This window comes from Lithobates pipiens, unplaced genomic scaffold (assembly GCF_037356315.1).
Source record: "Lithobates pipiens isolate NorthernLeopardFrog02 unplaced genomic scaffold, aLitPip1_a1.2 Scaffold_25, whole genome shotgun sequence".
Lineage (NCBI taxonomy): Eukaryota > Metazoa > Chordata > Amphibia > Anura > Ranidae > Lithobates > Lithobates pipiens.
Window position 1 is genome coordinate 43,690,036 of NW_027507787.1, and position 144,179 is coordinate 43,834,214.

A 144,179-nucleotide genomic window follows, 5' to 3' on the forward strand; every position below is an offset into this window, starting at 1 on the left:
ATATTTAGTGCTCTTTGCTATAATAAATATCCCAAATTAAAAAAAGAATTTTTTTCCTCAGTTTAGGCCGATATGTATTCTTCTGTTTTAATCGGGACTGCGATATTGCGGCGGCCAGATCGGACACTTTTGAAACTATTTTGGGACCATTGGCATTTATACAGCGATCAGAGCTAAAAATTGCCATTGATTACTGTATAAATGTCATTGGCAGGGAAGAGGTTAATGCTAGGGGCAATCAAGGGGTTAACTGTTTTCCCTGGGTGTGTTCTAACTTACTTATTATGAACACACTATCTGTCTCTTCTTACCTTAGAGAACCGGAATTTGTGTGTTTACCGATCGCTCTGTCACGAGCGATCGTGGCTGCCCGGCGGTCATCAAGCCCACCAGGCATGCTCATCGGTTTTGGGGACAAGCTCGGCCTGCTGTCATGTTTTAAAGGAGCGACGTACAGCTAGGGCGGTTAGCCCAGCTGAGCCAACCTACTGCAGTTATACTATACTAGCTGGTTGGCTAGTGGTTAAGAATGCTAGAATGTGGAATGTTTTGGTAAAATATATTTTTCTCTGTCACTTTCACTTGTTACTCTCCATCTCACAAAAATCTTTACCCAAACTCACACAGATGTCTTTACAAACCACAAATCATACCATTGCTGATGCAAATTTAAAATGGGTCACAATTTTGTGTGCTTTTTATTATTTCCAAATAATCATAATTTGAGCCCAAAAAATTTAATACGTGTAGCAACATCAGAAATCAAAATGTAATTCCCAAAAAATTAGAGGGTAACATCACTATTCTATACTGACCCACCAAATATCACAGAATAAATCAAGAAGAATAACTCTTGAGGAATCTAATTCCACCACCTATATGTCCAAATAAATGCAGTATATGGGTATTTATGTATAGGGGGTTTCCACACGTGGTGGCTCCGTGGCTCTGTGGCTTAGAGGTTAGAATTTTGCTTAGCATCTCTGAATGTCTGGGTTCAAATCCCAAAAATTCTGCTTCATGTAGGGAAGATGTCTCATTGCCCAGGTCCTAAAAGTAGTATATTGTAAATCTTGCCAGATAGACTATCTAGCCAAAACATTGGGGCACCTGCCTTTACACACACATGAACTTTAATGGCAGCCCAGGCTTAGTTTGCAGGGTTAAAATTTGATTTGGCCCACCCTTTGCAGTTATAACAGCTTATTGGAAAACTGTCAGGGCTGTCCACAAGGTTTAGTGTGTCTTTGGGAATGTTTGACCATTTTTCCAGAAGCGAACTTGTGAGGCCAGGCACTGATGTTGGATGAGAAGGCCTGGCTCACAGTCTCTGCTCTATTTCATCCAAAGGTGTTCTATTTGGTTGAGGTCAGGACGTTGTGCAGGCCAGTCAAGTTTCTCCACCCCAAACTCCTTCATCCATGTCTTTATGGACCTTGCATTGTGCACTGGTGTGCAGTCATGTTGGAACAGGAAGGGGCCATCCCCAAACTGTTCCCATAAAGTTGGGAGCATTAAATTTTCCAAAATGTCTTGGTATGCTGACGCCTTAAGAGATTCCTTCACTGGAACTAAGAGGCCAAGCCCAACCCATGAAAAACAACCACACATCATAATCCCCCCTCCACCAAATGATTTGGACCAGTGCACAAAGAAAGGTCCATAAAGACAATGGCATTCCAGTCTTAGTCCGTAGGGTCCAAAATTGATTTGGCCCACCCTTTGCAGCTATAACAGCTTCAACTCTTCTGGGAAGGCTGTCCACAAGGTTTAGGAGTGTGTCTATGGGAATGTTTGGCCATTCTTCCAGAAGTGCATTTTGGTGTGGATTAACTTGAATGGCCTGTCCTGAACTCAGCACAACAGAGCACCTTGGGGATGAATTAGAGCAGAGACTGTAAGCCAGGTCTTCTCTTTATCAGTGCCTGACCTCACAAATGCACTTCTGGAAGAATGGTCAAACATTCCCATAGGCACACTCCTAAACCTTGTGGACAGCCTTCCCAGTAGAGTTGAAGCTGTTATAGCTGCAAAGGGTGGGCCAAATCAATTTTGGACCCTACGGACTAAGTCTGGGATGCCATTACAGTTCATGTGCATATAAAGGCAGGCGTCCCAATACTTTGGCCAATATATTGTATATTGCTTGTGACACTGAGCATGGCTGTAAACTTCAAAACACAGAGATGCAGAGTACAGTGTGAGGCTGCCCACTGGCTAAATGGGTAGCAATTCTGTTTAGCAGCACTGGGGTTGCTGGTTCAATTCCCCAACATCCTAATGTCATATTTTAACTCTTCAAATGCATGCATTGGTATGTACTTATTCAATAATATTATGGTATGGAATTTCAAAAATCAAGGACAAAAATGTTGTAGGGTCTCCCCCAGTCCATACCAGGCTCTTCGGGTATGGTATGGACTTTGAGAACCCCACACCAAAATCTAAAAGAAAATTTACGTGGGCCCCCAAAATCTATACCAGACCATTATCTGAGCATGCAGCCTGGAGGTCAGGATCGGGGGGGGGGGGGACAAGCAGGCACCCACCCCTTCTGAACTGTACCAGGCCACATGCCCTCAACATCCCGAGCTCGCAGCAGCGTGGCTCTTCCTTACTCTGTTCTCCAATCTCCACAAGCGATGGCTCTGGCTTCCGTTTTTCTACTTCTTTGCGGCCAATCTCGAGTTTTCTCTTTTTGGATCAGAAAACAGTTCTCAGACCTTCTTCTGATTGGCTGGATTGAGCATTGGTGTTACAACAGCGAATATTCATTCGCTGTTGTAACACCGGGATGGGCTCATAGCGCAACACTCTGCCCCACCAGCCCACATACAGTATTTTGAAGTGAAGCGCACTACTCCCTTGGGAGCTGCAAATAGTTCATACAGTATGGCTAGTTTAACCCCCACTTCTTCCACCCCTGGTGTAGTAAAAACGATTTAGAACAGTTCAAAACTTTAACTTTATTCCAAATTTTTGGCAGTGAGTGATAGTCCCTCTCCTTTAATGAGCTGACTCGCATGCCCCTCTGAAAGACATATGGTACTTTGAAACGCTAGCAGTCCCAAGCCTCACCTGCCTTCTCCTCCTGCCCTTTTCTTCCCAGGCCAGCTCAAGAAAGGTCCAGGCCAACCCTGGTTTACTCCGGTCTGTTTTCAGCTACTTCTTGCTTGGTGAAAACCTTCCAGCTCTGGAGTCCCTGATCCTCCATCACCTTCCGGCGAAGATCCGAGGCTTTCCAGCTCTGGAATCTCTGTGCTTCCAGGCCTTCCAGCCCTGGGCCTTAACGTCACATTTTTCTGCCTTTGTAGATTAGTACTCTTCCCATCTCCAACTCCCCATGGAACATGTGACCCCAGTCTATATATATGGACCCTGCCCCTGACCAAGCAAAATAACGATTGGACAAGGGCCCATACATACTGTCTTTCAGGGCCTGACCTGGCATTTTACAGATACTTCTCTGGAGAAGAAAGGGAGTGTTTTCCCAGGGTGATGAACAGGTGGTCACACCCCCCCTCTAACCTATAACTCTACCCTAACCCAAACAAACCTCCAGGCCTGTACAAAATACAGTAAGGCACTGGCAATTTAACCTAACTTCTAAACTAATAGCACCCACCTAAAGTGGTGGGCGCTACAGAAGCCTAATAAACATACTTGCTAACAGTCATTAACATTTTCCTGGGACAATCCCGATTTTTGGACCTTTGTCCCGATTTAAGCTTGTCTCGATTATTTTCCTGGGATTTTGGTTTTGTCCCGGGAAAATCGGGAATGTTTTGGGTTAAAAACGGCAGCGGGCTACACAAAGATGGCTACTGCCGTTGCCACGAGCATTGTTCTCCCTTGTGTTCAGTGGAGAGGAGAGGGCAGCCAATCAGCTTCTCTCTTCAGTGGCTGCAGGGATTGAAGACCCCCTATCCTCTCCACTGAACACAACAGGAAGAGATCAGCCGCTGCCAACCCTCACTCCCGTGGAGCAACATGCAACCGCTCCCCTTCAGATTAATGATGGCTCAGATCCCCCCCGCCAATATGGGAGAAAGCAAAGCAACGTGGCACAGAGTGAGGAAAACATGTCACGCTTATTAACCTGCCTAGATACTTGTTCTGTTATTGTTAAAGTCAATGTAGAAGTTAATGAATTCCAAAGTGATTTATTAAGGGGTTACTCTGAGATGTTTGCCTGGGATTGTTATATTTATGTCCATGACTTTATTATTTGTGCCTGCCTTGGGTGTAAATACCAATTTACTGAAGAACTACAAGAGCCAGCATGCCTGGCTTGTACTAAAATGGAATCCCATCCAGCATAGACACCTTTAGATACAGTAAGTGATTTGTAGAACCACAAGAACCAGCCTGAGTTGTTTGCTATATAATGACATTGCATCACCCAGCATGGTCTGGTCTCTAGAACTACAAGAGCCAGCATGCACTAGGGTACTTGGCATGATTACAGCATTTACAGATAACTAGGCTGAAGAACCACAAGAGCCAGCATGCCTTGTTTGCTGCATAATGACATTGCATCATCCAGCACGATTAGAGGGCCCTAATACTAGTAACACTGATTTTTGGTTCTTCTTATTCTGTTGATTGTTTATCACATAGCACCGCTTCTCCCAGGTACCCCAGTGCATGCTGGCTCTTGCAGTTCTTTATCCCATTTATCTCCTGCTGTCACCTGTACCAAGGACCATAGACCATGCTGAGTAATGCAATGTCATTATATAGCAAACAAGGCATGCTGGCTCCTGCAGTTCTTCACCCTAGTTTGTACCAAGTACTCCAGTGCATGATGGATCTTGTAGTTCTACAGACCACTTATCTCCTGGTGTCACTAGTATCAGACAATGCTGAGTGATGCAATGTCATTATATAGCATACAAGGCATGCTGTCTCTTGTAGTTCTTCATCCTAGTTATCTGTAAATGCTCTCATTATACCAAGTACCCTAATGCATTATGGCTCTTGTAGTTCTATAGACTAGTTTTCTTTGGATGCTGCCTCTTATACCAAGAACCCTAGATCATGCTGGTTCTTGTAGTTCTATAGACTAGATCTGTAAATGTGGCAATGTTTACCAAGTACCCCAGTGAATGCTGGCTCTTGTAGTTCTACAGACAACGCGTCTCCTGGTGTTACAAGCATCAGGGACCCCAGACCATGCTGGATGATGCAATGCCATTATGTAGCAAACAAGGCATGCTGGCTCTTGTAGTTCTACAGATCAGTCCTATGCCTACATACATTTGCTAGTAGGTGTCCCTCATTCCCATCTTAAAATGTTGGGAGGTATGCTATGTAGCTTAAAGAGGAACTGCAATCTGCTCACATAATTTGTAATAAAAATATCTTTGCCATTCTGAAGCTTCTCTCCAACCACTTTGCATATTATTTTATATGTAAAAGACAATATAAAAAAGTTCACAAATGAATGTTCCTTCAAAATATTGTAGCAGAGCATTTTTTATGCCCACATATAATTCACTCAGCTCTGTAAAAGATCACACAGTCTTATAAAATCTCAAAAGACAGGAGAAGTGGCACAGTAAGAAAGTCTTTTCTGTACTCCGTATGAAGCTTCCACCAATATTTCACCACGTGCGGTAATGACACTCCACTATGGGACTGCACTCACCAGAAACCAGCAATTATACAGCCTTTCAGTATAGACAATCTTTTCCACTCTTCCCCTGCTCCTCTGATTACATCCACCAGATGTCAGTATTGCACAACGAGGATTACAGAAACATGTAAAAGGAAAGGGAATGTCCACATAGTGTGATCCCGTTTCACTTATTTATTGATTCCAGAAACCCCCCAAAAAACAAGTTCTGCATACCACAATAACATAAAACAGAAGCATCTAAATAAAGTGCACTGTGCCTTAATGGTTCCGGCCACCAGAAGGGCTCCAAGGCATCTGCTGTGTACACCGGCGGATGGCTTCCCGGATGTTCGGCTGGTTGGAACGCACTCGCTGAGGAGCAGACATCACTTCCAGTAAGTCACAAAACTGACGCGTTTCATCATATCCTGACTTCGTCTGAGGGCGTGACCTAGCTACCGGAAACCAGCTTTTATGTATGTCCCATGGCATACATATACCTATACCATATACCCATACCTATATCAAGAATACATTTGCTGGTACATAACAACAAGAACTTTTAAATGGTAAAAAACTACTATGAATCATTAGTAGCACTAGATACATGATATTCCATATGAGTAAAAATTAAAAGGGCTGCATTAATTCAATATCTGGTACAACTACCAATATATTAAAAACCGGTTTATATATAGCGTAAACAAATCTAAAGAAATATATATATATATATATATATATAAAAAGAAACATGATTAAAAGGTTACGATTAAAATTTATTAATCATTCCTTGCAAATTCATCTTTAAAAAATAAACTAAAATCAGTGGATACATGATTAAATATATATAGAACTATCCTGATCTTGGTTACAACCCACTATCTATAGCTGATCCATTACGGACCATAGACATCAGTGCAACCTCTATGTTAATGCTCAAAAAGTTCCACACTGATGGTCCACATATTATAAACTTGACACAGAATGGCTCAATATGCCTGGGTGGGGGCATAAGCAGATAATGGAAGTCCTGCATACGTGAGTACTGGGTAACATCTCCTGAAAAGTGATCTATACACTGCCGTCACTCATCAAACCACTCAAAATCCACCATCCCGGGCTCCCAAAACTATGGGCATAAATCATTCGATACTTGATCGGCCGACCATCTCATCATGTATGGTTGTTCCCTAATTAATTTATATCCATTTATTATATATGAGGTCATATACAGTAGAGTAACGACTAGAAGATGTCTGTCATGTGCAAAAGATAGGAACATACAATTAAATTATAAAATTATAAGACAAAATTATTATAAGAAAAAGATATTATTTTATATTTAAAAAATATATTATAAAATATTTTTGCAATCTTTGGGGGAATTAAATATAAATGTAGGAAGGCCCATTATTAATTATTATTATAATTTTTTTTGTTGATGTCATAATGTAGAGCCCTCTTGCCACAAAGAGTTAATCCAGCTCTGAGCAATCATCTTTTATTGTTCAGTGAGATAAATCTTGACAGAGGAAAACTTTGTCAAATCCTCCCCCTTGCTGTGAGTGACAGGTGATTTACATATCTCATGCACTAACCTGAGAGACATGCGTTATTTTTTAATTCCCTCCCACTCCTTTCTTCTGCCACACTGCAAGGATTGGCTGTTCCACACCTCAGCATGATTTGGTATACTGAAGTCATGTAGGGACTTTTCTGGGTTTTGACTGGATGTTAGTAATCATAGCAGAAGTTCAGTGTAAGAAATACACAGGAGAAAATGCAAATGCAAATGATAAGGGGAGTGTAGAAGTGCGCTGGGAGTCTACTGACATCACGACTCCACCCACAAAATCTGCAGTTTTTCAGGTCTCATAACAGACAGAGAGGAGACATTTGACAGATAAGTATACATGCAGGAGGCATGTATATCCTTCTAGATGACCAATATTGCAGTCGTTTAGAAAGGATGAGAGTGGGTTTACATCCACTTTAAAGGATCAGGAATAACATGTAATTTCCTTCTACTTCACCATTAAGGGCACACACCCAACCACTCGCTTTTCCCAATCTCTAACAGATATGGATTACATTTTGTAGAAAAAAATTACCTCCCTTCACCCCACAAAACTTATTGAGTTAGCAGTTACATCCTATTAAGTAGCGGAGACTAATTAGTATTATCAAGAAATAATTCTGTTTTGGTATTTTAACTTGACATTATTCTGGATTTTCTGGAGGTAGTTTAGGGTCTGATCTTGTAGTTGTCGGTTTATAGTATTTTTTCATAGTGGATATGGATAGAATCACAAAGACAGCAAACTGCATCTGTTTTTGCTCTTTTCATCGTCCTTCAAAGTATGGGTCATGTTTCCAGCATAACTACCACTTCCAGGCAGCTTACTGTATTTTACGCTTGTTCCTGCTGCAATGAAATTGCTCAGCGTGTCTTCCCCTACAATGCTTGCCAAATACTGCCAAATACTCCTTTGTCTCCAATATTTTGTTTGCATAAGTTACCTGCTAAATGTTAACTATACAAATATCACACAACAGGATCATATAAACCAGAAGCCTCCACCCTACTGAAATTTTCCATTTACAAAACATTTATATTTGCAATTGACCTTTCAACTGAACCAAACATTTACACAAATGGCAATTCCTTTAAGCAAATGTTAGCAACTCCCTTTTTTAACAAACCATTTGGATAGGGAATTGGGCCAAGATTACATTTTCTTTTTACAGCTATACAGTATAACGCTGTATAATACAAACATTTTTTTCCTGCAGTGTCTATTTTTCTAGCACTATAAATTGGGTCATGAGTTGTCAACGTGGTTTCCGCAAGCACATCCTACTATAGAAAAAGATGACTTATGACAGTTATTTTATATAAAGATCACCTTACACTTCATATTGGATAGATACATAATATGCTTGCACACACAACACACAGTGAATTTAAAGTGATTTTAAAGGTTTCTTTAAAAAAACAAAACAAAAAAACAAACATATTATACTTACCTCCTCTGTGCAAGGGTTTTGCACAAAACTGCCCCGATCCTCCTCTTCTGGGGTCCCCTGGTGGCGCTCCTGGCTCATCCTCTGCATCGAGTGCCCCCATGGAGTGCTGCATTCCATGGAGGCACTCATTCGGGCTTGCTCCTGAGTCCTTGTGTCCTGCTGCTGTGTCCATTGACACAGACAGCAGTACTCGGCCCCACCCCCGGCTCACGTGTCACTAGATTTGATTGACAGGAGGACCTGAGACAGCGGCTGGAGCTGCTGGGCTCTTTTTGACCCCAGATCTCTCAGTAAAGAGAGACCTATCATCCTTTTTTTCTATTACAAGGGATGTTTACATTAATTGTAATAGGAATAAAAGTGATTAAAAAAAAAAAAAAGGGACCGTGTTCGCATGCAAAAGCAAACACATATGTAAGTCATGCCCACATATGTAAATGGTGTTCAAACCCAACATTTGAGGTATCACCATGATCATTAGAGTGTCAGTAATAATTCTAGTGCAAGACCTCCTCTGTAATTCTAAACAGGTAACCTATAAAAAAATGTAAGTACTGTAGTTTGTCGCCATTCCACGAACGTGCGCAATTTTAAAGCATGACGTTGGGTATCTATTTACTCAGCATAACATCATCTTTCACTATATAAAAAAATTGGGATAACTATTGTGTGTTTTTTTTTTTTTTATTCATTCAAGTGTATTTTTTAACCACTTCAGCCCCGGAGGATTTGGCTGGCCAAAGACCAGAGCACATGTTGCAATTTGACACTGTGTCATTTTTAACTAACACTTGCATGGTCATGCGTCATGACTCCCAAACAAAATTTACATCCTTTTTTCCCACAAATAGAGCTTTCTTTTGGTGGTATGTGGTATTTGATTGCCTCTGCGGTTTTTATTTTTATGCTCTATAAACAAAAAAAGAGCGACAATTTAAAAAAAAATGCATTATTGTTTACTTTTTGCTAGAATAAATATCCTCAAAAAATCTATAAAAAAACATTTTTCTCCTCAGTGTAGGCCGAGACGTATTCTTCTACATATTTTTGTTAAAAAAAAAATTGCAATAAGCGTTTATTGATTGGTTTTCGTAAAAGTTATCGCATCATATTTTATGGCATTTTTATTAATAATTTTTTATTACTAGTAATGGCGGCGATCAGTGATTTTTTTTTTTTTAATCATGACTGCAACATTATGGTGGACAGATCGGACAATTTTGACACATTTTTGGGACCATTCACATTTATACAGCGATCAGTGTGATTAAAATTGCATTGATTACTGTGTAAATGTGACTGGCAGAGGTTAACACTAGGTGGCGCTGTAGGGGTTAAATGTGTCCTGGTGAGTGATTCTAACTGTGGGGGGTGGGCTAGCTGTGACACATCACTGATCATAGCTCCCGATCACAGGGAGCTATGATCAGTGAAACTCTCACTAGGCAGAACGGGGAGATGCTTGTTTACATTAGCATCTCCCTGTTCTTCCTCTCCGTGAGACGATCGCAGGTATCCCCGTGGAATTGTGGTATAACATGATTTCGCGCAGCGAAGCCAATCTGCCACAGTTAAAAAAAAAAAATTGCATTTAAAATACCGCTGCGCTAATACTGTGTGACAAAAAATATTGCAACGATCCTCATTTTATTCTCTAGGGTCTCTACTTAAAAAATTCTATAATGTTTGGGGGTTCTAAGTAATTTTTCAGCAAGAAATACTAATTTAAACTTATGTAACATAACGCAAACAAAAAGTTACAGAAAAGGCCTGGACTTCAAGTGGTTAAAGGGAATTCAAGATAAATGCTTTATGTAATTATTAGAGGTTTGAAATTATGCATACTGTATATAAGGATAAACCAGAGTGATGACAGGGGTTAAACAAAGCTACACTTTCTTTAAACAAAAAATATGAAATTTTGTTTTGACATACAGTGGGAAGAACAAGTATTTGATACACTGCCGATTTTGCAGGTTTTCCTACTTAACCACTTGCCGCCCGCCCTATAGGCAATTGACGGCGGCAAAGTGGTTTCATAATCCTGACCGGACGTCATATGACGTGATCAGGATTATGAGCCGCTGCGCGCCCCCGGGGGCGCACATCGCGGCGATCGTTGTTGCGGGGTGTCAGTCTGACACCCGGCAACTACGATCTCGGTAAAGAGTCTCCGACGGAGACTCTTTACCACGTGATCAGCCGTGTCCAATCACGGCTGATCACAGTGTAAATGGGAAGAGCCGGTGATCGACTTTCCCTCACTCGCGTCTGTCAGACGCGAGTAGAGGAGAGCCGATCGGCTGCTCCTCTGACAGGGGGGGTCTGTGCTGATTGATTATCAGCACAGCCCCCCCGAGGATGCCCACACTGGACCACCAGGGACGCCACCAGACCACCAGGGAAAAGGTAATCCTCCCTAGACCACCAGGGATGCCAGTCAGCACAATGGGTGCCAATCAGTGCCCATAATGGATGCCAATCAGTGCCCACAATGGGCATCACTGATTGGCATGCATTATTGTTTGGCACTGATTGGCATCCATTACTATAGTATAACACCAATGCCGCCTATGAGTGCCCACCTGTGCCGCCTATGAGTGCCCACCTGTGCCGCCTATCAGTGCCCACCTGTGCCGCCTATCAGTGCCCACCTGTGCCGCCTATCCATGCCCATCCATGCCCATCTGTGCCACCTATCCATGCCCATCTGTGCCGCCCATCTGTGCCGCCCATCCGTGCCGCCCATCCGTGCCAGCTATCAGTGCCAATTTGTGACACCTATCAGTGTCCGTCCGTGTCGCCCATCCGTGTCGCCCATCCGTGTCGCCCATCAGTGCCGCCTATCAGTGCCACTTCATTGGTGCCCATCAGTGCCGCCTTATCAGTGCCCATCAGTGTAGCACCATCAGTGCCCATCAGTGAAGGAGAAAACGTACTTATTTACAAAGTTTTGAAACTGAAACAAAAAAAAACATTATTTTTTTCAAAATTTTCTGTATTTTTTTATTTGTAGCGCAAAAAATAAAAACCGTAGAGGTGATCAAATACCACCAAAAGAAAGCTCTATTTGTGGGAAAAAAATGATAAAAATTTCATTTGGGTACAGTGTAGCATGACCGCGCAATTGTCATTCAAAGTGCGACAGCGCTGAAAGCTCAAAATTGGTCTGGGCAGGAAGGTGTTTAAGTGCCCTGTATTGAAGTGGTTAAACATATAGAGGTCTATCATTTTTATCATAGGTACTCTTCAACTGTGAGAGATGAAATCTAAAACCAAAATCCAGAAAATCACATTGTATGATTTAAAAAAAATTTTATTTGCATTTTATTGCATGACATAAGTATTTGATCACCTACCAACCAGTAAGAAATCCGGCTCTCATAGACCTTTTCTCCACTCATTACCTGTATTAACTGCACCTGTTTGAACTCGTTACCTGTATAATAGAAACCTATCCACACACTCAATCAAACAGACTCCAACCTCTCCACAATGGCCAAGACCAGAGAGCTGTGTAAGGACATCAGGGATAACATTGTAGATCTGCACAAGGCTGGGATGGGCTACAGGACAATAGGCAAGCAGCTTGGTGAAAAGGCAACGGTTGGCGCAATTATTAGAAATTGGAAGAAGTTCAAGATGACGGTCAATCTCCCTCTGTCTGGGTCTCCATGCAAGATCTCACCTCGTGGGGCTTCAATGATTACGAGGAAGGTGAGGGATCAGCCCAGAACTACACGGCAGAACCTTGTCAATGATCTGAAGAGAGCTGGGACCACAGTCTCAAAGAAAACCATTAGTAACACACTACGCCGCCATGGATTAAAATCCTGCAGTGCACGCAAGGTCCCCCTGCTCAAGCCAGCGCATGTCCAGGCCCGTCTGCAGTTTGCCAATGACCATCTGTATGATCCAGAGAAGGAATGGGAGAAGGTCATGTGGTCTGATGAGACAAAAATAGAGCTTTTTGGTCTAAACCCCACTCGCCGTGTTTGGAGGAAGAAGAAGGATGAGTACAGCCCCAAGAACACCATCCCAACCGTGAAGCATGGAGGTGGAAACATCATTCTTTGGGGTTGCTTTTTTGCAAAGGGGACAGGACGACTGCACCACGTTGAGGGGAGGATTGATGGGGCCATGTATCACGAGATCTTGGCCAACCTTCCTTCTGTAAGAGCATTGAAAATGGGTCGTGGCTGGGTCTTCCAGCATGACAACGACCCAAAACATAATCAAGGCCATTAAGGAGTGGCTCCGTAAGAAGCATCTCAAGGTCCTGGGGTGGCCTAACCAGTCTCCAGATCTGAACCCAATAGAAAAGCTGAAGGGAGCTGAAAGTCCGTATTGCCCAGCGACAGCTCCAAAAGTTGAAGCATCTGGAGAAGGTCTGTATGGAGGAGTCAGCCAAAAACCCTGCTGCAGTGTGTGCAAACCTGGTCAAGAACTACAGGAAATGTATGATCTCTGTAAATGAAAACAAAGGTTTCTGTACCAAATATTAAGTTCTGCTTTTCTGATGTATCAAATACTTATGTCATGTAATAAAATGCAAATTAATTACTTAAAAATCATACAATGTGATTTTCTGGATTTTTGTTTTAGATTTCGTCTCTCACAGTTGAAGAGTTCCTATGATAAAAAATACAGACCTCTATATGCTTTGTAAGTAGGAAAACCTGCAAAATCGGTAGTGTATCAAATACTTTTTCCCCCCACTGTAATTATGCAATGCAATCCCATAGAACTACGAAATTCCATAGAATTTAAAATGGAGCTTCACTCAGAAAGAGAAGTACTGCTGGTTTGCGCCCTCCCCTATGCTTGTGTTGGAAGGGGAGAGAGTGAGTACTGATTTTTCACAAGCATCGGTACCCCCGCAATGCAGCGGACATGTTCCTGCTGTCCCACTTAAAGGAGCCAATGTACAGCTACGACAGTTCGTGGGATCATGCCAACCTGCTGCAGTATAATGACGGCGGCTGGTCAGCAAGTGGTTAAGTGGTTATATGAGATCATTTTGACTTTGTATGTCCAAATCTCCTCAGAGGGCTATACAAGCTTCAGACCTGCTTATATTCAGCAGATTATGTGTACCTTAGACCCTTGGCTGTTTTCATTTTAGGGCCTTCAATACCAGGAATGTTGTGATGAACCCTAAAGCAGCAGGTAGGAGGCTCAAACAATTCTCTGAAACACCAGAATCGAAATGCCAACAAGCAAGCCATAAAAATGTACATATATATTTATTGTTGCTTTAAAATATATATATATTTTTTTAATTAACTTTTTTTTTTTTTTTTTTTACATTTTATATTTTAACCACTTGCCGACCGCCTCACGCAGCTATACTGCTGCAGAATGGCACGGGCAGGCAGAGTAGCGTATGGGCACAGGGTTGTCACCTGTCTAGGATTCACCCGGACAGTCCAGGTTTTGAATCATGTGTCCAGGTTTCAGTCCTCTTGAAATTATTCAGACTAGGCCGTGGCTCCCCAAGTAACCAAGATAGTCGCACACAAATCTGTCGCCCGGCTGTGGGCTGCTGTCTGGGGGCAGATTTGGCATCACTGGAGGGGCAGGGTAATGATGTCAGCGAGAGAAATTTGGTCACACTCACTGTTTGCTAAAGCATGCTATGCGCACCACAGTACTATTGTCCTTGGGGCACCCAAAGGTGTCCCAGGCTGCTAAAGTGTTCAGGTTTGGCTTGAAGAAAAGGTGCCCGAGGTGGTCGGCATCTTTTCAGGAGATCCGTCATCAGGGGGAGGCCACTGATTCATGGCCTCTCCCTCACAATCGCTCCTGGCAAATGAGAAGATTCCTCTGCTTCTGTAATGTAAACAGAAGCAGAGGAAGTGATCTCATCTCTCCTCGTGCAGCCTTTTCGTTCCGGCGTTCCGAGGAGAGAAGACATCCCAGTGAGTCTGCATCAACACAACACTGACACTAGCACACATAGGCACATAACGCCCCCTCCCCCGAGATCACCCTCCCGTCACCCCCTGCCACAGTGACACCAATACCAGTTTTTATTTTTTTTACTGATCACTGATTACTGCATGTAATTTTTACTAATTACTGGTGTCATTTGTGACTGTTATAAGTGTTACGGCAGTTAGTGGTAGGCCCCTTTAGGTCTAGGGTACCCCCCTATCTCCCCCCAATAAAGGTTTATCCCCTTGAACACCCCACAGTTAACCCTTTCATCACCTGTCGCCAGTGTCACTAAGTTATCTTTTTTCTGATCACTGTATTATGCCGCGTACACACGATCGGAAATTTCGCCCTGCAAAACACCGATGAGAGCTTTTGGTCGGAAAATGCGACCATGCGTATGCTCCATCATACTTTTGCTGGCTGAATTCCCGCCGGCAAAAGAGTATGAGCAGGTTCTCAATTTTTTCGGTCGGAAAAAGTTTCAATTTGAAATTACGATCGTCTGTAGCAATTCCAACGCGCAAAAATCCTATGCATGCTCGGAAACAATTTGATGCATGCTCGGAAGCATTGAACTTTTTCTCAGCTCATAGTAGTGTTGTACGTCACTGCGTTCCTGATGGTTGAAAGTTAAGCAAACCTTTGTGTGGCCGTGTGTATGCAAGCCAAGCTTGAGCGGAATTCCATCAGAAAAACCATGCAAGAAATTTTCCGACGGAAAATCCGCTCATGTGTACGTATCACTAGTGTCACAGGTGACGCTAGTTAGCCAGGTAGGTATTTAGGTTCACCGTCATCTTTTCATAGCATCAGGTACCCCCATATACTACATAATAAAGATTTTAACCCCCTGATTGCCCCTTAGTTAACCCTTTAACCAGTGATCACCTTATAAACAAAAAATTATGGAAAGAATCCCAAAAAGATGTTCATCAGAGAGGACAAACCAGGTATAACAAGATTTTATTAAAGCTTTTGCACACATGTATATACAAAAATGACTGATAAACATCCCTCAATAAATTCAAACCCATTAAAATTAAGACTAGGTCTTAATGTGACACTGGGGTCTCTTCTCTATGTATCAGCATGCACCACATCCATTCCATCTACACATATTTTAGTTTTCTATGGAGAAATGCCCACAATGGCCATGTGAGATTTGATGAAAAAATATATGTATGTATCAAAAAAGGGCTGATACTGTAAATAGTTTCCTCCAGGATGAGATCAATGTATTGACTTACTCCACTAGGACAGACAATAAAGGAAAATCATTATCAATTGATTCCATAGATTTTCATTTCAGATGCCAAATAACCATACAGCAAGATATCACTATTCTGGCATGTGCATAGTAGGGTCCTGAATGGTACTTCAGCTAACACCACTTTACCCAGCAGAAGTAACAAATAGAGCAATTTAACAGGGAAATAAACAGATACTTAGGATTAGAGCAATCACTTCATTTAGATAGTGTTTGATACAGCTCACCATTTGACGTCCTCTTATACTGTGTTCCTTTTTGCTCATTCATATTTGTTTCTGCTTACAAATAAGTCCACATATCATGTGGGTAGTGGCCTGAATGTCGGTTCAGAACAGATGTCCATACACATCAGATCAAATCGCTGACCTGTATTGTCGATATTTGTATATTGGTCATCCTATGCCGTCACTTGGTGATAATTATATTGATATGTCCATTCATAGAATGCTTCCCAGTTTGTTCATCACCTCAGTGCAGTCATGTAGTGGAGTTTGGATGAAAAAAGGTATAGCGCTATAAAAGTTTTCAGTATACCGGTGTTCATCTTCCATACAGCATGATGCTGTTTCAATTGCTAACCGTATAACTGTTACGGGTGACGCTGGTTAGTTTGTTTTTTATATCCGCCGTTTATTACCTAATAGAGGTTTAACCCCCTGATCGCCCGGCAGGTGATATCAGTCAGGTTTTAGGGTCAGTTAGGGTCAGCGTCCCCCCAGGCAGCATCAGGTTAGTGCCAGTACGCACGCAGCATACACCTCCCTTAGTTGTATAGTGTCTGAACGGATCAATGTCTGATGTGATCATATCTATACTAGTGTCCCCAGCAGTTTAGGGTTCTCAAAAATGCAGTGTTAGCGTGACCAGCCCAGATACCTGCTAGCACCTGCGTTTTGCCCCTGCGCCCAGCCCAGCCCAGCCCATCCAAGTGCATTATTGATCGACTGTCACTTACAAAACACAACACACATAACTGCAGCATTCACAGAGTCAGGCCTGATCCCTGTGATCGCTAGCAGTTTTTTTGGTAGCGTTTGATACAGTTGCTGACAGCCTAGGAGCTTTTTTACCAGTGACTCTTACTAGTGTACCAGTAAATTTAGAGCCCAAAATGCCAAATCGAAGGTACACTAGTGAAGAAGCCTACACATTTCTGAGCATGACAGATAGTGAAGAGGAAGTCACTCTAAAAAGAAAAAAAGCAGTGCTCTAGAGAAACCTATACATAAGACATAGTTCAAAAGAATAGTAATTTTTTGAATGCTCTAAAAACAATGTTCATCCAAGGAACTTGTGCACAATTGTTAATATGACAAGATATTGATAACATGGTGTATCAGTCATTATATAAACTGAGGCACTTCAACATAAGTTATATACGATACCGCCAGTTCGCCAGGTCACACTGGGTTAACATCACTCACTGTCTCCAATCTCTATGGGTGAGCCGATGTCCCAGGGTGTAGAGCAGGGTATGGTGCTCACCACGGATTATGCACCGGATGATGGCTTTCGGTGTGAACTCCTATATCCTGCTGTGCAGGGCAAGCTTTGGATATGCACTGTACCGGTTTTGACGGGTGTAGAGTTATGACGGCATCACACGAGACGTTCAGCGTGTCTGAACACCGCCGCCAGACATGCAGGGAGCTCATGCCGGAGATCGGAAGTTTCAATCACACGGAGCCAGGATACCTCGAAAGGCGGAAGCAATCTCCGAAAGGCTGGAACATAGCGGGCTAGATCGTAATTCTTAGGGTTGTCATAACAACATCAACTAACATGTTTCGCACGCATGAGCCTTCTCAAAGTCAAGGACGCTTGTGGCAACCCAGTTTTAAAGGCACCTCAATGTCAGGGGGCAGGGAACAATACCAAAATAATGTTAACCCCTTGTGATAAATATGAGCTTAAGAAAAATGAGAGTTGTACATCCATAACAAACAAACTACAGATAAGAGAAAATGCAAATTACAAAATTATTTAAAACAGATTGTAATGCTTATCTGGAAGTGTATATAGTATCTAAATAATAATGATGAAAAAAAAAAAAAAAAATAAAAAAAAATATTGACTAATCGTCAAAAATTATTATAAAAAAAACGTATTCAGTGAGAAAGTCAAAAATATGGAAAAAAAAAAGAAAAAATATATAAAAATATATCACATGTAAATAATAAATAATATAATGAAAAATATATATGATATATACAAAGAAAAAAGAATCGTGATAGAAAATAGGGGTAATGAAAAATTTAGATGGTGGTAAATGTTGTGTGATAATCTTACCATTAATATTGTGTGTTACAAGCTGCAATATCAATCATAAAATATTCCAGGAACCTTTTTTGGCAATTTTGACCCATAGAGAATTTTTTTTAGTTTTTATTTAGTGATACTGAGAACATCAATCTCTTCGTTGAGGCCATCAGGCGAAAGGGAACCAAACGAATATATCCAAAAAAGTCTCCCTTCGACAAAGAAGGGAGAATCTTTAATTGTCAGTTAAGGTGCCCTTTGGGATGGCCTCAATTGCAAAAACCTGTCTGAGATGCTTATTATGTACTTGGTGAAAATGTTGAGGGATTCTGTGTTTTGTACAACCCTTTTTCATCACTCATCTGTCAGATTCAGTCTCAGAATACGATCCTGTAGACGACAGCGGCTCCATGACAGATAGCTCTGATGACGGAGTTGTGGTCCCTGCCAAGGTCAGGCGTACCAGACCTCGATCTTCTTCTTCAGCTGTTGAGGTGCAAGAACCACAGGGCTCTCGTATGGAGCAGAGAAGTACTATTGCCGTTCATATTTCTGGTGAACTGGCAAGCACCAGTGGCCTAGTACACCCTGATTGTAGTCAAACCAGCACTGCAGTAACACGTAGTGATGTGGCGAGTCCCATAAGTGCAGTTCAAGCTGGCGAGGTGGTAAGCACAAGTAGTGTCCCGCTGCCACCAAGAAGACAAAGACAGGCCCATCAAGCCCATAGTGCCCTTCCTGCTGCATTTGCCAATCCTAATTAGGAGCCCACCACTTCTGCAACACCCGTACTTCTCCTATTTACTGGCCAAGCCGGTATTCAGGTGCAAACAGTTGATTTTACGTCACTTGATTTTTATTTTTTTGTTTTTCACCGAAGATCTCTATAGATCTATTGTGGACCAAAGTAATTTGTATGCGAGTCAATTCATCGCCGCTAATCCCCAGTCCTCCTTTGCCAGAGATTGGAAACCAATTACGGTTCCCCCATTTAAGACCTTTCTGGGCCTATCCCTCGACATGGGCATAGTTAAAATGAGTATGTTGCGGTCATATTGGTCCACTGACCCTATTTACCATATGCCCCTGTTCTCTGCCTCCATGACCAGGGCACGATACGAGCAGATCTTGCGGTTCATGCATTTCAACGACAATGAATTCTGTCGTCCTCGTGAAGACCCTGGATATGATCGGCTCTACAAAATTCGGCCTCTCGTAAACACTTTCAGCCAACATTTTGCAGACTTGTTTACTCTTCATCAAGTTGTCGGCATTGATGAGTCCCTGATTAAGTTTTCTGGCCGCTTGTCTTTCAAACAGTATTTTCCCAGCAAGTGTACCATATACGGGGTCAAGATGTATAACCTCTGTGATAGGGCCACAGGCTATACATGTAGTTTTATGGTTTACGAGGGAAAAGATAGTCATGTAGAGCCGCCGAACTGCCCAGATTACATAAGGAGTGCTGGCAAGATTGTGTGGGACTTGGTGTCACTCTTGTTCGGAAAGGGGTACCATTTGTATGTGGACAATTATTACACAAGCGTGCCAATTTTTAGTCACTTGTTTTATCATCAGATTGGCGCATGTGGCACCGTGCGATCTAATTGGGGCTTTCCCCAGCGGCTTATAGATTCCCATCTTAGGCTGGGGGAGAGAGCCTGCTTGAAGTGTAATAACTTGCTCGCTGTGAAGTGCAGGTATAAGAATATTTTCGTTCTTTCCTCCCTTCATGCAGACATGATGGTCCAAATTCCTACGGTGCCTGGTGTTGTGGAGCTCAACGACCAGTTGTTGGCAGTGTACATAGTTGCCCGTATGGCCAGACGCTGGTACAAAAAAGTGTCTGTTTATTCATTTCAATTGGCTTTGCTGAACGCTCGTGCTATACAGAGCTTCAGGATGGGCTGGATCCTTCCTTAAATTCCAGGAAGAGATCGTCAGAGCCCCTCTGTTTCCAGATGGTGCTCCACCTCACCTTCCCAATCCAAATGCAGTAAGCCGGCTGCATGAGAGGCATTTTCCGTATGTTCTCCCGAGTACCCCTACCCAACGAGCCCCCCCCAAAAAAAGATGACGTATCTGCAGCAAGTGCAGATATAGGCGTGACACCTGCTATTATTGTCCCTCCTGTCCTGACAATGCTGGTCTTTGCATTGGTGAATATTTTGAACGCTGCCATACACTATTTGAGTATTAGCGTAATGTGCAGCACTGCACAGACTAGGACACACATTCACAGGGTCTCCCAAGATGCCATCGCATTTTTGAGAGACCCAAACCTGGAACCGTTACAGTTACTACCATTTCAGTTACAAAGAAAAGTGTAAAAAAAAAATCCATTTAATATTTTATTGGTTTTAAGAGGAAGAAAGGCGAACACTTTATCAACATCAAATATAACATATTATGCATGCCTATATGCTAATCTAATATACATATACATTTATTTTCTTCCAAGACCACGATCATGTACTCGAAATACAACAAAATCAACTATCTTATTATAATTATAATCCCCCCATTACATCAAGTCATCTCCCACCCTTAATCAAAGTATATCTCAGACTCCATCTTGGGGGATTCTATCTATATATTCCTGAAGTGTATAGCACTCTCTTACCTCTATATTTACAAACAAAAACAAAAAACAAAAAAAACCTCTCCTCTCGTCCTCCTCCTCCTACCCCCCCCCCCCCCCCCATCCAGCCCCCTCCCTTACCAAGCATCTGCTAGCCACATCTTTTATTTTCAGTCATTGGGATTCACATTTATAAGGGCTTTTCCCTCTTCTGTATTAATGAAAAGATTCCATGGAGACCATGTTTTCAGATATGTCCCTCGTTTTTGGATGTCCAGACCAAATCCTCCATAAGGCTTAATTGTTCTACTCTTTTAAGCCACAATCCTACTGTTGGTGGTTGTGTCTGCTTCCAGGTATGTGGAATACATGCTTTGGCTGCATTCAGCAGGTGGCATAGAATAGATTGATTTAATGATTTAACTGGGATTTTAGTATCTTGTAATAGGAAGAAAGATGGATCCTCCGGAATCTCCTGATCACTAAATTTTTGAGCAATTCTCTGAACTTCCTTCCAAAAGTTCTCTATTTTAGGGCAGGACCAGAAAATATGCATTAACATCCCCTCCTTCCCCCGCAGCGACATCAATTGTCTGATACCTCCGGGTAGCATTTATTTAGAAATGCTGGGGTGCGATACCACCGAGACAGAATCTTAAAATTTGTCTCCTGCATTCTTATGCAGATTGACGACTCAAATGTATTGTATTATATTAGTACACTGCTCTTCCGTAAAGGTTCAATCCAAATCTCTCTCCCACCCCCTAAAAAAGGGCAACCTAAAGTCCTCTAAGGGTGCAACCAGCAACGGGTACGTTTTAGAGAGATTTTGATAAAGTACACCGCTTCCATTACAATATCCCTCAAAGATTGTTAAAGTGTACTCATACCTACTTGGTGGGATTAAAGTATTTAAGAAGTGTCTCAGCTGTACCGCCAGCCAAAAATCCAAATGATATGGCAAAGATCCTTTTGTCAATGAAAATATCGTGGGCATATGTTCCCCCTGTTAAAAATTGAGAGGCCTGGAAGATCCCTTGGTCTATCAGTGCCATGAATTTTCCCTTCCTCAGACTCGGTTCAAACTGGGGATTCCTCAGTATTGGAAACAATGGTGAGATTATTGCCGAAAGTTTACCCTTAGAGAAGAGCTTAAAGCCCATCTTTAGGGTGGGCCCTATCAAGGAATGTGCCTTCGTAGTAGTCAAAAGGTCTTTATAACAACAAGTGGCTCGTTGTAGTAAAGCACTGTTCTGAGCCTGCTCCAGGCCATATCTTCCCATCCCCATGTCTACTCCAATCAAGCAGGTGGCTTAATAAAGCCGCTTGGTAATATTTGTACAAGTCTGGTACAGCTAGTCCACCCTTTTGTTTGGGTATAGTCAACAGGGTTCTGCTAATCCATGGGTGTTTATTTGCCCAAATAAATCTAGCAAGAAGGGAGTGTATCTGTTTGAAATAATATTTAGGTATAGCAATGGGTAGTGCTTGAAATAAATACAGAAATTTCGTCAGAATATTCATTTTAATAATATTACACCTCCCAAACCAGGAGTGGAACCCTCTCTGCCATCTCTCCAAAAGAACTCACACTTTATGTAATATTGGTGGAAAATTTAGATTATATGTATGGGAAAGGTTTGCTGGGATAAAAGTTCCCAGGTATTTCAAAGCTTGATCTGACCATTTAAATGTATAACTTGCCTTCAGGGTTCCTAATATGTCGTTAGATATCCCAACTCCCATTGCTTCCGATTTTGATAAGTTGATCTTAAAGTATGATACTGAGACATATATCTCTATTGCTTGAAGAAGGTTAGATAAGGATACTGTCAGAAACCATGAAACAGACTGAGACAGAAGTACAATAAAATCCCATTTGTTTATTAATAAAAATAAAAAGGTACTGTAAATAGAAAAAAGCGTAGTCAAGCATAGCCAGAGACCAGTAGCCAGATCGGGTAGTCTGCCAGTCCAAAGTTCATTAACAAGATCGGGTAATCAGGCAGGCCAGAAGTCAGGGATCCAAGGAGAGAAACTGCAAGCAGGATAAGAAGCCAGGAGGAATGTCAGCAAGCTAGTCTTGAAACAAACAGCAGGAGATGGTTCCTTGTGATGTGACCAACGCGAAGGCAAAGGAAAAAGTGAGCAGGAAGGCTTTAAATAGGCAGGTCAGACGAGCATCATAGGGAACAGCTGGTAACTGTGGAAAGAGAAGAGAGCTGGCAATTAGCCGACAGCTGAGGGGCCAGCCCAGAGGAGGAAGGGCTAAGCAGTACCCCCCCCCCCCCTCAATGACCCCTCTCCCTCGGAGGGCCACCGGGCTTGAGGGGAAACCATCTATGGAACTCACGGAGGAGGACAGGGGCATGTATGTCAGAGGATGATACCCAGGAGCGTTCCTCCGGACCGTACCCCTTCCAATGCACCAGGTACTGTATGCGCCCACGGAACCTACGGGAGTCAACAAATGGATTGTACCTCATACTCCTCATGGTTCTCAACCAGAATAGGTTAAGGACGTGGCACCGAGGTGGTAAATCGGTTACAGACCCACGGTTTCAATAAGGAGACATGAAACACATTTGAGATGCGCATATTAGGAGGAAGGTCCAACGCGTAAGCTACTGGGTTAATCCTGCGAAGGATACGGAAAGGCCCAATAAACCGAGGTGCAAACTTCAGTGAGGGAACATGAAGCCGTAGGTTGCGAGATGACAGCCAGACCCTGTCCCCAACCTGGTAGGAAGGCGCAGGCAGGCGTCTGCGGTCAGCATAGAGTCTGTACCTATCATTAGCATGACGCAAAGCCTCATGGACTTGTACCCAAGTGGAACGAAGACCACGGAGATGTTCCTCTAATGCAGGAATACTCTGCAGAAGGAACGAGTCAGGCAACATGGCAGGTTGGAAACCCTAATTCGCCATAAATGGAGACAATCGGGAGGCAGAATTCAAGGCACTGTTGTGAGCAAACTCTGCCCAAGGTAATAGGTCAGACCAGTTGTTATGATGGTCAGAAATATAGCAATTTAGGAATTGCTCCAAGGACTGATTGGCTCGTTCTACAGCCCCATTAGACTGCGGGTGATACGCAGAAGAGAACGCAAGCTGGATTCCCAACTGTGCACAAAAGGCTCACCAGAACCGGGAGACAAACTGACTGCCCCTATCCGAGACAATCACCTTGGGTAGCCCATGTAAGAGAAAGATCTCCCGAGCAAAAATGGAAGCCAGTTCCTTAAAGGTGAGCAACATCTTAAGTGGAATACAATGACACATCTTTGAGAACCGGTCAACCATCATAAGGTTAACAGTGTTGCCTTGGGAGTTGGGCAATTCCACAATGAAATCCATAGACAGGTAAGTCCAGGGCCTCTCTCCATTGGGTATGGGTTGTAGGAGGCCAACTGGAAGGTGTCGTGGAGTCTTACTCTGAGCACACACGGGACAGGCAGCTACGAAGGCAGTAACATCACACCGTAGACTAGGCCACCAGAATTGTTGGGAGATGGCCCAAATTAGTTGATTCTTCCCAGGATGGCCAGCTGCCTTGGGAGAATGGTAAGTCTGGAGCACTGCAGTACGAAGACTCTCTGGGACAAAGCAACGGTCACAAGGTTTAACAGGAGGAGCACGGACCTGAGCAGCAAGAATTTTGTCACCCAAAGGAGAAGTAAGACTGGTGCAAACCATAGCCAAGATACGATCAGGAGGAATCATAGGAACCGGAACCGACTCCGACTTGGAAGTGGAGGAAAATTGTTGTGACAAGGCATCGGCCCTTCTTAGTACCGGGTAAGAATGAGACAATGTAATTAAAGCTTGACAAGAAAAGAGCCCATCGCGCCCTTCTGGGAGAGAGTCTCTTAGCCTCAGACAAGAATGTAAGATTCTTATGGTCAGTAAGAATAAGAACGGGCACAGTGGTACCTTCAAGGAGATGTCTCCATTCTTTCAGGGCTAAAATGATCGCCAATAGCTCTCTGTCACCAATTTCATAATTGCACTCAGCAGGTGACAATTTCTTGGAAAAGTAGCCACACGGATGCATAGCGCTCTCAGAGTTAGGACATTGAGACAGAAGGGCGCCAACTTCAGTCTCAGAAGCATCAACTTCTAGGATAAAAGGCAACGTAGGATCAGGATGTGCCAACACAGGAGCAGAAACAAAGGCAACCTTGAGAGTCTCAAAGGCCTTAATGGACTCCGGAGACCAACTCTGGGGGTTACCAGCTTTTCTGGTCATATCAGTCAGAGGCTTGACCAGTGACAAGAAGTTACAAATAAAATTCCGATAGTAGTTGGCAAAGCCCAGAAAACGCTGCAGAGGACGTAAAACCACGGGTCGAGGCCACTGTAGGACTGCTGACAGTTTATCTGGGTCCATCAAAAAACCAGCAGTGGAAATGACATAGCCCAGAAATGTAACCTGTTCATGATGGAACTCGCACTTCTCCAGTTTACAATAGAAATTGTTCTCTCTTAGTTTCTGAAGTACATGACAGACATCTGTGTGGTGGCTCTCCAGGGACTTGGGAAATATGAGGATATCATCGAGATAAACCACAACACGCAATTGCAACAAATCTCGGAGGACATCGTTAATAAATTCCTGGAAAACTGCCGGGGCATTACAAAGGCCAAAAGGCATTACCAGGTATTCATAATGGCCTGTTCTGGGATTAAACACAGTTTTCCACTTGTCGCCCTCCTTAATGCGCACAAGATTGTATGCCCCTCTTAGGTCAAGCTTTGTGAAAACTGTTGCTCCTTTGAGGCGGTCAAATAACTCTGTAATCAATGGAATCGGGTAGGCATTCTTAATCGTGACACGATTGAGACCCCTATAATCTATACAAGGTCTCAGTTCACCGTTCCTCTTTTTCACAAAGAAGAAACCAGCACCAGCAGGAGACGAGGACTTTTGGATGAAACCTTGAGAAAGTGTGTCAGCAACATACTCCTCCATGGCTTTACCCTCCAAGTCTGACAAAGGGTAAACCCGGCCACGAGGAGGTATGGCACCAGGTTGAAGGTCAATTGCACAATCATAAGGCCGGTGTGGAGGCAAACTTGACCTTTATCGAAGACATTGCCAAAATCACGGTACTCCTCCGGCAGGGAAGGGAGTAAAGCGGTGCACAGGACCTTGGATACCTTCAGGAAGCATGTCTCACTGCATTGTGGTGACCAGGAGAGAACCTCAGCACGGAGCCAATCAAAAGAGGGGTTGTGCCTCTGTAACCAAGGATAACCTATAACCAGCGGAAATCTGGGTGAGGAAATAACTTGGAATTGGATTATCTCATGGTGAAAAGCCCCTACGGCCATGGACAACAGAACCATCTCATGAGTCACATGGGCAGGCTGTAAAGGTCTCCCATCAAAAGCCTCAATGGCAAGTGGAGTGTCACGCAACTGCAGCGTAATTGAGTGCTGCAAAACAAATGCAGCATCAATGAACAGGCCTGCAGCCCCAGAGTCGATTAAAGCCTGTATCTCGATGGATGACTCAGCCCAAGAAAGGGTGACCAAAACCAGGGGCTTATCCTTCTGTATAACTGGGGACGAAACAACGCCACCTAAGGTCTGTCCATGACAGGACCTCAAGGTTCGGGCGTTCCCTGGACGGGTAGGACAAGACTTCAAAAAGTGACCTGCCTGGCCACAATAAAGGCATAATCTCTCCCTCCTCCTAAAGGCTCTCTCATCCGAAGAGAGACGCGTGAAGCCCAGGTGCATGGGTTCATCTTCACTGACCAACTCGGTACCAGGAGGCATGGGAGGTGAGGGAGGCATGGGTGGAACTACAAAGCTCGGAAGCAAACGTACAGGACACTTTCGCAAGCACTCCTTAAGAGAAAGTCTTTCTCGGAGTCTGGAGTCAATGAGGATGGCAAACGAGATCAAGCTCTCCAGTTCAGTGGGTATATCTCGGGCTGCTATCTCATCCTTGATGTAATCTGAGAGACCATGAGAAAAAGCAGCCACGAGGGCCACATTGTTCCACACAGTTCTCGTACTCTGTTTGATGGGCATGAGGCACTTGGCAGGAGAAGCGGAGCATGCAGGAATGTCAAAAACCCCTTTAAAGGAGGCCAGAAACTGAGGGTAACTCAACACAACAGGTTTTTGCGTCTCCCATAGAGGGTTAGCCCAGGTCAAGGCTCTCTCAGAAAGCAAAGATATCACAAAACCTATGTTGCTTCTGTCCGTGGGAAACACCTGGGGCAGCATTTCGAAGTATATCTCAACCTGATTGAGAAACCCTCTGCATTGAACTGAATCACCCCCAAATCACTGGGGAAGCGGAGCAGAATCAGACATACCTCTTATAGAGGTAATACTCGAGGCGGGTGCCTGCACAGAGACTGGTGCAGCAGCAGGGATGGCCTGCTACTTAGTTTGTACCGGAGCAGCCACCGTGGGGGATTTCAGGTGAGCCGTGCGATTCAGGAGTGTTTGTAACGCCAAGGCAAACTGATCCATGCGGTGATCTTGCTCATCCAATCTGGAAAAAATATTACCAACAAGTGGATTGACTGTATCTTCTGAATTCATGGCCTTTCGCGTACTGTCAGAAACCATGAAACAGACTGAGACAGAAGTACAATCAAATCACACTTGTTTATTAATAAAAAGGTAAATAGAAAAAAGCGTAGTCAAGCATAGCCAGAGTCCAGTAGCCAGATCGGGTAGTCAGCCAGTCCAAATTTCATTAACCAGATCGGGTAATCAGCCAGGCCAAAAGTCAGGGATCCAAGGAGAGCAACTGCAAGCAGGATAAGAATCAAGGAGGGATGTCAGAAAACTAGTCTTGAAACAAACAGCAGGAAATGGTTCCTTGTGATGTGACCAACGCGAAGGCAAAGGAAAAAGTGAGCAGGAAGGCTTTAAATAGGCAGGTCAGACAAGCATCATCGGGAACAGCTGGTAACTGTGGAAAGAGAAGAGAACTGGCAATTAGCCGACTGCTGAGCGGCCAGCCCAGAGGAGGAAGGGCTAAGCCAGCCCTGACAGATACCATCGGATTAGTCAATGAAAACATTATATCATCTGCGTACGCCAAAGTTTTATACTGCATACCTCCTATTGATAAACCCCCTACATCTGGGTTTGACCGGATCCTACACATTAAGGGCTCTAATGACAAAACAAATAATATTGGGGACAGTGGACATCCCTGTCTAGTTCCATTGGTAACTCTAAAAAGCTGAGACAACACCCCATTCACCTTAACCTGAGCCGATGGTTGTGTATAGATACTTGAAATCCATCTAATCATATTACTACCCATTCCTACTCGTCTTAGCACTGCAAACATAAACTGCCAGTTGATACGATCGAAAGCTTTCTCCGCATCTGTTCCCAGGAATAATTATGGAATTTTGTAAGTGTTAGCTATATGTATTAGATTCAGAGTCCTGATCATGTTATCTTGTGCTTCTCGTGTCTGGACAAACCCTACTTGGTCCAAATGGACCAGGCAGGGTAAGTACTGTTGGAGCTGCATCGCCAAGATCTTCAAAAAAAGCTACAGATCTGTGTTTAAAAGGGATATCCGTCTATAACTCCCGCATTGTGATGGATCCTTACCTTCCTTAGGTAAGATCTTAATTAACGCTTTCAGGGATTCCATATGAAACAAGCCTAGATCTCCCAATTTGTTTTATACATTTTAACCAAATAATGTCCTAAAATAGGAAAGAGCAGCTTATAATATTGAGTGGTAAAACCATCTGAGTCAGAGGCCTTCCCTATCTTTGCCAAAATCACCGCTTCTTGAACCTCCTCCAATGTGATTGGTTATTCCAATTCCTGCTGTGCAGTAGCCACCAGGCTGGGCATTCCAGAAGTTGCCACATATTCCTCCACCTCAGTCTGATTTTGGAGGTTCGGGTGTAAATTGAACTATTTCTCTTGGCAGAAGATATTTTTCACCGTCAGGTCCCATAATCATTGGGACATAAGACATAAGAACTTAATTGCTGTTCCCTCAGAGACTCAGCGAGTTGTTTATTGCATTTATTCCCATACTCGTAGCTCTGCTTTTTTCCTACTTGTATTGCTCTTTTAGCATTATACCAGAGAAAATCTATGATCTGTCTACACATCGCCATAAGATCCCGTTCAACAGTTAAAGTAGGGGTTTGTTTGTGCAACATCTATAGGTGATGTATATCTGCCATTAGCGCTGTTATTTTGGCTTCTCTCTCTCTTTTAATCCTAGCCCCGTGCTTAATCAAAAATCCCTGCATCACTGCTTTGTGGGCTTCCCAAATCACTCCTGAGTTACATTCAGGAGTGTCATTGGTTTGAAAATACCACATTGCCTCTTTCCATACCTCCTCTATCACAGAGGGGTCCTGTAGGAGGCTTTCCTTCAGTTTCCACATCGCAGGACTGGGGAGCTGGATATCTGAGAGATTATACTTCAAAAAGATTGGTGCATGGTCTGACTAGGTTATCTTCCCAATATTTACTTCCTCTATTGCATGCAGTTGGTTGTGCGGAATAAAAAAATTATCTATCCGAGAGTATGTCTTGTGTGGGGCTGAGAAAAAGGAATAATCTCTTTCTCAAGAGTGAAAAAGGTGCCATGTATCCACTAATCTTGCTCTGTGAGGTGACCTAACAATTTGCTTCCGGACACCCAAGGGTATAGCTGAGACCCCTGAAGAAGTATCCTCACCTGGGACTAGAGATGTATTCAAATGTCCCCCCATAATCAATTGGCCCTCCGTGAATCTCAATGTTTTATCCAAAAATTTCTTAAGGAGTCTTGTTGTGTATTAGGGGGCATAAAAAGCAGCCAAAGATACTCTTGTCCCCCCAATCTTACCCTTCAGGAGCAGGTATTGCCCTCCGACATCCATCAGAGAATCTGTACACGACCATGGAATCTTACTCAAAATGAATATAGATACCCCCCCTTGTCTTAGCAACAGAATTAGTAGCGTGGTAACCTATTGGAAAACACCTGTTCCTAAGAAAAGGGAGGCTATTCTCTTTAATGTGTGTTTCTTGGATAAATGCTATATCTATCTTTGATCTTTTCAGATCCTGAAGTAGTATGCATCGCTTTTCTGGGGTGTTTAGTCCCTTAGCATTAACTGACATTATTGAAATGGTATCCGTTTCTAATATTTTCCACCTAAACGCAGGACAAACCAGGGCTGGAGGGAGGAGGACAGAAGAGAGGGGGGAGAGCAGAGGGGGGAGGAAAAAAATAACCCCTACAGAGGGCTTAACAAAAAGAAAAAAAAGAAAAAAGAGGGCCTAGCACACAAAAAAATAAATAAATAAATAAAAAAAAAAACCCTGAGGTCCTAGCACAAAAAAGACACCCTGTCAGCTAAATCCTCCTGGAGAGGGCACCCCTCCCCGGGGGGGTCCAAAACAAATCAGCTTCATGCACTCGACCTAATCTCCCTATTCTTTGAGTGCCAACATAATAGGGGGATGTAGTAGGCATGTCCTAAAGGGGAGTGTCCCCTGGTTATCTCTGCCAGCTCCTCTTGTCTACCTTTCAATACTTATTTATATTTTAATTACGATCCTTATAATATTGTGTAGTTACTATATATCTAATGCCTTTCAAGTAACCATACTTCATATACATTCCTGTACCTACACGTACATTTTTATTACTTTAAACGAAAAGAACCCAATCTGTAAATCAAAAAAGGAAAAAAAAAACTCTAAAGCCCTATTTGTTGTAGGGCTTACATTCAAAAATATTATATATATATATATATATATATATATATATATATATATATATATATATATATCTTTTCTTTTTTGCAAAATTTTAGAAATAAAGAGTTTTTGTTAAGTATCACTACTGCTACTCTCTTCATCTATGGTTGTAAGCTATCATCTGTACATCCAATCACGTAGCGCTGCAGTTATGTTGGCCTAACAGTTTTCCCCTACACTCTTCACGGCATCTTCTGGTTCTGAATGCCCCTGATGAAAGGACTATACAAGTGTCCTGAACGCGTCAAGCTGAATGTCTAAAATTATCATGCACTAACGATTCCTGATTGTAATCTATTGTTTTTATTAATCATATTGGTGATATTTGCACCTTAATTTTATATATTTTTTCATAATAAAAGCTATTTTGTAGAACTTTCTGGTTATGTTTCTCTCCCCTGTTGCCTAGAAAGTCCCTTATACTTTCCCTTGGGGGGGTACTTGTCTTTTGATACTTAATCTGGGATTGGCAACGCTGTAATCCCTATGGGTGGATTTATATGTGTACATGGAATATTTTATATTTTGACACAAGTTGCAGGAAAAATAATATTTTTTTTTGCACAAAGTTGTCACTAAATTATATATTGCTCAAACATGCCATGGGCATATGTGAAATTACACCCCAAAATACATTCTTTTGCTTCTACTGAGTACGGGATACCACATGTGTGAGACTTTTTGAGAGACTAGCCATGTATGGAAAACCAAAAACCAAGCACCGCCTTCAGGCTTTCTAAGGGTGTAAATTTTTGATTTCACTCCTCGCTGCCTATCACAGTTTCAGAGGCCATGGAATTCCCAGATGGCACAAAATTCCCCCAAATGACCCCATTTTGGAAAGTAGACACCCCAAGCTATTTGCTAAGAGGTATGGTGAGTATTTTGCAGACCTCGCTTTTTGTCACAAAGTTTTGATAATTGAAAAAAGAAAAAAAAATTTTTTTTCTTTTCTTCATTTCCAAAAACAAATGAGAGCTGCACAATGCCTCTCAGCAAATAGCTTGGGGTGTCTACTTTCTAAAATAGGGTCATTTGGGGGGGGGGGGGGTTGTGTCATATTGGCATTTTATGGCCTTCAAAACTGTGATAGGTAGTGAGGAGTGAAATCAAAAATGTATGCCCTTAGAAATCCTGAAGGCGGTGCTTGGGTTTCAGGGCCCCTTACGCGGCTAGGCTCCCAAAAAGTCCCACACAGGTATCCCTGTACTCAGGGGAAGTAGCAGAATGTATTTTTGGGTGTAATTCCCCATATGCTCATGGCATGTGTAAGCAATATATCATTTAGTGACAACTTTGTGCAAGAAAAACAGTTTTACCTATCTACTACTCTATCAAGGCCATTGTTACAGGACCTGGTGCCCCTTTCGCTTCAGTGTTTCCCCTGGTCTCACCCAGTAGTATCCCCCTTTTTTATTGGGGTGGGGGAGGGGGACCTTTTTTGACACTCTTAGTTTTCAGCACCAATCATACCTTATGGTTCAATTTGTTGTAACAACAATCGTACATGGGAGCCTTGGATATTGGGAAGCCCCTTACTGTAATTGACCGTCTTAATCATTTTTCACCAAAAATTTGCAACATTCGTACCATTACCTATGTTGATATAATTACGCTTTATGTCTTCTTTATGTATATCTACTCCTGATGAAGGAGATCACAAGAGCTCTGAAACGTGTAGGGTAAAAGCTCGGCAGTTAATTATATCCTGGATAGGTGATAAGCTTGTCAACTAAATTGTACTATGTATACTGTTATGTTGTTCATAAACTAAGTTTTATGATACTTTAAATAGGGGTGTGTATCTATCACAGGGTGGTGTCTGTGGATACACTAAACAAACAACCAATTGCCACGTCCTAATCGTAACTTCGAAAAAATATTTTTAGGGAAAGGGGGAGGGGGGGGGGGAGAGAAAAACCTTCACACAAGAGACCTCAAAGAAAAGTGTTGGTTCTGTTTGGACTTTTTAGGCAAAAATTAAAAGTAAAAAACAATATATTCAAAACTGTTATTTATTTAACCGGTTCCCGACCAGCGCATGATGATGTACGTCGACAGAATGGCACGGGCAGGCATACTGGCGTACAGGTACGTCCAATCTTCAATGCCGCCCTGCCATCGGGAGCGCGCCGCCAGCGGCGCGCTCCCGCGCTGGTCGGGACCCCCGTGAGTCCGGTCGCGGGACCCGCGGAGTCGATCGCCGCGGGCATACCCGCGATCGTCTCACGGGACGGCTGAATGGAGGAAATGCCGTGTAAACAGCATTTCTCCATTTTGCCTAGCAACTAGTGACGCTGATCTCTGCTCCATGTGATTGGAGCAGAGATCAGTGTTCACTAAATGAAAGCCCAACCCCCCCACAGTTAGTAACACACCCCTAGGAACACTTAACCCCTACACTACCACCCACTGGTTAACCCCTTCACTGCCAGTGTCATTTACACAGGAATCACTGCATTTATATAGCAGTGATTACTGTATAAATGACAATGGTCCCAAAAATGTGTCAAAAATGTCCGATGGGTCCCCCACAATGTCGCAGTCACAATAAAAATCGCTGATCGCCGCCATTACTAGTAAAAAAAAAATAATAAAAAATTATTAATAAAAATGCTATAAAACTATCCCTATTTTGTAAACGCTATAACTTTTGCGCAAACCAATCAATAATCGCTTATTGCGATTTTTTTTACCAAAAATATGTAGAAGAATACGTATTCACCTAAACTGAGGGAAAAAAATTTTTTTTAGATATTTTTGGGGGATATTTATTATAACAAAAAGTAAAAAATAATGCGTTTTTTCAAAATTGTCGTTCTATTTTTGTTTATAGCGCAAAAAATAAAAACCGCAGGGGTGATCAAATACCACCAAAAGAAAGCTCTATTTGTGGGAAAAAAAGGACGTCAATTTTGTTTGGGAGCCACGTCGCACGATGTCAGTTAAAGCGACGCAGTGCCGAATCGCAAAAAGTGGTCTGGTCTTTGACCAGAAAAATGGTCCGGTCTGTAAGTGGTTAACAAAAAAAAAATTTAAAATTTTTTAGAACGAAAACAGAAAAAGGAGGGAATTTGTAAAAACACATCAAGTCTTACTTAATATCCTGTTAAGATTTGTACAATCTACACAAAGTTTATATTCATTTTCAAATTTTGAGAGCTTATACATTCATACAAAAAATAAAGTAGATGAGACAGGATATCAGGTATAAAACTAAAACTTAGATATGTTGTGGCGCTCTACATGTTTCGCGTTTTTGAACGCTTCTTCAGGAGCTTTAACAATTTTCTAAAATATAAAAAATATATATCAATCATAACATAAGGCATTACACATATATTTATTTATACAGTCTGTCAATATATTGAAATGTTGGAAGGAAACCCAAAAAAAAAAAAGGGGGAAGGGGGGTGTTGGGACGGGATTGTGTTGTGAGGACTGATGATTTGAAACAATGTGGGAACGGATGTGACATTTAGATTTCGCACATATAGTGTCAATATTATAATGAATTTACTTATGTTTCTTAATGGGCTTATCCCAAGAGAAATGTGCTGAAAGGAACGAGGGAAGATAACCAGAGAATGTTTTTCCAAATACATAAAATAAAATAACCAGTTTTCAATTCAGGAAGGCACTTCAATCTATGTATGTGCCTGCAGTCATAGAGGCTTCAGGTATTATGTAGTATGAAGTGGCCAGAGAAGGCATAGGAAGGGGTTCTGGTACCCCGTATTCTGTGTAAGAGAAATAGGATAAAAATACTTTTTAGAGTGTTTGAAAAACGAGATAGTAGAGAAATTATATGTAAAAGTATATGCAGGTGTACTCAAGTTTAATATAAGAGATTAATGTGGAAGAGTCTACTATATTAAGAGATAGTGCAGCAAGTGAGTATGAAAGAATTTTAATATAACTAATTTGGCCGATTGTTTGTCATTTAGGGCCGGTTCACACTGCGACGCGAGGCGAGGCGACACGGCTCGCCTCGCCTCGCTCCCGCAAGTCGCCCCCATTCAGTACTATGGAACCGTTCTGAGAGGAGCGACTCGAGTCGCTCCGACTCAGAAAAAAGGTTCCTGTACTACTTCGGGGCGACTTCGGGGGCGACTTGCATTGACTTCTATGCAGAAGTCCTCTGCAAGTCGCCGCTGAGCTCCCCGCAAGTCGCGGCGAGGTAAGTCGGAGACGCCTCGCCGCGGCTCGCTGTGTGAACCGGCCCTTAAGAAAAAGGCTTGAGTGTTGATAAATATCAAGTAATATAAGATAGGTACGTCTAGGAAAAATGTAAAACAACCATAATAATAATTATGAGAGAAAGGAGGGGAGGGAGAGAGGTGATGCACAAAGATTGTGCTCAGCATGTGATAATGAGTGCAGTGAAAAGCAGGATACATAGTAAAGGGTAATTCAGAAAATAATATCACCTTTAAAATTAAGTGATAACTTATAGCGGTATCAGGGTGCAAACTAAGGCGGGAACAGGTTTTCCCAAAATGATCCAAGTTGGACAGGGGGATCCTTGTTAGCCCCTGTATTATTTCACCTGGTGCAGAGGTGGGACCGCTGTGCATACACGCCGGCCCCATGTGTCTGACTTATGCACAGCCACCCCGGAAATGACATCACTTCGCGATTAGCGGAAGTGGCGTTCAACGACCCGACCACACCCCCTCGGGTGGCCCCAGTCATCCAGAACGCCGCGGACCGGAAGTGCGGCGTCCCCAAGGTCGGTGCACATAGTGGAAGCGGGCGGAACGATCGTCCCGCCCCCTAACCAGCCAAACACGCCGACCAATAGGGGGACCCCACAAAACCATCCCCAGCCGGTGGATAGAGTGAGGCGAATAACCCGAAGGGAACCCCAATGGGGAGTTGACGATATCAAACTCCCCCATGGGACAGCGCCAACCCGTAGACCCTGAGCATAGAGCAACAAGGTCACCACGGGTGGCGCTTATGTGGCCGCATATTGCGATCAAATCAGTCCAAAAAAACACACACACAAAAAAAACAACACATCCTTTCCATACAAGGGGACAAAACATTTAAACAGAAGATATAACATCAAACTGAGAATATTAAAACATAAGTCAAAAACATAAGCAATAAACACATACAATAGTTATAATTTTTGGAATATAAACAAAAAACTTTTATGAAAAATCATAAATCCTGATGCTATATGTAGTTCAATAGTATTTAAGGACACTGTCCAAGTGTCCAAATATCTACGTTTAGCATTAGGGATTTTGGCAAGCGAGCAAAAAAAAAAAAGAAAAGAAGGGGGGGGGGGTTTGGGGGGTCAGAGGAATTTTAAAGAAATGGTTTGTATGATTGGGTCTCGTTTAGGCCTGGAGCTTGAGTGGCATTGAGTCTCTCAATCCAAATAGTCTCTCTTTGTAAGATACGCTTGTCCCAGTTTCCCCCACGTGGACTCTTTGGTATAGTCTCCAGGACACTAAACGCGACACAAGTTGCATCAAACGCATGGCATAGATCAATATGTCTACTGATCGTTGTTAGCATTTTTACATTTGAGGATACATATACGTGGTCTTTGATGCGTTGCCACAAACATCTCATAGTCTTTCCAACATAAAAGACTCCGCAGGTGCAGGTCATTAAATAGACTACACCCTGCGTTTTACAGTCTGCTCTAAAATTTAAATGGAGTGACTCTCCATTTGGAAGTGCGATTTCTGCACCCTGTTTTGCATAAGTCGGACACATGGGGCCGGCGTCTATGCACAGCGGTCCCACCTCTGCACCAGGTAAAATAATAGAGGGATCCCCTGTCCAAATTGGATCATTTTGGGAAAACCTGTTCCCGCCTTAGTTTGCACCCTGATACCGCTAGAAGTTATCACTTAATTTTAAAGGTGATATTATTTTCTGAATTACCCTTTACTATGTATCCTGCTTTTCACTGCACTGTCATTATCACATGCTGAGCACAATCTTTGTGCATCACCTCTCTCCCTCCCCTCCTTTCTCTCATAATTATTATTATGGTTGTTTTATATTTTTCCTAGATGTACCTATCTTATATTACTTGATATTTATCAACACTCAAGTCTTTTTCTTAAATGACAAACAATCGGCCAAATTAGTTGTATTAAAATTCTTTCATACTCACTTGCTGCACTCTTAATATAGTAGACTCTTCCACATTCCTCATCCCTCGTTCCTTTCAGCACATTTCTCTTGGGATAAGCCCATGAAGAAACGTAAGTAAATTCATTATAATATTGACACTATATGTACGAAATCTAAATGTCACATCCGTTCCCATACTGTTTCAAATCATTAGAGTCCTCACAACACACAATCCCGTCCCAACACCCCCCTTCTCCCCCTTTTTTTTGGGGGGGTTTCCTTCCAACATTTCAATATATTGACAGACTGTATAAATAAATATATGTGTAATGCCTTATGTTATAATTGATATATATTTTTAATATTTTAGAAAATTGTTAAAGCTCCTGAAGAAGCGTTCAAAAACGCAAAACATGTAGAGCGCCACAACATATCTAAGTTTTAGTTTTATACCTGATATCCTGCCTCATCTACTTTATTTTTTGTATGAATGTATAAGCTCTCAAAATTTGAAAATGAATATAAACTTTGTGTAGATTGTACAAATCTTGACAGGATATTAAGTAAGACTTGATGTGTTTTTACAAATTCTCTCCTTTTTCTGTTTTCGTTCTAAAAATTTTTTTTTTTTTTAAATAAATAACAGTTTTTAATATATATTGTTTTTTACTTTTCATTTTTGCCTAAAAAGTCCAAACAGAACCAACACTTTTCTTTGAGGTCTCTTGTGTGAAGGTTTTTCTTTTTTCCCCCCTCCCCCTTTCCCTAAAAATATTTTTTCTAAGTTTTATGATACATTTTTATACCAATTTATTGAATTAATAAAATTGTTCTTACTGATTCTATTGTTGTACGTGCCTCCAAAGTCCACTACCAGGGGTTTTCTTTTGTAGATTCTTTATAGAAGGTGCACAACAAATTTGCACAGTAATACTGATATATATATATTTTATTAAAATTTTTCCTTTTTCCAGTCTTTATGAATTTGACGCAATTTGTTTTGTTTAAAAATACTTATACTTAGTTCCTGCTGGGTGTGCAGACTATAAATTTTTTGTCGGATGTGAACTCAACATCTAATTTTCGTTTCATTTGTATGGTTTTTGTGCGGAAAAAAATCTTAAGGGGAAGACTATGCATGGTGAGAAACTAAAGAATACATACAAAACTAGTAAAAACATTACGTCAATTCTGTCGTATGAAATTTCGTATTCTAAGTAACCTCTTCACTTTCGACATGAGACTAGCATGCCACAGCGTGTATACGAGGGCCTTCCATTTAGGGGTCTAAAGCCTCGTATACACGCTTAGATTTTTGGATGACCAAACGTCCATTTTTTGTGGCATGCTAGTCTCATGTTGAAAGTGAAGAGGTTACTTAGAATACGAAATTTTGTACGACAGAATACAACGTCAGAATTGACGTAATGTTTTTACTAGTTTTTTATGTATTCTTTCGTTTCTCACCATGCATAGTCTTCCCCTTAAGATTAAGATCAGGGACTGCCTGATTGCATACCAATTGACACTCTTAAGGTTTGACCTCATATTATATGGTTTTGGAAAATCTGAAGACAAAAATCTGCAGAAAATCTTATAGTGTGTAAATACCGGGCCTTCCATTTAGACCCCATACACACTATTAGATTTTCTGCAGATTTTTTCTTCAGATTTTCCAAAACCATATAATATGAGGTCAAACCTTAAGAGTGTCATTTGGTATGCAATCAGGCAGGCCCTTGCACTACATGGTTTTGGTAAATCTGAAGACAAAAATCTGCAGAAAATCTAATAGTGTGTATGGGGTCTAAATGGAAGGCCCAGTATTTGTGTTGGAAACAGGCTCAAGGTTAAAATACCAGTCTCGCTGGGATCAACTGTTGGTGTCCTGCAGGAAAGGCACACATCAGTGTTGTGTGTAGTAAAGCTGGAGCCTACCAAGAAGATGGCCACTCACAGGATGGAGACAAAAATGCAGCAGAGCAAGGTAGATGACGTGACCACTCTGGTGTCCTGTCAGAATACTGCTACTCATCTAAAGGAAGGGACATTCCGAGCAAAAAATACTTACTGCGCATGCGCCATGCGTTCCAACATGGCCGCTATACATTCCAATAGGTTTCCTAATCTGACAGAACACGAAGGCAGCAGCACACATCTTCTTACACCCAGGCAAGTCTTCAATTTCACACTTTATTTAGGAGTAAACTCATCTTATATGCTCGAATACAGTATTTTACAATCTGTGACGCTGTTTTCATGTTGCATTTGAAAATCAACAACAAGCCAGCAGGCAGAAGGTGGCGAGGGCCATCTTGGTACACCCCGCACTGCTCAGCGCCAAACTGATTATATAGTAAAATAGACTATTTCACTCGGTCGCGGTGAAATAGTCTATTTCAGTGTATAAGGTGAGTTAACTGCCAAAATAAGTGTGAAATTCAAGACTTGCTTGGGTGTAACAAGGTTTCCGCTGCCGCCTTCGCGTTCTGTCAGATTAGGAAACCTATTGAAAGCATAGCGGCCATGCTGGAACACCTAGAGCATGCACAATAAGCATTTTGTTTGCAACGTCACTTCCGTTGCCTTATCTGCTGGTTAGCAGTATTCTGATAGAACACCGGCAGGCCATGTCAGAGGAAGGGAAGGGACCAGGGGGGCTTTCTCTCCAACCAGATAATAATAATCTCATTAAAAATCCCTGTCCATAAAGTATTTGCTCTACAGTTGCTTCTTATTTTCAGGTCTAGCTATAACTTACATACACCTTGGAGAAATACAGTTTGAAGATGCCGTATTTGAGTAAATTCAGATTGTAGTACACCTCTTTATTTCATTAATCTCTCACAGCATGTGAAGCCTCAAGAATTAGGAACTAGTACTAGTAGTACATTTCAAAGATCCATCATTTTATTCTCTGCTTTCACATTTTTCTCTTATTACTAATCAACTAACATATCTCCAGCCAGCCTGTTAAATAAACAGTTTGGTTTGTAAAGCTATTGTGCGATATATTGACCCTGCATCCACAATTCTGATGTCAGTTTGTATATATATACCACAGTACGATGCTCAGACAAGTCATTTTCAGACAACGATATACAGAAGCAGCTAAACATGGTGAGTTGGTGCTTATTATTTTCTGTGTTAATATCCAATGTACAGTAATACTCAATCTCCTTAAAGTAGAACTATAGGCAATTTTGTTTCCATATTGGATAGAGCAAGCAAGGGTTATAAGCCCTGTCAGATTTTTTTCCCCATTTGTGTTCCATTGCGGAGATTTCCCTTCACTTTCTGTCCCATAGCCAAACAGGAAGTGAGAGGAATTCCCTGCAAATTAATGGAATTCTTTGGGGACCCCCAGGTCACTAGAACTAGTGTCCCCATTGGAAGATTTCCCCTCTATTATTTCTAGGGACAACCCAAAATTTGGGATTTGCTTTTACTTTTAGTGATAATGGTAACAGAACAAATTGAGAGGGTGAATCTTCCTAATGGGGGCACAGACAGCAATAAATACTGACAAGTGTTCTAATCCCATTTCACTCTATCCAAAACTAAAAAAAAAATTTTTTGCCTTTAGTTGAACTTTAAGAATACAAGTGGCTATCTGTAGATGGTAGGTTTGGAAAAATCCTCTTTTTACCAGAGCTGCATACTGTATTCTGTACAAGCTTGCCACAGGTTGTCCACCCTGAGATGGATAAGAAGAATGGGTAGAATGGCTACCGGTAATTGGAGAATGTTTTCTAATTAGCTTCTCAAGTATAATCATCTTTCAGCCCCATAGTCGTCATTCAGTGTTCTAAAATCATCCCCTGTGCCTAGGGATGGCCGAACGGTTCGCCCGGCGGTCGTTTTGCGGCGAATTTTGGCTGTTCGCGGTCCGCCCGATCGGTGGACTATTGCCGCTGTTCGCCCGGCGGACTTCCGTGTTTACTGTGTAAAAGAACTTTGACCTATGATGACACATCCATCATGTGGTACAGGACAGCCAATTGAGACATTACAGCACATGGACACTTGGACATTCCCCCTAACTTATAAATAGACCCGATCCGGCGGCCATTTTACATTCTTTCGTATGTCACTATAGGGAGAGGTTGCTGTGTGGAGCAGGGAGAGACTGCAGTGACCCAAATCGCTAGCTATTAGGTCCACAAAAGTTCTTTTAAGGACTGGTATGGTATAGGTGTTAGGTGTAGTTCAGGATATAGGTTTGAGGCACTGCTATTCACGTCATTGTTGCAGCAGCCTGTCTTTTGTCAGTGTAGAGAGAGGGACAGGACGCTGTGTGCAGCAGGAACAGTCAGTTTAATCATTAGCTGTTACTATTAGGTCCACAAAAGTCCTTTTCAAGACTGGTATGGTAAAGTAGTACAGGATATAGTTTGGAGTGCTATTCAAGTTATTGTTGCAGCAGCCTGTGTTTTGTCAGTTTAAATAGGGACAGGCAGGAAGCTATGTGTGGCAGTGAGGGACAGTCAGTTTAATCAGTAGCTGTTACTATTAGGTCCACAAAGGTTCTTTTCAGGACTAGTATGGTAATAGGCTTGTACACGTATAATATTCTTTCTTCCAAATATAGAAAGAATATTATACATGACTGCTGCCCTTCTGCTGCAGTAGTCCTTTATGAGTATAGGGACTGAGGTACAGTCTGCTAATCACAACCTACTAGTTCCACAAAGGTCCTTATAAGGACTGGTAAGGTATAGCGTACTACAATACATAGGGTTGAGTGAGGTACAGTCTGCTATTCCTTAAGGACTGGTATAGGTCCACAATATATAGGGTTGAGGTGCACTACTGCTGACTGCTGCCCTATTCTGCAGCAGTCCTTTATCAGTATAGGGACCGAGGTACAGTCTGCTAATCACAACCTACTAGTTCCACAAAGGTCCTTATAAGGACTGGTAAGGTATATTGTACTACAGTACATAGGGTTGAGTGAGGTACAGTCTGCTATTCCTTAAGGACTGGTATAGGTCCACAATATCTAGGGTTGAGGTGCACTACTGCTGACTGCTGCCCTATTCTGCAGCAGTCCTTTATCAGTATAGGGACTGAGGTACAGTCTGCTAATCACAACCTACTAGTTCCACAAAGGTCCTTATAAGGACTGGTAAGGTATAGTGTACTACAGTACATAGGGTTGAGTGAGGTACAGTCTGCTATTCCTTAAGGACTGGTATAGGTCCACAATATCTAGGGTTGAGGTGCACTACTGCTGACTGCTGCCCTATTCTGCAGCAGTCCTTTATCAGTATAGGGACTGAGGTACAGTCTGCTAATCACAACCTACTAGTTCCACAAAGGTCCTTATAAGGACTGGTAAGGTATAGTGTACTACAGTACATAGGGTTGAGTGAGGTACAGTCTGCTATTCCTTAAGGACTGGTATAGGTCCACAATATATAGGGTTGAGGTGCACTACTGCTGACTGCTGCCCTATTCTGCAGCAGTCTTTTATCAGTATAGGAACTGAGGTACAGTCTGCTAATCACAACCTACTAGTTCCACAAAGGTACTTATAAGGACTGGTAAGGTATAGTGTACTACAGTACATAGGGTTGAGTGAGGTACAGTCTGCTATTCCTTAAGGACTGGTATAGGTCCACAATATATAGGGTTGAGGTGCACTACTGCTGACTGCTGTCCTATTCTGCAGCAGTCCTTTATCAGTATAGGGACTGAGGTACAGTCTGCTAATCACAACCTACTAGTTCCACAAAGGTCCTTATAAGGACTGGTAAGGTATAGTGTACTACAGTACATAGGGTTTAGTGAGGTACAGTCTGCTATTCCTTAAGGACTGGTATAGGTCCACAATATATAGGGTTGAGGTGCACTACTGCTGTCTGCTGCCCTATACTGCAGCAGTCCTTTATTAGTATAGGGACTGAGAGTTTTATCACAGGGTCATTTTTAAAAATGACAGGCAGAGGAAGAGGCAGGCCCTTCCGCAGGGGTGGTAGGGGTAGGGCAGGAGCAACAGGCTTGAGCCAAAGTGGGAAGTTGCAGAAGGTGCGTTCAATTACTTTAAAGGATGCACCAGACTTGGTTGAGTGGCTCACTCAGCTTTACTCTTCTGCAACCTCCTCATCCTCTCGTTCTGCACCCTCTTCTTCACTCTCTGCTATGTGCACCTCCAAAGACACTACCACCAACAACACCACCACCACCACATACCTTCCGCTTGAGTCACAGGAATTATTTTCCAATCCATATCAAGACATTTCTGATGAGCAGCCACTCTTGGCATTTGATCAGGAAGAGGAGGTAGCAACAACCGCCACTCAGCAGTACCCAGATCAGCCCAAGGAGGAGGTTGGTCCCCCGGTGTTGCAGCCTACTCCGAGATCTCTACTTATAGCGGTGGGGAAGGTGACATCGATGATGACATGTCTAGTGATGTCACGTGGGTGCCCACAAGAGAGGAAGAGGAGGGGAATTCAGAGGGAGATATGGACCAGCAGATAGGGAGGAGAAGCAGGAATAACTTACATTGCACAGGAGGGACAAAGCAGACTGCTAATGTATCAGGAGCGAGTCATCGACCATGTACAGTCACATCTGGCGCTCCCAGTACGCCGGCACATGGCTCCGCAGTGTGGGCTTTTTTTAACGTGTCCGCTGCTGACAATAGTGTTGCCATCTGCAATCTTTGCAGTCAGCGCATTAGTCGCGGTAAGCCCAACACTCACCTAGGGAAGACCGCCTTAAGAAGGCACATGAGCAGCCATCACCGAGCCCAGTAGGAGCAACGGAACACACAAAGCCACACTCCAGGCTCTCACCATCCAGCCTCGTCTTCTACTTCTCCTTCTCCTCTCTCCTCACAATTGTCCTCCACTCCACCTTCCATCACGCCAAGCTCACGTTTTTCTGCAAAAAGGCAGGCTTCCGTGGGTCTAATGTTCGAGCGTAAAAAATGATGACGCCGGATAACCCTCTTGCCCAACGGTTGACGGCTGGCTTGTCAGAACTGATAGCCCACCAACTACCGCCATATAAACTGGTGGACTCGGAGGCCTTTTGAAAATTTGTGGCCATTGGAACACCACAATGGAAGGTCCCAGGAAGGAAGTATTTCTCAGAGAAGGGCATCCCAGAGCTATATGGCCATGTTCAGCAGCAAGTGAATGTATCTCTGGCACACAGTGTCGGTGCCAAGATACATCTGACCACAGACACGTGGTCTAGCAAACACGGGCAGGGAAGGTATATCACTTTTACTGCCCACTGGGTGAACCTTCTGACAGCCGTCAAGCATGTAACCCGTGGCACCCGTGTAGATTTGGTTTTACCGCCACGGATTGCATGCAGGCGTGGCTCTTCTTCTCCTCCTCCTCCTACTCCATCCTCCTCCCTCTCCTCCTCGGCTGACTCCTCCTTTACGCTGCTAGCGTCTCTTCGGCTGCGCCGCCCAAGCTCCCCAGAACCTATTCGACATGCCAGGCGAGACGTTGCCATGCCGTGCTGCGTCTGTTGTGCCTGGAAGCCAAGAGCCACACTGGCCCGGCACTCCTTTCAGCTTTGCGTTCACAGGCAGATCAGTGGCTAACACCGCTCAATTTGACAGTTGGTAAAGTGGTGTGTGACAACGGTGCCAATCTGCTTAGCACATTGAAATAGGGGAAAATCACGCACATGCCATGCATTGCACACGTCTTAAACTTGGTCGTGCAGCGATTCGTTGTCAAATACCCTGGGGTCCAGGACATCTTGCGGCAGGCAAGGAAAATCTCGGCCCATTTCAGAAGATCTTACACGGCCATGGCTCGCCTTGCTGACATTCAGAGGCGACACAATCTGCCGCTCAGGCGTCTTATTTGCGATTGCCCGACGCGATGGAACTCAACCTTTTATATGCTTAATAGGCTGCTCCAGCAGAAACATGCAGTTAACGTCTACCTGTATGAACTCTGCGGCAGAACAGGTTCTGGGGAGCTGGGTTTTTTTTCACCGCGCCAGTGGCTGCTCATGCGCGATGCATGCAGACTTCTGCGGCCATTTGAGGAGATCACCAAACTGGTCAGTCGCAGCCATGGCGCCATCAGTGACATGGTACCTTATGCCTTCTTTATGGAGCGTGCATTGCGTTGTGTCATTGATCAAGCTGTGGAGGAGCAGGAGCGGGTACATGAGGAAGTCGCAATGCTGGATGAATTCCCAGGGGGGGCTACTCTATCTGAGACAAGTCAACAACAGGAGTCTGAAGAGGAGTCAGAGGAGGATGGTGCCGGGGCGGATGAGGAGGAGCAAGAAGAGCATGCTTTAAACCTTTCTGGGATCCCTGTTGTTGTGCGTGGATGGGGAGAGGAGAATGAAGAGGATGACATTATCCTGGATGATGAGCAGGAGCCAGGCCACCACACCGCTTCCAATTTAGTGCAAATGGGGGCCTTCATGCTCCAGTGTTTTAATAGGGACCCCCGTATAAAAAGCATAAGGGTCAAGGACCAGTACTGGGTGGCAACGTACTTAGACCCCCGGTACAAACAGAAAATGGTGGAAATGTTACCGCCATCACAGAGGGTTGTCAGAATGGAGCACTTCCAGGCCTTGCTTCGAGAAATGCTGCATTCTGCTTTTGCGTGCGCTGGCAGAGGAGCAGTTCCCACTCCCAGAGAAGGACTTGCGGGTACCATTCCAACAGCGCCTGCAAGAAGAGGCCGGTTTGAAGATGTATTGGTGACTTCGGATATGAGGTCATTCTTTCAGCCGACCCATCGACAGGTGTCATCCGGATCCAGCATCAGGGAACGCCTAGACCATCAGGTGTCCGACTACATCAGGTTAACCTCCGATGTGGACGCTCTGAGGAGTGATGAACCCCTGGACTACTGGGTGGGCAGGCTTGACCTCTGGCCAGAGCTTGCCCAATTTGCAATCGAACTGTTGGCTTGCCCCTTGTCCAGTGTCCAGTCCGAAAGGACGTTCAGCGCAGCAGGGGGGATCGTGACCGATAAGCGTACTCGCCTAGCTCACGACAGTGTTAACTACCTAACATTTCTAAAAATGAATGAGGCATGGATCTCGGAGGAATTCAACACATGTGACCAGTAGACCATGTATATGTCTATAAACGATTTTTTTAATCGAGCAAACAGACCTTCTTTCTTCATTTGGCTCACTTCCTTGTACAAAAAAAGCACACGTACTATATGCCCGTAATCTCCTGTTTGAAGAGGTTGAGCGGTGTCATATTTCTACTGGGGCTGCTTATTATGAGGTGCTCCCACCATCCCTGTGCTGTGCTGACTTCCTCCTGGGGCTGCTTATTATGAGGGGCTCCCACCATCCCTGTGCTACGCTGACATCCTCCTGGGGCTGCTTATTATGAGGGGCTCCCACCATCCCTGTGCTGTGCTGACTTCCTCCTGGGGCTGTACCTCTGCTGTGCATATTATGAGGGGCTCCCACCATCCCTGTGCTATGCTCATTATGAAGGGCTCCCACCATCCCTGTGCTATGCTGACTTCCTCCTGGGGCTGCTTACGGTGCAGGTGTCAGTGCTGTATATCACGGTGCTGGTGTCATTGCTGTATATCACGGTGCTGGTGTCAGTGCTTTATGTCACGTTGCTGATGTCAGTGCTCTCTATCACGGTGCTGGTGTCAGATCACTCTATCATGGTGCAGGTGTCATTGCTGTATGTCACTCTGCTGATGTCAGTGCTCTCTATCACGGTGCTGGTGTCAGATCACTCTATCATGGTGCAGGTGTCATTGCTGTATGTCACGCTGCTGATGTCAGTGCTCTCTATCATGGTGCTGGTGTCAGTGCTGTATATCACGGTGCTGGTGTCAGTGCTTTATGTCACGCTGCTGATGTCAGTGCTCTCTATCACGGTGCTGGTGTCAGTGCTGTATATCACGGTGCTGGTGTCAGTGCTTTATGTCACGCTGCTAATGTCAGTGCTCTCTATCACGGTGCTGGTGTCAGATCACTCTATCACGGTGCAGGTGTCATTGCTGTATGTCACGCTGCTGATGTCAGTGCTCTCTATCACGGTGCTGGTGTCAGATCACTCTATCACGGTGCAGGTGTCATTGCTGTATGTCACGCTGCTGGTGATCATCTCCTGCACCCTCTTCTTTGCCTACCCTGACTTTCCCTCTCCTCCATTGCCTTCATGCGCTCCACAGTCCTGAATTGTCACAATTTCACATATAAAAAAAGAATGCTTGTAGTTGTCGATCCCAGATTCACCTCATACATGTGTTATGTCAATGGCCATGTGGTGGGACTATGTTTGCACAGCTAGTAATTATTTTGTGGCTGCAAATTTGACCTGTAGGTTTGCAAAGTTCGCCTCCCATTGAAGTCAATGGGGCCCGCCGCGAACGTTACGGTTCGCAAACTATCGGCTGCGTTTGCCGTCCGCGTTCGCGAAACGTCCCGTCGGAAGTTCGTCCATCACTACCTGTGCCTACTAATAATAGATATATTTCAGCTTTTTTTTTTCTTTCATAAAGATTTTATTACATATTTTAAGAAATATACAATACAGTGTAACAATAGAACAATGTTACAAATTGAGTAACAAGTCCCCTTGGTAGTGTTTTAAGCATTAGCCCTTGTACACACGGTCGGAGAATCCGTCGGAATGTGTCCTATCGGACCGTATCGTCGGATAATCCGACTGTGTGTGGTATGCATCGGACTTATTCCATCGGAAAATCCTTCGGACCCAATTTTCCAAAATGTTGGAAATATTTCCCAACCAACTGGGCCGATCGGACATACTCCGATCATGTGTAGAGAATTTTGATCGGACCAAGTGCCACGCATGCTCAGATCAAATTCCTACATCAAAGCTATTGGCTACTAGCCTGAATGTAGTCCCATCGTAACGAAATTACGTCATCACGTCCTGAAAGATCGGATTTTTCGCCAACTTTGTCCGACCGTGTGTATGCAACAGTTTCGGACAAGATCCGACGGACAAAATCCGATGGGAAAAATCTGACGGATTTGGTTGTGGAAATCTCCGACCGTGTGTACAGGGGCTTAGTTTACATGTTTGGAGTGTAGTATTTATCTACAAAATACTCAAGTTCCATACGTATCCTATTTGCATAAAAAAAATAAAAAAAAAAGGAAAAAAGAGAATTTGGTCAGGGCTCTAGGGTATATGGGCTTTTTTCAGCTTTTAACTTTACATTTAATTAATTTCCAAGCATTTATTTAGGATGGATCTATACCCTAATCTATACATATGCTGCATTTCCTGTGTATGGTATGGTCTGTAGAGCACAATAAAGCCAACCATACTATACACTGGTAAAAAAGTCTCAAATGTCTCTGAGGTTTTAAACTTAGTTAAAAACAACTTTTCTTTTGAGACAACCCTTGCATACAAATCAGGTCGCAGTGAGCTATTTGAGAAGCAGTGGAAACCATGGACTGACTGGTGCACCTAAGGTCATAAAAAACATAAGCCCAATTGAGACAACAGGTTAATGTACCAATGTAAAGGCATTGCCCTACTGCATGCTTGTCTAGATCACTGTACTACTGAAGTTCCACACAACGTGCCTGGTCAGAAGAGAGGAGGTTCATCTCTTATCATGTATACTATGTATTTGTTGAATTGTGTTAGTTTGACACCCACTCAATCCCCCCTCCCCACACCAAAATCAAACAAACCGTCAGCCACCACTGATCTAGTATTTGTACCCTTTGTACCATAATAAAATCAATAACCAGTTATAAAGCTAACCATACATTGTATTTCATTCCATTTCAGAAGTATCTTGTGGCTGCTGTACTTTGTGTGGGATTCATTCTTGCTGTGTGTGATGCAGCCTGCTTTCAGCAACCTCCTCCAAAGCTAAAACATGGTCAGAAACCCTTAAGCGGTAAGTCATATAGAAATAATTTTGTTTAAGACAAAGGTTATTGTAAAATGTAAAAGACTATCTATTCTCATTGTTAGCCCATAACACCCTAGCTTAACATGCTGGAGCAGCACACCTTCCAACAGAAAATCACTGGGGCTGAAATCTTATCATGAAGTTTCAGTGTTAAGTATGCTTGAGGGTGATATGAGCACAGCAAAAGACCATTGGCCAAAGATCAATATCTTTTATCCAGTCTATTGATATCCTATAAATTCAAAATAAAGGTTTAACAATGTATAACTCCTTTAGTATACAGCATATTACAAAGTTATAACACTTAATACAGAAGTTAATTCTCACTCAAAGATTTAAGAGTGTGAACATGCCTTCACCTTGGGATATGGAAGAGTTTTAAAAAATTGTTTCTCTTGAACAGGAGTTTTCAAACTATGGCGTTCCAGTTGTTCAGACTATTCCCATCATGCCTAGTCATGTCTGTGAACGTCAGAATTTTACAATGCCTCATTGGACTTGTAGTTCAGCAACAGCTGGAGGGCCATAGTTTGAAGATCCCTGCTCTAGAAGTCTAGAACCAGAATGGCTGTGATATCTGTGTGTGGTCTCCAAACATTGATAATGAATGCTTCGGAAAGAGAGAGAGACCATAATAGAATAATTGTATCTCATTTATGTAGGTTTAAAACCTTTTGCTAAGTCTAAACAGCCTTTCACATATTGCAATCTCCAGTGTCACCAACTTTACTTTGATTCTAAACAATATACGGTACATTCTAAATTCTGAAATTCAATAATTGGATATATCCTTGGGGGGGGGGGGGGGGGGGAAGGTAGTGTTTAACTGGGGGTATGATCCACATTCCTTCACCTGACACCTGAAGCAGGAGAGTACTTTTATTTGTTTCCGTTTTATTATAAATAACTGTTTAGTTTGTATGTATGATTTTGCAGCCTACTGTAAGTTTGCATATATTGACCAGATACTTGTGATATCAAATATTAAATTAATATGTCGCTTTTTGAATGATGTAACTAGTTTGCCATTGAAGCAATTTTTTACATTTTTTGCACAAATGTAAAAATCTTAATTTTTGGCAATAAAATTATGTAAACCCCCAAAACATTATTTACTATATTATTTGAAATCATAGGCTCTGTAGAATAAAAAGATAAAAAAAAATTCTATCACATAATATTTGCGTGTTTATTAAACATAAATTTTCAGAAAAAAAATATAATAAAAGGAATTTTAGTGAAAACACACACAATATAATACCCATTTTAGGTAAAATATAAAAAATGAGGTTGCATTGAGTAAATAAAATAAATGTAATTATAATTTAATTGTTTTGAAACTTTTTTTAAATGCATTTATTTATACTTTATTGCTATCACAAAGGGTTATTAAACCCCCATGTGATAGCAATGGGCAGGTAACAGGTACTCTTTCACTTTGAAACCAGGAACCGACTGAACAAACAGAGCTCGTGAATTAACAGTTCACTCTTTGGATTTACTAGTTGAACTAGTTAAAGCAGTGGTTCTGAACTATTGTGCCACAATTCATAATCAGGTAGGGATGGGCTGACTGTTCGAATTGAACATGAGTTCGACTCGAACATCGGCTGTTTGATCGTTCGATGAAGATTGAACATTATGGGGCGTTCATGCCAAATTTGAGCCGTGCGTCACTGCCCATAATGCACTAAATCAAATTTGATCAGCGCGTCACGCCCCATAATGCTCTGCGTCATTGCAGTGCTTTGCTGGCTGATGATTGGTACATGCCCCACACTATATAAGGCTGCCTGCACATCGGCCCTGTGTAGTGTTTTGCTGGCGTTATAGAGAGATAGAGAGAGAGAGAGTGTAATTTCATTTACTTTGAGTAGGCAGTTTATTTAGTTAGCTAAATCTCACTGCAAACCATTCCTGCTGTACTATTTCTAATCCACTTCAGGCAGGCAGTTGATCCGGTTTAGCTAGATCTCACTGCAGACTGTTCCTGCTGTACTGTTTCTAATATACTTCAGGCAGTCAGTTGATTCAGTTAGCTGCAGTGTATTTCATATATATATGTTGTGCTTTTTAAGGACAGTTTCCCGCACAGTATTTATTATAAGTAATTTTTAACAAAGATATTTTTAAGATACAAAATCAATCTATATGACACAGTCTATACATGTGAAACTTATTCACGGAGACAAGTGATCATACAAAATAGTTACATTTATTGGGTGACAAAAAAACAAATATTTACATGAAATTAAAATATCGATTGCGTCACACGAACACCTTGACAATTAATGAAAACGCCCACAAAATGGGCGTAGTGCCTTAGATGTAATATCACCATGATAACTTCTCGGTAGAATCAATAACATTATGATAATTGACAATTAAATAGAACGTCTGTATTTCACACATCCAACCGTTACTATACTGCAAGTAAGTAAGTGGTTAACAATGTGAAATAAATTAGACGTTTGTTTGTCAATAAAAGTGGCATCTATGCAAAAATAAATATTTAATGAAAAATTGAATTTTAGAGAAAAAAAAATCTAAAAGGCGGTTATTAATTCGGGAGAATGATTATCAATAGTAGAATATTCAATACACCAATATTTGAAAGAATATACAAAATAAAATCAACATGACATAATTACCCATTCCAAATGGCTACTAGTCTGGATTGTTGGTTACCAGGATTTTTAAGATGGCTGCCGTGGATTTCAAAATGGATACTCTTAAAGAGGGTTTATTTCTTGCGACCTCCGAGTTCCAAAAAATCAAGGTTCAGGAATCTTCATGAATGTTAAAATATGTATTCCTGCATGGTGCATGGGTGTCAGTTTGTCTGGGAGTCTATGTATCTCCCATTGTCCCTTCTCAGGGTGGGTCCCTGAGCTTCCTCCTTCATGGCATCTTTCTTGTTTCTTAAATATCCTCTTAAACAATAAGATCATAAAATTATACTAAGTTCTGCCCAAAAGGTATGTGTTCCCTCCTCATTGGCAGGCAAAATGTAATAATTAACCTTTCCCAGGAGCCTAATGATTTTAAGGGTAATAGCACCTTCAACCACCAGGTGTCTCACATGTGTTTGGAGTTTCTCTTTAAGTTAATATATTTTATTTTTATAATATGCATTTTTTTATATGTTCTAATGAATATATCTCTAGTGCTCAGGGATGCTAGTTACTGATATAATAGAAAATGCACTTAACATCATTTTGAATAATCCCTATAAAATGGTTATATATATATATAGATCAATGTATATCTATTAAATCTAGTCTATATAGAAAGGACACGGGTTATATATATATCAATCAATATCACATAAAATTATTATCTATATGGATACATGTATATTTTGGGTATCCAATCAATATTTGTTTATCTAAACATAGGTTCAATTCTTATACAGTTATAATCACGATTATATGTTTTTCATAATACTAATTCGTTGCTAAAACACTTTTACTTATAATCACACTTTCATATATATTTTCTTATTATAATAAATTTCTTATATCATCTGATACTAAAATTATAATTATGTCATTGTAGTCCAGCCAAGCCTATACCTGACAGTAGGCCATTCCTGAAGTACGTGTTCAAAGACACTTTCAGGCAGGTGACTCAGATGCAGTTCATAAAATATATATCCACTGCATTGTAGTCCAGCAAAGTCTATACCTGACTGTAGGCCATTCCTAGAGTACATGTTCAAAGACACTTTCAGGCAGGTGACTCAGTGAGGTGCAGTTCATAAAATATATATCCACTGCATTGTAGTCAAGCCAAGTCTATATTTGACTGTAGGCCATTCCTGGTGTACTGGTTTAGATGACCAAGCCATCCCCATCCTCCTCATCCTCTGTCACCCAGGCTCAGGGTACTTTGTCTGCCAATGCAGCTGCCAAAGCGGCCTCTTCCATCGGCTCAATGTCATCAGTCACTCCTTCCCTAGCCCCACCATTATGCCCTGAGGATTTCCCCCCAAACTGTTCGACCACAGTATAGGGTACATGCTGCAGGAGCATGCGCAGTGTTTTGAAGGCTCTGATGATGGTGCCCAGGTTGAGGATGAAGGCAGTAACGTGAGCCCAGAGAGAGGGGGTGCCCAAGAAGAACAAGAAACTGGCAGTCATGCTCCACCAACTGCCGCATATTACCAGGTTTGCTCCAGTGGTAAGGAGGAAGGAGATGATGAGGTTACTGACTCTATGTGGGTGCCAGATAGAAGAGAGGAGGAGGAGGAGGCACATTTCCAACGAGGCAGGATGCCCTCCAGGGTCCAGCTTAAGGGCAGGCAACCGACTGCATCACACCGCAGAGCTCCGCATGTGCAGGGCGTTGCTGACTCTGCATGTTTTTCCAAAAGTTATTTGGTGTGGGCCTTTTTTGAGACGTGTGCAGCAGATCACACCATTGCTTTTTTCAACATATGTCTGAAGGGTATCAAGCGTGGCCAAAAAAAGTAGCCGCTTGGGCATCACATGCTTGACCAGACATATGTAGCAGGTAAATTTCCCTACCCCAGTTTCTAAACCGGCAAAAGAAATTCAGTCCCAGCCATCCACATGCTCAGTGGCTGAATGCTAGTTTGGCTTAATTGCTACTGCTAGTGCAGACTGCAAACATTTTCAACAAGGAAACCTTGGGGTGAAGACCCATCCAGGAACTGTTATGGTGAAACAGGAGACACTCTGAGAAGGGGATACAGGAGTTGGAGACACCAGCAGAGCCTATTAAAGGGACCAGGAGTGATAGTCTTGTTTGCAAGATCGTATGATCTCCCTAAAAAGAGATCTTGTCAGCTGGTAAGCCTCACTGAATCTGGTGGTGGATGAACCTCTTTCTCTGGGTGCACCTGCTATATACCTGAAGGGTGTTTTACGGAGTCACTTAAATGGACTGAAATCTCATCTCCTTGTCTCTCTCCCTTTTCTTTGGACTGTTCATGTTTTTTAATTAATTTTTTTTGCACCATTTGTGGTCATATCAATTTCTTTTTTGTAAACAGGATATATTATGTTATATTATTATTCTGGCACTATATAAGTTCTAGCGCAGCTTTTCTTTTGAAGTACTAAATTATGAGCTGTTCCTATCCTATGAGCCACACTCCCATATTACCTCTCTCACCAGGGCTGGACTGGGACAAAAATTTGGCCCTGGACTTCATTCAGACCGGCCCACTTTAATTTTGCAAACACACACAAAAACAGTATATAAACTATACGCAATTGCTAATCATTTACCGTGACCAGTGACAATAAATGATTAATCAATTATCGTGACCAGTGACAATAAATTATTAATCAATTACCGTGGTCAGTGACCTTAAATTATTAATCAATTACCATGGACAGTGGCAGTACATTTACCCCTCCCCCCGCCATGCTGCATATTACAGATATCACAGACATGCCATGCAGCCTGCATCCAGTATAGCATTTGATTATCTTATTTAGTGCTTACTTGAATGACACTGCTGAGGTGATGGACTTTTCTTTGTCCCTGGACCCTGACCCTGTCTGTGCTGCTGTCTGGAGTGGCGTCCTGGACTTGCTCCAAGCAATGTTCTGGTTCCTCCTCGGCGACGCTTTCTCTTCAGTCCCAGGCCAGGCAGGCTAAGCTTGGGCAGCAGCTACTACGCTCCGACTCCTCCCATATCCCCGGGCCGCCTCTGCCCTCCGGTCATGAGTGACGTCACGGCGCTGGGACAAGGAGGCTGCCAGTAAGGTTAGGGGAGTGAATGGCAGTATCATGAGGGAGTGGTACTTGCGTGCCGACCCAGGTGCTGGAGCGGAGCCGCGGCCGTGGCTGCCGCCGCGGCCGTGGCTGCCGCCGCTGCCGCGGCTGCCGCCGGTGTTATATAGAAATAAAAAAAATTACACAAACTACTACAGAAACTGACAACTGCCGCAGCGGCCCACTGAGCCAATCGGCCCACCGGGAATCTCCTGGTAGTCCCGATGGCCAGTACAGGCCTGTCTCTCACCCTTCTGTTTCTCCTAACTTCTGGAGATATTTCCCCAAATCTTGGACCACCATCATTTAACTTCGGCCAACATACCAGGCACATCCTCTGATAGCAGCCGCAATCCACGCAATCTCATTTCTATTCCTCTCCAGCCTAGAGCCAGCCTCCCCTTCTCCTGTGCCCTTTGGAATGCTTGCTCTGTTTGTAACAAACTAACCACCGTCCATGACCTATTTATCACTAACTCCCTGAACCTACTTGCGATTACTTAGACCTGGATTCAAGAATCTGACCTTCCTTCTCCTGCTTCTCTCTCCTATGGTGGCCTCCTGTGGACTCACTCTCCCAGGCCTAGTGGACGGAAGGGAGTTGGTGTTGGAATCCTCCTATCCCCTCATTTTTCAGGTTCTTCATCCACCCCCTCTCTGTCCCTCTCTTCATTTGAAGCTCACTGTATTCGTCTATTTTCTCCAGTTTCATTGAGAATTGCTGTGATCTAGCGGCCCCCTGGACCGGTATCAAACTTCCTTGACGACTTCACTGCCTGGCTACCCTACTTTCTCTCCTCTGAAATTCCAACAATCATTCTTGGTGACTTCAACATCCCTGTTAATCTTAACACTCCTGCTACTTCTAAGCTGCTGAGTCTAACCTCCTCTTTTGATCTAAAACAATGGACAAGTGCTTCTACTCACTCTGTTGGCAACTGCCTTGACCTCATATTCTCCTACCTACGCACACCGCATACCCTCTCCAATATTCCTTTTCCTCTATCTGATCACCACCTTATTAGTTTCACACTCTCTTTGTCTGCCTCCTCCTTGCCTTCCAACTACCAAACTATTACCCGTGGAAACCTTCACCATCTTAACCCTTCTCTTCTTTTTTCTGCTACAGATTGTCTCTATGACAAAATCTCATCCTTGTTCTGCCCCAACTTGGCTACTTCTCTCTACAACAGTTCACTGTCATCCACCCTGGATACCTTCGCCCCCCTCACTATCGCCTAGTGCTAAATATTAATTTTTCTTCATATTCATTTTGGCCACAATTTATACTGCTACATATCTTTGGTAAAAATAACCCAAATTAGTGGATATTGTTTGGTCTTTGTGAAAGTTGGAGAGTCTACAAGCTATGGTGCAAATCATAAAAAATTGATCACACCTGATGTACTGGTGGCCTATCTCATTTCTTGTGACCCGAATAAGCCAGGAAAGTACAAATACCCCCCAAATTACCCCTTTTTGGAAAGTAGACATTCCAAGGTATTTATTAAGAGGCATGGTGAGGTTTTTGATGTTGTCATTTTTTCCCACAATTCTTTGCAAAATGAAGATTTTTCCCCCCCCATAAAATTGTCATTGTAATAGGTTATTTCTCTTGCATGGCATGTGTATACCACAAATAATGCCCCAAAATACATTCTGCTTCTCCTCCTGAGTATTATGATACCACATGTGTGGGACTTTTCCACAGTCTGGCCACATAGAGAGGCCCAACATGCAGGGAGCACCATCACGTGTTTTAGGAGCATAAATCACACATCTAAATTGTTGACTACCTATTACACTGGCCCTGGAGCACCAGGAAAATAACATGTGACATTGACGTGGCACTGATGACAGATGGCACTGATACGTGGCACTGATGACACGTGACACTGATGACAGATGGCACTAATACGTGGCACTGATGACACGTGACACTGATGACAGATGCCACTAATATGTGGCACTGATGACACATGGCACTGATGACAGATGGCACTAATATGCGACACTGATGACACATGGCACTAATACATGGCACTGATAACAGATGGCACTAATATGTGGCACTGATGACAGATGGCACTAATATGTGGCACTGATGACACGTGACACTGATAACACGTGACACTGATGACAGATGGCCCGTGACACTGACAGGTTGCACTGATGACATATGGCACTGATACATGGCACTGATGACAGATGCCACTAATATGTGGCACTGATGACACGTGACACTGATGTGGCACTGATGACAGATGGCACTATGTGGCACTGACGACATGTGGCACTGATGTGACACTGATGACAGATGGCACTTATACATGGCACTGATGACAGATGGCACTTATACGTGGCACTGGGGGCAGATGGCACTGACAGGTGGCACTGAGGACAGATGGCACTGACAGGTGGCATTGACAGGTTGCACTGGGGACAGGTGGCAGTGGAGACAGGTGGCAGTGGGGACACATGGCAGTGGGGACATAAGGCAGTGGGGACACATGGCAGTGGGGACACACGGCAGTGGGGACAGACGGCACTTTATTTTCATTATTTTTTTTTTCACTAACCGCTGCAGCTGTTTCTGTGTGAGGAGGGAGAGCCGGCAATGAGAGATGATCTCATATGTTTACATATGAGATCATCTCTCATCGGACACAACGATCGCGATGTAAATGGCTGCTGTGATTGGCCATTTACAGCGATCTGTGACTGGCTGTGTCCAAGGGACACGGCCAGCACAGAACTTCCACGATGCACACCCGCGGGATGCCCTCCCGGCAATTGGCGTCCGCGCTGCAGACGTCTTTCGGCTATAGCTGGACGTCTAGTGGTTAAGATACAAAATCAATCTATATGACACAGTCTATACATGTGAAACTTATTCACGGAGTCAAGTGATCATACAAAATAGTTACATTTATTGGTCGACAAAAAACAAATATTTACATGAAATTTAAATATCGATTGCGTCACATGAACACCTTGACAATTAATGGAAACACCCACAAAATGGGCGAAGCACTTTGGACGTAATATCACCATATCATAATATCACGACCAACTTCTCGGTAGAATCAATAACCTTATGATAATTGACAATTAAACAGAACGTCTGTATTTCACACATCCAACTGTTTCTATACTGCAGGTAAGTAAGTGGTTAACAATGTGACATAAATTAGACGTTTGTTTGTCAATAAAAGAACGAGCAAATGTGTGCAGGATGGTGGTGGGTCAAAGGCTGGTCTATCAAAATCCCATAAAAAAAAGACAACAAAAAAGAAAGCCTAGTGCACAAGGCACAGCTGATACCCCTAGGGATGTTAATTTACACAGACCAGACAGTAGTTAAAAAAATAAATAAATAAATATATATATATATATATATATATATATATATATATATATATATATATATACTTTTTATTGAATCACAACATATATGGTAAATAACGTTACATGTATACAAGAAAGTACTTCACAATGCTGAATTAAAGCAGGCTTTGGACCATATGTAATGTAGTGAGTGTTGCCGACATGTTTCGGACTATCCGTCCTTTTTCTTAGGCAAGATAAACATCTCGTAAATATATAATCTAGAATACAGATGTAAAAAAATGAGTATGAACAAGAAAAGTGCAAAGCATCAACACTTTCTTCCTTGATGATAGAAGTAATACGTAATACAGATACTTATATGTCTAACACAACACCAATGCTTAGCAGCAGGGGGTAAAGGTACTCTGATAGCTTTAAAACGTGAAATATAATGGTAGAATGCCCGTATTGATATGGTATTGAAGTCAATGGTGGCCAAGCAAGTACCTATGCGGTAAGATCTGGGAATGCTATGACTGCAGGACACTTCCTGTTTGCGCTCCAGCTTGGAGCGCAGACTGTCGGGCGTCCCCCGCGTCGGTGACGTCACGACGCTGGACGCAGTTCCGCACACTTTGTGGGTGGGACCCCGCGCTGTCCCATAAGGGAGCTCTACAGATGGACTTGATGCTGCCATTGGTGCACAAGTCCGTCTCAAATGGCTTCAGCTGTTGCGGGCTGCCGATGGTGCCTGTCCACAGCTGATTACCATTAAGCCTTTGGGTTATTTATAGGCCTGCAAACTTGGCGAACAGCACGCCATGGTGCACGCCGCCAAGCACTATTCAGACTTGCCTCTTGCTCTCAGGTCAGTGTTTTTTTCCTCAGCATACTGCCATTACATACATACTTCATTGCTTAGGCACCTCAATATGGCTGCTTACAATTATACTATTTTTGTTTCTTCGCCAGATCCTTTACATTGTATACTTGTGCCATTTGTTGCGCTGCTTTGGTTGTATTACCAGATTGCTGAGCTCCTACAGTCACAGCATTGCCGGATCTTACCACATAGGTACTTGCTTGGCCACCATTGGCTTCAATACCATATCAATATGGGCATTCTACCGTTATATTGCACGTTTTAAAGCTATCAGAGTACCTTTACCCCCTGCTGCTGAGCATTGGTGTTGTGCTAGACCTGTAAATATCAGTATTATGTATTACTTCTATCATCAAGGAAGAAAGTGTTGATGCTTTGCACTTTTCTTGTTCATACTCATTTTTTTACATCTATATTCTAGACTATGTATTTACAAGATGTTTATCTTGCCTAAGAAAAAGGACGGATAGTCCGAAACATGTCGGCAACACTCTCTACATTACATATGGTAATTCAGCATTGTGAAGTACTTTTTGTATACATGTAACATGCGTTATTTACCATATTTGTCAATAAAAGTGGCATCTATGCAAAAAGAAATATTTAATGAAAAATTGAATTTTAGAGAAAAAAAATCTGAAAGGTGTTTATTGATTCGGGAGAATGATTATCAATAGTAGAATATTCAATACACCAGTATTTGAAAGAATATACAAGATAAAATCAACATGACATAATTACCCATTCCAAATGGCTACTAATCTGGATTGTTGGTTACCAGGATTTTTAAGATGGCTGCCGTGAATTTCAAAATGGATACTCTTAGCCCTTGTACACACGGTCGGACATTCTGACAACCAAATCCATTGGATTTTGTCCGACGGATTTTGTCCGAAACTGTTGCATACACACGGTCGGACAAAGTTGTCGGAAAATCAGATTGTACCTAACGTGATGACGTTATTTTGTTACGACGGGACTACGTTCAGGCTAGTAGCCAATAGCTTTGGTCTAGGAATTTGATCTGAGCATGCGTGGCACTTTGTCTGTCGGAGTAGGCTACACATGATTGGAGTATGTCCGATCGGAGCATTTTGTCGGAAAATTTTACCGGCAAGTTGGAAAAGTTGGTCCGTCGGATATTCCGACGGAAACAGTCCGATGGAGACCACACACAGTCAGAATATCTGACAAAACAGTCCGATAGGACACATTCCGTCGGAATCTCCGACTGTGTGTACAAGGGCTTAAAGAGGATTTACTTCTTGCGACCTCCAAGTTCCAAAAAATCAAGGTTCAGGGATCTTTATGAATGTTAAAATATGTATTAATGCATGGTGCATGGGTGTCAGTCTGTCTGAGAGTCTATGTATCTCCCAGTGTCCCTTCTCAGGGTAGGTCCCTGAGCTTCCTCCTTCATTACATCTTTCTTGTTTCTTAAATATCCTCTTAAACAATAAGATCATAAATGATTTTTCTCTTTAAGTTAATATATTTTATAATATGCATTTGTTTTTTATATGTTCTAACGAATATATCTCTAGTGTTCAGGGATGCTAGTAACCAATATAATAGAAAATGCGCTTAACATAATTTTGAATAATCCCTATATATATATATATATATATATATATATATATATATATAGATAGATATATAGAGATATAGAGATATAGAGATATCAATGTATATCTATTAGACATCTGCAGACTGAAATATTTCCTTTCGGAATTTTGTTTTGTCCGAAAAATACATTTATTTAGTTACTCCCGAAATTAGTTTTTTATTTAGTTTTTCGTTAAAAAATTGCATTCGTCTGAAAATCCACATGAATTACGGTCAAATCTGTTATTGAAGGCTTATGGTGTCTGTCAGAATGTTTAAAGAAGATTCGATGGAGCAGCGAAACTCACTTATGATGCTGCAATCGTACATTCCCCGACGAATATTTAGACTACAAGCTATAGTAGGTTTCTAATGTTGTATGTCTTCTATGGGTTTTTTTAAGGCTATTTGCATTGCATTGCACACAGGTCAATGTTAGCATTAAGAAAAAAAAATGTGTGGGGGTCCCCTAAAATTCCATACCAGGCCCTTCGGGTCTGGTATGGATATTAAGGGGAACCCTGTGCCAAATAAAATGGCATGGGGGTCCCCCTCAAAATCCATACCAGGCCCTTCAGGTCTGGCATAGATTTTAAGGGGAACCCCAAGCCAAAAAAATGTGGGGGTCCCCTCAAAATCCATACCAGACTCTTATCTGAGCACGCAACCTGGCAGGCCACAGGAAAAGAGGGGGGAAGAGAGAGTGCCCCTTCCTGTACCATACCAGGCCACATGCCCTCCACATTGGGAGGATGCTTTGAGGTAGCCCCTCAAAGCACCTTGTCCCCATGTTGATGATGACAAGGACGTCATCCCCACAACCCTGGCCGGTGGTTGTGGGGGTCTGCGGGCGGGGGGCTTATCAGAATCTGGAATCCCCCTTTAACAAGGGGACCCCCAGATCCCCGCCTCCCCCTGTGTGAAATGGTAAGGGGGTACAAACGTACCGCTACCATTTCACCCAAAAAGTGACAAAGTGTTAAAAATGACAGAAGACGGTCTTTGACAATTCCTTTATTAAAATCTTCTTTCATCGTCTTTCATCTTTCTTCCTTCTTTTCTTCATCCTTCAGTTTCTTCCTCCATCTTCTTCCTCCGATCCTCTTGTTCCTCCGATCCACTTCTTCTTGGTCCGGTGTTCTTGTCCAGCATCTTCCTCCACGGAGTCTCTTCTTGGTTCATGGACCGCCCCACGCAATGGGAGGCTTCTCTTCTTCTGACAGTTCTTTTATAATGGAGGGCGGGGCCACCTGGTGACTCTGCCCCCTCTGACGCATGGAACCGTGTGTCAGAGGGGGTGGAAAATCCTAGGGGAAAGATCAGACTTGGAGACCTTTCCAACCAAAAATCCACTAGGTTACTGGGTCTTGAGGATGGATCACTGGCCAGAGCTTGCATGGTATGCAATTGAGCTACTGGCCTGTCCTGCATCCAGCCTTCTTTCGGAGCGCACATTTAGTGCCGCTGGAGGATTTTTATCACAGAGTGCACCTGTCTACCGACTCAGTCTTGGATCACCAGCTACCAAGCACCTGATGCTAATGTAACCAAATCATGTTTTTTATGAATATGAGATCCCTTGAAGACTGCCTATGCTGATGCTGAGTGACTATCCTATTATGCTGAGTGACTATCCTCTTCCTCCTCAATGTTCATGTTGATAGCTTCTAAGAACATTTTTGGTTCTGGGCAACACCACCAGTGTTTAACAGGGGCGTGTAATTACAATTGTTGCTGTAATATTTTGCAGTAGGGCTCGTTCCTGCGCTCAACAAGAGTATCTGTGAGGGGTTTCAGTGTTGTGGCACCACCACTGCCTAAGGCCCAATTTTTCTGACCCCGTTTAACAGGGGTGTGTAATTACAATTTTTGATCAAATATTTAACAGCAGGGCTCGTTCCTGCGCTCAGCAAGAGTATCTGTGAGGGGTTGCAGTGTTGTGGCACCACCACTACCGCCAAAGGCCCAATTTTTCCTGCCCTGTTTAACAGGGGCGTGTATTTACAATTTCTGATCTAATATTTCACAGCAGCGCCTGTTCCTGCCATCAACAAAAGTATCTGTGATGCTTTACAGTGTTGTGCCACCACCACCGCCTAAGGCTCAATTTTTCTGCACCTGTTTAACAGGGCCATGTAATTACAATTATTGATATAATATTTCTTGTTCAAAAGTTTTTATTTTATGTTCAAATAAATTACATGTACAGAATATACCCGTATATACTCGAGTATAGGTCGATCCGAATATAAGCCGAGGCCCCTAATTTACCACAAAAAAAATGGGAAAACGTATTGACTCGTGTATAAGCCGAGGGTGAGACATGCCTGTCCATCCCTGTGTCCATCCCTGTGTGTCCAGCCCTGTGTGTGCAGCCCTGTGTGTCCAGCCTACCTGTGTCCCGAGCCTGTGTCCCGAGCCTGTGTCCTTCTGCACATACGGCGGCCATGCCAGGATCGCCGCACCTCTTCTCGTCTGTGACAGACGGCGGCCATTCCCCTGTTCAAAAGCCGCGCCTCCGTCTGTGATAGGCGGAACACTCAATTTCCCAGTAGTCTGTGTTCCGCCTATCACGGACATCCTCTCATCCTCGTCCGTAGTATGAGGATGAGCGGATGTCCGTGATAGGCGGACCACTGACTGCTGGGAAATTGAGTGTTCTGCCTATCACAGACAGGGAGGCGCGGCTTTTGAATAGGGGAATGGCCGCCGTCTGTCTGCTCGACACGCTGATCGGGTAGACAGACGGCGGTGACTCGAGTATAAGCCGAGGGGGGCACTTTCAGCCTAAAAAAAGAGGCTGAAAATCTCGGCTTATACTCAAGTATATACGGATTATTTGATACCAGAAATAAAAAGTAGACATATTGATATATGATACAAAGCAAAGAAGAATTTCAAGATATTCTTGTGGGAATGACAATATATATTTTAGAATTTGAAAACATTCTTATAGCTGAGTATTAAACATTTTAATCCCAAGAAAATATAAATATGTCTAAAAGAAAATATATTATTTTAAAGTTTTGACCATAACTTCTAAAGTATGTTTATAGTAAGTATTATATAGTAGGGGAAGAACATAAAATGTATATAGGAGGGGAAGGGGAGGGAATAATTCTCCGGAGGAGGTTTTATATATCATCTAATGTTGTAATTCTATAAAAAATCTTAATCACCATAACAAAACTCGATTATCAATATTATCTGATGTATAATATTTAATCCAGGGTTTCCATATGATATCAAACTTTGTCATCTGGTTTTTATCTATAGCGTCCATTTTAGCATGAATGAAAGATTGATTCATTCTACGTTTGGTTCCTGCAATATTCACCACATCTGTTTTCCATCCATTGGCTATAGTCTGCTTTGCGGCTATCAGGAGTGTAAGAACTAATTTGAATTGTTTCTGATTCAGAAAGGCTGGTTTTAAATTAAGGAGAGCTATATTGGGTCTGGAAAAATTGGGCGATCAAAAAATTTTGTAATTATCAGAAAGATCTTTTTCCAAAATGATTGTACAGTTGGGCAATGCCACCAGGTATGTATATAGGTACCTTTTTCTGGACAGCCACGAAAGCAGAGGCCAGTGTTGTCTGTTGAGAATTTGGCGATTCTCGCAGGAACCAAATACCAGCGTGTGAGAACTTTATATGATGATTCAGACACCAATATATTTATAGAGGAAGATTTTGTGAAAGACCATATGTTGGACCAAGACCTAGAATTGATCGTACAATCCAAATCTTTTTCCCACTTGGCCACATATTTAGGTATAACAGTATTAGAATTAGATATCAATTGTGTATACAATGATGTAATACGACCTTTAGCATGTGGTTCCTTGAGACAAAATCTTTCAAATTGAGAAATATTATGTAAGTTTACATTTAAATTGAGAAGAGGAGTATAAAAAAATGTGATTTGGAGATATCTGAATATTTCTGATTGTAGAAGCTTATATCATTCACATAGATGTGTAAAAGATTTTATTGATGTAGTTGAAGTTAAATTATATAGACAAGTGATACCAGCTTTAGACTAAGCTTTAAAGGTTTTGGGATATTTCCAGGCTGGGTAAAAAGTCGGATTCTTGTGAAAAGATAATAGTGGATTTTGTGGAGGTTGCAGACCATGTGAATTTCTATACCTATACCATATAGATAGAGTGCTTAGAAATTGGGTTATTTATAGACTTACGATCCGCAGGTTGTAACCATAGTATATTGTTTATAGGAAGAGGATCACAGTCTACAGCTTCAATGAGGACCCATAAAGGAATCTCTGTATAAGAGTGATATTTTGTTAATTGAGATAATTGAGCTGCCTTATAATATATGTTAAAGTCTGGAAATCCCAAACCACCCAAAGCTTTGGGGAGAACTAGTGTTTTTTTGTGAAGTCTGGGTTTTATTTTCCCCCAAGTAAATTTCGTTACTTTTTGTTGAATCAGCCTAAAATATGTGCAAGAATATGAATTGGGAGAGTTCTGAATAAATATAAAATTTTCTGAAGAACAGACATTTTTATGATATTGATTTTCCCAAACCATGATATCGGCATTGATGACCAATTAGATAATGACCTTGTAATATTTTGTAATAGAGCTGGGTAATTAGCTGCAAATAATTCGGAGGGGTTAGGAGTAAACTGCACACCCAGATATGGGAGGCTATGATCTACCCACTTAAAGGGTAGTGAATTTTGTAAAGATTATTTATCTTTCTCGACAAGTGAAATGTTTAATGCTGAAGATTTTTTAATATTGACTTTAAGGCCCGAAATAAATGAGAATTCTTGTAGTACAACCATAAGATTTGGGGCCGAAACATGTGGAGAAGATAGAAAAAGGACAATATCGTCAGCGAATAAACAGAGCTTATGATGAAGGCCACCCATTTCAATACCTGTTATAGTGGGTTCCATCCTAATTCTTTGTGCTAGAGGTTCAATGAGTAAAGCAAATAATTGATATAATATTTAACAGCAGGGCCTGTTCCAGTTCCCAGCAAGAGTAACTGTGAGGGCTTACAGTGTTCTCGTACCACCAACACCTAAGGTCCAATTTTCCGCAGAGTGTATAGGGCAGGTCGCATAGTATGTACAGGCGGTCCCCTATTTTCAAAAATCCAACTTACAAATGACTCCTACTTACAAACGGAGGGAGACAACAGGAAGTGAGGGAAGGGAAATTGTCTCCTGTAAGAGTTACTATGGGAAAAAGGTGTCTCCTCCACAGATTTTCACCAATCCTTGTTACCCTTAAAAACCCCAAATTTTCAAAATCCAATTCATGGGGAAAGAAAGTGAGGTGAAATCTTCTGAACAGGGACACAGACAGCAAAACAAATGTTACATGATAACCCTGCCCATATTTTCCAAAAAGCTTTAAAATATATTTTTTGGCTGGAGCTACACTTACAAAATGTACCTGTTCCAAATTACAAACAGATTTAACTTAAGAACAAACCTACAGTCTGTCTTGTTTTCACCACTTGTATACTGCTGTTCAGAGTATATAGGGCCTGGGGGCCCAATGCTTTTTCTTTTTTTAGTTTGGGTGTGGGGTTCCCCATAATATCCACACAAGACCCAGGGCGTGGTAATGGGCTGGGGAGGGTACCCATGCCATTTGTCTCACTGATTTTCATCCTTATTGTTGGGACCCGACATTACATTAAAGCCTCAAGCAGTTTTAAATTATTTGTGTTCCTTTAGAAATGTCATTTTGTGCAGGGACTGTTCTAAGCATGGGAAACATGCGTCACTTTACAGGCATACTATTGACACCCCCCAGGTTTAAGCATCATTAAAATCATTGTTCCTTTTCTATTGATACATGTCCCCTGGGGCAGGACCCGGGTCCCCAAACCCTTTTTAGGACACTATTAGCCTTTAAAATTCCCACTTTTGATTTCTCACTGTCGAGTCCCATAGACTTTAACGGTGTTTGAATGTTCGTGCAAACTTTCAGTCTGTTCTCATGTTCTGGATGCGAACCGAACCAGGGGGTGTTCGGACCATCCCTAGTGTCAGGTCATGATTTTGCACATAATAGCTTAGCTATGATGCATTAGGTTAAAATGTACAGTAACTAAACACAAAAAGAAAAATGTATTATATTTACCAATATGTTAAAGTCTAGGAGGTCACATGGCTGGCAGGCTCCCCCACCTTTCTGAAAAGTAATCCTGAATTTCCATTATTTGTTTAGATCCAAATGGGTACTTTACATTGGAATATGGTACTGTAAATGCATGCCTGTCACTTGACTTCATTGGGCTAACTGGACAGATGAGAAAATGTTTGATTCCACGTAATGGAGATTTTAGGTACCAGCAAGAAAAAAAAATTGTAAAAAAATATAAATGTGTAAAGAATTAATAAATCAAATGAATAAAGAACTGCTGCCCCTACTGGTTACTCCCACCTTAGTGGGGTAAATGGATAAGAGAAAGTAAAAGTAGGTATGGTGCTGTTTGTTTAAATTAAACCTAATGTATTAAAATTGATTAGTGTAATTGATACAAATATACCTAATGAAATTAGTGCAATAGAACTCATAAAATGTAGAAAAATATATAAAAACATATGAAAAATATGAATATAGAAAAATATGTGTAAATATACAAAATTAATTCATAGAAAAATATTCCATAGAAAAATGTTCAAATGTGCAGAAATAATTATATATCTCCAACGTGAATAGACATAATTAAATCAAAATATAAAATCAAACTATAGAAATCCAATGACAAAGTTCATAGTCACAATAAAAAAATAAAAGAATGGGTGAAAGTGCTTTGTGCTGGTCAAGGAAAACCCCACGCTGATCTATTCCCTCTTGAAAGGTGATCACAGCAAATGTGGCTTATCCGTGCTCCTATTGTGACTGCACTCACCAGAAATTACTCCCCTTCCAGGGGTATGAAACATTCACAGTTTTTGCCACTGTGTAGCACTCTGGAAGTTGCCCAATCCTAGGTATCCTGGCAACATTTCACTTGTACACCATACAAAAGAGAGAAGGATCCCAATAGTGTAATATTGTAAAAGACCTTTTTTATTTATAAAAACGTGTGGAAATGCACTCACATTTACCATGAAACATTAAGGCATATACTGCTGACACTGTTGCCAACAACTGTATATGACGCAGGAACATCTGTTGTCTCCGCTCTACTAGTTTCGTTGTGTGACGTCATCTGGAGCGTACATCCGTGCCTGCTTCACTTCCTATTTATAGTGCACCGTGATTACGGTGGCCATTTTTGATAGGACATTGCAGACCGAAGTCCAAAATGGCTCATTTTATAACAAACACTTGGCAGCTATTTTTGATGAGACATTGCAGACCGAAGTCCGAGATGCCTAATTTTAATACAAAGACTCGGCGGCCAGATATTGTATACCAGAATCCAAGCCTAACTGGTTTATGTATAGCTCCGGCAGCCATTTTTGATGTGATTTATCAGACCGAAGACTAATTTAACTGCGGCGCCATATTTGATGGAATTTAGGAGCCCGTAGCTTACATGGTGGTAATCATAAAATAAAAAATTAACTAAGATAAAATTAAGATCCCAATTTCTACAGAAATAAATACTGTGTTTATAGCGTTTGCGCTGGACTATATATTTGATAGATAATCACAATTATTATGCTGTTATATCATTCCAAGGCACCATAAATTAGCATTGCCAAACCAGACTTTTAAAAATGACATAATAAACTGCTGAAATTGCTGTAGTTAAAAAAGACACTACTAAATTGAAATATATGTTAAATAGAAAATTAGAGAGACCATTATTGACGAGTCCCAAAAAATTTTAAATCACTGAAAATGTATATATAAAAATAATAAATTAAAAATAATAATAATTATTTTAATTTTAAAATGATGTACTAAAAATGTTTAAAAATATTATATGTGTATATATATGTCAAAAGAAAGGAGATGAAGTAGTTTTTATAATGCATATATGATGCATTGGATTAAATAATGTTGAGAATATAGCTAAAAATGCATGAGTAGGAGGATTTACACTAATACTATAAAATTTAGAAACTAGAAATTGGTTAAAAAACTGTTTAAATCTAGGTCAATGTTCAATCCTGTGGGTTGGAGAGTTTCTAGTTGGAAAATACACCTGGTTTTGTTCTGGGAAATGTTAATTTTCTTATTCTCCCCTCTCCAATGCCCTTTGATCTTGTCCATACCATAAAAAGTCATGCGTGTGGGGTCTCTGTTGTGGTAGTCCCTAAAGTGTCTTGAGACACTATGTTTTTTTAATCCGTTTGAATCCGCTTTTGATATTGGTTATATGTTCTCGGATTCTGACCCGTAATTCTCTCATGGAATCAAACATTTTCTCCTCTTACACTTTGGGGTTCCTAGGAACACCATTAGGAATGGATATTTTTAAGTATATGAACAGCAGAGCAATCAACCTGATAGAAGTGTTTCATCAGGAACAGGTGGTTAATAGACAGGATATGGATAGTCTTTTCAAACAACTTAGACATTGTATGGAAAAACAACTTAGAGTATGGTGGGATGTCGCAACATTGGAAATGTACATCTCAGAAAAAAATAACACCAAGAAGACTTAGATGGGACATTTCACCCAATGATGCTGTAAGCGATAAAAGCCTAATGGATGAATGGTATAATTTCTTCAACCAGAGTGAAAATGAATTACTACAAAAAATTGTAATATGGAGACAACATAAGCTAAAAATTATAGAAGCAGAAATCTTGTATTTAAGGGATCAACTGATACAATTCATTGAAACAAAAGAATATGAAGACAAAGAAATCATCTTACAAGAGGCTGTTAAGAAATATTATAAAGAAATACAGCAGAAAAAAATTTAAAAGTTTAAAAGAGACATATTAGATCATCAGGTGTATAAATGGCAGACGGATGAAACATATAATGAACTTGATAACATTTCTATGATGGAAGAATCAAGAGAAATTTCTCCAGAGGTAGAAGAGACAATATGGCACCCTACAGGATCCAGACAAAATAGAACACCAAGAACCGCACAAGTAGAGGAACCTACACCAATTTGAAGGAGAGAAGAAAGAAGCTCAACTCCCGTAACCATGGACAACAAGAATACAATGGGAATAGGATACAACAAACAAACATCATTCCAAACACACCAGGGATACCAAGACATCATAATAGATTTTCACCACTTAGATATGATCCTCAACATACTCCCTATTGAGAACCCCAGTATAGGAGGGATTTTTTTCCCAGGGGTTACAGAGGAAGACCACCAGTACCAAGAGGGGGAAATGGCCCCTACTGACCACAAGGAGGATGGAGGCCTTTCAGATACCCGGCCAGGAACCAATATCAAGGAGACCCCAGACAACAAGGGGGACAACAAGGGTATAATCCAAGATCAACCAGGAATATGGGGAGAATGTTGAACGATTGGGAACCAGAAGAGAACGAATGGGAAGAGAGAAGAGACCAGACATACAGATCCCAGAGATGGGCAAGAGGAAACGGAGCAGAGGCAAAGGTGGGGGAATCAAGAAAAAGAAGACGAGAATAGTGGGGGGGGGGGGGGCATTTTTAATTTAAGTGAAACAGTTTTTAATGAAGAGGAATTAAATTCTAGATCTGGGATTGAAGTATGCCCATGACAAGGAATTAGATAAATTTGAAGCGTACATAGATCTGCAAAAGTTTGAGAAAAGGTTGAGCATTAAATATTCTTTGCTTCAAGAGAAAAGAAACAAAGTGTTAAGGAGGCCACTCTTTTTAAACATTCTAATTTGAGAAAGAAATAGTTGAGGATGACATTAGAAAATTAAATGTAAATAAATCTAAGAGGAATAACATTTGGAATACCATCAAAGAAATTGAGAAAAATAAAAATATAATCATATGGCCAGCCGATAGGGGGAGGAGGGCTGGTAATATTAAACAAAAAAGGACTTTGAACTAGATATGAACAAATGGTTGAACATACCAAACACATACAGAAAACTTAAAGGAAACCTTTAAAGAAACTCAAATCCTTTGTGAAAAAAGGGGAAGATAGAGGAATTCTTACGAAAAAGGAGGCCACTTTTCTAACACCAGAGGCAGCAAAAACGCCGGTGATCTATTATGTCCCCAAAATTCATAAAAGTCAAACTAACCCTCCAGGGAGGCCAATAATTAGCAGGATTGATTCGCCTTTTTCCCGTTTAGGATCGTACATTGATGGATACTTACAACCACTGGTAAAGGAAGGAAGGTCCTATTTGAAAGACAGTAGACAGCTGATTGAAAAATTGAGAATTTTGTAATAGAAGAAACTGATATTCTGGTCACAATAGATGTTAACTCATTGTACACCAACATAGTAAAGAGAATGGCATTAATAGTGTAGAATGGGCATTAATTACATAAACAAACCGATATGAAAGAGGAACAGATTAGTATATTCAGTATATCAGTATATTATTGATGGTTTAAGACTCGCTATGAGCCACAATTATTTTTGGCATAAGGGAGAATACTTTACTCAGACAAAGGGCCTAGCTATGGGGGCTAAGTATACCTAGTGTGGCCAATTTATTTTTTAATTATTGGGAAGAAGAGCACATTTTCAGTGTACAAAGAGAAAATCTCAAGGTCTATCGGAGGTATATAGATGATATTGTGATCATCTGGAAGGGTATAGAAGATAAATTACAAACCTTCTTCGACAAAATTAATCAAAATGCCTATGGTATCACTTTCTCAGGGACATGAAATAAACAAACCATTGATTACTTGGATTTACAGCTCTGTGTCACGTACCTTACAGCGGAGTCAGACTGTTGAGGGTGGCCTCTTGCATGGTTCCCGTCTCCACACCCCTGGAGGTGGGAACGGAGTGTGAAGACAGTGCAGGTGCCTGCAGGTTGAAGTTGAAGGCCTGGAGACGCTGGGTCCTCGCGGCAGAAGAGGTGTAGGTTGATCACGGAGGAATGCAGCAGAAGTCCAGCAGGCGTAAAGGAAACCATGCACGTCTGGAACAAGCAAGGTCGGCAACTGGCTGGCAACGAGGTACAGGAACGAAAGGCAGGTGCGTAGTCAAGGACGAGCAATGGTCTGGTAACGTGCTGGCAGTGAGGTACAAAATCAGGAGGCAAGCCAAAGTAATAAGTCCAAGCCGGGGTCAGTAGTAGTCCAGGAAATAGTAACAAGGAGTATCCAAAGGAATAGGCGAACGTGCTGGGGAATCAGGAACAAGATCACAGGAACCAACAACGGTCAGGTGTCTCAGGAATGGCTGAAGATGATCCAGCACTGGTATCAGGCCAGGATCCTGTTTATATAGGGAGAGATGTGCCAGAATTGGTGGAAGTGGCAGTACGTGCGTGAGTACGTACACACGTTCGGTCTGCGCGGGTGCGTTCGGGCGTTCGGATTGGTGTTCGGATTAGCGTGCGTCCGTTCGTTCCGGAACTCATACGCCTCAGACGGGGACACCGCGCATGGCGCCTAGAATGAAGGTGAACCGCTGCTACACGGGGACGGACATTCACATGGTGAGTTCCCTGACACTCTGCAAGAACAACGGATATATCAATACAAGAACATACTTTAAAATGACTGACAGAAACGGGTATATCCCAACCCATAGTTGCCACCACCGACAGTGGATTGGCAACATACCAAAGGGTCAACTAATGAGACTGTATAGAAATTGTAGTAAAATAGAAGACTATGATATCCAAGCAGATACTATTATAAAAAGGTTTGTGGAAAAGGGATACAAGAAAAGTGAACTTGTGATGCTGAAAGAGAAAGTTAAGAAAATGAACCCGATGACAAAAAGAAGAAAAACAAACATGTAGATATGGCATTCCTCACAGGATTTAACATACAACACACAGCCCTAGAAATGGTCATAAAAAAGTACTGGCCAATTTTACAATCGGATAAAGTCCTAAAAACCATTAGGCCCCTTTCACACATGCGGACAGTATGTCCGTATTTCATCCATCCATTTGCGGATGAAATACGGACATACATGCATCCCTATGGGATAGCGGGTGTCTGCAGATGTTCATCCGCAGACACCCGCTATTGTCCGCCTCCGCAATTGTCCGATTCTGCAGACGGAGGAAAATCCTATTTTTCTATCCGTCTGCAGAGCGAATTGGGTGAACACGGACAGACGGTCCGTGCTCATCCGATCCCCCATAGAGGAGAGCAGAGAGCTGACAGTGCGATCCTTGCATAGAGTCTGTCTGAGCGAGCGGATCATCACGGGGCAGATCATTACTGATCCGCCCCGTGTGAAAGGGGCCTTATACCATCAAGACCTACTTTCATCTATAGAAAAGCATCAAATCTAAGGAATAGATTGGTACATAATGCCATAGACCCACCAAAGCGAATCAAAATCTTTAAGGACCTCAGTGGTTTCTTCAAATGTGGCAAATGCCTTCCGTGTAGGGTCAGTAAAAAAACTAATAAGAAAAAGACAAAATTTACTTAATCGGCCAATGGATCCTGCTATACTATAAAGGAACTCATCGAACGTGGCAGCACCCACGTAACTTATGTGATTGAATGTCCCTGCCACAAACAATATGTGGGAAGGACCACGAGAGATTAAGGGTAAGAATCCGAAAACATATAACCAATATCAAAAACATATTAATAAAACATAGTGTCTCAAGACACTTTAGGGACTACCACAACACATGCATGACTTTTTATGGTATAGATAAGATCAAAAGGCATTCGAGAGGGGAGAATAAGAAAATTAAAATTTCCCAGAAGGAAACCAGGTGGATTTTCCAACTAGATACTCTCCAACCCACAGAATTGAACATTGACTTAGATTTAAAGTTTTTTAACCAATTTCTAGTTTCTAAATGTTATAGTATTAGTGTAAATCCTCCTTCTCATGCATTTTTAGCTATATTCTCAACATTATTTAATCCAATGCATCATATATGCATTATAAAAACGACTTAATCTCCTTTCTTTGGATATATATATATATATATATATATATATATATATATATATATATATACAGTGCCTTGCAAAGTATTCGGCCCCCTTGAACTTTTCAACCTTTTGCCACATTTCAGGCTTCAAACATAAAGATATAACATTTTAATTTTTTGTGAAGAATCACCAACAAGTGGGACACAATTGTGAAGTGGAACGAAATCTGTTGGATATTTTAAACTTTTTTAGCAAATAAAAAACTGAAAAGTGGTGCGTGTAAAATTATTCGGCCCCTTTACTTTCAGTGCAGCAAACTCACTCCAGAAGTTCAGCGAGGATCTCTGAATGATCCAATGTTGTCCTAAATGACTGATGGTGATAAATAGAATCCACCTGTGTGTAATCAAGTCTCTGTATAAATGCACCTGCTCTGTGATAGTCTCAGGGTTCTGTTGAAAGCGCAGAGAGCATCATGAAGACCAAGGAACACACCAGGTAGGTCTGTAATACTGTTGTGGAGAAGTTTAAAGCCGGATTTGAATACAAAAAGATTTCCCAAGCTTTAAACATCCCAAGGAGCACTGTGCAAGTGATCATTTTGAAATGGAAGGAGTATCAGACCACTGCAAATCTACCAAGACCTGGCCGTCCCTCTAAACTTTCAACTCAGACAAGGAGAAGACTGATCAAAGATGCAGCCAAGAGGCCCATGATCACTCTGGATGAACTGCAGAGAACTACAGCTGAGGTGGGAGAGTCTGTCCATAGGACAACAATTGTACACTGCACAAATCTGGCCTTTATGGAAGAGTGGCAAGAAGAAAGCCATTTCTCAAAGATATCCATAAAAAGTATCGTCTAAAGTTTGCCACAAGCCACCTGGGAGACACACCAAACATGTGGAAGAAGGTGCTCTGGTCAGATGAAACCAAAATCAAACTTTTTGCCCACAATGCAAAACTATATGTTTGGCTTGAAAGCAACACAGCTCATCACCCTCAACACACCATCCCAAACATGGTGGTGGCAGCATTATGGTTTGGGCCTGCTTTTTTTCAGCAGGGACAGTGAAGATGGTTAAAATTGAGGGGAAGATGGATGCAGCCAAATACAGGACCATTCTGGATGAAAACCTGTTGGAGTCTGCAAAAGACCTAAAACTGGGACGGAGATTTATCTTCCAACAAGACAATGATCCCAAACATACAGCAAAATATACAAAGGAATGGTTCACAAATAAACATAACCAGGTGTTAGAATGGCCAAGTCAAAGTCCAGACCTGAATCCAATCGAGAATCTGTGGAAAGAGCTGAAAACTGCTGTTCACAAACGCTCTCCATCCAACCTCACTGAGCACGAGCTGTTTTGCAAGGAAGAATGGGCAAGAATTTCAGTCTCTCGATGTGCAAAACTGATAGAGACATACCCCAAGTGACTTGCAGCTGTAATCGCAGCAAAAGGTGACTCTACAAAGTATTAACGCAAGGGGGCCGAATAATTTTGCACGCCCCACTTTTCATTTTTTTATTAGTTAAAAAAGTTTCAAAAATCCAATAGATTTCGTTCCACTTCACAATTGTGTCCCACTTGTTGGTGATTCTTCACAAAAAATAAAAATGTTATATCTTTAGGTTTGAAGCCTGAAATGTGGCAAAAGGTTGAAAAGTTCAAGGGGGCCGAATACTTTCGCAAGGCACTGTATATATATATATATATATTTTTTTTTTTAAACATTTTTAGTACATCATCTTAAAATTAAAATAATTATTATTATTTTTAATTTATTATTTTTATATATAATTTTCAGCGATTTTAACATTTTTGTGGCTCGTCAATAATGGTCTCTCTAATTTTCTATTTAACATATATTTCAATTTATTAGTGTCTTTTTTAACTACAGCAATTTCAGCAGTTTATTATGTCATTTTTAAAAGTCTGGTTTGGCAATGCTAATTTATGGTGCCTTGGAATGATATAACAGCATAATAATTGTGATTATCTATCAAATATATAGTGCAGCGCAAACGCTATAAACACAGTATTTATTTCTGTAGAAATTGGGGTCTTAGTTTTATCTTAGTTAATTTTTTGTTTTATGATTACCACCATGTAAGCTACGGGCTCCTTAATTCCATCAACTATGATGCTGTGGTTAAATCAGCCTTCGGTCTGATAAATCACATCAAAAATGGCCACCGGAGCTATATATAAACCAGTAAGGCTTGGATTCTGGTATACGACATCTGGCCACTGAGTCTTTGTATTAAAATTAGGCATCTTGGACTTCGGTATGCAATGTCTCATCAAAAATGCCTGCCGAGTGTTTGTTGTAAAATGAGCCATTTTGGACTTCGGTCTGCAATGTCCTATCAAAAATGGGCACTGTAATCACGTGATCGCGGTGCACTATAAATAGGAAGTGAAGCAGGCACGGATGTACGCTCCAGATGACGTCAGCACAACCAAACTAGTAGAGCGGAGACAACAGACGTTCCTGCGTTATTTCCGGTTGTCGGCGACAGTGTCAGCAGTATATGCCTTAATGTTTCATGGTAAATGTGAGTGCACTATTGGGATCCTTCTCTCTTTTGTATGGTGTACAAGTGAAATATTGCCAGGATACCTAGGATTGGGCAACTTCCAGAGTGCTACACAGTGGCAAAAACTGTGAATGTCTCATACCCCTTGAGGGGGAGTAATTTCTGGTGAGTGCAGTCACAATAGGAGCATGGATAAGCCACGTATGCTGTGATCACCTTTCAAGAGGGAATAGATCAGCGTAGGGTTTTCCTTGACCAGCACAAAGCACTTTCACCCATTTTTAAATTTTTTATTATTGGGACTATGAACTTTATCATTGGATTTCTATAGTTTGATTTTATATTTTGATTTAATTACGTCTATTCATGTTGGGGATATATAATTATTTCTGCACATTTGTACATTTTTTTATGGAATATTTTTCTATCAATTGATTTTGTGTATTTTTCTATATTCATATTTTTCTACATTTTATGAGTTCTATTGCACTAATTTCATTAGGTATATTTGTATCAATTACATTATATACACTAATGAATTTTAATACATTAGGTTTAATTTAAATGAACAGCGCCACACCTACTTTCACTTTCTCTTCTCCTAACTTGACAGATAGTGCCCCCTCTCAAATTTGACATGCTGAGTCAGAATTTCCAACCACAAAGCAAAATATAAATATTGCTGCCACAGCAATGTGTACTCACTTCTTCAGCCGCCCTCTATGTAAATTTAAAGGCAGGAAGTTGAGGCCTGTAATAAAGCAGATCACCTGCCTATTTTTACCTCTCCTGTGTGAGCTAAGCCTAAATGTGGTGGCTACATTCATTTTTTTAGGCTTCTTTTTACCTGGCGTTCTGGTTAGTAACACTGCACCTGTTTATGGTGGCTCCACTCTATGGAGGAACACTGGAGACACCCTTGGACAACAGCATTGTCATTCTGGGGAGAGGGTAGTGTTAGATGTACTGGCAGAACTAAGTCTAGTTGTATATTCAGATAAAAAACACTGAATTTATGACCTCATCCTTCCTGCAGAAGCTTCCATTTGACCCATATTAACATAACTGAGTAGCTTTTTGGAAATGGAATGTTTATTATACTTTTTGACAGAGACCTTATTAGTAGATTTTTATTTGTTTCTTTGTTTTGTTTTCTTTTAAGCAACTCTTAAGCAAAAACTTTCTTTTTTAATGATATACTTATCTTATATGTTTGCAGGATGTGTTTTTGAAGGCAAGCTACATAAGCTTGGCAGTCAATGGATAACAAAGGATTGTATGGATTGTTCTTGTCGTTCTGATGGCTCCATGGGTTGCTGTACGAAGTAAGCATTATTTTAGTTTTAATTGTTCAATCCAAATTGAGTTTCAAATATACTTTAAAATTATACAAAATGTCTTTTCTAAAATGAGAACCAACTGTAAGGTAACGTACAGCCTTGAAATAAAGGACATCTACGAAGTAGCATTCGTCTCAATGTATGTTTACTTCAGAATATGCACTGTACAGAGGATCACACCTTCCAAGGGGTTGTGATCCAGAATACAAATTGGTACAGCTTTTTATAAGAAAATGATAACATTACAGTGTATGGCGGACACAAGCACAAGTTACAAAATACGCAATACTTTCCAGGATAATCTATTCCATATTACATATGGTCACACTGACCAAAAAACAATAACAAGATAAAGGTCAGTTTGACAGGATAGAGATTAATTAAGACAGGGAAAAATTATATTATAAGCAGGGACTTTCCATAAAAACATTTCAACATCTTTTCTGGGAATAATATCCTTTATCATCTTATTGGCAGGACATCTCATGTCATCCGGACAGCAAGATACACAAACAACATATGTGTTGCAACATTTAAGAAATATCAAAATAATTCAGAAACATTTTACTAAGAAATACATTCTTATATTGAAGGGGAACTCTGAGTAGTATACAGATATGTGCTACATATATTTTTCATATCTTCACAGTCCCTCCTATGTTCATAATTCCTTTGTGTCTATGCACCTACAAGCAGCAAAGAGACTGAATATTACTAATAGTTGGATATGCACACATGCACCTATCTCTCATAAGACTATACCTTTGCTAGGAGTACCCAGCACATTGGCTGAAATAGAGAACAGTGCACATTTCGGAGATGTAAGCAAGACAATGATTGACAGAGTTGTTTCACTCCTATTGTTCACCAATGTTCCGATGAGAACCCCTTCGGTCTGTATAAACTTTACTCGAGTATATTCACCTGAATTGCTTACTCGGGGGTTTCCAAAGTACTACCAGATCGATTGGGAATTCCAGATGTATGGATGATGCTGAGATCAAGTAAGGATACAGCATAGAGCACGGATCGATAAAGGACCATTATTCTCAGAAATTATGTTGAAATGTTTTTATGGAAAGTCCCTGTTTATAATATAATTTTTTTGCTCTTTCTTTTGTTAACCCAAAAGTATTCATTATAGGTAAAATATTTTTATCAAGCAAATTTCCCATGTTTTGTTATTTTTCTTATTACTCTAGTCAGAAGTGACAAAAATTTAGAACTCCGGGACTAAGAGCTCTACTGTTTACCTCTTATGGCTGTGTACCAGCAGCCCAGTACATATATATTGAGATCTCACTTTATTCTACTCTCAGAAGGACGTCTCCTTTCTGAGTGGTAATAGGCTAGTCCCTATCTCAACTCCCTATTCCAGAGAACATACAGCAGGTCATTCACCCATTTGTGGCTATCCACTGAAGGCAAACCTATCCGCCTTAGGACCACAAACATTCCCAAAAACATCACACAAAAATTCAACATTCACCACCTTCTATTCACTCATAGAAATTGTGGTACCTGCTTTTTACACATCCCTGAATAACACAACTATATTCATTGTCATTTCTGGGAGTAAGAAGAAAGGCAAGTAAATACTTTTGCATGCTTAGTCTTTACCTGGTACCATTAACATTCTCAGTAATCATACATAGACAGAATGCAATAAAATCAAAAGGAACATGTTACCTTCTGTGTTCCACAAGCCCCACCCGCCTCCTCAAAACCACACAGAAAAGAAAGTACTTTTTAATATGAGAAATAAAAATTTTCTCACCTGAGGCCTCTTTGATGTCCCTCCTGGTGCGGGTTGAGAGCCGATGGCGGAGCTGCAGACAAGAAGACTGTTCTCGGGGTCACCAAAGTAATGTACAGCCTTGAAATAAAGGACATCTATGAAGTAGCATTCGTCTCAATGTATGTTTACTTCAGAATACGCACTCACAGAGGATCACACCTTCCAAGGAGTTGTGATCCAGAATACAATTTGGTACAACTTTTTATAAGAAAATGATAACATTACAGTGTATGGCGGGCACAAGCCCAAGTTACAAAATACACAATACATTCTAGGATATTCTATTCCATATTACATATGGTCACACTAACCCAAACACAATAACAAGATAAAGGTCAGTTTGACAGGATAGAGATTCATTAAGACAGGGAAAAATTATATTATAAACAGGGACTTTCCATAAAAACATTTCAACATCTTTTCTGGGAATAATATCCTTTATCATCTTATTGGCAGGACATCTCATGTCATCCGGACAGCAAGATACACAAACAACATATGTGTTGCAACATTTAAGAAATACCAAAAGAATTCAGAAACATTTTACTAAGAAATACATTCTTATATTGAAGGGGAACTCTGAGTAGTATACAGATATGTGCTACATATATTTTTCATATCTTCACAGTGACCTCTCCACTTGGTATTTATATGTTCTCCCCGGGGTCAAGTACCATCTAGCTAGCAATTTGTAGTTAATTTCGATTGTGCTCATGTCCCAAACATTCTTATATGAGGCTCCAATCATCTTCTCAACTTGGCAGTCATCAAATTTAAAGCCCAATTCTTTTTCCCATTGGTCTATGTAAGCCGGTCTTCCTTGTCCTTCAAAATCAGATAGTATTCCATACACTTTTGATATTGCATTTTTTAGTGGCTGTTGTATATAGCAAAGCTTTTCCAAGACCATCTTTTCCCCTTCATCTCGTATTGGATGTGGAAGTGCTTTATTTACAGTTGATTCCATTTGTTTATCTTCCATCCTTTGGATTTTTCTATTTCTTGTCATGTTTTGGTCTTACCCATTGTGATAACATCTTTTAGTTGAGGATTATTTATTTTCCGTGCGGTGAATATCTCTCTCCCCGGTGGAAAAAAATTGATTCCCGTGAGGGCCATTAAAGGAGAATTATACTCCCATTTTTCTTTTCGATACACTGTGTCCCAGATTTTAAACATTTTTGTCAGGTCATGTGTGTCCTGATCCAGTATCCTATATTTTCATGGTACCCAAGTATTTATGTGTAATATACTTCTACTTATTGTGTTTTCTATCTCCACCCACCTTTTCCCACTGTTTTCATTTGTCCACTCTATCATACGTGCTAAAACTACTGCTTTATCTTATCTATTTATGTCTGGGGTTGCTAGTCTCCCATGTTCCCTTTTCCTAGTGATAACTGCAAATTTTAGTCTTGGCTTTCTATTTTGCCATATATAGTTTATCAGCATTTTTTTTATTGTCTTGAAAAAACTCTGCGGGATCCCTATTGGTAACACCTGAAATTTGTAAATTACTTTTGGTAGAATGACCATTTTAAACATATTTATTCTACCTATCCATGATATTGTGCGTGAGCCCATTTTCTTTAATTCTGCCTTAACCTCATTTATAAGTGGGATGTAGTTTGTTGTATAAAGTTTTTCAACCGTTGGAGTTAATTTGATTCCCAAATATCTTAATTCTTTTTTTTACCCACGTAAATGGGAATTCTTTTTGGAGAGTCAAGGCCTCACTTTCCTCCACTCCTGTATTTAATATTTCTGTTTTAATAGGGTTTATTTTAAAATTAGAGTTCCCCATATTTTTTTTACTTCTTTAATTATATTTGGCAGAGTCACCTTTGGATTTGTCACATACATCAGTACATCATCTGCGTATGCCGCTATTTTATGTACCTTCTCTCCAACTCTCACCCCTCCTATATCCCGATCTGATTATTTAGTAGAGTCACCAAAAAGGATTCCATTGATAAAACATACAGGAGAGGCGAGAGTGGGCAACCTTGGCGCGTTCCGTTACACATCTCAAAACTGGGTGACAATCTCCCGTTAACCTTCACCATCGCTGTTGGGCCATTATATACCTTTTTAATCAACTGCATGTACTTTGGTCCTATTTCCAGGTGCCACAATGTATCCATCATGAATCTCCAGTCTACCCTGTTGAATGCTTTTTCCGCATCTATTGACAGGAGTGGAGCTGGGGATTCTCTTGAGTTTCTCTTACCTAACAACAGGATTGTTTTTAAACTATTATCTCTCCCCTCTCTACCTGGGACAAAACTGATATGGTGAGGATTTATCCAACATGGTATTCATTTTTTTTATCTAGTGGCCAAAATCTTTGCGTAGATTTTTATATCAGTATTTAATAGCGCAATGGGTATATAACTCAAGCAATTGGTTTTGTCTTTCCCCTCTTTAAGTATAATTGTAATGTGTGCCAACAGTGATTCTTTTCTGATTTCTTCTTCTTCACCTATACTGTTTAAGTATTCGCATAGCCTGGGGATCAAAAGATCTTGGATTTTTTTTATAATATTTAATCATAAAGGCATCTGGTCCTGGGCTTTTTCCAGATGGGGTATCTCTCATAGCCTGTTTAATCTCTTCTTGTGTAATTCTTTTTTCCAAATCTGTTATTTGTTCAGGTTGAATTTTTGGTAACTTTCCTTTTTTCAGGTAAATTTGTATCTTCTTTCTTCTAATTTCTTTTTCTTGTTCCGACTCCTCTTTTATTGAGTATAATGCACTATAATAGCATTGGAATGCTGTTGCAATTTATGATGTTTTCTTTACTAATTCTCCCTTTTCATTTTTGATCTTTTCTATATAATTCATGGACTTTTACTCTTGCTTCTTATGACTTTGTTCCAACTCATATATTTCTTTAGTAATTCTCATCATAGCTTTTTTCTGTTCCTGTTTTTTTCCCTGCCCCGATAGAAATTTACCTCTAATAACAGACTTGTGAGCCTCCCATATAATTGCTTTCGATATATCTGGAGTATAATTTTCCCGAAAATATTTTTTGATCTCCTCTTTTATAATTTTTGACTTTCCTCATCTTCCAGCAGATCTTCATTTATTCTCCATGTACCTCTGCCCATAGACTTTCCCTGTAATTTCATCTTAACGTCACTGGTGCATGGTCTGAGGCTGTTATTATCCCTATTTTTGTTTCTGATATTTCCTCCAGGGTTCTGTGTTCCACCATGATATAATCCAGCCGGGAGTATGTTCCATGTACCGCTGAGTAAAATGTGTAGTCCTTTATATTTGTATGTTGCAATTGCCATGGATCTACCAATTGGTATTCAAAAATATTTTTTTATTTTCCTTAATTGCCTTATTTCTCTGTCCATTGCGACGAGGTACTATCCATTTTCTGGTCCATGGGGAAGTTAAAATCCCCTGCTAATATTAATTTACCTTGCTTAAATTCCATTAAATCTTTCAGTATACTCGCCATATAATTTTTAGGATTATTGTTTGGACAGTATATATAAGCAAGCGTATATATTTTATATTATGCATAGTCCCTAAAAAAAAAAAAGAAACCGTCCTTCTGGATCCACTTTTCTTTTTTCAATTTCAAACCGCATATTTTTTCCAAAACCTATTGCCACCCTGGTTGCCCTATTAAATGGCGAATCTCCATAAAACCATGTTGGTAGATTTCTTGAATAAATTTTAATATTTGAATCCTGGGTAATATGTGTCTCCTGTAGGAATACAATTTCAGCCTTATCTTTCCAACTCTCGTAAAATTATATGTCTCTTCCCTGGTGAATTCAGACCGTGGACATTATAATTCAACATTTTTATACTACTCATGCCCTCTATTCCTTAACCCAATCCCCACGCATCCCCCCAGGGGATCCCCCTGACCCCCATTAAGGGGGTACGGGCCGGGCCCCTCGCGGGGATACGTTTTTTATATTTGAGTCTTGGGAGATATGCATCTCCTAAGGGAACGCGATTTCAACTTTATATCTTTTCAATTCTTGTAAGATTTTATATCTCTTCCCTGATGAATTTAATCCTCGGACATTGCAGGCCAAGGCTTTTATACTATTCGTATCCTCCAATCCTGGTCTATTCCAAGCATGTCCCCCCGGGAGACCCCCCCCCTGGCCCCCCGCGGGGACACTCAGGGACATCTTACATCTCAACAAGGCAGAGGGAACCAATAGTCTTCTTAAAACAAACCTCATCCCAACCTTACCTCCCTTTCACCCCTCCCCCTCTCCCCTCTATTTCCATATCCTTACCCCAACCGTTACCCCCCCCTTTGTTGTTGTTGTTGTTTTGACCTCATGGTCTTTAGAGCAGGTTAATATTTTATTTTGTGGGGACCTCCTTGTCCCCCCTGCTCTTCTTTACCAGAGGTGGAAATCTATTTAGCACACTGAAACCGCCTCATTGTTCACTTCTGGCGCTATGCAAATTAGGACTTCATGTGCCGCTATGAGGTTGTTGCTAGAATTGCATGCACTCGCTTCATGGCATCACTAGTAAAGTTGTCCTAAAGACTGCAGTAACCTATTGTCTTATTACAAAGGGGGGGGGGGATTTGGGACTTTAAATGAGGCACATTATATGTACCTCAATCCCGAGTATAAAGTACGTAGTACGTAACCAAAAAAGGGGGATGTGGGACTTTAAATGAGGCAATTGACTTGTGGAGGTAGAGTGGTTGGTAAATATTATTTATTTGTAGTAATATAAAACAGATGACAAAAGTATTTTCATATATCTGCACATACACATGGCATAAACGTAATAAATACATATATGTCAACTTGGCAGCACATGAGAGATAGTAAGTAATAATAGAGTATAATACAAGGTATTTCCTATTAACAGGCATTGGTAACCCAAATGCAAAAGAGCTGCTGTAAGATAAATGCACAATACACATGAGTGGTTACATACTACTCAATGAATTTTAAATGTATAAAAGATATATATGGGCCAGTGAATAAGTAGTAAGCCAGGCTTGACTGAGCACCCCATGGAAACTCGATGCATTTCATGGCTATCTGCCATTCATCAGGAGTTGGGTACAGAAGTAAACTGTAAATATTCATTAATACTACATATTCATTTGTATGTTTTACCACTTTAAGGGGAGGAAAGACCTCATGGGGAGAAAGAAATATATACTCACAGGTCGGCTATAAAACTGTACTTTGCTGGCAACGAGGAAGATGGGACCTCAAATGGTTGTTTATTGTTTCTGGTGGTTAGACTAAAATACAGTACTTAGATTTTTGTAATGATTGAAGGAATTATATTTTATATATATATAAAACAAGAACTGACCTCTAATGGCCAATGCAATATGCAATGCTCAATGCCACATTCAGTTCAGTATAAAGGAGTGCATTTGTTGGTTAGAGTAATACAAAGACACTGATAAGGAAGGAAAGGAAGAAAGAGAAGGAGAGGAAGAAGAGAGATAAAAGAATAGAGAGAGGCCTAATGGTGATAGGGAGACTGGGGTGACCTAGGTTGGAACTCATATTCTAGTCTAGTTTGACAGCTGGGTCCACTCTGTATCAGGAATGCGGACAGTGGTTTCTGTATAAATGAAGCCCGCAAACAGCGGTTAGTGCTTAGTTTCCCACTCAGCTATCAGTTCACACTGCAGTTAAGAAATGAAAGTCTTTATCAAACCCTAACATATACAGGGCTGCTGTTAGAAATCATAGGGCCATATACAACCTACCTGACAGGACCCCCGTACCCCGGCCGAAAGGGACTGAGGACAGTCCCTTTCTCTGTAGCCTCAGCTGCACAGATGAATGAATAGGAAGCCCTCTGAGGCTTCCTGCTTGTTCACAAATGGAAGCATATCAAATACAATTTACTACGCATCAGTGATAAATAAGCACAGTGATTGGTACCAATTGCTCACTGTATTAATGCAGGAAAGGAAGGGGCCAGTAAATGACATCCCACTGTGTGCCCGCAGCAGCTGCCAGCGGGAGAGGAGAGGAGGGAAGCTGCCAGCATGGGTACACAGGGGGACCCAGGCAGCTCATCGAAGGGGTGCATGTGCTAGAACCAATCCCACTGCAGTACAGACAGTGGGAGGAAAGAGTAAGAGCAGCACTGCAGGGGGAGAAGAGAATTCATGTCTGCATTAAGACAGTACAATCAGACCTCCTGCTCAGCAGGTGCCTGGGCCCCCCTTTGGAACTGATGGGGCCTGGGCCCAGTATATAAGGACTAGCTGTACAGCCTTATTAGCCGCCCTGAACATACAGTATGTCTTCTGTTACATCTCATGGGGATTCTAACAACATCAACTGCTCAAGCCCTGAAGAAGGAGAAGACCTTTCCCGCAAAATGTGCTGGCTGTATTTTATTCTCCTAACCAATAAATTGTTTCACAAATATTTTAAATTATATGAGCTTTTGTAAAAAGCACTTCTCAATACTCCCTAGTTCCTTAACCAGTTCCCGACCAGCACATGATGATGTACATGGCACAGCAGGCAAACTGGCGTACAGGTACGTCCAGTTGAATTTGCCGCCCTACCATCGCATGCGTGCCGCCGGCGGCACACATGTGTGCCAGTCGGGACCCCCGTGAGTCCGGTCACGGGTCCCATGGACTCGATCCGGATACCCGCGATCGTCTCCTGGAGAAGGACAACGGGGAGATGCCGTTGTAAACAGCATCTCTCCGTTCTGCCTAGAAACAAGTGACACTGATCTCTGCTTCCTGTGATTGGAGCAGAGATCAGTGTTCACTAGCACACAGCCCAGCCCCCCACAGTTAGTAACATGCCCCTAGGACACACTTAACCCCTACACTGCCACCCACTGGTTAACCCCTTCACTGCCAGTGTCATTTACCTGGAATCACTGCATTTGTATAACACTGATTGCTGTATAAATGACAATGGTCCCAAAAATGTGTCGAAAATGTCCAATGTGTCCGCCATAATGTCGCAGTCACAATAAAAATCGCTGATCGCCGCCATTACTAGTAAAAAAAAAATTATTAATAAAAATGCCATAAAACTATCCCCTATTTTTTAAACGCTATAAATTTTGCGTAAACCAATCAGTAAACGCTTATTGAGATTTGTTTTTTACCAAAAATGTGTAGAAGAATACGTATCGGCCTAAACTGAAGAGAATTTTTTTTATAGATTTTTGGGGGATATTTATTATAGCAAAAAGTAAAAAAGAATGCATTTTTTTCAAAATTGTCGCTCTTTTTTTTGTTTATAGCACAAAAAATAAAAAATGCAGGGGTGACAAATACCACCAAAAGAAAGCTCTATTTGTGGGAAAAAAATGTCAATTTTGTTTTGGAGCCACGTCGCAGGGCCGCGCAATTGTCAGTTAAGGCAATGCAGGGCTGAATTCGCAAAAAGTGGTCTGGTCATTGGCCTGCAAAATGGTCCGGTCTGAAAGTGGTTAATGGAAGAAAAATGTGGTTTACATGGACAAAAATACACTACATCATAGGTGTGTATGTGTGGATTGCAGACACAATCATGTTCACTATGCAACAATCCCTCCCCCACTGAATAAACCTCTGCTGGGGTGGGGTTTAGTTTTGCACATTTGGTGCTAGAGGACCATGGGCACAATTCACTAAGCAATCCGTTATTGCATCAGAGTATGCAGTAAAATAACGCACAGCGCTCAGAAAAAAAACTGTAATTCACACATAAATTCTCCTTAAAATCTTGCATGCGTTATCTTTCTGAATTATACCTTAAATACCTTAAAAAGTGTAAGGCAGCCAGCAATTTAGTCATGGCTGGTATAAATGGCTTCTCTGGGTTGAGTTGGGTTTAAAGCTTCATGATAAGTGGCTTGGATAACCTGAAATTCTGCAGGGTATCCGCATCCATGAATTGATCCAGCACTGTGTGCTCCTTAAAACATCTTTCCTTTAAAATGACCACTTGCGATCTTCTGCGTTACTTTAAATTCCAGAAGACTGGATTCAAAGGGCTCCATCATCTCTGTTATGCCATCTTCCAGCCTCCAGCAAAAACTTCTGAATGAAATCTAGCTGACACCTGCTCCAGCTTGCACTTTACCACCTTTTGTTTTAAACCAATCACTGAGGGGCTGACCATTGCCATAGTTATCGCAAGCTTGGACCAGTACTTAATTACTACATGCATTTGTTTCCTTGTGAATTTACTTTAATGCCTCTTTCATGCAGTATTTAACAAGTGTTTTTGTTGTTTGCGATAAATACCGCATCCAAGCAATAGTGAATTGACATCTTCATTATCTCATTACTCTATATGGTTTATACCTTTACACTTATCTCATGAGTCTTGCTTTATTCTGTTATTAGGCTCGGCTTACCCATGGACTTTGACAGAAACAGATGTAAATATACTGAAGATAAGAAAACATGTACCTGGAGAGTGGTTTCCAAGGAGGATCCTACAAAGGATTGTTATTAGCCCGTGGTCTACTTTAATACTTCCACCATCACCAGGGCAAGAGATTACACAAGATAATGTAGAAATACATACTGTACGTGAAATAAGAATAAATGATGACAATGTCTAGATGTTTGTCTTGCTCTTGTCTTTTCTGATGTAAGGTAAAATCAACAGGTGCCATTAAAACTCCAGTATAAAGACATTGATCCTGTAGAACGGGAGTCAGCAACCTGTAGATCACAAACAGGTGACTGGTAGATCGTGGTCTGGGCTTACTGACCCGCCATTCCAGAGCATTAAACAGAGTGCAATGCAGAGGGACTACATGTAAAGTTGGATCTGTAGTGGGGACGAAGAGCCGCTTAAGCCAATGTCTCCTCTGTAGTACTGGCTCCTGTCCCATGCAGAGTGATACCAACTTATCCTGGCTAACGGTCTCCAGAGTGGTGCCAGCAGCAGGGAGGAAGAGATCTTCAGGTCAGTGTGAAGCAATACACCGGGCATAATAGTATAGGGCTGATTTCACACTGATGTGCTGCTGTTTACCCACACCGCGGGTGCAGTGTACCTGCAGCTTTCCTGCGGGTTTGATGCACTTAGCCATAGACGTCAATTTATATCCTGTGGGTTAGGTGCACTTTCTGAAAGTGCACCAATACTCCCGAATTCAGGCGTTTTTGTGCACTTTCAGAAATTGCACCACACCTGCAGGTTATAAAGAAGTCTATGGCATATCGCAGCAAACCCAGGAAAGTCACAGATGCACTGCACCCGTGGTGTGGGTAAACCACAGCACATCAATGTGAAAGCAGCCTTATAGCGGGCTCAGATCCAATTACATTTGCAGTTTGAGGGGTGGTAAAACCTCATAGTTGTATTTTTACCACCCCTGCCACAATTGCACCCTCTTTAGCTGCAGTGGCCAGGGGTGTACACATGTCACATCAGGAGTTGTACCTCCTGTCATGGTTGGTGGGTGTAGCTACATTCAAATGAATGAGACTGCTCTGCAAGTGCACTGCCATCTTGTGCAGTACGGCAAACAAGGGGTTATAGCAGGCAGCATTATATTACTTTCTCACAACCTGCTTTAACCCCTTGGATCCTGAAAAAGCATGCCGTTACAGGGGACATGCAGAGTAGCCCCATTTAATTGAATGGGTCACAATTGGTAGGTGGTAGCACCCACCAAATGCAATGGGGGCTTAACTCCTACTGCAGAATATATATATATATATATATATATATATATATATATATATATATATATATATATATATATATATATATACATACACACCTTTGGCTGCTTCCTCAGCAGCTAAAGAGGGAAGGGAGGCAGTAAAACTGTGACTCAACCGCAGGGTTTTACCACCCCCCAAGTTTACTTGTGAATGAGCCCTAAGAGTACCACTGCAGAATGCAACTAAGGGCTCATTCATAAGTGCAGCAGGCACTGCTGCTCCTCTGAAAAGCAATCTGAGTGTGTTTGACAGGTAGTGAGAAGGTGTTGCCTCCTCACCTCCTGATTGCCATGCAGTACACACGATTGTGACGCAGTAGTGCAGTACACGCGATTAAAGGTTTCAGGTGTGATGAGGCGATACTGTGCCTGGTGATCTTTGAATTCACCCATGTTGTTCAGGTAGATGTCCACCTCTTTAACACCCTTCCTGCCCAGACCAATTTTCAGCTTTCGGTGCTCTCACACTTTGAATGACAATTACTCAGTCATGCAACACTGTACCCAAATGAATTATTTTCCTTTTTTTCCCACAAATAGAGCTTTCTTTTGGTGGTATTGGATCACCTCTGGGGTTTTTATTTTTTGCGCTATAAATGAAAATTTTGAAAAAAAGCGCATATTTCTTTGTTTTTGTGACAAAATTATGCAAATTATTAATTTTTCTTCATAAATTTTGGCCACAATTTATACTGCTACATATCTTTGGTAAAAATAACCCAAATTAGTGGATATTATTTGGTCTTTGTGAAAGTTAGAGAGTCTACAAGCTGTGGTGCGAATCATACAAAATTGATCACATCTGATGGACTGGTGGCCTATCTCGCTTCTTGTGACCCGAACAAGCCAGGAAAGTACAAATACCCCCCAAATGCCCCCTTTTTGGAAAGTAGATATTCCAAGGTATTTAGTAAGAGGCATGGTGAGCTTTTTGATGTTGTAATTTTTTTTCCCACAATTCTTTGCAAAATTTCGATTTTTCATTTTTTTATTTTTTTTCCACAAAATTGTCATTGTAATAGGTTATTTCTCTCACATGGCATGTGTATACCACAAATGTCACCCCCAAAAAATTCTGCTACTCCTCCTGAGTATTACAATACCACATGTGTGGGACTTTTTCACAGCCTGGCCACATAGAGAGGCCCAACATGCAGGGAGCGCCATCAGGTGTTCCAGGAGCATAAATTACACATCTAACTTGTTGACTACCTATTACATTTTTGAAGGCCCTGGAGCACAAGGACAATCTTTAATCTCTCCCCTCTCACACGCTGTCTGTGTGAGGAGGGAGAGCGGCACTGAGAGATGATCTCATATGTTTACATATGAGATCATCTCACATTGGACACGCCGATTGTGCTGTAAACGGGCGCTGTGATTGGCCATTTACAGCGATCTGTGTTTGCCTGTCTCCGGGGGACATGGCAAACACAAAACTTCCCCGATACACGCCCGCGGCGGCGCGCGTTGCGGAAGTAAACACGAGGACATCCAGGGACGGCCTCCCGGATGAGAGCGCCCGCTCTAAAGCCGTCATTCGGCTATAGGGCGGGCGGGAAGCGGTTAAGGTTGCCTACCAGTGGCGGCTGTTTTTTTTTTTTTTTGTGGGGGGGCGGCAAACAGCCACCCCCCACACTCGCTGTCTGACGTTCGTTCTGGCACTTACCCCATCTAGGTGGTGGATTTCAAGACCCGCTTCCTGATTGGCCAGAAGGAGGATCAGTGTTACAATAGCGAATGTTCATTCACTATTGTAACACTCCTGGATGGGCTCAGTTCTCATTCTCTGCGCTCCAAGCACACCCTATTTTGGACCCCTATTAGAGCCTCTGGCTCTAATCAGGTGCTTCACCCCCCCCCCCCATTGGAGTCCAAGCATCCGGCATCCTGCAAGGGGCCAGACGCATGGATGGGCCTTTCCTGTTGCCTACTCCTACTGTAGAAAGATTTTGGCATAAACTTGTTCAACTTACTGGATTTCTAGCGTGGATAAACAATTTTTTTTTCTTATGGAACAGCTATAGTTCTTAACTGAACATTTACCAGTTCAAAAAGAAGCAAACACAAGTTCATTGTTAGCATTTATTATGTACTTTAATGGTTGTGGATCTCTATAATAAAAAAATTAACAAAGCATACCCTTCTATAGAGATATAAAAGCATAACATTTGGATATTACTACTTGCCAAAGAAAGATATTGGCATAAACTTGTTCAACCTTACTTAATTTATTAATGTTGCAAACATGTTACATTAAGAGATTTTTTTTACCAACTTAAAAATACAGGTACTGGACAGGAGGGTGTAACAGGTGTAACAGTAATTGGTAAGCTATGCTGCAAATGTAAGGAATACAATATTTTATTCAGGGCTCCAAATGTGCCAGATCTTTACATCACTTGAACCATTCAATCTATGGGGGTTATTTACGAAAGGCAAATCCACTTTGCACTGCAAGTGCACTTGGAAGTGCAGTCACTCTAAATCTAAGGGGTAGATCTGAAATGAGTGGAAGCTCTGCTGATTTTATCATCCAATCATGTACAAGCTAAAATTATGTTTTTTATTTTCCTCGCATGTCCCCCTCGGATCTACAGTGACTGCACTTTCAAGTGCACTTGCAGTGAAAAATTGATTTTCCTTTAGTAAATAACCCCCTATGTGTCTTTTTTATTAATTTTATCCATCTACCTAATCACAGATTATCATGTATGATTCCCATAATAAAAATGATCTCCAGAATAAGCTTATAACTCTCTGACAGTTCTTATGAGATGACACAAAGTATTGCCGGTTTGTACTGCAGTGGAAAAGTACATTGATAAGTTTGTTTAAACCCAAGAACATAATTTGCAGCTTCCTAGCCCCTGGATGGCTGAAGGAGTTTTTTTTTTAATTCTTTTTTTTATTTTTTATTAACCTGGTTATCCTGCCAGTAACACCCTTCCTGTCCTGGGCTGACAACACTCACTCACTGCACTGTAGCTATGGAAAAGCAATGTTGTCACCTTAAGGCCGCGTACACACGGGCGGATTGTCTGGCCAACTTAGTCCGCTGAAACGTGTTTCAGCGGACAATCTGCTCGTGTGTGGGCTTCAGCGGACTTTTTCAGCGGACAGTCTGGTGGACTAAGTCTTTTTCGGAATTTCCGTAATACAGTCCGTCCAAACTTGGTTTCAGCGGACAGTCCGCTCGTGAGTAGGCAAGTTGGACGGACTAAGTATGGCGCATGCTCAGAAAGGATTTACACGGCCGAAGGTTGCATTGCAGTGTATTGGACGTCGAATTTCTAGTCCCGTCGTACACGTCATCGCGCAAGCTTTCAGCGGACTGTCTGTTCGTCGTGTGTGGTCAAGTCCGTTCATTCAAAAGTAGGACGGACTGTCTGTCGGATTGTCTGACGAACTTAGTTGGCCAGACAATCCGCCCGTGTGTACGCGGCCTTAGACGCAAAGTCTGTTAAGACTACAGAGCACCTCCACCCCTCTCCTTCTCTATAATATAGGGTGAAGTGAACTGTAGAGAGGAAAGTTTGCATGGCTGATAACACTACTTGGGATAACAATACAGCAGAGGCACAACCTACAGAAAGTTATGAATTTACTGGATTTCTGGCAAAGATAAACAGTTTTTATTAAACTTATGGAACAGCTATAATTATTTTACCTGAAAATTTACCAGATAAAAAAAGAGGCAAACACAAGTTAATTTTTTGGATTGATTATGTACTTTAAAGTGGTTGTAACAGAAAAATAGAAAGTACCCTCCCATACCATGGGACTTTAAGGGCAAACTCAAATTATTAAATTACTATAAAAATATAAAGTTTATTCATACACAATTAAAACATTAGTGCACACATCACCATAAGATTTATATAACATGATACATAGTGGTTCATGTAGGGCTGGTTATTGATGTAACAGTCTTTTCTCGTTATGCCCGACCCGTTTCAGCAACAAATGTATATCCCTTCAAGGGCATTTAAAGAGAGAAGATCATAGATTTAGGACACTCTATAACAGAACATAACATATGTTAAAAACATAGAAGCAGGTGTAAGATATACACATGTTATAGATGCTACTGGCAGTGGCATCTACATACCAACATCACAGCCTGCAATAGACTCATCACAAATAAAAGAAACCAAAAGTAAGTCTGCTTCAAGGTTTTGATAATCCTCTAGGAGTAGATCCCCTAGAGAGATGGGGGCCACCAAGGCCTCAAATGCCTCTTAAAAGGATCCCAGAGCACAGCCAATGTGAACCGACTGGTGGAGAATGTAGCGAGAGAAAGAAAGAAGGTCACAGCTGGTGAGGAGTAGGGTAGTTGATATCAATAGTGATGTCTGCCCATACCTAAAATATAAATAGGCAATGGTAAAATAGAGGGAACATCATGGCCACATTCAGGTGATGATTCCTCAGTACACAAAAAACATACAACAGAATCTACTCCTATGCAGTACCCTTCTGTTCTTTCTTCTCTTAGAGCTGTGGGCAAAGGTAATGTTACTCAAGTTCACCCTTCTGGGCTTTCTGGTGATGGTTTTCCTATACTTGTACACACAGGTGACCCCCTACACAAGGAACTTCTCATGCACTATCTATTTCAGACAAAGATTTTTTAGTACCCAGTCCAGACAACGACATACACACAACACTTATGCCGCGTGCACACGTAGCAGACTATCCGGCGGACTTAGTCTGGTGGACTTTCCGCCAGACTGTCCACCGGACTTTCCAAACGAGCTACCTGCCCACACACGGCACTTTTGCGGCGGACTAATACGGTGTACTAAGTCCGCCGGACTATCCGCCGTACTTTTGAAATGAACGGACTCGCCCACACACGCGGAGGAAAGTCCGCTTATTTTGAGCTTGTCTCCAGGTAGCAGGGGCCAGCGAAGGAGGCTTAGCTGGCCCCGTCACCTGGTATGGACTTAAAGGGGAATCCCTAACCCAAAAAATCAGCGTGAGGGTCCCCCGCTAGGTCCATATCAGACCCTTATCCAAGCACGCTACCCGGCCGGCCAGGAAAGGGGGTGGGGTCGAGCAAGTAGCCCCCCCCTGAGCCGTACTAGGCCACGTGCCCTCAACATGGGGGGGTGCCTTGGGGAAGGGGGGCCGTGCGGCCCCCCACCCCATAGCACCTTGTCCCCATGTTGATGAGGACAAGGGCATCTTCCCGACAACCCTGGCCATTGGTTGTCGGGGTCTGCGGACGGGGGGCTTATCGTAATCCGGGAGCCCCCTTTAATAAGGGGGCCCCCGAATCCCGGCCCCCCACCCTATGTGAATGAGTATGGGGTACAATGTACCCCTACCCATTCACCTGTGAAAAAAAGTAAAAAAAACCCCCCACAAACACACAAGGGTTAAAATAGTTTATTGCACAGCTCCGGGGGTCTTCTTCTGTCTTCAGGGGTCTTCTCGCCGGACTCCCCTGCTATCTTCTGCTCTTTTGCTAGCTCTTTCACTAGCGGAGGAGCCTGGCTTTCTTCTTCACTGCCACCCTTTTCTTCCGACATCGTCTTGTCCCCCTCTTCGGTTCTTCTTGCTGGGCCACCGCGCCTTCTTCTAGCTCTTTTACAAGTGGTGGCCCGGTCTTCTGTCGCCGCTGTCGTCGTCTTTTGTTCTTCTCTTATTCTGTTCTCTTCTGGAGATGTTGCCTCGTCGCTGCCTCCGGTCACAATGGCAGGGACGTGGCATGCGGCGACTTATATAGGGACATCACCAAATGATATCGTCACCCATTATGATGTCACAGTCCCAGAGGATGCTGTGTCCCTGCCATTGTGACCGGAGACAGCGAAGAGGCAACATCTCCAGAAGAGAAGAACCGAAGAAGAGAAGAATAGAAGACGGTGACAGCGGCATCAGAAGACAGGAGAACCGAAGAGGGGGAAAAGACCCCCGAAGTCGGAAGAAGAGGGCGGCGGCGAAGAAGAAAGCCGGGCTCCTCCGCTGGTAAAAGCTAGTAGAAGATAGGGGAGGAGTCCGGCGAGAAGACCCCCGAAGAAGGAAGAAGACCCTCGGAGCTGTGCAATAAACTAATTTAACCCTTGTGTGTTGTGTTTTTTTTTTACTTTTAATCACAGGCGAATGGGTAGGGGTGCATTGTACCCCATACTCATTTACAAAGGGTGGGGGGCCGGGATCCGGGGGCCCCCTTATTAAAGGGGGCTCCCGGATTCCGATAAGCCCCCCGCCCACAGACCCCGACAACCAACGGCCAGGGTTGTTGGGAAGAGGCCCTTGTCCTCATCAACATGGGGACAAGGTGCTTTGAGATGGGGGGCCGCGCGGCCCCCCTTCCCAAGGCAACCCCCTGTGTTGAGGGCACGCGGCCTGGTACGGCTCGTCCCCACCCCCTTTCCTGGCCGGCCGGGTAGCGTGCTCGGATAAGGGTCTGATATGGACCTAGGGGGGACGATTTTTCAGCGTAGGGATTCCCCTTTAAGTCCATACCAGGTGACGGGCCAGCGACACCTCCTTTGCTGGCCCTGGCTACCTGGAGACGCGCTCTTAATGAGCGGACTTTTCTCCGGACGGGAAAAGTCCATTCATTTCAAAAGTACAGCAGACTAGCACACACACATGATCACATCAATACACTTAATCTCATCAATTTATCAGATCACCCGCTTTCTCCATATGAAGAGAAACTGTTATCTAAGGGTCTCCACTTTTGTCCATATTCTGAGCCAGACACTTTTGAAATAATTAAGGACTTGCATTTATTTGCGAGGAAACTTCTCTTTAAGAGTCTATACTCAAAAGAAACAGTGCCCAGGACACCACACAATCAGAGCCGCTTTGTGTTATATGTATCTTATACCTTTAATCCCTAAAGTCGCGTACACACGATCGGAAATTTGGGCAGCAAAAGACTGATGAGAGCTTTTGGTCGGAAAATACGACCGTGTGTATGCTCCATCGGACTCCACCGAATTCCAGCCAGCAAAAGATTGAGAGCAGGCTCTCAATTTTTCGGTCGGAAAAAGTTCAGATTGGAAATTCCGTTCGTCTGTAGCAATTCCAATGAGCAAAATTCCTACGCATGCTCGGAAACAATTAGATGCATGCTCGGAAGCATTGAACTTCATTTTCTCCGCTTGTTGTAGTGTTGTACGTCACCGCGTTCTTGTCTTGTTCCCGAAACTTGTGTCACAATATAAAATATTCCATGGACTCAACATGCCTCTCAGCAAATAGCTTGGGATGTCTACTTTCCCAAATGGGGTAATTGGGGGGGGGGGGGGGGTTAAACTGTCCTGGCATTTTATGCACAACATTTAGAAGCTTATGTCACACATCACCCACTCTTCTAATCACTTGAAGACAAAGCCCTTTCTGACACTGTTTGTTTACATGAAAAAATAAAATTACTTTGAACCTCCAAACATTATATATATTTTTTTAAAGCAAAGGCCCTACAAATTAAAATGGTGGGTGTTTCACTTTTTTTCACACAGTATTTGCGCAATTTTTCAAACGCATTTTTTCAGGAAAAAACACACTTTTTAAAATTTGAATGCACTAAAACACACTATATTGCCCAAATGTTTGATGAAATAAAAAAGATGATCTTAGGCCAAGTACACAGATACCAAACATGATTTAAAATTGCGCACAAATGTGCAGTGGCGACAAACTACATACATTTTTAAAAGCCTTTAAAAGCCTTTACATGTTACCACTTTAGATTTACAGAGGAGATCTGCTGCTAAAATGACTGCCCTCAATCTGACCTTCATGATGATACCTCACATGCATGGTGCAATTGCTGTTTACATTTGACGCCAGACCGATGCTTGCGTTCGCCTTTGCATGAGAGCAGGAGGGGACAGGTAGTGACAGGTACTCTTTTTTTGAAAAAATTGGGGTCTATTAGACCCTAGATCTCTCCTCTGCCCTGAAAGTATCTGACAACACCAAGATGGGTGTGATAAAATGCTTTCCCAATTTCCCAATTGCGCTGTTTACTTCCAGCAAAATCTAAGTCATGAAATGCTCGTAGCTTCTGGTTTCTTAGGCCATAGAGATGATTGGAGCCATTCTGATCTCTGATCAGCTCTATGGTCAGTTGGCCAAATCACCGGCTGCATTCTCAGGTTCCCTGTTGGAACAGGAGAGCCAGAGAAAAACATGGAAGACGGTGGGGGGGAGGGGATTCCCTCCCACTGCTTTTTTTTTACATGAAAGCCGACTGCTGGCTGAAAAGAATGATAGCTAAACCTGCAGGCATCATTCTGGTATAACCACTCAAAGTCCAGCAACATACCAATACATTGCTGGTTCCTTTTTGGGCATATATTGTAATCTTTTTTTCATGCAGCCTATGGGCTGAACGAAAAAAAGAGATTGATTGGTAGGTATGCCTGTCATTAGAATACCTCCCTTCATCCCCCCACTTCTATTGATGGTAATACATGCACCATTTATATATGCCGAAGCATGGGGGCATCTGCTCCAAAAGTTAGGAGTAAATCGCTCCTCCACCCCTGCTACCCCCATGTTTCGACATATATGCTCTTTTTTTTTAACTGTGGTGGTGAAATCACCTCAGACAGCGCTGGAGTAACGGCTTTATATAAACATAACAATAAAACATTGCAGAATAGAATACAGTAAAAAAAGAGCAGAACAATAGAGAGAACAATAAAACAACAACAATTTTTATTTATTTTTATTATTATTATATATATATATATATATATATATATATATATATATTTTTTTTTTTTTTTTTTACTTTTTATTGTAACTGTAACTGGTTCCAGGTTCGGGTCTCTCAAAATGCGATGGCATCTTGGGAGACCCTGTGAAAGTGTGCCTAGTCTGTGCAGTGCTGTACCCTACGCTAATACTCAACTGGTGTATGGTAGCGTTCAAAACATTTTCCAATGCAAAGACCAGGATTGTCAGGACAGAAGGGGCAATAATAGCATGTGCCACACCTATATCTGTGCTTGCTGCAGACACGACATCTTCTTTGGGGGGTTCGTTGGGTAGGGGTATTCGGGAAGACATACGGAAAATGCCTCTCATGCAGCCGGCTTACTGCATTTGGTTGGGGATGGTGAGGTGGAGCACCTCCTGGAAACAGAAGGGCTCTGATGATCTCTTCCTGGAATTTAAGGAAGGATCCAGTCCATCCTGAAGCTCTGTATAGCACATGAGTGTTCAGCAAAGCCAATTGAAATAAATAAACAGACACTTTCTTGTACCTGCATCTGGTCTTACGGGCAACTAGGTACGGTGCCAACAAATGGTCATTGAGGTCCACACCTCCGATGTTAATTGTTATATTCGTGGACACGGGGGATTTCTCCACAACACCAGTCGCCATAGTAATTTGGACCATCATGTCTGCATGAAGGGAGGTAAGAACGAAAACATTCTTATTACTTCATAGCGAGCAAGCTATTACACTTCAAGAAGGCTCTCTCCCCCAGCCTAAGATGGGAATCTACAAGCTGCAGGGGAAAGCCCCGGCGATTCGGTGACATGGTGCCACATGCTCCAATCTGATGATCAAACAAGTGACTAAAAAGTGTCACGCTCGTGTAATAATTGTCCACGTACAAGTGGTACCCCTTTCCGAATAAGGGTGACACCAAGTTCCACACAATCTTGCCAGCGCTTCCTATGTAGTCAGGGCAGTTTGTCGGCTCTACGTGACTATCTTTGCCCTCGTAAACCATAAAACTACATGTATAGCCTGTGACCCTGTCACAGAGCTTATACATCTTGACCCTGTAACTGGCGCGCTTGCTGGGAAGGTACTGTTTGAATGACAAGCGGCCCGAAAACGTAATCAGGGACTCATCAAAGCTGACAACTTGATGGGGAGTAAACAAGTCTGCAAAACGTTGGTTGAAGTGGTTTACAAGGGGCCGAATTTTGTAGAGCCGATTGTATTCAGGGTCTCTACGAGGACGACAGAGTTCATTGTTGTTGAAATGCATGAACTGCAAAATCTGCTCGTATTGTGCCCTGGTCATGGAGGCAGAGAACACAGGCATATGGTGAATTGGGTCAGTGGACCAATATGACCGCAACTCACTCTTTTTAGTTATGCCCATGAGGAGGGATAGGCCCAGAAAGAGCTTAAATTCGGAAACCATAATTGGAATCCAATCTCTAGCAAGGGAGGACTGGGGAATAGTGGCGGTGTGTTGACCAGCATACAAATTGCTTTGGTCTACAATAGATCTATAGAGATCTTCGCTGAAAACAGCAAATAAAAATCAAGTGACGTTAAATCAACTGTTTTTACCTGAATGCCGGGTTGGCCAGTGAATGGGGGAAGTACGGGTGCTGCAGAAGTGGTGGGTTCCCAATTAGGATTGGTGAATAGAGATGGCCTTGCGGTTTGCCCGGCGGTCGGTTCGCGGTGAATTTTGTGTGTTTGCGATTCACCAAACTGGCGGACTTTTGGCGCTGTTCGCCTGGCGGACATATGCGTTTACAGTGTGAAAGAACTTTGACCCACGATGACACATCCATCATGGGATACAGGACAGCCAATTGAGACATTTCAGCATATGGACAATTGGACATACCCCCTACCTTATAAATAGACCTGATCTGGCGATCATTTTACATTCTGTCTTATGTCAGTGTAGGGAGAGGACGCTGTGTGGAGCAGGGAGAGACTGTAGTGACTCAAATCACTAGCTATTAGGTCCACAAAAGTCAGTTTAAGGACTGGTATAGGTGTAGTACAGTATAAAGGGTTTGGTGAACTGCTGTGTTGGTGATTGCAGCTGTCTTTTGTCAGTGTAGGGACAGGACGCTGTGTGGAGCAGGGACAGTCAGTTTAATCACTAGCTATTACTATTAGGTCCACAAAGGTCCTTTTAAGGACTGGTATAGGTGTACAGTATAGAGGGTGCTGGTGCAATGCTGCTGACTGCTGCCCGATTCTGCCGCTGTCTTTTATCAGTGTAGGGACGGAGGGACAGTCTGCAAATCACTAGCTACTATTTCCACAAAGGTCCTTTTAAGGACTGGTATAGGTGTATAGTATATAGGGTTGTGGTGCACTGCTGTGCTGCAGATTGCTGCCCGATTCTGCAGCTGTCTTTTATCAGTGTAGGGACCGAGGGACAGTCTGCAAATCACTAGCTACTAGGTCCACAAAGGTCCTTTTAAGGACTGGTATAGGTGTACAATATATAGGGTTGTGGTGCACTGCTGATGACTGCTGCCCGATACTGCAGCTGTCTTTTATCAGTGTAGGGACTGAGGGACAGTCTGAAAATCCCTAGCTACTTGGTCCACAAAGGTCCTTTTAAGGACTGGTATAGGTGTACAATATATAGGGTTGTGGTGCACTGCTGCTGACTGCTGCCCAATTCTGCAGCTGTCTTTTATTAGTGTAGGGACTGAGGGACAGTCTGCAAATCACTAGCTACTAGGTCCACAAAGGTCCTTTTAAGGACTGGTATAGGTGAACAATATATAGGGTTGTGGTGCACTGCTGCTGACTGCTGCCCGATTCTGCAGCTGTCTTTTATCAGTGTAGGGACTGAGGGACAGTCTGCAAATCACTAGCTACTTGGTCCACAAAGGTCCTTTTAAGGACTGGTATAGGTGTACAATATATAGGGTTGTGGTGCACTGCTGCTGACTGCTGCCCGATTCTGCAGCTGTCTTTTATTAGTATAGGGACTGAGGGACAGTCTGCAAATCACTAGCTACTAGGTCCACAAAGGTCTTTTTAAGGACTGGTATAGGTGTACAATATATAGGATTGTGGTGCACTGCTGCTGACTGCTGCCCGATTCTGCAGCTGTTTTTTATCAGTGTAGGGACTGAGGGACAGTCTGCAAATCACTAGCTACTAGGTCCGCAAAGGTCCTTTTAAGGACTGGTATAGGTGTACAATATATAGGGCTGTGGTGCACTGCTGTGCTGCAGATTACTGCCCGATTCTGCAGCTGTCTTTTATCAGTGTAGGGACTGAGGGACAGTCTGCAAATCACTAGCTACTAGGTCCACAAAGGTCCTTTTATGGACTGGTATAGGTGTACAATATATAGGGTTGTGGTGTACTGCTGCTGACTGCTGCCCGATTCTGCAGCTGTCTTTTATCAGTGTAGGGACTGAGGGACAGTCTTCAAATCACTAGCTACTAGGTCCACAAAGGTCCTTTTAAAGTGGTTGTAAACCCTTACAAACCACTTTGACCTACAGGTAAGCCTAGATTAAGGCTTACCTATAGGTCCAAGAAATATCTCCTAAACCTATATGGTTTAGAAGATATTTACCTGAAGACAGCCACCACTGTCTACGGTGCATGTGACGTAGACAGCGGCGCGCAGGTGCACTGGGCAAGCCGCAGATCGCGGTGATATGCCGCGAGTGTCGGCTCCTGTGCGCATGTGCGGGAGTGACGTCATCGCTGCTCCAGCGAATCACAGCGCCGGAGCAGCGAGATCCACCAAGAAGATGGACACTCGGAAATACAGGGGACAGCGGTGACTTCGCTGGCTCCTGTGGCAGATAAGTGACACATAATGGACTACTATGCGATACATAGTAGTCCATTATGCTTTACCTTTGCAGGGAATCAAAGAGGAAGTAAACCCATCAGGGTTTACTTCCTCTTTAAGGACTGGTACAGGTGTACAATATATAGGGTTATGGTGCACTGCTGTGCTGCAGATTGCTGCCCGATTCTGCAGCTGTCTTTTATCAGTGTAGGGACTGAGGGACAGTCTGCAAATCACTAGCTACTAGGTCCACAAAGGTTCTTTTAAGGACTGGTATAGGTGTACTATTTGGTGTGCAGTATATAGGTGTGTAATACACCTATAAAATACTTGCACATATAGAAAGCATAGTATAGTGCATTTCCACTGTGCAGCGTTGTGACTGCTGAGTGGTTCTGTAGCGATACTACAAAGAGTGACAAACGCAATAAACAACAAGTATTATAACTGGTGTGATAGACCAGTGGCCCCCAAAAACGACAGATTGAAGCAGGGTGTTATATACCTTCTTCACCCTTGTACACATGGTCGGACATTCTGCCAACAAAATCAGTTGGATTTTGTCCAAAACTTGTGTTGCATACACACTGTCGGACAAAGTTGTCGGAAAATCTGATCGTTCAGAACGTGATGACGTTATTTTGTTACGACGGGACTAGGTTCAGGCTAGTAGCCAATAGCTTTGGTCTAGGAATTTGATCTGAGCATGCGTGGCCCTTTGTCCAATCTGAATTATCTACACACAATCGGACAAAGTCCGATCGGATCATGTTGTTGGAAAGTTTTATAGCCCAGCGCTAAAACTTTGTCCGTCGGACATTCCGACGGAAACAGTCCGATGGAGCCCACACACAGTCGGATTATTCGACAACACGGTCCGATCGGACATTTTCCGTCGGAATGTCCGACCATGTGTACAAGGGCTAACACATACATACTGCACTTCTCTAGAGACTTTTGTCACAGGGTCATTTAAAAAATGTCAGGCAGAGGAAGAGGCAGGCCCTTCCGCAGGGGTGGTAGGGGTAGGGCAGGAGCAACAGGCTTGAGCCAAAGTGGACAATTTCAGAAGGTGCGTGCAATTACGTTAAAGGACACACCAGACTTGGTTGAATGGCTCACTCAGTCTTACTTTTTTGCACCCTCCTCATCCTCTCGATCTGCACCCTCTTCACTCTCTGCTGTGTGCACCTCCAAAGACACTACCACCAACACCACCACCACCACCATATACCTTCCGCTTGAGTCACAGGAATTATTTTCTGATCGATATCAAGACATTTCCGATGTGCAGCCACTCTTGGCATTGGATTAGGAAGAGGGGGTAGTAACAACCACCACTCAGCAGTCTGAGGACAGTACCCAGATCAGCCCAAGGAGGAGGTTTGTCCTCGCTGTTGCTGCCTACTCCGAGATCTCTAATTATAGTGGTGGGGAAGGTGACGTCAATGATGACGTGTTTAATGATGTCACGTGGGTGCCCACAAGAGAGGAAGAGGAGGGGAGTTCAGAGGGAGATATGGCCCAGCAGATAGGGAGGAGAAGCAGGAAGAACTTAGATTGCACAGGAGGGACAAAGCAGACTGCTAATGTATCAGGAGCGAGGCATCAACCATGTATGGTCACATCTGGCGCTCCCAGGATGCCGGCACATGGCTCCGCAGTGTGGGCTTTTTTTAACGTGTCCGCTGCTGACAATAGTTTTGCCATCTGCAATCTTTGCAGTGAATGCATAAGTCGCAGTAAGCCCAACACTCACCTACGGGCGACCGCCTTAAGAAGGCACATGAGCTGCCATCACCGAGCCCAGAGGGGGCAACGGAACACACAAAGCCACACTCCAGTCTCTCACCATCCAGCCTCGTCTTCTACTTCTCCTCTCTCCTCACAATTGTCCTCCACTCCACCTTCCATCATGCTATCCTCACGTTTTTCTGGAAAAAGGCAGGCTTCCGTGGGCCAAATGCTTGAGCGTAAAAAAATGGTGACGCCGGATAACCCTCTTGCCCAACGGTTGATGGCTGACTTGTCAGAACTGATAGCCCGCCAACTACTGCCATATAAACTGGTGGACTCGGAGGCCTTTCGAAAATTTGTGGCCATTGGAACACCACAATGGAAGGTCCCAGGAAGGAAGTATTTCTCACAGAAGAGCATCCAAGAGCTATATGGCCATGTTCAGCGGCAAGTGAATGTATCTCTGGCATACAGTGTCGGTGCCAAGATACATCTGACCACAGACACGTGGTCTAGCAAACACGGCCAGGGAAGGTATATCACTTTTACTGCCCCCTGGGTGAACCTTCTGACGGCCGTCAAGCATGTAACCCGTGGCACCCATGTAGATTTGGTTTTACCGCCACGGATTGCATGCAGGCCTGGCTCTTCTTCTCCTCCATCCTCCTCCCTCTCCTCCTCGGCTGACTCCTCCTTTTCCACTGCTAGTGTCTCTTCCGCTGCGCCGCCCAAGCTCCCCAGAACCTATTCAGCATGCCAGGTGAGACTTTGCCATGATGTGCTGCGTCTGTTGTGCCTGGAAGCCAAGAGCCACACTGGCCCGGCACTCCTTTCAGCTTTGCGTTCACAGGCAGATCAGTGGCTAACACCGCTCATTTTAACAGTTGGTAAAGTGGTGTGTGATAACGTGCCAATCTGCTTAGCGCATTGAAACAGGGCAAAATTACGCACATGCCATGCATGGCACACGTCTTAAACTTGGTCGTGCAGCGATTCGTTGTCAAATACCCTGGGGTCCAGGACATCTTGCAGCAGGCAAGGAAAATCTCGGCCCATTTCAGAAGATCTTATACGGCCATGGCTCGCCTTGCTGACATTCAGCGGCGACACAATCTGCCGGTCAGACATCTTATTTGTGATTGCCCGACGCGATGGAACTCAACCTTCTATATGCTTGATAGGCTGCTCCAGCAGAAACGTGCAGTTAACGTCCACCTGTACGAACTCTGCAGCAGAACAGGTTCTGGGAGCTGGTTTTTTTTCACCGCGTCAGTGGCTGCTCATGCGCGACCCATGCAGACTTCTGCGGCCATTTGATGAGATCACCAAACTGGTCAGTCGCAGCCATGACACCATCAGTGACATGGTACCTTATGCCTTCTTTATGGAGTGTTCATTGCATCGTGTTATTGATCAAGCCGTGGAGGAGCAGGAGCAGGAAGATGAGGAATTCGCAATGCTGGATGAATTCCCAGGGGGGCTACTCTATCTGAGGCAAGTCAACAACAGAAGTCTGAAGAGGAGTCAGAGGAGGATGGTGTCGGGGCGGATGAGGAGGAGCAAGAAGAGCATACTTTAAACCTTTCTGGGATCCCTGTTGTGAGTGGATGGGGAGAGGAGAACGAGGAGGACGACATTATCCTGGATGATGAGCAGGAGCCAGGCCACCACACTGCTTCCAATTTAGTGCAAATGGAGGCCTTCATGCTCCAGTGTTTTAACAGGGACCCCCGTATAAAAAGCATAAGGGTCAAGGACCAGTAGTGGGTGGCAACGTACTTAGACCCCCGGTACAAACACAAAATGGTGGAAATGTTTCCACCGTCACAGAGGGCTGTCAGTATGGAGCACTTCCAGGCATTGCTTCGAGAAATGCTGCATTCTGCTTTTGCGTGCATTGGCAGAGGAGGAATTCCCACTCCCAGAGAAAGAGGTACCAATCCAACAACGCCTGCAAGAAGAGGGCGGTTTGAAGATGTGTTGGTGACATCTGATATGAGGTCTTTCAGCCGACCCATAGGATCCAGCATCAGGGAATGCCTAGACCGACAGGTGTCCGACTACATCGGGTTAACGGCCGATGTGGACGCTCTGAGGAGTGATGAACCCCTGGACTACTGGGTGGGCAGGCTTGACCTCTGGGCAGAGCTTGCCCAATATGCAATGGAACTGTTGGCTTGCCCCTCATCCAGTGACGTTCAGCGCAGCAGGGGGGGGACCGTGACCGATAAGCGCACTCGCCTAGCTTACGACAGTTTTGACTACCTCACATTTCTAAAAATGAATGAGGCATGGATCTCGGAGTAATTCAACACATGTGACCAGTAGACCATGTATATCTATATAAACTATTATTTAATCGAGCACACAGACCTTTTTTCTACCTTTGGCTCACTTCCTTGTACAAAAAAAGCACACCGTACTATATGCCCGTACACTCCTGTTTGAAGAGGTTGAGCGGTGTCATATTTTTGGGGACAAGCAGCGAGTTGCTGGTATCAGTGCTGTCGTCAGTGCTCTCTATCTCGGTGCTGGTTTCAGTGCTCTCTCTCTATCTCGGTGCTGGTGTGGTCTCAGTCCTCTCTATCCCGCTGCTGGTGTCAGTGTTCCCTATCACGGTGCTGGTGTGGTATCAGTGCTCTCTATCTCGGTGCTGGTGTCAGTGCTCTCTATCTTGGTGCTGGTGTCAGTGCTCTCTATCTCGGTGCTGGTGTCAGTGCTCTCTATCTCGGTGCTGGTGTCAGTGCTCTCTATCTCGGTGCTGGTGTCAGTGCTCTCTATCAAGGTGCTGGTGTCAGTGCTCTCTATCAAGGTGCTGGTGTCAGTGCTCTCTATCTGGGTGCTGGTGTCAGTGCTCTCTCTCTATCTCGGTGCTGGTGTCAGTGCTCTCTATCTCGGTGCTGGTGTCAGTGCTCTCTATCTCGGTGCTGGTGTCAGTGCTCTCTATCAAGGTGCTGGTGTCAGTGCTCTCTATCTCAGTGCTGGTGTCAGTGCTTTCTCTCTATCTCGGTGCTGGTGTCAGTGCTCTCTCTCTATCTCAGTGCTGGTGTCAGTACTCTCTATCTCGGTGCTGGTGTCAGTGCTCTCTATCAAGGTGCTGGTGTCAGTGCTCTCTCTCTATCTCGGTGCTGGTGTCAGTGCTCTCTATCTCGGTGCTGGTGTCAGTGCTCTCTATCTCGGTGCTGGTGTCAGTGCTCTCTATCTCGGTGCTGGTGTCAGTGCTCTCTATCAAGGTGCTGGTGTCAGTGCTCTCTATTAAGGTGCTGGTGTCAGTGCTTTCTCTCTATCTCGGTGCTGGTGTCAGTGCTCTCTCTCTATCTCAGTGCTGGTGTCAGTACTCTCTATCTCGGTGCTGGTGTCAGTGCTCTCTATCAAGGTGCTGGTGTCAGTGCTCTCTATCTGGGTGCTGGTGTCAGTGCTCTCTCTCTATCTCGGTGCTGGTGTCAGTGCTCTCTATCTCGGTGCTGGTGTCAGTGCTCTCTATCTCGGTGCTGGTGTCAGTGCTCTCTATCTCGGTGCTGGTGTCAGTGCTCTCTATCAAGGTGCTGGTGTCAGTGCTCTCTATTAAAGTGCTGGTGTCAGTGCTTTCTCTCTATCTCGGTGCTGGTGTCAGTGCTCTCTCTCTATCTCAGTGCTGGTGTCAGTACTCTCTATCTCGGTGCTGGTGTCAGTACTCTCTATCACAGTGCTGGTAATCATCTCCTGCACCCTCTTCATAGCCTACCCTGACCTTTCCTCTCCTCTATTGCCTTCATGCGCTCCTGAGTCCTGAATTGTCAAAATTTCACATATAAAAAAAGAATGCTTGTCATTGTCGATCCCAGATTCACATCATACTTTTGTTATGTCAGTGTCCATGTGGTGGGACAATGTGTGCAGAGCTAGTATTTTGTGGCTGAAAATATGACCTGTAGGTTTTTAAGGTTCGCCTGCCATTAAAGTCAATGGGGCCCGCCGCAAACTTTGTGGTTCGCAAACTTTTGGCCGTGTTCGCGAAACTTCCCGTCGGAAGTCAGTCTATCTCTATTGGTGAATGCATCAGGAAGGGCACTCTGGGCATGACGGGCCTGTGTTTGTCTTCTTCTTGGTGGCAGTGGGACACTACTTGTGCTTTCCACCTCACCAGTCTGAACTGCACTTATGGGACTAGCCACGTCACCACGTGATACTGCGAAGCTGGTTTGGCTACGACCAGAGTGTACTAGGCCGCTGGTGCTTGCAAGTTCACCAGAAGGATGACCGGCACTAGTATTTCTCTGCTCCATACAAGGGAGCTGCGGTTCTTGCACCTCAATGACAGAAGAAGAAAATTGGGGTCTGGTAGGCCTGACCTTGGCAGGGACCACAACTCCGTCGTCAGAGCTATCTGTCATGGAGCTGCTGTCATCAACAGGATCGTAATTCTGAGCCTGAATCTGACAGATGAGTGACTTCCTCTTCACTTTCTGTCATGCTCAGAACCGTGTAGGCCTCTTCACTAGTGTACCTTCAATTTTCATTTTGGCCTCTAAATTTATTGGTACACTATGGAGACTCACAGGTAAAAAAGCTCCTGACTGTTAGAGACTGTATCAAAACGTTACCAAAAAAACTGTTAGCGATCGCAGGGATCAGGCCTGACTCTGCGAATGCTGCAGTTATGCGTGTTTAGTGTTTTGTAAGTGACAGTGATCGATCGATACTGCACTTGGAGGGGCAAAAAGCAGGTGCTAGCGGGTATCTGGGCAGATCCCGCTAACACTGCATTTTTGGGAACCCTAAACTGCTGGGGACGCTAGTATAGATCAGATATCGATCTGTTCAGATACTATACCACTAAAGGAGGTGTATACTGCGTGCGTGGGTGCTAGCGGTACTGGCACTAACCTGACGCTGCTTGGGGCGACGCAGACCCTATCTGACCCTAAAATCTAACTTATATCCCCCACTGGGCAATCAGGGGATTAAACCTTTATTAAGTAATAAACGGGTGCCTTGACACTATAAAAATACAAACTAACTAATAAGTGTCACCAGTAACAGTTATATGGTGATCACTGGTGAAAGGGTTAACTAGGGGGCAATCAGGGGCTTAAAACCTTTATTAGGTAGTATATGGGGGTACCTGACGCTATAAAAAGCTGACGGCGATCCTAAATACTTACCTGCCTAACTAGCCCCACCTGTGACACTAATACGGCGATCAGAAAAATGATTTCTTAGTGACCCTGCCAACGGGCGATGATCAAGGGTGATCAAAGGTGATCACCTTTATTAGGGGGGGTTAGGGGGTTACCCTAGACTCAAAGGGGCCTAAAACTAACTGCCCTACCACTTATAACAGTCACAAATAACACCAATGCAGTAATCAGTAAAAAAAACAAAAAAAAAACAACTGCTATTGGTGTGCAGGGTGTGATTGGGGGGTGATTGGGGGGTGAAAAGTGTGCCTGCTTGTTCTACTGTTTGTGTAGTGTTGGTGCAAACTTAATGTCTTCTCTCCTTGGAAGCTGGAACGAAAAGGTTTCACGAGGAGCAATGACATCACTTCCTCTGCTTCGGTTTACATTACAGAAGCAGAGGAAGTTTCTCATTCGACAGGAGCGATCACGAGGGGGTGGTCATGAATCAGTGGCCTCCCCCTCAGCATGGATTGCTCCTGGAGGGATGCTGCCCGCAGGAGGCAAGTAACATAGCCATACATTACTTTGCCTGCCCGTGCCATTCTGCCGATCGTGAGGCGGTCGGCAAGTGGTTACATTACTTTTTTTCTTTGAAATTTAATTTTGTGCAGGGACTGTTCTAAACACGGGAAAAATGCGCCACTTTACAGGCATACTATAGACACCCCCCAGTATAAAATTTAAAGGAATATTTCACTTTTATTGTTTCACTTTAAGCATTATTAAAATCACTGCTTTAAAACTTTTTTTTGCATTGATACGTGTGATACATGTGCCCTGGGGCAGGGCCCAGGTCCCCAAAAACTTTTATGAAAATACCATGCATATAAGCCTTTAAAATTAGCACTTTTGATTTCTCCGATAGACCCCAAATCCCTCCTTTGCACAAGTGTTCAGCCAAAAACGGCTATTCTGAATAATGTCATTTTTTTTTAAACGGCGCCTTTGGCAGCCTAGTAAACTGGAAGTGACGTGTGATGTGTTTATACAAAGAAGACTGGAAGGGACAGAAGGCCCTGGAACACCGGCGGAAGGCAGCGAGAGGGTTGGACATCCCCTTTACATCAGATGTCCCCTTTAGAGTTCCCCTTTACATTAGGAGTCCCCCTTTACATCTATTGTGGTGAGAGGGCCCCTGCCCAGTTCAGTAAAGTGCCAGTTTTCTGAGTGAGTTATTTATTTACAGACTGCTGGTGAGACTTGTAGTTCCACAGATGTGATTCTACTTATTCACACGCCACATACAGCTGAACTCTGGGGTTTGTTATTCCTTGTGCTGTAAAGTCAGTACTGTATTGCACTCACACATATGGATGAAGTTACAAGTGTCATATTTTTTCAGTTAAACAGTTATCAACGTACCATTTATTCTACAGTTTGCGTTCTCTTTTGCCCTGTTGGATTACAAATACTGCAGTTTAAACTACAGGCTAGCTGAAGATATCTGGAGTGAAGGAAATTTTATCATCTTTTGCAAAGCATCACAGTTCTATTTTGTAGTCTGAACATTGAATTACAACCTGGGGGGGGGGGGGAGCCCTTGGGTACAGATTAAATATTGCATTGTATTATTGAATGTAACTAACATTTACTTTACTTGTCCTCCAGCCAATTCACCAATTCGTCCATAAAGTTCCCTCTGTTTATCATCTGAACCAAGAATGGGTACTCCAAGCCTTTGGGGAAGATCCAGCAATCTCAAAGCTGCCGAATTGGATGTAGCAAGGACTCTCAGTCATTAGATTAGACTAACCGTAAAGTCCGTATCCTTTCGCAAAGATCAGCATCTCTTTCTGATCCCTAAGGGCACAAGAAGGGGAATGGCAGCATCAAAGACGACTTTGGCAAATTGAATTGTATGTCTCATTCAGAGACCATATCGTGCTAGTGGTCTTCTGGTTTCTGAAATCAATCAATGCACATTCAACACGGGTTATGACATCTTCTTCAGTGGCATTAGCACGTGTCTCGCTGGTAACTATCTGTCGTGCGACAAGTTGGTCATCCTTCACTACGTTCATGACCCACTATAGTCTAAAACCAACCACGCTTACTTCTCATGACTTTGGGAAAAAAGCATTGAAGTTGTCTGCACTATAATCTAAATTAAAATGTTTTTTGCAGCAACCCTCCTTGTGAGCGAGTAACCATGTGTATGCTGCCAGGAAGGCATCAGGAAAACGGAAAATTGAATATATACCTTTCCATAATTTTCCTTAAAGATAAGAGAGAGAGGCGCCTCTGAGTGTAGACTGTAAAATTCTTATTTAATGCACAGGTGGTTAAAAACACTCACATTAAGTGGTACATTAACAGGCAATGTAAAGATTCTAAACTGCAGGGAGACCCTTGATGTGTCATCTGTATCCCTTGCGCTGGGGGCGTCCTGTCGGCGTGTGTCCGCTCCTGGGGGCTGTATTAGATGTGCAGAGCCGGCTGATGTAGAGCAGTGAGCGTTAGTCCAAGGCGTGGAACGCACAAGGAACTCCGGGCGACGGGAGATGACGTCACAGGGGATGCAACGCGTTTCCTGAGCTGGCAAGACCGTGTATGACACGGTGCTCCTTTATCAAGCTGGGCACTTGGAATCAGGGCAGGGATATAAATATCACACAGGGGAGGGAAAAGGGGTGGGGATGCCAGAACCAATATACAGGCATAGGAACTAATGAGGCACGGACCAGTGCAGGGGGACCATAATAATGTGAGGACACAGAGCTAAATACAATGGAAACAGGAAGAAGAGGAGTGAATGGGAGAAAGAGTAGTGCAAGATATATGTATGGACATGTATATATGTTTATTTATATATGTGTGGTGTAGTAAGAGGAGTTAGTAATGAAACTAAAGTGAAAAATGAAAAAAAACCTTTAGTCCAATCCCTTCCGTCATACATCAGAGACGGAACCCACCTCCTGGAACTTTTGTCCTCATACACCTGGGAACCCACATACATGTGGGTGTCCCTAGATGTTATAGCTCATTATACACATTGATCCCACACTCCTTTGGCATTACGGCTCTCGAACATTTTCTGACCAGTGATCCTCTAATGAATGCCCGTCAGGCTTCCTTTATTATTGAGGCCACTAAATTCTGTTTGACCCACAACTATTTTATTTTCAACAGTGACTTCTATCTACAACAACAAGGCATGGCGATGGGAGCCAATTTTGCTCCCTCTTACGCCAACCTCGCTATGGGCTACTGGGAACACCACTATATTCAACACAACAATCCTTTTGCCCCAAACATTATCTTCTTTGGGAGATACATAGATGATTTATAATCATCTGGGATGGTACTCCAGATAGCATCAGGCCATTCATCGAGTACTGCAATAAAAATACATATGGCCTCTCTTTCACCCATGAGAGTAACCAAGTATCCTTAGCCTTTCTGGATCTTGAACTCGGCCATGACGGCCCCCTAATATATGCAAAAAACTATACAAAGCCTACTGCGGGGAACTCATACCTGCACTTAAAAAATTGAGAAAATAATGGAAAAACACTGGGGTATACTACAACAAGACCCCCACCTGAAACCTATTCTTCCCTCTCAGCCCAAAACAACATACCATAGGGCGCCCAACCTCAAGAGTAAAATTGCTCCTAGTAAATTAAAAACCACTCCCATGTCTATCACAGTACCTACCCTGATCCCTCTTGTAGGAATGTACCGGTGTCATAAGAAACTGTGCAAAATGTGCATCTTTGTGGAACATGGTCAGAAGTCTTTCCACACCAAAGGCACTACCTATAGTCTGAGGGACTTTTATAATTGTTCCTCAGATTACGTGGTATATGGCCTTACTTGCCCCTGCGGTCTTATCTATGTTGGCTGAACTATCCGGCTGGCTAGACAAAGGTTTGGGGAACACAGGCGGTCGATCGAAGGCAAAACTGACCCACACAGTGTCCCCAGACATTTTGTCACTGCACACCATGGGTCCACCTCTGGCCTCAGGGTTTGGGTCATAGAACAAATTCCCAGCTCTCTTCCCCCAGCTGAACGCTTCAAAATACTTACTGGATCTACTGCCTAGACACCTTAGCGCCTGGTGGAATTAACGAAAGTATTGAGATTTCGACTATTCTCTCCTCTTTCTATTATTACTTGTTTTATATATATATATATATATATATATATATATATATATATATATATGTTTTATATATATATATATATATATATATATATATATATATTTTTTTTTTTTTTTTTTATTCAGGTCATTCCCTCATTTATTTTTTTGTTTTTGTTATATATGTATACAGTTCTTTGTATATATATTTAGTTCTTTTTTTCATTTTATATATATATATATATATATATATATATTTTTTTTTTTACATATATACTTTTTTTCCCCTTCATCATTTCCTTATTCCCATGATCTGAATACGTGGTTTAGGGGATTAACCCCTTCCCTGTCGGATTTTAGACTTAGTTAAGGAAGGGGTCCTCTCCTTACTTCCGCCCCTTTCACTCCCATTCCCCCCATCCCTTTCCATTCCCCCTCTTGTGCTGATTGCACCTACAGCATTATTACTTGCAGTATTATTATTATGCCTTTTAAATATGTTTTTTAAATATTGTTTTTTAAATATTGTGTTTATTAAGTGTTTTTCATTTCTTGAAAAATAGTGATCGGCGGGTGGGTGTTTCTATGAGCGCCATAATACTTGTATATATTGACCATAATTTTCCTTTCCTGGTGCCTATCCATGGCAGCATACGCCCTGCTTGTTTTTTTTCTTTTTTTATATAATTCTTAAATGTTTGAGTCTAGTTACAAAAATGGTGCATGGGGGGTTGACTCTTTATTTATAGAGTTAAATTGGTGGGTTGGTTGGGGGAGGGGTAACCAAACATGTGTATGCTGCCATGGATAGGCACCAGGAAAGGAAAATTACGGAAAGGTAAGTATTCAATTTTCCGTTATATGCTGTTGTGCTTAAATTAACAATTTTTATGCAGACAAAATCTGGGTGTCCAGACTATAACATTTTTGTCTGATGTGAACTCAACGTCTGATTTTCGCTTTTTGTATGAAAAAAAACGTAAGAGCAAGACGCATGGTCAGAAATGAAAGAATACATACAAAACTAGTCAAAACATTATGTCACTTCTGATGTTGTATTCCACCGTAGGAAAATTTCGTATTCAAAGTAACCTCTTCACTTTCAACACGAGACTAGCATGCCACAAAAAACAGACGTTTGGTTGTCCGAAAATCTAAGCCCTTGTACACACGGTCGGAGATTCCGACGGAATGTGTCCGATTGGACTGTTTTGTCGGATAATCAGACTGTGTGTGGTCTCCATCAGACTGTTTCCATCTGAGTATGCGATGGACCAAGTTTTCTAACTTGTCAATAAAATTTTCCGACAACATGATCCGATCGGACATTGTCCGATCATGTGTAGAGAATTCCGATCGGACAAAGTGCCACGCATGCTCAGATCAAATTCCTACACCAAAGCTTTTGGCTACTAGCATGAACGTAGTCCCGTCGTAACCAAATAGCGTCATCACGTTACGTACAATCAGATTTTCCGACAACTTTGTCCGACCGTGCGTATGCAACAGTTTCGGACAAAATCCGTCTGAAAAAATCTGACGAATTTGGTTGTCAGAACGTCCGACCGTGTGTACAGGGGCTTAGTGTGTATACATGGCTTTAGACCTCATACACACTAAGATTTTCTGCAGATTTTTGTCTTCAGATTTACCAAAACCATATAATATGAGGTCAAGCCTCAAGAGTATCAATTTGTATGCAATCAGGCAGGCCATTGCACTACATGGTTTTTGTTAATCTGAAATCTAATAGTGTATATGGGGTCTAAATGGAAGGCTCAGCATTTGTGTTGGAAACAGGCTCAAGGTTCACATACCAGCTGGAAGTCTCGCTGGGATCAACTGTTGGTGTCCTGCAGGAAAGGCACACATCAGTGTGGTGTGTAGTAAAGCTGGAGCCCACCAAGAAGATGGCCACTCACAGGATGGAGACAAAAATGCAGCAGAGCAAAGGAGATGACGTGACCACACCGACTTCCTGTCAGAAAACCGCTACCCATTAAAGTGTAACAGAAGTGACGTTCCATGCAAAAAATGCTTACTGCGCATGCCCAATGCGTTCCAACATGGCCACTATGCATTCCATAGGTTTCCTAATCTGACAGAACATGAAGGCAGAAGTGGACATCTTCTTACACCCAGGCAAGTCTTCAATTTCACACTTATTTTAGGAGTAAACTCATCTTATATAATCGAATACGGTATTTTTCAATGTGTGACGCTGTTTTCATGTTGCATTTAAAAAGCAACGACAAGCCTGCAGGCAGAAGGTAGCGATGGCCATCTTGGTACACCCAGCACTGCTCAGCGCCAAACTGATTATATAGCAAAATAGACTAATTCACTCGGTCACAGTGGGGAAGGGGAAGGGGAAGGACCAGGGGGGCTCTCTTACCAATCAGATGGCACATTTCAAAGCTCCCAGCTTCTTTGTCAAATCTCATATTCCCATATGATAATTATAATCTCATTAAAAATCACTGTCCATAAAGTATATGCCATTTCAGCTGAATATTACTTTGCTCTACAGTTGCTTCTTATTTTCAGGTCTAGCTATGACTTACATTCACCTTGGAGAAATGCAATTTGAAGATGCTGGATAAGGATGAGCCGAACACCCCATGGTTCGGTTCGCACCAGAACCTGCGAACAGACGTAAACTTTGTGTGAACTTTAGAACCCTATTAAAGTCTATGGGACTCGAAAGTTCAAAATATAAAGTGCTAATTTTCAAAGGCTAATATGCAAGTTACTGTCCTAAAAAGTGTTTGGGGATCCGGGTCCTGCCCCAGGGGACATGTATCAATGCAACAAAAAGTTTAAAAAAGGACGTTTTTTTCGGGAGCAGTGATTTTAATAATGATTAAAGTGAAACAATAAAAGTGTAATATTCCGTTAAATTTCATACCTGGGGGTGTCTATAGTATGCCTGTGAAGGGGCGCATGTTTCCCATGCTTAGAACTGTCTGTCATGGTTATGCAGTGATCTTCCTGGTTGCTTACCTCCCCTCATGTGTTCAGACAAAGAGGCCAGCCACTTCCACCTGGTGGTTTTTATAACCTCTCCCCAAGCATGGCTCCACCCCAGGCCCCATCAGGGAACCTTTATTAACCTGTGCACTGCAGGCCAACAGGGCTGATCAACCATTGTGTATTCCTTTGTGTGTTCAGCTTCCTGTTACCTGCCGTGTGCGCTTCTGTTGTTCCGTTACCGACTTTGGCGTGTCTTTGACTATCCCTGTTTGCCTGTGATCCTGACCTTTTGGCGTGTCCCTGACTATTTCTCTCTGCTTGTGGCCCCGACCTTGGCTTTGTCCCTCACCATCCCTATCCTCCTGTTGCCTACTGTGGGTGTGAGCTGGGGGACCCTGGGGGTCGCGACCTGGAGCCAGTTGCAGCCAAGTCCATCCTCACCACTCGAGGCTCTGGTGAACACCTGCTGGCTCTTAGGCCGCGTACACACGGGCGGATTGTCTGCCCAACTAAGTTCGTCAGACAATCCGACAGACAGTCCGTCCAAATTTTGAATGAACGGACTTGACCACACACGATGAACAGACAGTCCGCTGAAAACTTGCGCGATGACGTGTACAGCACGTACGACGGGACTAGAAAAACGACGTCCAATACACTGCAATGCAACCTTCGGCCGTGTAAATCCTTTCTGAGCATGCGCCATACTTAGTCCGTCCAACTTGCCTACACACGAGCGGACTGTCCGCTGAAACCAAGTTTGGACGGACAAAACCAAGTTTGGACGGACAAAATTACGGAAATTCCGAAAGACTAAGTCCGTCAGATTGTCCGCTGAAAAAGTCCGCTGAAGCCCACACACGAACGGATTGTCCGCTGAAACACGGTTTAGCGGACTAAGTTGGGCAGACAATCCGCCCGTGTGTACGCGGCCTTAGACTCCGCGCCCCAGGGAATCTTGCGCTCTAACCCCGGTGGGACCTGTCTCCCATCCGCAGCAGTCAGCCGTAGGGTCCACAACCTTGCGGTGCACTCCTGATTCCCTACAGTGTGCATCTGTCACCTCGCCTCAAGGTGACCTGACAGTTTGATCAGCCATGGACTCGGCTGACGTGTTGCTTCCTGCAGATGATCCATTGCAGAGCTTAATTCGCAGACTTGAGACCCAAGAATCGCATCAGACCCAGGTGATGTGATTCCTTCAAGATCTGGCTTCCCGCTTCGAGCAGCTACAGGCTTCCTTGGGAACCCCGAACCTGCAGCCTCAAGTACAGTCGGCAGCTGCACCTATCGCACCAGTCGCATCCACGCATGCATTATTACTGCCAGCTCTGTCCCGTTTCTCTGGGGACTCCAAGGCTTGCAGGGGGTTTCTTAGTCAGTGCACAATTCATTTTGAACTTCAACCCCAAAACTTCCTGTCCGATCGGGCAAAAGTAGCATATATCATATTCCTCCTGTCCGGCGAGGCGCTAGCTTGGGCTGCCCCTCTGTGGGAACTGAATGATCCAGTGGTTTCTAGCCTGTCTGATTTCTTGAAACTTTTTCGGAATATCTTCGAGGAACCAGGTCGTGTCTCCTCAGCGGCTAGCGCTCTTTTACGTCTCCGTCAAGAGTCCGCGTCTCTGGGACAGTATGCTCTTCAGTTCAGTATCCTCGCAGCTGAATTGCACTGGAATAATGAGGCCCTAGTTGCAACCTTTTTACATGGCCTCTCTGATAGAGTGAAGGATGAATTAGCAGGAAGATCCCTTCCTGCTGATGTGGACAGTGTCATCACCTTGTGTAACCAGATCGATATTCGCTTTCAGGAGAGGGCCCTGGAAAAAAGACACCAGCACTCCCCGTTCTTTAGGCAGCCTGAGCCCCCAATCCCTTCTCTTCGATCCGAGGAGCACCCCCTGCCTACCGAGGAACCTATGCAGTTGGGCTGGACTAAGTTATCTCCTGAAGAAAGTGCTAGGCGCAGAACTCTGGGCCTATGCCTCTATTGTGGGGCCAAAGGTCATTTCCGTGACACTTGTTCTCTTCGTCTGAAAAAACGCTCAGGGCTAATACATCTGGAAGGTGGAGTATTAGACCCTGAAATATCACCTTCACCTTCTCGTCTTCTCCTTTCTGTGTTGCTTCATGTCGGTGCTTCCTCTCGTTCGGTCTCAGCACATCTGGATTCCGGAGCCGCTGCCAATTTCATGGATTGGGAAACCGCATCCTCCATGAGACTTACCCTTTTGCCCCTTACAACACCATTGGTGGTCTTGGCGATTGATGGCCCTATCCGCTTTCAGACTCTTCCTGTTAAGATGTCAGTAGGGACACTCCACCAGGAGTGGATATCCTTCCTTGTCTTACCTAAGGCTTCATCTCCTATCATATTAGGTCTTCCTTGGTTACGGCTCCATTCTCCACACATTGACTGGTCTGCTGGACAGATCCTGGCTTGGGGTTCCTCCTGTTCCTCTTCCTGCCTACTCAAGGGTACCCCAACTTCCTGTTACCACCATCCCAGTATCTTCTGCTCTTCCCGCTGTATATAGCGATCTCTGGGATGCGTCCTGCAATAGTCGGAACTGATGCACTCTTTAGGTTATGTGGTACTCTGGATGAGGGGCCCATCTATGAACCTGGGTCGATCATTCACTCCAGTTCACGTAACCATTTACCTTTGCCTGTCCCTAATCTCCCTTGGACGCACAGCCAGGCTAACTTGTCTGCAAGTTCCACAGTTGCTATGCCCTGTGATGTGATTGAGATGGTCGCTACACCTGACAATGCTATTCAGTCGACCTTCCTGCTTCTTGTTCAGCACCTTCGGTGACCTGGCCTCACCCTACTGCTACTATGCCCGTTCAAACCCGTTTAAGAGGCTCAATCCATCCTTTGGATAGAATACCTCATTCGGCCAGGAGGGGTTTTCAATCTTTTTCTCAGGGTTCTCTGCATTCTGTTGGTGTTGCAGCTATCCAGCTTGACTCTTGTGACATGTCACCTTCTAACCAACCTGACCTCAGGGATACATTGACCTCTGCCCAGTCTGGTGGTCCTGTTATGGATGCCCAGTTCATCTTTAAGGATGTGGGGGACCCTGCTCAGACTCCTGATCTTCTCATGCCCTTACCCATTCCTAAAAAGCCTTTAGTCCTCATGTCCTCTCGTCCTCTCCCTACCTCGGTTTCGGTCTCTGATGATAATCTAAAATACGAGGTTAGTCAAGTTTTGGATTCCCGGCTCCGTAAAGGCATTCTTCAGTACCTCGTACTTTGGAAAGGGTTGGGTCCTGAGGAGAGGTCTTGGATCACTGCACCTGAGGTCTTTGCTCCTCGTCTGTTGAGGAGGTTCCATCTGGAGTTTCCCTTAAGCCTGGACCCAGGCGGGGGACGGGGAGGCCTCGTAAGAAGGAGGGTACTGTCATGGTTATGCAGTGATCTTCCTGGTTGCTTACCCCCCCTCATGTGTTCAGACTAAGAGGCCAGCTGGTGGTTTTTATAACCTCTCTGCAAGCATGGCTCCACCCCAGGCCCTATCAGGGAACCTTTATTAACCTGTGCACTGCAGGCCAACAGGGCTGATCAACCATTGTGTATTCCTTTGTGTGTTCAGCTTCCTGTTACCTGCCATGTGCACTTCTGTTGTTCCGTTACCGACTTTGGCGTGTCTTTGACTATCCCTGTTTGCCTGTGATCCTGACCTTTTGGCGTGTCCCTGACTATTTCTCTCTGCTTGTGGCCCAGACCTTGGCTTTGTCCCTCACCATCCCTATCCTCCTGTTGCCTACTGTGGGTGTGAGCTGGGGGACCCTTGGGGTCGCGACCTGGAGCCAGTTGCAGCCAAGTCCATCCTCACCACTCGAGGCTCTGGTGAACACCTGCTGGCTCTTAGACTCCGCACCCCAGGGAATCTTGCGCTCTAACCCCGGTGGGACCTGTCTCCCGTCCGCAGCAGTCAGCCGTAGGGTCCACAACCTTGCGGTGCACTCCTGATCCCTACGGTGTGCATCTGTCACCTCGCCTCAAGGTGACCTGACACTGTCCCTGCACAAAGTGTCATTTCTGCAGGAAAAAAAGTCATTTAAAATCACTCGCGGCTATAATGATTTGTTGGCTCCCGTAATACAGAGAACACTCATTGAAAGTCATTGATAAAAAAATAAAAAAATAAAAATAAAAAAGAGTGGGGTTCCCTCAAATTCAATTACCAGGCCCTCCAGGTCTGGTATGGATATTAAGGGGAACCCTGCGTCAAATTAAAAAAAAAATTGACGTGGGGTTCCCCCTAAATATCCATACCAGACCCTTCAGGTCTGGTGTGGATATTAAGGGGAACCCCGCGTCAAATGTAAAAAAAAAATTGATGTGGGGGTCCTCCTAAAAACCCATACCAGACCCTTTATCCGAGCACGCAACCTAGCAGGCTGCAGGAAAAGAGGGGGGGACGAGAGAGCACCCCCCCTCCTGAACCGTACCAGGCAACATGCCCTCAACATTGGGAGGATGCTTTGGGGTCCCCCCAAAGCACCATGTCCCCATGTTGATGGGGACAAGGGCCTCATCCCCATATCCCTGGCCGGTGGATGTGGGGGTCTGCGGGCGGGCGGCTTATCAGAATCTGGAAGCCCCCTTTAACAAGGGGACCCCCAGATCCCGACCCCCTGTTTGAAATGGTAAGGGTTGTACAAAAGTACCCCTACCATTTCACAAAGAAAGTGTAAAAAATAGTTAAATAAGACAAACACACTTTTGAAAAAGTCCTTTATTAAAAATAAAGATTCCCCTCGGTGGTAATCCACTCTTGCTATCCAGCGACGGATGATCATTTCTCCGGGGTCCAGCGATGGCTGATCTGATCCAGAGCAGCGAATCCATCCATCTTCTGTCTCCACCGAGGAGACACTGCGGGATCCCGGCGGCCTGACGTTTCTTATATGAGGAGGGCGGGGCCACCTGTCACCTGACCCTGCCCCCCTCTGATGCAACGCAGGTTTTCGTTACATCAGAGGGGGCGGGGTCACCCACATGTCATTGGGGAACCCCAGGGTCTTTTTTTTTTATCAATGACTTTCAATGAGTGTTCTCTGTATTATGGGAGCCGACAATTAATTATAGCCGCAAGTGATTTTAAATGGCTTTTTTTCCTGCAGAAATTACACTTTGTGCAGGGGCAGTTCTAAGCACAGGAAACATGCGCCCCTTCACAGGCATACTATAGACACCCCCCAGGTACGAAATTTAAAGGAATATTACACTTTTATTGTTTCACTTTAATCATTATTAAAATCACTGCTCCCGAAAAAACGGCCATTTTTAAAACTTTTTTTGGCATTGATGCATGTCCCCTGGGGCAGGACCCAGGTCCCCAAACACTTTTTAGGACAGTAACTTGCATATTAGCCTTTAAAATTAGCACTTTAGATTTCTCCCATAGACTTTTACAGGGTGTTCCACGGCTTTTCGAATTTGCCGCGAACAACCCAAATTGTTCACTGTTCACTGAACAGACGAACATGCAATGTTCGAGTCGAACATGAGCTCGACTTGAACTCGAAGCTCATCCCTAATGCCGGATTTCAGTAGATTCAGATTGTAGTACACATCTTTATTTCGTTAATCTCTCACAGCATGCGAAGCCTCATGAATTAGGAACTAGTAGTACATTTCAGAGATCCATCATTTTATTCTCTGCTGTCACATTTTTCTCTTATTACTAATCAACTAACATATTTACAGCCAACCTGTTAAATAAACAGTCTGGTTTATACAGCTATTGTGCAAAATATTTACCCTGAATCCATGTCAAAATTCAGATAATCATTTCTTTGTAAGTCAGTTTGTATATAAATACCACATTACGATGCTCAGACAAGTCATTTTCAGACAACGATATACAGCTAAAGATGGTGAGTTGGTGCTTATTATTTTCCGTATTAATATCCAATGTACAGTAATACCCAATCTCCTTAAAATAAAACTGTAGGCAATTATTTTTTTTCATTTTGGATAGAGCAAGCGAGGGTTATAAGCCCTGTCCGATTTTTGTTTTCGCCATCCGTGTTCCATTGTGGAGATTTCCCTTCACTTCCTGTCCCATAGCCAAACAGGAAGTGAGGGGAATTCCCTGAAAATAAAAATAATTCCTGGAGGACCCCTGGGTCTGTAGAACCAGTGTCCCCAATGGAAGATTTTCCCTCTCTTATTTATTATAAGAAGAATGGGTAGAATGGATAATTGGAGAATGTTTTCTAATTAGCTTCTCAAGTATTATCTCCTTTCAGCCCCATAGTAGTCATTCAGTGGCTGCAAGTTCTTTTTTCAGCTTTTAACTTTGCATTTAATTTCCAAGCATTTATTTAGGATGGATCTATACATATGCTACATTTCCTGTTCATGGTATTGTCTGTAGAGCACAATAAAGCCAACCATACTATACACTGGCAAGAAAATCAAGTCCCAAATGTCACTGAGGTTTTAAACTTAGTTAAAAACAACTTTTCTTTTGAGACAACAAATCGGGTTGCAGTTATTTGATAAGCAGTGGAAACAATGGACTGACTGGTGCACCTAAGATCATAAAAAACATAAAATATAGGCCTAATTGAGACAACAGTACTCAGCCTACTGCATGCTTTTCTAGATCACTGTACTACTGAAGTTCCACACAACATGCTGGGTCAGAAGAGCTGAGGTTCATCTATTATTATGTATACTATGTATTTGTTGAAATGTGCTAGGTACCTTTTTTCCCTTTCTTCTGCAATCATCTTCTTCAATCTACCTGATTGTTTGTCGCCTCCCCCCCTTAAAAAAAACACCAGCCACCACTGATTTAGTAGTACCCTTTGTACCACAATAAAATCAATAAACATTTATTCATAAAATAAAGCTAACCATACATTGTATTTCATTCCATTTCAGAAGTATCTTGTGGCTGCTGTACTTTGTGTGGGATTCATTCTTGCTGTGTGTGATGCAGGCTGCTTTCTGGAACCTCCTCCAAAGCTAAAATCTGATCAGAAAACCTTAAGTGGTAAGTTATATAAAAATAATTTTGTTTAACCCCTTCCCGCCGAGTGTACGCAGATGTGCGTACTCGGCTTCCGGGGGGTATACCGGGATGATGCCCGCACCGATTCACGTTCCGATGCCTCCGGCTGCTGGGGAGGAACTGGAACGAAGCCGTAATCGGCTTCGTTCCAGCCTCCTAATAGTAAACACGGAAGCGGCGTCATGAGGTCACTTACCGTTTACTCGGCTGCCAATGGCACCGGTTTTAAAAAGATATACAGTATTCAGAATCGCCGTTTTCGGCGATCTGAATACATTGAAGTGTAAAGGAAAGATGGGGGGTCTTTTAGACCCCCGATCCCTCCATAAAGAGTACCTGTCACCACCTATTACTGCCACAAGGGATGTTTACATTCCTTGTGACAGCAATAAAAGTGATCAAATCTTTTTTTTTAAAAACAATTTATTCATTTTCAAATAAATAAAATAAAAATAAAAACAAAAAAAATTTTTTTAAAGCGCCCGCCGTCCCCGCGAGCTCGCAAAGCAAAGAAAACGCATGCGGAAGTCACGCCCGCATATGTAAACGGTGTTCAAATCACACATGTGAGGTATCGCCGCGATCATCAGAGCGAAAGCAATAATTCTAGCACTAGACCTCCTCTGCAACACTAACCTGGTAACCGTAAAAAAAAAATTAAGCGTCGCCTATTGAGATTTTTAGGTACCGTACTTTGTCGTCAATCCACGAGTGCATGCAATTATAAAGTGTGACATGCTTGGTATCTATTTACTCGGCATAACATTCTTTCACATTATGCAAAAAAATAGGGGTAATTTTACTGTTTCATTTTTTTTAATTCATGAAAGTGTCCCTTTTCCCAAAAAGTTGTGTTTAAAACACCTCTGCGCAAATACCGTGTGACATAAAATATTGCAACAATCGCCGTTTTATTCTCTAGAGTCTCTGCTAAAAAAATATATATAATGTTTGGGGGTTCCATGTAATTTTCTAGCAAAAAATATGGATTTTAACTTGTAAACACCAAATGCCAAAAATAGGCTTAGTCATGAAAGGGTTAATAAAAAGGTATTGTGACCAAAGATCAATATCTTTTATATGGTCTATTGATATCCTGTAAATTCCAAATAAAGGTTTAACAATGTATAACTCTTTTAGTATACAGCATATTACAAAGTTATAACACTCAATACAGAAGGAGAGAGAGAGAGAGAGACCATAATTGAATTATTTTAAGACATTTATGTAGGTTTAAAACCTTTTTCTAAGTCTAAACAGCCTTTCACATATTGGAATCTCAAGCGTCACCAACTCTACTTTGATTCTAAACAATATACAGTCTAAATTCTGAAATTCAAGAAGTGGTCATATTTTTTGGGGGGGGGGGGTGTTTAACTGGGGGTATGATCCACATTCCTTCATCTGACACCTGAAGCAGGAGAGTACTTTTATTTGTTCTCCTTTTATTATAAATAACTGTTTAATTAGTATGTATGATTTTGTAGCCTACTGTAAGTTTGCATATATTGACTAGATACTTGAGATATCAAATATAAAATTAATGTGTCGCTTTTTGAGTGATGTAACTAGTTTGGCATTGGAGCAATTTTTTTAATTTTTTGCACATTTGTAAAAATCTTAATTTTTGGCAATAAAATTACTTAAACCCCCATAATATTATTTACGGTATTATTTGAAATCATAGGCTCTGTAGAATAAAAAGATAGTTGTAATTTTTTATATCACATGATATTTGCGTGTTTATTAACCACTACAATACAGGGCACTTTCACCCCCTTCCTTCCCAGCCCAATTTTCAGCTTTCAGCGCTCTAGCGCTTTCAGTGACAATTGCGCGGTCATGCTACACTGTACCCAAATGAAATTGTTATCATTTTGTTCGCACAAATAGAGCTTTATTTTGGTGTTATTTATTCACGACTCCGTTTTTTTTTTTTGCGATTTAAGCGCAAAAAAAGCGGAAATTTGGAAAAAAAACAATATTTTCTTTTTTCTATTTGAAAAGAAATCCAATAAAATCAAATTTTGTCATAAATTTAAGCCAAAATGTATTCTGCTACATGTTTTTGGTAAAAAAAATTCCGTTAAGTGTATAATAATTGGTTTGTGTGATCACGGACATATGTACGCAAATGATCATGTACATATGTGTGCAGGTGATCACGTACATATGTGTGCAGATAATCATTGGGACATGTGATTTTAGTGGGACATATGTGGGGGACATGTTTTTATTATTAGGGACATGTGTTTTTATTATTTGGGGACATGTATGTTTTGGGGACATGTGTGTTTTGGGGACATATGTGGGGACTGTGTTTGTACTGTGTGGTGTGTTGTGTGTTTACACTACACTGATGATCAGTGAGTAAAAAGCTGTAAAAAGCAGCCCATACTCACTGATCATCAGCCGGCTGCAGCGTTCTGCTCTCCTCTCCTCAGCGGTGACTTCCGTGTGAGGAGAGGAGAGCCGATTGCCTAGCAACCGGCTGTTTGTTTACATCACATGACGGCCGTGATTGGACACTGCCGTCATGTGATCAGGAGGGCCAATCACAGAGCCCTCCTGCCGATCTGAGATGTGCCGTGTCCGGGTGACACGAGCACATCGGGATCGCGCCGCTGCGCGGGCACGCGCACGCGCGATCCCGCTACTCCTGAATGACGTTCCTGAACGTCCTATCAGGAATAGACGGCTCCCACCCGGCCGTATATATGCATTGGCCGGGTGGGAAGTGGTTAAACTTAAATTTATTAAACTAAAATTTTCAGTAAAAAATATAATAACAGGAATTTTTAGTTTTTTTTATACTGTTTTTTATTATTCTTCATCACATAAAGGATACACTTGCAAAACATAGTACAAAAACAATTGCTTATACATTTATCAAAACATCAATCTCTTATGTCTTTTACTCTAAATGTATCCTCTCTCCGTTTCTCCTCCTATACAACAAAAATTAAACCAACAGTACTGATTTCCCTGATGAAGATAGTTTTTTTTTTTTTTTTTTTTATATTTTCCCAGTTCTCAACAACTTTATGTAATTATGCTTTTGCACAGTCCAAAGTAATGTTCAAAAGCCTGAGCCGGCCTATTTAACACTTCCCTGGTATCCCATCTGGATATAGATCTCGGTCCATCCATCTGTCCCTTGAGACCCATTCTTTTCTTTTATTTTATTTTCTTACATTCTCTCAAGAACATAGCTCATCGTCGGGATATTCACATGTATCCATAAGTTCAGTCCACCTCCCCCAAATCTTCATGAATTTACCCGCACACCCTCTGGCCTCATATGTGAGTTTGTAAACCGGTAATACCTGGTTAATTAGTGTTTTCCACTGGTTCAAAGGGACTGGTGTGGAGTGTATCCATTGCATAACCACCATTTTCCTAGCGTAATATAACAAAAGGCGAAGGAATTGTTTTTGATATGTGCTCAAGTACACATCCTCGAAGACCGCTAAGATACACCACTTTGGGCTGCAGATATTAGGTAGGTCAAAGTTAGTTGCAATAAATTGAGTTACTTGTGACCAAAATGGTCGTATCCTTTCACAGGCCCAAAGCATGTTTAGCAAGTCACCAGTATGTCTATTACATTTATGACAGGTAGGGCTGTTTATTTTCTGCATATGAAAAAGCCGCAGAGGGGTGTAGTAGACTCTATGAAAGATAAGCAACTGCATCATTTTATCTTTAGCAGAGAGAGTAGTGACGAAGTACGTGTTAATAAGTTCCTCCCAATTATCATCTGAAAGATCCGGTATATCTGACCGCCAGTGATTTTTTAAAGGCTGTAGCTGACTAGAGTCGTGTTGCCCTAATAATTTATAGTATCTAGAGATCAGTCCTACATGTTCAGGATGTAGTAGTGCTTCCTCTAGTGGAGAGTTTTGAAAAGATACATTTCGCAGTCCCAGCTGAGACATGGCTGCATGTTTTAATTGCAGGTATCTGAAGTGGCTGGCACCCCAAACTCAGCTCGTAGTACCGAAAAGGATTTAAAATTCCCCTGGTCATATAGCTGGTGTATATATTTCAAACCCTTTGTAGCCCAAGAGGAAGCATCAGGTAGATCCAAAAAGTGAGGGAGAGTGGGGTTACACCACACAAGGTGATTGGGGGATATAGACGGTGTGTCCTCTGGACTCAGCTGGAGACAGCGTCTATATATTTCTAGAAAGATCTTAATTATGTTTGTGCCCTCTACATTCCTGGTTGTTCTTCGAAAAAGATCAAATTATTGAGGGCCTCGTAGGAGGAAAGTATAGCCGCCTCTGCTGCTGCAGCAGCATTTTCAATCTGGGGGAACAACCACCAATGCATGTAGACAAGCTGTGATGCAAAATAATAAAGTCTCAAGTTTGGCAGCGCCAGTCCCCCCTGAGCTGTTGATAATTGCAGTGTTTTTAAAGCTATTCTAGGGTGCTTGGGAAACCATAAGAAAGTCGATAGTAGAGAATACATTTCCTGGAAGATCTTTTTAGTGACATATACTGGACTATTCGCAAGAATATATAAGAATTTAGGCAAAAATACAATTTTGAATAGGTTTACCGTACCCATCAGCATCAATGACAGGTTTACCCAACTCTTTATTTTGCTTTTAAAGGAGTCTATACACGGTAAGAGACATAGGTGGAAATCGGCAGTTGTATCGTGATTCCTAGATATTTGAACCCAGAGGTCATCTGCAGAGGGCAATCCGAGGGTAGATCAAATGGGAGATCAAGGTCAACTAAGAAACAGTTAGATTTAGTCCTATTTATTTTAAGGCCTGAGAATTGGCCAATTATCCTAAGCATAACAGGGATCGTGACTTGGGGGTTAGATAGGTACAGCAACATATCTTCCGCATACAGTGATATGCGTTCTCCTAGGGTGCCAATTTTCATACCTTGCATATCTAATGATGACCTGAGTAATCTGGCTAGGGGTTTTATAGTGAGCGAGAATAATAGTGGTGATACTGGGCATCCCTGTCGAGTACCTCTGTCTATAGGAAATGATTTAGAGAGTATTCCATTAATTCTGATTCGGGCAATAGGCTGGTTATATAATATGGTGATCCAGTTAAGAAAAGATAGGGCCATTAGACAGAACCGAATGCTTTGTGAGCATCGAGAGACACCACTGCTCTGGGGACTGATAAGGTGTTGGGAGCATGAAGATTGGTGAACAGTCTACGTATATTACTGTACGTAGATTTGCCTGGAATGAAACCGGTCTGATCTGAGCTTATCAATGTTGTAATTACAGAGTTTATGCAGGAGGCTAAAATTTTTGTTAGTATTTTTAAATCTGTATTAATGAGTGAAATTGACCTATAAGAGTCACAATAAAGAGGGTCTTTATTTGGCTTAGGGATCAATACTATTAGAGCCTCTTTCATAGAGGAGGGAAGGCTGTTCTGCATGAAGATAATAGAATAAAGTTTGCATAGTCGTGGTATCATGGCCTCTTTATGTTCCATATACCATTCAATAGGAAGACCGTCAGGTCCCGGGGTCTGATGTTTAGCAAAAGTTTTTATGGCCTGTTCTATTTCCTCTGTGGCAATGGGTTCCTCCAGAGCTAGTTGTTGTTCCTCTAGGAGAGTGGGAAAGGTAATAGAATCTACATATTCATGCAGCTCAGGGGGGGTGTAGTGGGCTTGAGATCTATATAAATCAGAATAAAATTGAATAAAGGCTTTTACGACTCCTTCCCTAGAATCTTGTAAAGTAGCTGAGTCATCATATACTTGAGAAATTACAATTGGGTCAGGTATCAGCTTGGCCAAAAAGGCCAGGATCTTTCCATTCTTGTCTCCTGAGTCAAAAACTCTCTGCCTTTGATATAGTAGCCGTTTCTGGGTTTTGGATACCAGTGCCAGCTCGCATGTCCTTCGGACATCCTGTAGCATATGGTGTCTGGCTGGGGATGGGTCCCTGACATAACTTTCGTCTGCTTCTTTCACTTCCGTTGACAGGGTCAGTAATTGTTCCCCATTTGCCCTTTTTAGATTTGAAACCTTTCATATATGCTCCCTTCAGTACTGCCTTAAAGGCGTCCCATGTGACTAGTTCCGACACTTCCCAAGCATTCTCATGCCAAAATGTATTTATAGCTTCCACACAGGAGCTTAGTACCATTGGTTCTTTCAAACAATATGGACTCATGCGCCAGACCCGGTCAGCCGGTCGTCCTGGTTCACACAGAATGAGCTCCAGGGGAGAATGATCGGAGAGTGCTCTTGGTAGATACGATACTTCCTCCACTTTCTGCAGCACATCCCGTGAAGTAAAAAACATATCTAGTCGGGACAGAGACTTATAAGACTCAGACGCACAAGAAAATTCCCTCCTGTCTGGGTGTTTCCATCTCCACACATCTATCAGACCATAGGCAGCTGCCCAATCTCTCAATGAGTGAGATTGTGGTCTGGTGCATCTGAGTCTGTCCATCTCCATAACCCTGTTGAAGTCTCCTCCTATAATGAGATGACCCTGTACCACAGGAAGCACCGCACGCATACAGTTTTCTAGTTTTTGTAACTCAAAAGGTGGTGGAATGTACACATTCACTATAGTATACAACATTTTCCCTATATTTAAAGACCAAAGCCACATAGCAACCTTGAGGATCAGTTTATACCTCCAGTACTTGGATCTTTATAGATCTAAGAATTAGTATGGATACCCCCCGGAATAAGAGGAGTATGTTGCATGAAATGCATGAGCAATGAGGGGTCTTTTTAGAGTCATAACCCTTGATCCCTCCAGATGGGTCTCCTGTAGCAGCATCGTATGCGGCTTTGTACATTTGAGATAGTCAAATACCAAAGATCGCTTGATCCTCGAGTTCAAGCCTCTTACGTTCCAAGTAACACACCTAAGACCCATCTAGAGGTAGGAGCAAAAATAGTGTAGAGAATACAAGATTACAATCTCTTGGTCGTATAAACAATGCAGTGATACCCATAATCACCCTGGCATAGGCTAATACATTCTTAGTGCAGTCCCGCAAGGAACCACGCATTTTTAATATCCCTGGAGAGCAGTTCTGTGCAGTGTAAAAAAAGAAACTCAAAACAAAATAAAAAAAATCTGTATCCACCAACTTCCCCTTCTCCCCACCCTGCTCATTGTCCCAAACTTCAACGAGCCTTGTCCCAAAAACCATAACAGTAACTCGTGAGGTGACTGAAAGGGCCTCCCAATTAAACTGGTGGCAGTTCCATGTAGTAAAAGTCAAAGGACAAAAAAGAAAAAAAAAATTATAGGTGCTATAGGGAGCAGCATTGACACCTCCATAGTATGAAATCCAGAATAGTGCATCCTGTAACAAAATTTCTGATACCGAGTCCTCAGTAACCAAGTAACCCCCAGCTCAGGGATAGACAGATAAAGGATAAACAAATGTCTCCACTCAGTTTTGTCGAACAGTCATCCCATCTTACCAATATACCGTCCATGAATTGAATCTTCAACTCCGCACTTATGTAGAAGGATGTACCCTCCACCATTTCCTTGATTAGTTCCACATATTCCATCAATAGTTCCTTCGTAACATAGAAATTCTTGAATAGAAATGTGGTAAAAAGGAATGTAAAGTAACATCTAGGTAGGCTTCAAGCAATCCAAGGGGACGCATGGGTACTCTGTGTGCCCTTTCGATGGCAAACAGGGATGATAAGTTCTCTGGCCTCACAGTTGCTTTAAACAATTCCGGTTCCCTTCCTTCAGCTCCTTCCGGAAAGCCAACAAAGCACAAGTTGTTTCTGCGCATGCAATCTTCCAAATCACTCAGTTTCGTAGTTTGTTCTTTTAAGTCTTGTTGCTGCATTCTTAGAATCACAGACATAGGTTGCATAGTGCCCTCAATATCACGAATACGTTGCTCCGCTCCGGTGATTCTGTAAGGTATTTTTTTCATGTCATGTTTAAGGATCGAGGGGTCCAGCCTAACTGTTTCAATCTGTGTGGTTAGTGAAGACTGACACTGTCGAATTGCATCCATAACATGTTTGAGCGTAAGCTCCTCTGCACCCCCAGTATCCGCTCCTTCTTCCTTCACTAGAAGATTTGGTTGTGAGGGGCCTTCTAGTTCATTGTCTTCCTCCCATCTGCCTGTATTCTCCCAGGGGTCTGACTCTTCCCCCTCAGGGATAGCTGGCGTGGCTGATAACTGCGGGCTCTGCGGGGGATCAGCAAAATGCTCTTTTATGGTAGTTGGGGGTTTTCCCTTCTTTGTGGAGAGTGTAGAGCTTTGTGTATGATCGGGGGAATCACCAGTCACTAGCCTTTTGTCCCTTGGCGGTTTCTTGCATGAGGACGAATGCCCGGCGCCATCTTTGATTCCTCCCGCGGCCTGTGATAGCTGGCGTTTGGGTCCCGTTGGACCGTTCCACACCATTTTTTCGGGTGTTGGCTGGTCTCGGGGGTATCCCTGACCTCCCGGTATATTCAGTAGTGGTAATCAGTGTCCGGATGCTGTGCAGGATCTAACGGTGTCGGAGGAGCTCGTCTCTGACGCTGCTTACATGTCCGCCGTTGGCCGCGCCCCCTGGAATTTTTTAGTTTTAATGAAAACACACACCATATAATACCCATGTTTGTTAAAAATATAAAAGATGAGGTTGCATTGAGTAAATAAAATACATTTTACTATAATTTAATTGTTTTTAAACTTTTTTAAAATATATTTATTTATTTTTACTTTATTGCTATCACAAAGGGTTAATATACCCCCACGTGATAGCAATGGGCAGGTAACAGGTACTCTTTCACTTTGAAGCCAGGAACCGACTGAACAAATGGAGCATGTGATTAACAGTTCACTCTTTGGATGTACTAGGTTAAAACATACGGTAACTAAACACAAAAAGAAAAATGTATTATATTTACCAATTTGTTAGGGCCTAGGAGGTCACATGGCTGGCAGGCTCCCCGCTTCTCTGAAAAGTAATCAGTGGTTGACAGGCATTCACGAGGTGATACTGCCGCCTCCTGAATGTCTGTTCGTTATTTAGATCCAAATGGGTAATTTACAGTGAAATACGGTACTGTAAATTTATGCCTGCCACTTTACTTCATTGGGCTAACTTGACAGATAGTGCCCCCTCTCAAACTTGACATGCTGAGTCAGAATTTCCAACCCCAAATCAAAATAGAAATATTGCTGCCACAGCAATATGTACTTACCCCTTCAGCCTCCATGTAAATCTAAAGGCAGAAAGTTGAGGCCTGTAATAAAGCAGATCAACTGCTTATTTTTACCACTCCTGTATAAGCTAAGCCTAAATGTGGTGGCTACATTCATTTTTTTAGGCTTCTTGTTACCTGGCGATCTGGTTAGTAACACTGCACCTATTTAGGGTGGCTCCACTCTATGGAGGAACAATGGAGACACACTTGGACAACAGCATTGTCATTCTGGGGAGAGGGTAGTCTTAGATGTACTGGCAGAACTACTGTAAGTCTAGTTCTATATTCAGATATGGAACACTGCATTTATGACCTCATCCTTCCTGCAGAAGTTTCCATTTGACCCTCATTAAAATAACCGAGTAGCTTTTTGGAAATGGAATGTTTATTGTACTTTCAGAACAGAAACAAGAAGGGGACTGCAATAAAGTTGACAGAGACCTCATTAGTAGATTTTTCTTTGTTTCTTTGTTTTGTTTTCTTTGAAGCAATGTTGGAATTTCTTTTTTAATGATATACTTATGTTATATGTTTGCAGGATGTGTTTTTGGAGGCAAGCTACATGAGCTTGGCAGTCAATGGATAACAGAGGACTGTATGGATTGTTCGTGTAGTTCTGATGGCTCCGTGGGTTGCTGTGGGAAGTAAGCATTATTTTAGTTTTAATTGTTCAATCCAAATTGAGTTTCAAATATACTTTATTATTATACAAAATGTGCTTTCGAAAATGAGAACCAACTGTAAGGATTTATTTCAACATGCATTGTTCACTTCTGGCGCTATGCAAATTAGGGCTTCATGTGCCACTATGAGGTTGTTGCTAGAACTGCATGCACTCGCTTCATGGCATCACTAGTAAAGTTGTCCTAAAGACTGCAGTAACCTATTGTCTTATTTATCACAAGAGAAGGCTTTGCCACTGGTGACCAATGAAAATCAAAACCCCAAGTCAAACCTACTGCAATGTCCTTTGGTGGAAATTGCAAAATACATTATTCTATTGTGGCATATGAATATTAAGCAGGCCCTTTTTCAGAAAATGAGTAGCACATTGCAAAACACAGTCCCAATATTTTTTTTTTCTCTATGCTTTTATCTACTGTATAAAGCAGTGGCGGCCTGTCCATACGTCCCCCCCTGCCCCCCATCCGGCCCTTCTAATCTACATACGGGGTGTCGGATGCATGGATTCCAAACAGGGTTTATTTATTTTTTGAAGCACTTGATTAGAGCCAGAGGCTCTAATAGGCATCAAAAAAGGTTGGGCTCGAGCCCACCCAGTTGTGTGACAATAGTGAATTAATATTTGCTATTGTCACACTGATTCTTCTCCCGGACAATCAGAAAGAAGGTCGTGAGACCTGTTTCCTGATTGGCTGAAAGGAGAATTGTTCCAATTGGCCTAGGAGGAGGGAGGAGACGCAGTGATGCTAAGGAGGAGAAGCAAGAGGTAGCCGCGGTCTGTGCTAAAGATGGGGTAAGTGCCAGGCTGGGAACCCTCCGACTGACTGACCAGACGGGGGGTTGCGGATGACCCGACCCATTACTGTGGGTGCACTGTTTGCTGCCCCCTCCAAATATACCACCAGCCACCACTGGTATAAAGGCTATTGTTTCTGGTGGTTAGACTAAAATATAGTACTTAGATTTCTGTAATGATTGAATGAATTATATTTTATTATATATTTATATATATATATCTATTTATATAAAACAAGAACTGACCTCTAATGGCCAAAGCAATATGCAATGCTCAATGCAGTTCAGTATAAAGGAGTGCATCTGTTGGTTTGAGTAATACAAAGAGACTGAGATAAGGAATGGAAGAAAGAAGAGAAGGGGAAGAAGAAGAAGGAGAGCGAGAAAAGAATAAAAATAAGAGAGAGGCCTAATGGTGATAGGGAGACTGGGGTGACCTAGGTTGGACCTCATATTCTAGACAGTGGCAGCTGATGAAGTTTTTGGATGGGGGGGCGCCAGACCCCGCCCATCATTTTTGTCCCCTCCCACTTCTCATAAACCACGCCCCTTATATAATCCACCCAATCCGTCCCCTGTATTCCACTTCCTTCCACTCATAGTTTAAAAAATGATATATTATTATATTATAGAGGAGCTCTAGGGCTAGAATTATTGATCTCAGTCTAACAATTGCGGCGATACCTCACATGTGTGGTTTGACCACCGTTTTCATATGCGGGCGGCCGGGCGCAGTACTCACATATGCGTTCGCTTATGGATGCGTGATCGTCGGGCCTGGGTGCTTTAAAAAAAACATTTTTTCTTATTTATTATATTTATTTTTTCACAGTTTTAAAAAAACATTCCTTGTAATAGAGAAAAGCATGACAGGTCCTCTTAAATATGAGATCTGGGTCAAAAAGTCCTCAGATCTCATATTTACACTAAAATGCAAAAAAGGTTTATAAAAATGTCACAGCAAATTAACTGTGAGTAACAACAAGCAACAGAGCAGACCATTACTTTGCACTTTGCTGAATAAGAATAATACTGCATGGCATGATGTGATCCTCCTGCAAGAAGCATTAAATTATATTGTTTCTTTTACAAATTGCTCTAAAAATTCCTGCACAGCACAGCAGAGTGGTCTAGTAAAGGCTTAGGCCGGCCAGGGTGCATTTGGCAATTAATTATTATTTGCAAATTAATTATTTAATTTTTTTTCCAGAGACAGCAATTATGCCACTCACCTCACTGTCTTGCAGCTCCGCTCGGGCTGAGGGACGGAGCTGCCAATGTCACTTCCGGGTTTGGTGAAGCAGCCAAAAGCCAAAAGTGACCTGCCTGTCTTTGAATGACAATGCTCCCGCCCGTAGAATCACAGTGATTTTACGGGCGGAAGCTAGTCAGCGTTCTACATTGCGCTGCAAGGCGGGTTTTTAACCCGCAAATGAAGCGCCATGGATGCAATCTTGTGATTGCATCGATGTGGCGCTTCTCATAGTACACTGCGACCGGCGCCACAGTACACTATGTTAAATTACTTTTTTTTTAATGTCTTAAAGGGACCATTTTTTTTAACTTTTTTTTTACTTTACAAAATTTTTTTTACACTACAGGAGGGAGGGTGGGGGAGGGGGGGGGCGCCCGGGTATCAGCGGCCCTGAACATACAGTATGTCTTCTGTTACATCTCATGGGGATTCTAACATCAACTGCTCAAGCCCTGAAGAAGGAGGAGGCCTTTCCCCCAAAATGTGCTAGCTGCATTTTATTCTCCTAACCAATAAATTGTTTCAAAAAACTTTTAAATTATATGAGCTTTTGTAAAAGGAACTTCTTAATACTCCCTAGTTCCTTAATGGAAGAAAAAGGTGGTTTTCATAAAGTCAAACCTGTCCCTATTTTGCCATGCAAATCACAGTGGTTTAACCAAGTCCATTTGGTTTACATGGACAAAAATACACTACATCATAGGTACAGTGCCTGTCATTTGTGTGTCACCCTGCATGGATACATGCACTGTATGTGTGGATTGCAGACACAATCATGTCACCCTCAGGTAGTATGTTCACTATGCAACAATCCCTCCCCCCCACTGAATAAACCTCTGCTGGGGTGGGGGGCAGTTTTGCACATTTGGTGCTAGAGGACCATGGACACAATTCACTAAGCGATACGTTACCGCATCCGAATATACAGTAAAATAATGCACAGTGTTCAGAAAGAAAAATTAATTCACACATAAACTCTGCTTAAAATCTTGCATGCGTTATCTTTCTGAATTATGCCTTAAATACCGCCTGAAACCATGCGGTAAGTTATCGAAAGCATCTGATAAAGCTTTTCCAATAAAGTGTAAGGCAGGCAGCAATTTAGTCATGGCTGGTATGGATGGCTTCTCTGGGTTGAGGGCTCAAGGTACCATATGAGTTGGGTATAAAGCTCCATGATAAGTGACTTGGATAACCTGAGCTTCTGCAGGGTATCAGCATCCATGAATTGATCCAGCAATGTTTGCTCCTTAAAACTTCTTTCCTTTAACTAGTTGTGGACCGCCGGCCATCAAATGATGGCCAGGCAGCGCACCTATTGTGGTGGGAGGCCATCATATGACGTCCTCCGGTTTAAACCGGGAATGCGAGCGATCGTGCGTGCGCATCCCTGTTCCTTCGGTGGTGGCGTGTCACGGAGACACCGCTCGATGCCAAGGGGGGTTAACAGCCATTGGGCATGGCTGTTTATCACGTGATCGGCCGTGATGAAGTCACGGCCGATCACAGATGGTTCCACCCCCACTGTGCACGGCGCGAGCACGTCAGTGGCGGCGTGTTCCCTGGAACACTGCTCGTCACTGGCGCTGGTAAACAGCCATTGGCTGGCTGTTTACCCACATGATCAGCTGTGATCCTTTCACAGCCGATCACTAAATGTAAACAAACCACGGTAACAAGATGTTACCGGGTTCTCCTCCTCACACACCGATTGTGTGCGAGGAGGAGATAGCGGTTAACATCTCGTTACCGCTTACAGTACACACAAATCACACTGATTGCCCCCCCAATAAAGAGGACCTGTCACCACCCATTATAGTACCTGTCACTCACAGTCCATCATAGTAGCTGTCACTCACAGTCCATCAGAGTACCCAAGTACCTGTCACAGTCCATCAGAGTACCCAAGTACCTTTTACAGTCCATCAGAGTACCCGAGTACCTGTCACAGGCCATCAGAGTACCCGAGTACCTGTCACAGCCCATCAGAGTACCCGAGTACCTGTCACAGCCCATCAGAGTACCTGAGTACCCGTCACAGTCCATCTGAGTACCCGAGTACCTGTCCCAGTCCATCTGAGTACCCAAGTACCTGTCCCAGTCCATCTGAGTACCCGAGTACCTGTCCCAGTTCATCTGAGTACCTGAATACCTGTCACAGTTCATCTGAGTACCCGAGTACCTGTCACAGTCCTTATGAGTACCTGAGTACCTATCACCACCCTTCAGAGTACCCAAATACAAGTCACCAGGCCATCAGAGAACCTGTCACCAGGCCATCAGAATACCCGAGTACCTGTCATCAGGCCATCAGAGTACCCGAGTACCTGTCACCAGGCCATCAGAGTACCCAAGTACCTGTCACCAGGCCATCAGTGTACCTGTCACCAGGCCATCAGAGTACCCGAGTACCTGTCACCAGCCCATCAGAGTACCTATCTGCAGCCCATCAGTGTACCCGAGTACCTATTTGCAGCCCATGCCTCATAGAATATACATTGGGGTGTTTGCTTTCCAAAATGGGGTCATTTTGGGGGTAATATCATTGTCCTGGTGCTCCAGGGCCTTCAAAAGTGTGATGGGTAGGAATGAAATGAGATATGTCGTTTATGCTCCTAGAACGCCTGAAGGTACTACTTCAATGTTCGGCCTCTGTATGTGGCCAGGCTGTGTAAAAGTCCTACACATGTTGTATCGCCATACTCGGGAGGAGTAGCAGAATGTGTTTTGGGGTGTAATTATTGCTATATACATGCTATGTGTTAGAAATATCTTATAAATTGACAACTTTGTGTAAAGAAAAAAAAATGCGTTTTCATTTTTTTCCACATTTCCAAAAACGTCTGGAAAAAAATGAACCATTCAAAAGCCTCATTATGCCTCACAGGTTATACGTTGGGGTGATTGCGTTCCAAAATTGGGTCATTTTATGGGCAATTCCATTGTCCTGGTACTCCAGGGCCTTCAAAACTGTAATAGGTGGCTGTGAAATGTAATTTTTGCTCGTAGAACGTCTGAAAGTGCCACTTCAACGTTGGTGCTCTGTATGTGGCCAGGCTGTGTAAAAGTCTCACACATGTGGTATTGCCATACTCGGGAAAAGTAGCAGAATGTATTTTGGGGTGTAATTTGTTGTATGCATATGCTGTGTGTGAGAAATAACCTGATAATATGAAAATTTTGTAAAAAAAATAACTAAAAAAAAAAATCTTAATTTTTGCAAAGAATTGTGGTAAAAAATTACAACTTAAAAAAACTCACCATGCTACTTACTTAATACCTTGGAATGTCTACTTTATAAAAAGGGGTCATTTGGAGGGTATTTGTACTTTCCTGACTTTGTTAGTGTCTCAAGAAATTAGATTCACCCGATGTACTGAAGGCCTGATCAGATGTGATCAATTTTCAGTGATTGGCACCATAGTTCGTAGACTCTATAACTTTCACAAAGACCAAATAATATACAATAATGTGGGTTATTTTTACCAAAGATATGTAGCAGTATAAATTTTGGCCAAAATTTAGGAAGAAAAATTACTAATTAGCAAAATTTTATGACAGAAACAAAGAAAAAGGCATTTTTTCACAAAATTTTTTTATTTTTTATTTATAGCACAAAAAAAAAAAAAACACTAGTGATTAAATACCACCATAAGAAAGCTCTATTTGTGTGGAAAAAAGAACGCAAGTTTCATATGGGTACAGTGTTGCATGACTGAGTAATTGTCATTCAAACTGTGAGAGCTGAAAATTGGTCTGGTTAGGAAGGGGGTGCAAGTGCATTGTATTGAGGTGGTTAAAAGGACCACTTGTGATCTTCAGCGTTGCTTTAAATTCCAGAAGACTGGATTCAAAGGGCTACATCATCTCCGTAATGCCATCTTCCAGCCCGAAGCAACAACTCCTGAATGAAATATAGCTGACTCCTGCTCCAGCTTGCACTTTCCCACCTTTTTTTTAAACCAATCACTGGAGGGCTGACCATTGCCATAGTAATCGCAAGCTTGGACCAGTACTTAATTACTGCATGCATTTTTTTCCTTTGTGAATTTCCTTTAAAGTGGATGTAAACCCAATTTTTTATTTTTTGTTTTGATGTCATAATGTAGAGTATACGATTTCCTATCATTTGAGCCCAGTCTTGCCACAAAGATTTAATCCAGCTCTGAGCAATCCTCTTTTATTGTTCAGTCAGATAATTCTTGACAAACAGAGAAAAACGTTGTCAAATCCTCCCCCTTGCTGTGAGTGACAGGTGATATACATATCTCGTGCACTAGCCTAAGAGACATGCATTATTATTTAATTCCCTCCCACTCCTTTCTTCTGCTGCTCTGCCAGAATCGGATGTTCCACACCTCAGCATGATTGGGCAGGCTGAAGTCATGTGGCTACTTTCCTGTCTTTTCACTGGATGTTAGTGATCATAGCAGACGTTCCGTGTAAGAAACACACAGGAGAAAATGCATATTGACAAGGGAAGTGTAGAGGTGGGCGGGGAGTCTACTGACATCACGACTCCACCCACCGAGTTCCAGACAACAGACCCACCCACAGAACATGCAGAGGGGAGACATTTGACAAGTAATTATACATGCAGGAGACATGTATATCCGTCTAGATAACCCCTATGGCAGTAGTTTAGAAAGGATGACATTGGGGTAACATCCAATTTAATGACTTTTTTGTGCGGTATTTAACAAGCATTTTTGGTGTTTGCGATAAATACTGCATACAAGCAATAGTGAATTGACATCTTCATTATAGCATTACTGTATATGGTTTGTACATTTACACTTATCTCATGAATCTTGCTTTATTATGCTATTAGGCTCGACTTACCCATGCCCGTTGACAGAAACAGATGTGGATATATTGAAGATATGAAAACATGTACCTGGAGATTGGTTTCCAATGAGGATCCTACAAAGGATTGTTATTAGCCCGTGGTCTACTTAAATACTTCCACCATCACCAGGGCAAGAGATTACACAAGATAATGTACAGAAATACATACTGTATGTGGAATAAGAATAAATGATGACAATGTCTAGATGTTTGCCTTGCTCTTGTCTTTTCTGATGTAAGGTAAAGTCAACAGCTGCAGCTAAAACTCCATACAGACATGGATCCTGTAGAACGGGGGTCAGCAACCTGTAGATCACAAACAGGTGACTGGTAGATCATGGTCTGGGCTTACTGACCCGCCATTCCAGAGCATTAAACAGAGTGCAATGCAGAGGGACAACATGTAAAGTTGGAGCTGTAGTGGGGAGGAAGAGCAACTTAAGCCTATGTCTCCTCTGTAGTACTGGCTCCTGTCTCATACGGAGTGATACCAACTGCACTCCACCTCTTATCCCAGCTAGGGGTCTCCAGAGTTGTGCCAGCAGCAGGGAAGAAGAGCTCTTCAGGTCAGTATGAAGCAATACACTGGGGATTATAGTATAGGGCTGATTTCACACTGATGTGCTGCTGTTTACCCACACCACGGGTGCAGTGTAGTGTACCTGCAGCTTTTCTGCGGGTTTGGTGCACTTAGCCATAGACGTCTATTATATCCTGTGGGTTAGGTGTGCTTTCAGAAATTGCATCACACCTGCAGGATATAAAGAAGTCTATGGCATAGCATAGCTAACCCAGGAAAGTCACAGAAGCACTGCACCGCGGTGTTGGAAAACCACAGCACATCAGTGCAAAAGCAGCCTTATAGCGGGCTCAGAACAATAAGGTTCATTTACATTTGCAGTTGGGGGGGGGGGGGGGGGGGCAGGAGTAAACACGTCACAACAGGAGTTATACATCCTGGCATGGTTGATGGGTGTAGCAACATTCAAGTAAATGAGGCTGCTCTGAAAGTGCCCTGCAATCTTGTGCAGTACAGCAAACAAGAGGTTAAAGCAGGCAGCATTATGATACTTTCTTTTCTTACATCGGGGGACACAGAGCCATAGTAATTACTATGTGGGTTATATTGGACTGACAGGTGCTGGACACTGGCACGCCCCTAAGGCGTGTACTCTCCTATATAACCCCTCCCATTACTGGGAGTCCTCAGTTTTTTTGCTAGTGTCTAAGGCTTTGGTCAAGAGTAAAGGTGTGCTGTGCTGAGCTCCACTGGTAGTAATCCTTGCTGGGGCTAGCAATGCTGACTGGATCCGTTCTAATATCTTTTCATGGGCTAAATGAATGGTACCCGGGCCTCGTATCTGAAGAAACAAGGTTTTGCTTGCGAACGCTTCTCTTTGAGAGCTGGGCCCTGGGATGCAGTACTTTTTGGTAGTGAGGCTATAAAATATTTCCTGGCAGGGTGCTGTCACAGGTCCAGGATTGTGGGTAACCCGAGGTTCCCTGGTTCCTGAAGGTTTCCTAAAAGGTCTCGGAGCCTACCGTGTAGGGTGAAGATTGGGCCTTTATCTCTGATAAAACCCTGCTGCGAGGATAAGGTAAGAGAGATTTTCTCAGGAATTTCTCCTTCTATGTATAATGTTGTCAACACTGGGGGCTGCATTGAGCACTCACCGGCCTGAAGCTGAAAACAGCAGACGCCTTCATTTTCCTCTCCTCCAGCTGGAACAGACCCTCTGGTAAAAAAGGGGGGGGGGGTCCGGTCTCTTCCTGTGCCCCCAGACTGGCTTTATTCCCCTTCGGGGGACATACCAAGACAGTTGCCACTTTTCTTTTTTTAAAATAAATAAATGGCTGCAGAAGCTGCTCCCGCAGGAAAGTGCTCTCCTTTGAAAAGGAAAATGGGGGCCGTATTCCGCACCAGGGGCGTGGCTAACGACGTCAGATGCTGGCCACATGTTCAGGAAGTGTTTAGAGCACTCTGAGTGAAGCTGCTGCCTGGCGGTGGAGGGACAGAACAGAGAAGATGGCTGGATCAGGTTTGACACAGGCATTTCCCTTTGACACATTGTACTGTAAATAAGCTGGAATTAATAGCAGCTATTGTGCTGTTCTATAGCTTTAGCAAGTTTACATTCTTTTGCTGGTAGTGCCTCTGCTTTGTGCTTTTAAGCTATGAGTGGCAAAGGGACCAGGATCTCCTCTTAGCCCTTGTACACACGATCTAAGAATCTGACGGAATGTGTCCTATCGGACCGTTTTGTCGGATAATCCGACTGTGTGTGGTATGCATCGGACTGTTTCAGTCGGAATATCCGTCGGACCAAATTTTCCAACTTGCTGGAAATATTTTCCGACAAACTGGTCCGATCGGACATACTCCGATCATGTGTAGCCTACTCCGACGGACAAAATGCCACGCATGCTCACATTCAAATTCCGACACGGAAGCGCTCGTTCAGGTAAAACTACTGCTCGTAAGCGATATAGCACATTCGTCACGCTGCAATGTTAAAAATTATTTCATGAAGCGCGTTCTCTTGTTCTTTACAATGCTGCAAGAAGGAACTTCTTTTGATGCTCATAGTCACACACACTTCTCTCGAACGTATTTCATTACTCTTTTTTAACCATTTCGGAAATACAATTTTAGTTTGCGTCACATCTACACAATTTTAGATTTTGTTTATTCTTTTTTGGATGTTTTTTTTTTTAATTCCTAAAAATCTCCTTTAAAGACAGTTTGCTAATTTCTCCTTTTTTTGGGGTGTTTTTTGTGTGTAAACTTACCATAACAACATTATTTTATTTTTTATCTTTGGTTTTTAGTTTTTAATCTACAGGAAGTTGTTTAGTGTTGATGCCCCTTGTTATTCATTTCACTTTGTATTTTTGAAATGTACCTGCCTGCTCACAAATAAACTGGCCTTTTGGAAGGAAAACACATACACAAGTATTTCTTCAAACAAAAAAAACCTTTATTTTGGTTGCAATAAAATAAAAAGAGGAACGCAGCGCTGGAGAAACTTGTTACTTTGGTGCAGCCTTTGGCCCCCAGGGCAGACATGAACAAATTAGAATATAAAAAATTGGTGGCCTGAGGAGTACATATCTTAGGGAGAGAAGTCTGGTCCAGAAGTCCTAGAGAACAGGAAATTCAGATGCCATTTATGTCCCCAGGATGTGGATCTTCAAGAGGCTGCATCTGCTGGCAGACCAGACTGAGCCCTGGCCATCACTCTCTCGTCTTCCTTTGGCACTTCCCACCAGGCATCCTTTGAGGCTGTGGCTGGGCTCCTGTAGTTGGGGTAGGAGAAGGAGGGCATTGGTCGACCTCCTGGCTGTCACTTGCCACAGCCTCCCCGCGACTGAGGTCTTCCTGTGTATGAAAAGGGGACATAGTTTTAGTTTTTTGCTCAACAATCACACCATTTTGTGCTCCTGGCTTTTGCAAATTGAATATTACCAAATAGAACAGACTATCATTCTGAGCCCAGCATTTTTCTTTCCCGTCCCAATAATTTTTGGTCACTACTGTCTCTTGAGATGTAAACCACTTTGATAAATCACAACTTACTGATCAATAAGAACATCTAGTTAACATCATTAAATGTAACAAAAGAAATATGTTCAACAATGCAATACCTGTCTCAAGCTGGGCCCCACCACATGTTGCTGCCTGGAAGGCCCAGGTTGGATGTTGGAAGCCTCAGCTGGGGGTGAAGGATGCCTTGAAGGAAGACTGGAGAGTGGTGACCTGAGTGGTGGCCTGGGTACCCCCTGGTCTAACAGAAAATTCAGCCTCTGAAAGTAAACCATCCTGGGGTAATAAACGGCATCTGGATATCCTACTCTCAAGGACTCCAGGTGCTTCTTTCTCTCCCTGAGATATGTAAGCTTCATGGCCACAATTTTCCTATTCAGATAGGCCATGTCTGCCGTGGGGACCATGATCCGCACCAAAGAAAGAAGTTTCTCCAGCGCTGTGTTCATCTTTCTTATGTCGTAGTAAAACTCGTTGTGGAACTGCCACAGGCAGGGCATCTCCTTGTAGAGTTCGAGGAATAGCCCCATAAAATTTGGGTTTTTGAATGGATCCATATTGTCTGCAAGACACAACACAAGACAAACCCTCAAATACTAATAATGCCATTAAAAACCCTCCCAATCTTGTCCCAACATCGGCCTAGATAGAAGCAGTCTAGTCTACTGATGCACCAAGTTAAAAATGTTACCTTTGTTTGCACGATCGTCGCATCCGCGACACACTCTCTTCACAGATCGTACGGACGATACACGCGTGTTGCATTTTATATACAGTGCGCACAGTGAAACTCCGCCCGCCCCTGACGTTCTTTCTAGACTAATCCCCACCCCTTCGCTTCCGGCGCAGTGGGGAGAGCACATGGCGGAGAGAACGCAGGTGCGCACTAATAATAGGAGGAGGGTGAGGAAAGCCCGGAGCCTGAAATGTCCCGATCCAGGAAGACAAGATTTAAGGCCTCAAATATGTCTTTTGGAGAGATGTTGGAGATGGTGGACATATTGAACAGGACCGACTATGATGGGAAGTATGGCCCTTACCCAAACCCAAATATCAGAAAGGCCAAGAACATGTCTAAAGTTGTGAAGAGTCTTCATAAGAATCCTTGGGGTCCAAGGATCAACTGAGAAAACGCTGGTCAGACCAGAAACTGAGGGAGCACGAGCAGTACATAAGGATCAAGCGTGTTCTTAAAAAAAGTAAGTAGTTGTCGTGTGTTCATATGATTATTCTTGCTTGCATACTGCTCCATGTGCTTTGATTTCATGTTGTGCATTTTAAAATGGCCACTTTCAAGTTCATGGTTTCATTCGTTCGTAAGAAACAACATTCTGCAGGGAAGTATTCCATCTTAACAAAGTGTCCACAATAATGTTCTCACCTTGGAACTCGGCCAAAAAACACAATTTTACAACACTTCCAAGCAATGTTTCATATTCCTATTTCTGCCCTCTGTGTGCTAATTATCCTTTTTTTTTTTTGTCAATTAACTTTTTATTCTTTTAAACAGTGCATTACACTTCATACATTACTGCATCACATTAAATCAACAAGAAAATAAATGAGTAATCTTTAGGGACCTCCCGCCCAATGGCCCATCACAGGGGGCCACCGCGGGGCCGGCACAGACCAGGCCAGGGGGGGCTCCTCCGCGAACATCCGGGCCGTCCCTGGAGTTAGAGAAGTGGCGTTGTCCATCATAGGGTCCAGTAGGGTAGCCCAATACTTAGGTATAAACATCTACAAACGATATTAACTACTCATTCCAATCGTTATCTTCAATGCAGCATTCTAGAGGAGCAATGAAGCACATGAAAGCGCAAGCCAGAGAGAATAGAGGAAAGAGAGGCAAACAAAAAAGAATAGAGAAACTGAGCGATAAAGAGAGGAAAAAAGAGAAAACAAAGGCGGGGAGGATAGGCGATAGGAAGGGTAAGGAAAGGGAGAGAGAACTTATTGAAGGAGAAAAGGGAGGAGGAGGGAGTGGGGAGGGGGAGG

At 42.7% G+C, this 144,179-nt stretch overlaps 2 protein-coding genes across 2 annotated transcripts; both read left to right on the forward strand.

The window, feature by feature from the left end:
* Positions 1-3,907: 3,907 nt before the first annotated feature.
* LOC143929873 (beta-microseminoprotein-like) lies at positions 3,908-87,234 on the forward strand. Its single transcript, XM_077453833.1, has 4 exons — positions 3,908-4,071; positions 48,326-48,437; positions 76,750-76,855; positions 87,013-87,234. Exons 1-4 carry the CDS (start codon positions 3,991-3,993, stop codon positions 87,122-87,124), a joined length of 411 nt encoding a protein of 136 aa, XP_077309959.1. The 5' UTR covers positions 3,908-3,990; the 3' UTR covers positions 87,125-87,234.
* Positions 87,235-120,667: 33,433 nt separating this feature from the next.
* On the forward strand, positions 120,668-138,844 carry LOC143929757 (beta-microseminoprotein-like). The gene is made up of 4 exons (XM_077453733.1): positions 120,668-120,757; positions 121,729-121,840; positions 131,594-131,699; positions 138,621-138,844. The coding sequence occupies exons 1-4, from the start codon at positions 120,668-120,670 to the stop codon at positions 138,730-138,732; spliced, it is 420 nt and encodes a 139-aa protein (XP_077309859.1). The 3' UTR covers positions 138,733-138,844.
* The last annotated feature ends 5,335 nt before the right edge of the window (positions 138,845-144,179 follow it).

Excerpts from the sequence above, each read along its gene's own strand:
- LOC143929757 (XM_077453733.1), top strand. The coding sequence starts at position 120,668 with ATGCTCAGACAAGTCATTTTCAGACAACGATATACAGCTAAAGATGGT. Across the intron at positions 120,758-121,728 it reads GTATTAATATCCAATGTACA|AAGTATCTTGTGGCTGCTGT; the intron begins GTAATACCCAAT and ends ATTCCATTTCAG. Across the intron at positions 121,841-131,593 it reads TGATCAGAAAACCTTAAGTG|GATGTGTTTTTGGAGGCAAG; the intron begins GTAAGTTATATA and ends ATATGTTTGCAG.
- LOC143929873 (XM_077453833.1), top strand. The coding sequence starts at position 3,991 with ATGCAACCGCTCCCCTTCAGATTAATGATGGCTCAGATCCCCCCCGCC. Across the intron at positions 4,072-48,325 it reads GCAAAGCAACGTGGCACAGA|AAGTATCTTGTGGCTGCTGT; the intron begins GTGAGGAAAACA and ends ATTCCATTTCAG. Across the intron at positions 76,856-87,012 it reads TCCATGGGTTGCTGTACGAA|GCTCGGCTTACCCATGGACT; the intron begins GTAAGCATTATT and ends TTCTGTTATTAG.